Genomic DNA, 144,179 nt, shown 5'->3' with positions numbered 1-144,179 from the left:
TGTACCCATGAGGTACAGATTGTGTATATATAAAAAAAAAAATCTTAATAATATGTGTAATGGTTACCAGAGCTTTGCTTTGCTTTGCTTTGGGAGGGGTGGCTATGCCGTTTACTATTCCAGGCTTGTGCCTCTACTAGTGGATGGATTTTGGGGTTGATTGGTAGGTTCAGTTATGTTAGTCAGTCCAATTTAATGGGTATGGTTTGAGTAAACGTTTGGTGGTTGGAGGGGAGTGGGTTTTACCTAAGAGGCGGATATGATCGTAGTCGGAAAAAGAGTTATTGTAGAACATTGTTTTTGATTGAGAGCAAATGGAATTTTGGATAGATTTGAAGTTGGCTGATTTTAAAAGGGCCGAGTTTCTAACGATAGAGGGCATACCGGTTATCGTGCGTATGCCGATGTTTTGGACGGATGGTTACCAGAGCACTTAGCACTGTAGTACTTACACGGTAATATCATGCACCATGGTAACGCCAGATATGGTGTTCTAAACCATGGTAGCAGTATATCGTATCGTTATCGAGCGGTTGAATAACAAAAAAATATATGATAATATTTTAATAAATAATAATATACCTGTATTATACTCTATAGTCTTTTGAGATTTATAATAATAAAAGTTTCTCGAAATTTCTAGAACTTATTTCTCTACCCGGCTTGCACCTACGCGTTTTTACCCATGGTTTCGTAAGTACAAAATACACACATACACACAAAATAATAATAATAATAATAGCGGTATTGAAACGAAACGAGAAAAAAACGGAAAGGGAACGTTTCATCTAATATGTTATAAACGTTTCGTTACTCGCCACACTATAATACAATATAGGTAATATATATTTAGTTATTCTCGTCGCCTACACTGTGTGCGCGTGCGCGGTCGGCCAGCATCCGCGTGAAAATAGTGGGTGTTCGATTTTCACTCATATAGACCGAGTGCGGACCCGCTGGCGTCAGTCATACCCCGAGTGTGTAACGCAACGAGCGTGTCTACGACAGCCGATTTTCACTTTTCAGCGGAATACAATCCATAAACCATTTCTTTATATCACATCGTTTAATTACTACTGTAAATTGTGATAATATAATATTGTATATTATTACTGTTGCGAATTTTTACCCCTTCAAATATCCTCGTCCGTTCCGTTATTGATTATTTTATTTGGACACGCTAAAATATAAATGGCACACAACACTGGCGTCAAGCGAGACATCCCTATCAAATTGGGCGACTTCAGCGTGATCGACTCAGAGTTCAGCAACATCCGCGAGCGTTTCGACGCTGAAATGCGAAAGATGGAAGACGAGATGACCAAGTTCCGTTCAGAACTCATGAACAAAGAGTCGAACTTTTTCAAGAGCACGTCCAAGTTAGTATTTAAAATAAAAATATTATCGATCTTACTGTTATTTTACTTAATTTGTATAATCGGACTAGTTTCTGCAGTATAGGTCAGGTTTTTCGAAAAATTCGACATAGGTATTTTTAATTTCGATGCCTGTACTACACTCGCAGTTATTACTATAAAAAAACGGTATAATTCAAACAAATAATTACTATAATATATTATATTATCTAATAAATTATTGTTATTTTTTTTTTGCCATTCGATATTTTTAAAAGGACATCACACGTGGAAGAAAAGTCCTTGTAAGTACAATAATATAATAGTTTTTGAAATTGGCATGCCAATTTGCATTTATTTCTTATAGCACATAAGCAGTTTTGCACCTTTAAGGGTTTAGAATGTTTAGATTATAATTCATAGCATCTGTATAATACACAATATTATTTAATATATTTTCTTTATTAATTTGCATATACCTGATCATTAAGAGCACTAGAAACCAATATAATAGGATTACACATAATAATAAAGTAACTAACCTACCTCAAATTGTAGGTATTTCAAAAATTATTTTCAATATTACTCAAATCGTTTACAAAGGTGCTCTGAATACCAACATATTATAATAATACATTAATTACTGGTGAAAATATATCATAGGTCGGTAGTATATTGACTATTGATATTTTGACTCTGCTTTGAAAGTGGGATTAAAAAATGTCAATAGGTACCTACTTCATTATTTAAAAGGAATTTTGAATAATGTAAATGTAAAAAAGACGTTAATTTAATTGGGTATTTTAAACGAATTTACATAATAGGTTGGTTTATTAGTAAATACTTCAAAGTCGTGTTTAAAATATGACCTCCTAAAATGTTCAAGTCATTTGAATAATTGTTCTCAAATAGTTTACGATTACGATTTCATTGGTAAAATGAAATATAAATATACTTATTCAATATTTTACTGCGTGTGTATTATTATAGCTTATGCATTTATGATTAGTTTTTATAGTCGTGTTGATGTATAAAGTAATAGCAATGATAATAATACGTAGGTAGATGTATAACATTCAGATACCTCAACAACTGTAGTCTTTATGAATAACGATGACTGTCTAGACTTGTATAGACATTATGTGTTCAATAAAATTATCGTGTGATGTTTACCTATATGGGCTATATGTATCTCAAATATCGGATTTAAATTTAAAATACAACTATACGACTGTTCCGTATGGGAACGTAACGTCGTAACCATCTGCGTAGGTATACTTCCATGACGTTTGTAATAGGTACCTGGTACATAGGTATTTTTTGTATGTATTGACTTATATTGTTATATTATGGTTCTTCGGGCAGAACCTAGAGGGTTATAATATTATTATATCGTTATTCGTTATTATAAAGTTGCGGGTTTGAAGAGGAGTGCGCGTTTGTACGAAACGGTTCGTGAATCATCTGTGGGTTGACATTGATTGCGTTCGTTCTGCACGGTTTTGCACACAACAATGATAGGTCGTGATGGGAATCGCGTTATATTATTGCATCACAACACAATTGGCAATAATTGCGGTAGAACTGCGTTTTAAATCTGACGTGTGTGTAATATTATTTTTCTTATTTAATTTACTGCTTACGGTAACGCACACCGCGGCCACAGATCAAATGACACAATAAACGTATAACATATGGGTAGGTAGCTTAAGTTTGTGATTTCCTAGCTCATGTTTACCAAGTATCATAATATACAGCATTCTCGCCAGGTGAAATTCTTACGAGAATTTGTCTTTGATTTGAGAATTTGTCAAACAACTAAAAAAAAAAACAAACAGAATACTAGATAAACATACTATTTTTTGAGTATTTAAAGAGGTCTAATCTTGCGCAAATTGATTACATAATTGTTTTTGTTAATATTCAAAATAGTTATTTTAGAAATTTAAATATACCTAATATCTTATAAAATATTGTAATCGATTATTCATACGTTTGTAATGATTTAGTTTTTTTTGGCGTTATAATACTATAATAGTATGATATACATATTGGTAATAGTAATAAGTGTACTTAAGATGCTCATTACCCAGGTATATTTGCAGAATATGACACGCATGGCATAGGTTTTTGGTTTAGTCTACTCAAATTATATATATTTTGTCAGACGTGGGCAAAATCATATAATATATATTATATATATTTATTTTATGAACATACATATTATACGCAATACGCGTCTGAATTAATGCAGGATATTATTGGAAGTAGTATAAATTACAATACACTTGGATGATAGTGGCGACGGCAGCGTCGCAGAAATTCTCATATACCATAATATTATTGACTTACTTACGACCACACTGAAGCAAATATTATAAAGGTCTCCAATATTAATATCATATAGTTTATTGCATCGTGGTCACGGAACTGTACTTACACTATAGCAACATATCATATTATGTATGTATATATAAGGTATGACGTGTTAAGTTTCAAACATTCGTCGTATCAGAATATTTTATTTAAATTGATTTCCGTATCCAACGTTCGTGCTAAGGATTGTTGCAGAAATATCGCGATATAATTGTACAGTTCTAGCGTGTATTGAAATAACTCCAGAGGGAATTGAATATAATGTTTTCTTTATTTCGACACGCGGTTTCAACAATTAAAAACTTGTTCGATAAAAACTGTTTAAAACGTATTTGAAACAACGGGATTTTAAGACGAAACCCCTCTACGTGTATGATATAATAAAATATAATGAAAACGAAAATGTTCTCGGGCGTATACATGTCTGCCTAAAATAGAACTATGTGATCACTGGGACGGTGTGGATTTTTGAAATGTCAAGTGTTATTTTTTTTTTCTTTATTGTAAGCTTGTCTATTGTGCATCTCTCAAAATAATGTCTAAAAATTCTTTTGGGTTTATTTAGGTAGGTATTTAAAACACCTTTTCGTGATATTTAAATAGTCTCTAATAAGCCACGACCCAACTAGAAAATCGTAATATTGAACACAATGTACATGTATATAGCCATAGGTACTGCTACTATTTAAAAAAAATATAAATGTCAAAAAAAAATATATAAGTAGGTACGATAAAATATTATTCAAAGTACAATGTACATATTAAAATAAGATTGCAACTTCATTAATCAAATGATTTATATAACTACATGTTCGCAATTTAAACCACATTGTATTTTATTTTATTTTTGCACTGTTTAGGCTTATATTAGTTACATGTTGTTTTTTCAAGGTGACATTTTTTTTAGCATTATAATATATTTATATAACATAATATAAGCTCTTATGTACATTTCACTTTACAGCCACTCAAAACATATGCGTTGCACTATATATCTATCTATGAGTTAGACCTAACTATTCAAATTAAATTATTGTTCTATCACTGCAGTAAAATTGTATGTATTATTTATCAGATTGAAATTATTTGTAGGGTTCTATTTTACTATAAATATTTTATTTTATAAATTATAAATTATATTTTATTACATTGTAATAGTTTGTTTGCTTTTCAATGATTTAATTATATTTTGTATGAATTTTTTGATTATTTGCTCAACATTATTTAATTCAAAATATCCTATTAATATTTATATCATTTTTACAATCACAAGTACTGTCCACGTTATTACCTTATTTTTCAACGCAAAGGTTTTTATCATCTTCTAAAATCTTACTTTTCCATTATTTTTTTTATCGAGTTTATTTATTGTCTTTACTATATATATATATATTATATATATTTGTTTGTATTATTATAAGTATAATAGAAGCCGTATAATATACAACTATTTGACCTCATAGTTCATCCGTAACACACCAAATTGAAAAATAAAAATATTTTTGAGTGGGCACATTTAAATTAACAGTTGAATGGCAACTGATCGAGAAGAGCTATAGTTTCTTTCCAACCCACGTTTGCTCTTAAACAATATAGACTACCTATAACATAGTCTATAGTATCAATGCATTTTAAACTAATATTTTTTCATAGTACATATTTTTAAATTGTATAAACTAAAATCATCATCATTACCACGTGTTTGTGCTAAAATAACATATTATGATACTAAATTAATATTCAGATATTATATATTTATAGGAAATTATAAGTCTCAATTTATCAGTCAGTATGTAATTGTTCTGTAATCAGAATTGTAACTACTAACTACCTATACTATTTTTACTGATTTGTATAATCTCAACATTCCATTAAATATACAGAAATTCGAGTTTTATAGCAACGGAAATATTAGTTGATTTAAATTATTGTAGAACTTCAATAGTTATGTAGGTTTAGAATGTGTAATAGTAATAATGATAGTTGGCATTGTTAAATAGTAACTTAATTTGTGAAACAAAACATCACTTATGCTAATGGAAATTCCAAAATCGTTAACCTAAATAGCTTAGAAAATTGTTTAATCCTTTTATAGGTACAACGATAAATGAATATTATAGTACTTACTACTTAGTTGATTAATAATACAAAATAATTAAAATATATAACTGAATCATAGGAATGTATAAATACAAAATTATGTCGAGTATAAAATGTTTGTCATGATTCATGAATCATGATTAATGGTTGTGTACTAGTCGCATTATTTTACAAGGATTTTAGTTGAGCCATAATTTATTTATATGCATATATATGTACATGTATTTTTATGATTTCATATCTAATAATAAATACAGTACAAAATCTTGATTTTTTTGTTCAGGAATGTCTACTCTGTTAATATCTTTTTAAGAATATATACTATCGCTCTTAACTGCAAGTTTCTGAAAAATATCATACGCACGATGTACATTTATGACACTTAAGCATTTTTTTTTTATCATTATTACTATTCTTTTATATGCATGTGTTTTAAAATAACATGGTATTATTTAGATTTTTTTTTTAAATTTATATTTTGTCTATTGTTTCCAGCTCTCAGAACACAATCTCTTCGAACCACAGCGATTTGCCAGCCAGCCGACTAACCGGGGCTACACCTAGTGGTTGGGTCGAAAGCATCAACTCGCCGCTGATTCAAGAAGATGGAGACAACAAAATGTTGAAACTCAGATTCGACGTCAGTCAATATGAACCCGAGGAAATCGTTGTCAAGACCGTTGACAATAAACTATTGGTAAGTGCCAAGAATATGAATATCGTTCACGTGACCCACCAACGTATACCTACCTGTGTTAGTACGTTTTGCTGTACACAGTAAAATAATATTATGCTGTAACAAGAATAATAATATTATTATTGTAATTACTATACCGTTGTACTTGTATGACGAACGAGGTTTCGAGATAGGCACGATAGAAAATATAAGACAATCGCACCGGATGCGACGTACGCCGTTTATAATACACATCGCGGGTGTTCTATATAAACTTCCAGCACGACGAGTAACGAGATGATTTCGAAACCGGTTGTATTAAAATTATACACTTGGTAGGTATTAGCCATTAGCGTTCCTCAGCTATAGACATATTTATATGTGTATGGTGCATACCGGTGTCCTCTGCAATTTATACGTAAATATTAAAGAGGATCGTGTCAAGTGCGCATGTGTGGGTAGATGGACCGAAACTTTTAAAGCCGGAAACGAATTTGTAACAAAAAATAGCTCACGACTTAAATTTCCACTTTATACAATATACATCTGTAGAAATAATTGTGTAAAGTGCTATATACCTATACTATTAATATAGAGGCACAGTGCTGATATAAAAACGTAGGTAGGTATAATTGTTAAAATAAGCCACGGATGATTTGTCCCGACCTTCACACATTTAAATATTTAATGTCATGTGGACGTCGGCGGCCTCGACGTTATTTAAAAAAATTTATTTCACAAAGCTTAAAAAAAAAATCGATATACATAAGATTATAATAATCGTTTACCTATGTAATACTATCAGTAACTATTGTTATAAAATATATGCCTCACATATAAAAAATACAATACAAATATTTTGGAAACCTTGTGAAACAAAACAGATTTGTTACACCAATCTGGGGGTATCGGATTTTGAAAATTCATCATTTTGTGGATTTTCCAAACCCTTTAGTGTAATGTACCTAGGTTTATTTAAGTATATAATTTACTATATATTTACATAATATTTTAAAGTCCGCCTGTTTTTTGTCCCACGGAGGAGGGAGTGCCCGTTTATTTAGATGAAAAAAAAATAAACATCCACACAAACACACACTCACGCACACTGGCACAAACATACTTGAAAACGACCCACGCCTTAATCGACCTTGTCTACACCCGATAAACTCCATAAATGGTTAGAAGCCTTCAAACCAATAATGATCTCGTGTGCAAGATGCAATATTTTATAATATTATATTGCATTCACATATTATATTATATTATACTCCGTTACCTACATTCCGACACAAATATATTATTATGATAAACGTATTAACAATATAGAAAACTCAAAACACCATAATTACCTACATTATATTCTATGATTGATATAATTTATAAGGGATGATAACACTGTATAGTATACATGCTTTATTATATTATAATGAGAAATTCAATTTTTATGATTACCATTTTATTTTTATGCTTGTTATGTACTTACTGGCTACTGCCTATACATAATATCCAGTTAAACCACGTATTATATAAGAACAATCCGTGTTAAAGCTATCACATTTTAAGTACCTATAATTGGTGAAAAACATATTATTAAATAACTATAAATATCTTCAATCTTCAATATATATAAATTAAGAATAGTAAAGTTTAACATTCAAATTTGTTGATATTTTTTTATTTTTTATAAAGAATGTTTACGATCCGTGTTATAGTAGCACAATAATCAAATGTAAAAATGTATATACAGTTCAACATGATTAATATGAAGAGGGAGACAAACCAGTGATGGAACCCAACGTGAAATTAGATTACCTAAGTTAATAGATCTCTGCATGCAATGATTTTTTTTTTGAGCTACTCGTTTAAACCATAAACACTACACTTCCCTGCAGAGACATGTATCTAACTTATTCAATTCAATTAATGCAAAATCTATCTAACATAATTTCTCTAATTTATTAATTCTGTATTCTGGTAGGAGCAAAAGCTCGGAACATAGGATCATAGACAAAGCAATGCAATAATTTCTCTTGAGCCGATAGATGGGATTTATGGGTTCAGTATTGATTTTTGGATGAGATTCTATTGCATATGTCCATACTCCATATTGGTTGCAAAAACCTTCTTATTTATGCTGTTTTTTTATATTATAATTTAAATATTAATTATACTGAATTACTATAATTTACTGTTTTTGTATAATTTGTTAATGTAATTAAAAAAATTACCTCTTTAATCGTAAATAAACGTATATTAATAATAAAATATAGATAGTAAAGTACACGAAAAAATAAATTTTACTATTAGGTACCTATCTAAATGAATTAATATTAAAAAAGTATTTATTCGTCTAGTTTAGAAATCTAGAGATCAATTATCATTTCAATATGGTAATTGTATTGTAAAATTCATAAATAGAGAAGTGTACAACATTTTTACTATTTAATTCATAAAACAATTTAGGTACTACTTTGAGCACGACATTGTTAGCATATTACGCTCTAATGATTTGAACAAAGTCACTGAACCAATTTAACTCGATCTTCAACACATAATATTTAATGGTCTGATTTCAAAAATGTATCCTTTAAACAGTTTAAACATATTATTTCGATTAGTGTTATATAATAATATCTTTCAGAACGTTGGATTTTGAATTATTTAAATTTAAATTGTTATTATATTTTATACAATATTTATAAGATATTTTATTTCATATAATAATATGTCGAAAATCTAAAGGTATATTAATGCCAAGATAACATACATAATATTGAATTTAACCAATTATGGCCAAATAGCAAATCTAGATAATTAAGTTCTCAAATTTGTAGAACACATTAAATTAATAATTTTATCTACATTTAATATTAAGATATATTATGTAATTTTAAATTAAAAATTAAACTATACAAAGTTTATACAAGTGCTACTCTGTATTTTATAACGGTTAAGTTATAATACATATTATGGAACATATTAAACACAATTATATTGTATTATTTGTGATCATTTGTCTAATGATTTATTTTCCATTTGTTAAGGTACACGCCAAGCATGAAGAAAAAACAGATTCTAAATCCGTATACAGGGAATACAACCGGGAATTCTTACTTCCGAAAGGCACCAATCCGGAAGCTATCAAATCATCTCTTAGCAAAGACGGCGTGTTGACTGTTGAAGCACCGTTGCCTGCCTTAGGAGGGCCTGATAAATTGATTCCAATCTCGCATCATTAAATATTTTTCCATCTAGTGAACCACTTTTAGAATGCATTATCATTTTAATTTTAATTTTAATATCTTAATTTTTAATTAATTCATTTTTGAAAAAATAAACATGTTGTTTTTAATTACCTTCTGTAAGCCATTATAATATCTTTTTTTTTCCATTGTTAAACAAAAATCATAAAATATAATATAATAAATATATTTATATATATATATACTTTTTTTTATCTATGCAAACAGCATTAAAATTGCAGCATAGAATTATTATTATATCTATTGCGCACGCATATGATATTTACAAAGCTTCATACAACGCAATTACGTTGCACCTCACAAATAATACCTACCTATATGTTAATATGTTGAAACATAATTTAAGCTAGTTCCTACAATATTGTTTCTGTAATCACTGAGTTTCAGAATTAATTAATTTATAATTATAAAAACAAAAAAATATATTTAGCTACACAAATGACAAATTTATGTTATACAATAATATATACCTATTGTATTATATTTTTATGATTATAATGAAAAGAAGATAGAAATAGGTGCAATTAATTGGCTAATGTTCATTAACATATTATATATTAAATACATATATATTTATTTCGTTCAATCGATAAAACAAAGAAAAATTGTATTTTAATTATTATTATTATTATTATTACATTTTTATTGTTATAATTATCTATACTAATATAAATTATTTGCCTTTTTTCATGACGTGATTGATTTTTTTTCTTGCTTATTCAAACAAAAAAGCCAAAATGCTTTCGTGACAGGAAGCACACCAAATAGTCTAAATTTATCATCAAATGCTGCTGGAACATATTTAGAACTGCTGTCGCCGTCTCGGGCCGTGATCGGTTTTTTGGACTGAGTTCAACGCCCAATCTAGATAGTAGTAACAACTATTTTACGAGTGCACAAAACACTAAAATAGAATATTTCTTAAGTGTTCCAAAAACACTAGAAGGTACCTAAATATTCTCTTTTGTTTTTTCTTGGGCCTGTGAAATAGTTCTTCGGTAAAATTATACATATTAATTATTATATTTGAACATACATTGCAAACAACATTTATATACTAATAACTGCTGTTGAATTTCGGCATGATACAATCGAAAAATATTTTATATTTTCTGTTTTATATACCACACTTGGTATGTCTATGATACAACATGATAAAACGTGTACCTACGTGGATGTAATATAAAGACGGACGCTTGTTGCATATATTATCAAATCTTAAACACAAAAAAACTCACTTTGCCTATTTTGTAAATTATATAATAGCAATATTATTTTAGATATGGACAAAACGTTATATTAAAAAAAAACAAATATTGAAACAAAAACATCAACCATTATATTAATATGTAGGAGGTACATAACATAATGCATTAAACAATTGTCTAAGGTATTCAACAATATATACCTACATGTATATAAATGGTAATATCGATTGGTTGGTCTAACTTTCAGATTATCGTCTACTTGCGTTTTAACCAATGAACTTAATATTTTATTTAAAATCTCAAACTATATAGGTATAAATTATGTCAACAAACCACTGTCACAAATTATGAACATAGTAAATAGGTACCTATTTATAAAATTTATCTATTCAGTCCAATGTTTCTTTTTTCATTTAAAAACCATAATTTTTCTATGGACCTTGTTTCTTGTACATATTATCATACCAAAATATTTATTGATCTCGGTTCTGTTTAAATAATAATTAAATATTACTGGAATGCTATGTGTTTTATTATAGCCGTGTATGTAATTGGGTCCAAACACGTTTGGATTATGTTTTAAATTTAAATAAATACCTATTCTATACCAATTTAATATTATATTTTTATGATCATTAATTCTTCAACATTGCTACCAAGAAGGATGGTTGAATTTGTGTATTGTTTTGGATAATATTTTCTCAAACTATTTCTGTTGTCAAAAAATTGTGTGAATCTCGAATTGAAATTTTTTCAAAGCAATGTCACCATTTTCATTACCTGTTATTTTTTTTAGAAGTTAGAATAAATACCGAATGAAAAAGGGTAACATATAACAGCATTTTTTACCATCCAAAAATCAGGCAAAATCTTTAATTATCATGTAATATTCATAAAAACAAGATACATTATTGAATAATATAAGCAACTATCTTTTATTTTTACTTTCAATAGGTATACTATTAATAAATTTGACAGTGATTTTTTATGTTTTTCAATAAATTCAGTTAAAATAAAATCAATATTAACCAAGAAAATAAATATTTAAACACATAAAATTAAAGAAATACAAAACAAAGAAACTAGTTAGATAGTATAAATTTCTCACAAATTTGTTCCCATGGAGTAAACTCAAAAAAAAAATATTTAAAATACCTATAGCACTATTTATAGAACTATATAAAACTATAATTACGGGTTCATCCGAAACATCACCATAGATCAAAATATTAACAATCCATCATCCAAATTTTAAAAATATTTCCAATGAACACAGTTATTATTCAAAATATAATATGAATACCTAATATAAGTAATATTATAAATGGCCGGACCCTCCAGTCAAGCTTACACGACATGAAGAGACCATGATCGCCAGAGTACGCATCGGACATACCAGAATCACTCATTCCTATCTTATGCGTAGAGAGCTGAAACCCAGGTGTGAAACATGCAACTGCGAACTCACCGTTAAACATATTTTCCTAGAATGCCCCACTTATCATAACGCTAGATCAAAAGCAAAAATAAACACCTCCTCACTCAAAGACGCACTCGGACCAGGACAAGAAAAAAACATAGTTAACTTCATCAAGATGGCCGACCTTACAACCAACATATTATAAGACAAGAACCAAAGACAGCACATCACAACTATCAATTTCCATTATATTATAAATTAAATATATAAACCATTGTAGGCTAATAAACATTGTATTTGAAGCCTTTAATTAATAAAAAAAAAAAAAAAAAAAAAAAGTAATATTATATAACTTATAATATTTGAAGAGGATTCTAAGTGATTAAATTGTTTGTGTATTTAGATTTTAGACCAATAAGCAAACGAAAAATAAATAGGTAGGTATACTTCGTTAGGTATTCCAATTGTAATATTGAAAAATAATTCTAATTTATTAATAAATGTTTTCTGTGTGTTGTATGAAAACTTTTTTTTTTTGTCTCAGTGGCTTTAATAGTTAATACTTTAAAAGTAAACGGTCATTATGAGAAATTAAGTAAATTAATTTTTAAGCTCCGTACAAAAATTATCAAAAATTAAAAAACGTATTTTATACAAAAATATATGATAGAGACTAACAAATGAAAATTATTTTTCAAAATTAAAATTGCATTACTAACTAGCAGCATGTTTTTTCTCAAGCTATTATTATCATTATTCGTGTAAGTTGGTACAAAACCACATACATGTTTTCTTTCATTAACTTTTGCATTTGCGTATGTATGAATGTATGATTTAGATAAGAACCTGGTAAACATAATACCTATATTGAAACACGCTTATAACCATTAATTAACAATTACAACAGAGTAAAGATCGCTGGTGGTGACGATGAGATTAGAAACTGCTTATATTTTGAACCTTTTGCATTAGGCATTTAAATTTTTTTAGAATTAATGTTTATATTATAAAAATCACAATAATATATTAAAAATAAAAATGCATTTTTAATATAATCTATAAAATACGGTGACGGATTCAAAAGTGTCTAAAATAAATTTTAATCTGTCTCCTGTCTCTAAGAACCTTCTTTATTTTTAGTTTGCTTATTAGTCTATAGGTACTCTAAATGCACAAAAAAACTCCAGTCCTCGTAAGAATTGAGTGGTTATTTTTCACACGACACCGTATAATATCAATTAATATGGTATTTTTAAATAATGTCATAATAAATTATGCAACGATAAATAATGGTGCTGACATAGTACTACTTGTAAATTACATTATTTAAATAGTTATTTGATTAAAACTTCCAAAGATTTAAATTGTAAATGCTTTTATCAAACTCCTTTGAATCCGGTGGTGGCACTTTTGATCCGAATATAATATTACCATAACCTATGTACTTATTAATAATATTTAATATTATGCATAAGAACTTATACTATTCGTTAATTCGTTATATTCGTAATTCATAATTCGTTTACTTTTCCGTTCATTTATTGTGGGAAGTTTATGCCATAAGTGTTATAATCGCCATATCATTTAATCATCAAACCATATCTTGAATATCGGTCGTTTTCCGTTCGCCAAAAAAATAATTATTCAACAGACTGTACAGTATATAAAAGCTGGAGTTATCCAGGGCAGTATACTTTATTCACCTATACTTTATAAAATCTTCACCGCTGACAAACCTAAATCAAACCAAACTCTTCTCGCCTCATTTGCTGACAATACAGCAATATTTACGTTAAATAAATTTTCTGATATCGCATCTCAAAATTTACAATTACATTTAAATAAAATAAAATCTTAGTCCAAAAATTGGAAGATTAAAATCAATGACGGAAAATCTACGCTGGTGAATTTTTCACTTAATATTCACAAGGGAATTCCCTCACTTAAGTTCAATAACAAACCAATTCCGCTCCATTAGTCACCAAACACATAGGTATAACTCTGCAGGATAAAAGATTAACCTGCAGGTCAAACCACCCCAAACAAAAACGAAACAACTAAACTCCCAGCTCCATTTACTTAGACTTCTACTAAAATAAAACTTGAGTCTCAAACACAAACTACTCCTCTGCAAAGTAATCATCAGGCCAGTTGTGGTCATACGGCATCCGAATTTGGTGCTCAGTCAAACCCGCAAATATTCGCCCTATATTACAAGCCTTCCAGTCAATAACCCTAAGACTTATCACTGGTGCTCCATGTTACATAATAAATGCAGCCTTCCATAATGACCTGAAAATACAATCAGTAAATGAGCTTGCAAAGAGCCATTACAAAAGTTTCCATTCAAGATTAACAAACCACATAAACCCCTTTATTCAAAATATGTCCTCTCTTACATTACCACAAATTCGCCGTCGATTAAAAAGAAACTGGTCTATATAGATCTCCTAAAATAGGAGGAAAACAAAAAAAATTTCCGAGATTCTATTAATGAACGGTGTCCCCTCTTCACATTATTCATGTTTGTATATTTTCTATCTTATCCTTATTACTTATTGTTTTTTATTGTCAACAGATTGAATATAGGTATTTGAATAAAAATAAAAGTGTTATAATCAATGCCGCTTACCTATACCCTACACCACTGTGTCCAAGTAAGTCTACTATACTTGAATAAGTATGTAATAAGTGAAAAATAATAGTGTAATTCTAGTAAAATTTAATTGTTGATCCTTGGAACTGAAGAAGAGTTTTCTTGATCACGGATGATCTTCATTGCCTACTGCCTAGTTACTATCCACATTGTTTTTAAAATACTCAATATTTAAAAATCAATGTCCTTACCATTAAGCTACAAACAGTCATACTTTAAATTAAATTAAATACGTAGGTAGGTACCTACTTAATCGTAAAAGTATTCTGCCATTCTGGAATAATATGTAATTTCTAAAGCGTATAGAAAACATACATAATAATAAATACTTAAAGACTAATGATTTTCAGCAATTTGTTTTTGTACCATAATTTATAATAGGACAGGTTCAAAAGATTTAAATTGAAAAATTCGCAAGAGTACATTGTTCCCCAAATTATCAGTGTAATCAATTTATTAATCGCCGACACGGAATATTCTGTGCCGCCGACGGCCGACGAGTTGCCGGTGAATTTTTGTCTGATAACAACCATATTATGCCCCCATGGTTATCACGTTTATTGGAATAAGCACAGATCAGTGGACTGAAGTCTAATTAGTAATTACTAATATTATTAGTGTAACATCAAAGTGTAATAAGTGTATCATAGTCACGTTTTGTTCAAAAATCAAAAAATTAATTATTAATCAGTTACTAACAAGTAATATCCTATTAACTCATCCAAGTTATCTTTGATTGAACACAAAATGTCTTCAATGACTGTGCTGAAATTGTTCAGAAACCAACTCATCAGAAATGTTTGGCGTTTTAAGAGCACTGGCCAATTGTCGTACAATCTTAGACAGAGTAATGTACCGTTGTCATTGAGTAAGCAAACTATCAGTTCACTAACATTGACGTAACATAGGTACACATAATATAATATTATTCAATTATTTGTTATAGGTGTGCCCATTAGAAACTTTGCAGCAAATCCAAATGTAGACGATAGTGTGAACGACAAAAATCCAAGTGCAGGTTAGATAAGGCATAGATTATAACTATGATGCATTGGTGTAATTAGAAATTTGATTGGGGGGGGGGGGGGGGAGGGATTTTATGTTTTTAGTAAAATTTATAAGCCTCATATAGTAACCTATACCGGGGTGATGAAGTGAAAAGATCTCCCCCAAAACTTTTATTTTACTGCTATCATGGTACATAACCAGAGATCGTCAAAATTATGTCTATTGTATCATGGTGTGACTGGTGTGAGACACCCGTGATACTCATGGTAGCCAACGTGTTAATTATGGTCCTGCTATGATGTTACAACAATGTGGATAAAATAGATAATTTAAGACTCATGATGTTAATGGTTTTCCAGAAAAATTGGAATTTCAAGCCGAAACTCGCATGTTGTTGGATATTGTAGCCAAATCGTTATATTCTGAAAAAGAAGTAAGAGATATTTCACATTGATGTTGTTAATAATTTTGTACCAAAAATTATCTAATACTTTATTTCATGCATTAAGGTTTTTATCAGAGAACTGATTTCAAATGCTAGCGATGCTTTGGAAAAATTACGTTACGTTAGTTTAAAAGCTGGTGAATCGCATGACCTTGGGAGTTTAGAAATAAACATAAACACTGACAAGACAAACCGAAAATTGATAATTCAAGATACAGGAATTGGAATGACTAGGGAAGAGTTAATTTCAAATTTGGGTACCATTGCTAAATCTGGTTCTAAGGTAACATTTTCATGTAATTTATATCAAATACAAGAATATCTTTTAGATAGCTTGGCACCCTTTATTTGTTTAGGCGTTCTTGCAAAATATTCAACAAAGTGGATCAACAAATCTATCATCAATCATAGGCCAATTTGGTGTTGGTTTTTACAGCTGTTTTATGGTGGCTGATAGAGTAGAAGTTTTCACTAAATCAATGAACCCACATGCTACAGGATACATATGGAAATCAGATGGGTAATTCGTAAATGTTTTGTATTAAATTATTACTACTATTTTAACTTGATGATATTGTTTTTAGAACAAATGAATATGAAATAATAGAGTCTGATAATATTGAGAGGGGTACTAAAATTGTCATGTATCTTAAACAAGATTGTCGTGAATATGCTTCAGAAGACACTGTTCGTAGTGTCATTAATAAATACAGCAATTTTGTAAATTCTCCGATTAAATTAAATGGTTCCGAAATTAATACCATTCAAGTAAGTGTAACAATTAATATTTAACAGTGTTTATTTATTTATTTACATAACTTTTAAACTGTTTTAGCCATTGTGGTTACTTAACCCGAAATCTGTTTCCAAAGAACAACATGATGAATTCTACAAATTTGTAGCAAACACTTATGATAGACCTAGATTTGTTTTGCATTACTCTGCTGAAGCTCCTATTCAAGTGCGTGCTTTGCTATACTTCCCAGAACTAGCACCAGGTATTAAATTATTTACAAAATTAAAAGTAAAATTTAGGAGGTCATAAATTATGTTTATTACAGGTCAGACTGATTTTTATGATAGTTCAACTAAAGGTGTATCACTTTATACTAGACGCATTTTGGTTAAAAAAGAAGCTGAAAATGTATTACCCAAATGGCTTCGTTTCGTAAAAGGTAATTTCAAAGATTAGCTGTTGACGATTATATCATATTATTTAGAGTATTTATTTTTTAATACTTACATTTTTATATATAACAAAATCTAATTGTGAATATTAAAATGTATAGGTGTTATTGATTCCGAAGATATACCATTAAATTTGAGTAGAGAAATGTTACAAAACTCTTCATTATTAAGGTATAAATTGTTGACAAAATCTTAAATCAGAATTCAATTATTTTATTATATTTCCAGGAGGTTGAATCAATTATTGACTAGTAAAATTGTTAAATTTTTGCATGATAAATCTTTAAAAGATCTTGATGAATACATGAAATTTTATCAGGACTACAGTGTGTTTATCAAAGAAGGAGTTGTAACAAATGATGACCCCAAAGAACGTGTTAGTACTCTATTATTTCTACTTTTTTGTAGCTAATTATAGTAATTATATACCACATACTTATTTTGTTATATATTTTTCTTTTGAATAAAAGAAGACTTTACAATAATTATAAATAGTCATAAGAAGCTTTTTATTTTATATGTTATAATTTTACAGGAAGAGCTTGCAGGGCTTTTAAGATATGAATCATCGTACACTAAACCTGGTGAAACTACGTCATTTGAAGATTATATTAAGAGAAAACAAGAAGGTCAAAATGATATTTACTATTTATCTGCTCCTAAGTAATATAAATACATTATTAATACTTAATTATTATTATTTTTAAATTTTATTTTTTAAATCATTTATTATAGCCGTGCTTTAGCAGAAAGTTCTCCATACATTGAAGCATTAAAGAAGAAAAATGTTGAAGTTATTTATTGTTATGAACAACACGATGAAATTATTTTATATCAAGTCAAAACATTCAAAAATGTCAAACTCACTTTAGTAGAAAAAGAAATCAATACTGCTAATAATCAAAGTTCTCAAACAGTTGAATTAGGTTAGTTATTTGTGTAAAATTAAAATAATTGATTAATTTTAATTTCTTTAAATAACTGTATAATAGGTAATGATAGTTTGAGTCAGTTACAATTAGATTCGTTATTACCTTGGATTGAATCCACATTGGGTAATAAAGTGAAAAAAGTAAAAATTACTGGACAATTAGAAAGCCACCCATGTGTTATCACTGTGGATGATATGACAGCTGCTAGACATTTTATTAAAACTCAACTGAAACAAATGGACGAGGAGATGTTATTTTCAGTCCTTCAGCCTCAACTTGAACTCAACCCTAAGTAATTTATCTCAACTAATATTTATAATTGTATCTAACAACTATCTGTTTTTAGACATGCAGTCATAAAGAAATTACATACACTTAAAGATTCAAATCCAGAATTGGCTAAATTAATTGTTGAACAGGTAAAATATAGGCTTTAAAATGTATTTAAAACTAAAATGACCATTGCAATTTTTTCTATAAACTAAAAAAAAATTAAATACATTATTAACTGTGATAAATTAAATAATTTAGATTATCTATATAGTTTTGGAGTTTATATATGAATGATATTATATCATGAATAGCTTAAAATATTCTGATTTGGATAAAATTTACATAAATATGTCACACTTTTGAAATATATAACTCAGTATTTTATTTCCAGATTGCATAGTAAATTGATTGATTTAAATAATACGGAAAGATAAATAAATATATTAATAAAATTTATAAACTAAATCATGTTTAATGGACTGATAAGCAATAGCTTACTATTGTTCCACTAAATGGCTGGTGATTTTTTCATGTAACCCAACCCAGTCATATACTCATAATAAATTGATAATAATTTAATGAAATTATATTCCTTTTTGAATTTCTAATATATTTTTATCGTCATATAAAATTTTTAACCATTTTATTTCCATCTAAAAATCTTATTTATAACAATAATTATACATTTCATTATTTAAAATAAATTGATTTTCTTGTAACACAATACATTCTTGTGCTAATAAATGTTTTTTCTATTTAATGTTGACTTAATAATTTGGTTATTATTATTATAATTGTGGTTGTGTTAATATAATCGTTCATATAATATTATATCAAAAGAAATAATGTTTTCAATATTATAATGTTTGAATAAACAAAATGTATCTAGAAACTATGAAAGTATTTTTCAAGATTGCAGGGTATTCAAGACTTTCTAGGAATGGTTTATTTATATCAAATATTTAAATATATCTTAATGCCTGGTAAATATTATATATTATATTTTAATCTTATGTGCATTGTTTGTTTATCCAGTTGTACAGTAATTCAATGGTGACAGCGGGCCTTATCAATGATTCCAGAAAATTGGTGTCCAACATGAATCGTGTTCTAGAATTAGTTGTTGAAAAATATTAAATAGTTGTTTTTTTAGTTCTAACACTTAAATTTTGTAAATATTATAAATTTATAATAAATAAATAATATATTGTTTTTTTTTTTTAAATAATCATTAAAATTTTTTCACAACGGTAATAACAAGGTACTTATAATTAAACACCGAGACTTACATTTTTAATAATCAACTACATTTAAATACACTGAATAACTACATTACTAAAGTTAGGGACTCTTGCCTAATTTAATGAACAATGTTTGGTATTAATTTAAAGATTATATTTTTTTCAAATGTAAACTTTAGCTTTCTAGAATAATATGTTAAACAGAAAAAAAATACTACATATTGAACTACTTTACAAAATTTATATTGGATTGAGAAATCTAAAATTCTGTAGTTAATAAAATTAATTATTTAATAAATTATCAGTATATTGCAACAGATAAGTGTATAAAAATAACAAAATTATGAATATTATTTATATGATTCTTATAGATGTTGTATGACACAATCTTTATTATTCAGAAAAAATACTAAAACTATTCTGATTATTTAGTGAGGTTTACTCCTCTCTGGTCATATTGCATTCAGATCTGAAGTCAAGCCAAACCTTCTAATATGAGACCATATGACTTAGAAAAATCACTGGAGTCCCATGATATGTGGCTAACAATCCTCCTTGCACAATAACTATTAATAATACTAAATTATACTCTAGATTTGTTGAAGCTGATTATTTAGAACTTTTTTTTGGAAAAGTAAGAGGCATCTGACTGCTAGACAGTTTTGGCTAGCTTATAAAAAATTGGTCATTAGACAAAATAATATTGAATATTTTAATACTGGTAATTGTATTCCACTAAACCACATAGACATTTTGCGCTATTTGAATTCTGATCCAATTAAAGTTATTAACAAAAGTTCAAATAATAATTATGATGAAGATGGTTCTGAAGGAAATTCAATTATTCATAATAATTTTATATCAGACCATGTTTATAATATTACTTGCCAAAATAATTATATTCATAGTGATTTTTCAAACAAAGTAGTAATAACTAGATTTGTTGTCACAAATTAACTTCTGTTCTTAGATGTGAAACATTTTTAACAACTTTATGTGCTATAAACAATGAATATTTCTTAAATTTATTGATCACATTAAAACAAAAAGGTAATAATAAAGGTGAATTGAATTTCCCTAATGACAATGTTATTGTAAGATGTTTCCATACTGAAAAATATTAAAATATTATGATTACCAAAATAAAACTTTTAATAAACTATATATATATATGTTGAGTGTTAAGATAAAATAAATACATATAATCTAACTATATTTAAAGTAATATAAGTAAGTTTTGAACTCAAAACTATAAGTAATCTAGTATAACAATTTTCTACTTTGTAATCTATGTAATATAACTTTTTATAACTATTTAATTATACATAATGGATAATATAAATTTTAATTAGAATAATGTGTTTTTAATTGTATTGTATTCTTTTGGCGACATTTTATGTAAGTATGTTTAATAAGTTCCTAGTATACCTAATTCTAATTTTATTTTATTTGTGCCTAATATTATTATATTATTATGTAGTAAATACATACCCATTTTAAGAAACAATTAGTTTAACTGTTAACAGTACGTCCATAGTTCCATACATTTTAATAATGTTTTTAAATAATTAATTATATCAGTAAATTTTAGAGTTAATTTATCAAACCAACTATCATATTATTTCATTATTTTATTCGATATTTAATAATTATGTAAATCTAAGTTGCTATTAATTATTGGTATTTTTATTATAATATGAATTTTGGAGTGCGCAGATCAATGGTTAAATAAGCAAGTTGGCGTAGCATGTTTGAAAATTTCGCGGGAAGGGTCAAGGGTAGAAGGACCGAGGCAATATTATAATATTGCGGGCCGACTCCCGCCCGCCATAGTCCATAATATCGTTTCCAGTCTGTCCTTAAATCGTGATTAGCATCGTTGAATAACTCGTTTACAACTTCAAAGCCGAGCCCGCTGAAATAGTGTTGTTATCAGGAAAGGACTGAATTATATTATGTTTCTATTTTATTTACAGATTACCCATATAAAATCAGATCAGATGGTGCTACGATTACCGGATTACCCCTGTTGTGCAACTTTACTGTGTAAGTTAAAAGTTTCAATTCACGCGTGTTCCAAGTCAAACCTTATAGTCTCTTAGTAGTAAATTGAGATAGGCATGTATTTATTCTACAGTAATTGTCAGTCTCGAGTATTATTTATGGAATAAAACAACATACAAATTTACGATTTTATTGGACGTCTTTGCTCGGATTACAATACCTATTTAATAACGATTTGGGTCGGCCGATTACAAAAGTACTACACAGGTAAAGACGTTGTGATCATTTAAAAATGTTTTCGTTCTCCATCGATTACGGGCCTGTTTGTGGAATGGGTTATTAGGAGGTCCCCAAATTTTCATCGTTCTGCACATAGTTACAAAATCGCAAAAATGATCCTCAACGAATTCTGTATTAGATTTTTAAAAACTCGGGTAGGTAACACCAATAATAGTATAGGAGTACATCACTTATTGTTATAATTATTTTATTTTATATAGGCTTTTTTTACCTATCATGTGCTAACATGTGCCTACTTAATCATAAATTATCAATGAGTTAGATAGGTATCTTGATTTAAAGACCATTTTGTATATATCTATATGCTAACTGTTTGTTACCCATTTTGTTTTGAAGGAATTTAAGAACAATAGTTATTTAATTTGCAGTCAATTAATACAATTATTATTTTTTAATGTTTTGACAGAAAGCCAGTGAGCTAATATATTCAATTTGCTATGGCTAACAGTGATCAGATGCCCAAAGTTGATTTCATGAAAGACGGTGAAATCGATAAAAGATTATTACAACAGATAAAATTTGTTGAACGCCAAAATCTAGTCCGTGCCAATAGGTTGAACCGTATGCGCAGAAACGCTCGTTACACAGGCTTATTACTTGGTGGTATTACATTGAGTATATACGGATATTCTATTTATTCAATAAAACAGGAGACATTCTTGGACGATTTTGAAGAACCTGCAGTCACTGTTAAACAATAATAAATATTACATACTCATTATGTCTGCAAGTCGGATTATCCGGCTGCCACCCCTGCCTAGCATCAGGGATTTAATTAAACTATATAAACTACGTGCTATGAAAGAACTTTCTCAAAATTTTTTAATGGAACCAAGATTAATTAGCCGCATTGTCAGATCAGCAGGATCTGTTAAGGACTGTGAAGTATGTGAAGTTGGCCCTGGTCCTGGAAACATAACAAGATCAATAATTCAAAACATGCCATCTAGGGTACTAATAATTGAAAAAGATAAACGATTTACACCGTCCCTAGAGGTTGGTATTTCATCTATACTCTACTCTATAATTTATCTTACTGAGCATTTGTTAAAATAACATAACAGTAATTTACTTCATATCGTAATTTTTTCAGTTGTTAGCTGAATCATCACCAGTACCATTGGAATTAATATTTGGGGATGTAATGAATTTTAATTTAGAACAAATGTTCAACGAAAACAATAAAATGGAATGGGATGATAAATGTCCACAAATTCATCTAATTGGAAATTTGCCATTTAATGTGTCTACTCCACTTATTATACGATGGTTAAAAGCTATATCAGAAAGGTAGTATATTTTATGTTCTATTTATAATTTTTACTTACTTATTTATATTTACAGGAAAAGTGCATGGAGATATGGCCGTGTCCGCATGACATTGACATTTCAAAAAGAAGTTGCTGAAAGAATGGCAGCCCCAATAATGACTAGAGAAAGAAGTAGGCTCTCAGTAATGTGTCAAAATTGGTGTAGGGTTGAACATAAATTTAATATTCCAGGTAAAATTATTATAGTATTGTTCTATTCAACATAATATCCTAATTATTTCTTATAACTAATGTTTTTTGAAAATATTTCTTTTACATTTAATTTTATATTACAAAGCAGTATAATATTTTAAATCATAAACTTTTTGTACTAAATACATTTTTTTTTTTTTTAATTGAAGTACTTTAAATTATTGCTATTTTGGAATTAGGAATTATAATTATTTTTCTTAAAAATATATTGTATTTAATCAACTTAAAATTATTTAAAACATATATTGCCAAAATGCTTATGTTTTGAAGTTCAATTGAAAACTTAGGTATTCTTTATATTGATGATTTTTTTAAAATTAATTTGATGAATTTGCTGCTGAATTTTTGATTGTCAATTCCCTCATAATTTTCTATCAACATAAATGGATTACTAACATTTTAGGTGAAATTAGTGTAATGTTGAACAAAGTTTGATTTTAAATTTGTAATGCATATAAGCTAGAAATATATTTATATATAAGTAGTTAGTGTTGATGATAACAATAATTCAAGCATTTAAAGAACAAATAAATTCAATTGACAATAGCTCTCATTTAATTAAAAAATTACAATGCATATATGATTACATTTATTACACTTTAAACTCTTTAAAGTTATGGTTATTTGATTATTCTCTTTATCTCTCATATTTAATCTTTATATAATATAATCCTTATTCAAAATCTTCATTTTCTGAATTACAATTTATACCATTATTGGGAATTGTGGTAAGAAACTTGTGTTAATGTTCAACAAACTGTTACATTGAGAATTGGTTAATCTTATATTAGAAAGTTTGCCAACAAAATAACTTTTTGTTCAGTATCAATATTATTAGTGAACAACAGGCTTTGAAAAATATTCTTCTCTAGATTATAAATTTCCTAAATAGTTAACTATAGTAACAAATATCATTATAGCTTAATTATGTTTTTAAGAAAAATTGTTGAAATTTTGTTTTAATCTTAATTAAAGGTCGAGCATTTATTCCAAAACCAAATGTTGATGTGGGCGTTGTACGTCTTACACCTCTAAAAAAGCCAATTATTGATTTGCCATTCGACATAATTGAAAAAGTTATCAGGTCTGTGTTTAGCTTCAGACAAAAACATTGTATTCGAGGTGTTGAGTGAGTAATTTACATTCAAATAATTAGAATGAATATAAAATTATTGTTTGGCTTATATTATAAAGGACGCTATTTCCAAAACCAGTCAGAGAACAACTCGCCAGTGAACTATTAACTGCTGCAGCAATAGAACCAAGCACAAGACCATTCCAATTAACTGTTAGTGAATTTGGTCGTATCTGCGAGGCATACATGTCTATATGCAAGGAGAAGCCAGACTACATGAAATACAATTACCGAGGACAAAAATCGGAAGATAATTGGCCTTTTGTTGAAATTAATAATTCAGATAGCAGTGAAAACATAATATCGATAAATGAATGTTAATAACATTGTGATTATTTCATGGCATACTGTAGTTTATGTAGTTAGTAATAGTGTTTAAATATTTGTATTTCATAAAATATATTTCAATTTAATTAACAGAGAATATAAATTGTTTTTATTTAAAAATACAGAGAGAATTTGTGGGATTACAATTATTAATTATTTATAACGAGATTAAACTACATTTAGTAGACAGTAAGTTGTAGTAATACTAATACTAGCTGCCATCGGAAACGCCGTGAGTGGTTGGTGTTGGCTGGAAACGATAATGTCGTCATTTATTTTTAACAAATAAATGTAATATTGTTGGTTTTTCGAAGTGATAAGGAGTTTTGATAAGGCTCGGTGTTGGTGACATAGATAATAAAGATTCTTTATTATCTATGGTTGGTGATCGTTTCGAAGGCGGGAAAGTTTGAATACTTTGAATTTCGAGTTTGGGTGTCTAGATAGTAGATATCTCACATTGCCCACGGAAGTCGGCAATTGAATAATACGGCTCGACGTCTCATGTCCGGTGCTTTTTCGTGTGCAAAAATAAAGGTAATTACTAATTTTGAAGCGTCTAGCAAGTCAGTTAACACAGATGAACATCGATTAATTTTCAAGTAAGCCACTCAAGATGGACAATGTGCTACATCAATTCAAGTATGCAGACACGACGATAAGTGGAATTAATATTTAGTGAATAGGTACTTTGGTATAAATGTTATAGCCATTACATCAACAGTAATATGGATCGTGGACGGTCACTCGGTTGTCAGTGCAAGGCGGATTGCATAGACATTCAAAAATCAAAAAGAATGGTATATTCTGATCGAACAGTGTTTAATGATTTTCTATACATATAATATATTATATTGTTATCAAAGGCGCGTTTTACAACACGGTTTCTATCTTTCGTATCCGCTATTGATCTTTGCCATACACTCATACGCACCCTTCGTTTAATCGCGGGGTTATCGATACGCTCGTTATCGTATGTAACCAATTTAAAGGAGTGATGGAAAATATTATTTTGGCAACAGGGTATGTGACGATCAGGAGACGGTAAGACTAATTTCATTTAACAATCGAGCGGTAATCGAGTAAGTAGACCTTTGTTGATATTAAATATTTGGTTAAGGTACTTTAATATTACCTTTGTCTCGCGTTTTTATTTTTATTTATTTTAAATACTTAAAAATAATTTTAATATTCAATATGATAATATTCTATCGCGGAAAATATTCGATAACCATTTAGTAGAATATCGTTAAGTTGAAAGGCCTTTCTCGGCACACGTGCGTTTGAATCAATGTGAATTCTTGTATTCCTTTGAGTTAACTGTTAACTCAAACACGTAACACTCGTAACACTGCTGTAGAGTAATTTATGAGAAAATTATTATTTTTTTTAGTCTTTGCATTATGCACTGTGCAGTGGTCAATGCAGGCCACCAGGCCACGTGTTCAGTTTTTTGTTTTTATTTTTAATAATTTATAATGATTTATAATTTTATAAAATTTGGAAAAGTTAAAATGTTCGTGCGGTAATCAAAATTTTAAATCATTTTCGTAAAATATCGTAAAGCATAAATGCTTGTCTTCGGTACCTACGTGTAGAACGTATCCCTTTACGTAACATGTACTCGTATGTAGAATTATTTTTGCAGAAATGTAAATTTTTACTGAAATCGCTAATGTATACTCTTTATGTGGTTACAATCACAATAAAACACGTGTTCCGGGTTGTTTTGATTTTGTAAATTCATAATGAATAGTGTTTTTTAAATTATTGTAGTCAACCAAAATCAATAATTAAAAACCACTTCGTATAGTCAAAAGGTTAGGTTTATATCGTTAAAACACTTAAAACTAAGGTTCACTATAATTTTACTTTGAATTTAATCAAAAAAATAACGATTCTTGGGGGCCATAAAATTGTGGCTCATGGGCAAGAATTTTATAGTAACATCGCTGCGCTGACATCCTCCCTCTTAACTCAAAACACGTAACGTGTATCTACATAAAATAGTTTCTATGGAAAAATCATTTTTTTGCGGAAGTCATTGCATATTATGTAATGTATGTAGTTTGTCGTTGTAACAGGTCACGTGTTCAGTTTATTTTTCGTTAATTCATAATGATGAGTAATTTTTATAAAATTTGTGTAGATGTGTAGATGAAAACGTTACTGTGATAACCAAATTCAGTGTGTAGAAAGCGATTTGTTGAAATGCTGTATAGGTTTGTTAAGTGTTGTAATGCAATTCTACACGCCACAGCAGTAGAATAATTAACTGCGAAAATTACTCATTTAAATTATTTTTTCTGTTTTAGAAAAAAGGTAGAACAAATTTTTATATTTTATGGGAAGGGCGTACGCCGTAAAGAACAGGCGTACAACGCACCTGTATACTCTTCCCAATCTAGCTGCCGCGCCGCCAAGGAGGGAACCGCCTTGAAAAAAAGCTTAGTGAGTAGACTCGTACCAAATTCAAATTTTGATCAGGTATGATATTAATGAAATTGTACATTGTTTATTTATGTTTCAGGGTGCTTTAAATGTAAAAAAAGAGGTCATATGGAGCGTAATTGCTTTGGTATGTGTGATATTCTACCATGATTCTGTTATTTAAATAAGGAAATAAAATAATAGTTGACACTATAATTAGAAGATATTTTAGTTTTTTTTTTATACATACAAAATATAAATTCAAATTCTTCTTTTCTGAGAGGGCAGTTTGTTTCAACTTTAGAACATAATATATAATAGACAGAGCTACCTTATCATTTGGTGTATCTAAAATAATCACTCATTAATAAGCTGTTTTAGTGATTGTTAGCTCAACGTTGGGTTCTTGGGTAATAATGTATTGTTCCCCGAAATGAAATTGGTGGTGGGGATTGTGTTGGGCACAACTTTGTGTATGGGAAATACACATAGCTCTATATCCATTGTGTATTATGACCGAAAGTTTCTTATATTTCCGAATTCCCATTGTTAAATGGTATTTGTAAGACCATTACACAATATAATGTGTTCAATGTTTTGTAAATTTAATTTTTACACAGACTTTTTCGGATAGTTTAACCACTTTTTTTTTTTATTTAGATATTTTAATCAACAAAATTAAATGTTCATAATTAGTGTAATATAATTATTATTATTAACTGTTAGATGTCACACTTTTATGTGTCACTTTTGTCTTACACATGTATGTCATAAGAAATTTCCATTCGCCACTTTTATTACAATACTGTTAGTTTTGCTTTTAGACTTTAAGAGTAAATTAACTGTTCATTTTAAAATAAAAAATAATATTAGTAATTGCTTTTGTAGGGCCATAGATAATAATCTTTCCTTAAAATTGTATAATAGGTCAATTTAATCTTCAAAATTAACAGCACACTATTGAATTAATAAACAACAATTTGCTGCCTTGTGTGTTAAGAGTTTAAGACGCAACAACAAGAATTCAATAATGCATTTTTAAACCTTAATTTGATCAGAAAACAAGTATTATTCACTAGGTATATATAAATTTTTTTCAGCTTTTATTAACATAGTTCAATGATTACAATTATTTATAAAACTTAAATCAATTTTATGAAAAGAATTGAAAAATGCTCTAGCATTAAGTGTTAGTGTACAGTCAGTTAGAAGTATGTTATAGAATATATGATAGACTGATATGATATATATAAGTCAGTTACCGAGCATTTTAAATTCTAATGGCTAGGCAAATAATGTTTTAGAAATTTTTAAAATGTATGGTATAATTTAATATTACAAAATAATTATATATTAATTAATTTAATCTTCAAAATTGTTGAGATTTGAAATAAGATGTGATACATAAGTAGCCAGTACCATGATTATGGTAATTAAGTTGAAAAATAAAATATACATTATATAAGTAATAAGAAGATTTTTTTTAAAACTAAAGACACTCGTGCTAACAATATATTTTTGAGATCTACAATAATAATTTTTTCTTAGATTTTTCATCATTATTTTTTGCTTTTTTAATGTGAAATAGAAAAGGTTTTTGTGTAAATATTGAACTTTGAACCAATAGTTTATTGTTAGAAATATTTAACAATTTAACATTTTTAAAAGATGAAGAGACACCCTAAAAATAATTATTCAACCACTGTATTTTGGCCACTCACAAGAGAAGTAAACCATACCTCAAACAAAAAATGTTGGAAGTATGTGCATCCTCATTTAACATTATCCAATGTTGTGACATTCTGTTCACAGATAACCTTTAATGTAATGATATAAATACACACATTTTATTTTGCGCGATTAATCGCCTAGTGTGTAAGCCACTTTATAGTCAAAATCAGCATTTTATATAGTATACCTAAATTGCACTGAATGTTTGACTATCATTTTCTGCATACGTTATGCGTACATAGTAAAATAATGGTATTTAGAGCTATGTAGAGCAATTTAGTCTTTTAAACTTCTACTGCTAATAAAATAAGAAACAATGGTTCAAATTATAAAATGTATACATTAGTATTTGTATTTTTTAGAGTAAGAAATAAAAAAATTAATTAGGTTAGTTAGTTTGTCTTTAAATAATTGTGAAACAATGAGTGTCCTATATTAAAAATCACCTTCTGAACATATTATATATTAAAATCAATGTGTAACAAAAATGGCAATATTAAATTTAATTTATGAATAGTATGTGCAAAATCAAATTTACTAGATGGCAGATTAAAAAGACTAACTTTAAATCTAAAGACATCAGACCTGAACACATGAATTATACCTTAGAGTTAATATTTTATATAGGTACCTAAGCTAATGAATACTATGAGTAAAAAGTTTGACTACAAATGTGTTGATAATAAATAAAAATAAATTAACGATCAAATAAATAAATAAATAAATTAACAACTTAATCACTCTCATCATCTGGTCCATCTTTATTTTTAATGTTTGTAAAATGATTCATTAATTCTTCTTGAAGTTGAAGAACATGTTCAATAGGTTTTGGTCGCCCATCATCACCAATTTTACACGGTTGTATCACTCCTTCCCTAAATTAAATAGTTTTTAATAATACAAATCTTTTAAGTTAATAATATATAATTTTTAAATACCTAGTGAGTTTATCCATTTTAGAAACTAACTGCATAACTTCATGTTCTTGTTGTTCAACAGACATGCACTCAAATGGATTAGGTTTTGGTGGTTCGTAACAGCCAAGAACTGGATTTATCCTAAAGAACATAATGTACATATTATTGGTACACATACTAGTTAAAATAGAAACTCAACTGGTCTTTATATGTTAGGTATTCTTCTGTATCACTATCTTCACTATCTGACGAGTAATCTGGATTTGATGTTTTACAAAGTAATCCTCGATTTGCAAATAAACCAGCTGCATTACCAAATCCTGTATACTTGATCATACGACCCACTAAAAATAATTAAAATTACATTAATAAAAGTATAATAAAAATAATATAATGAGTTTCGTACCATTTTCTTTACATAAGACAAACAACAGTTCAGCAACTAAGTCACATAGACTTACATTGGGAGTAGTGAGTAAACGGCATAATTTATTACGCAATGTATTTCCTTGTTCAGGTCGATTAATAACATCTTTTAATGGAGGTAAAATTTGCTGCCGTACTTCACAACGAAATTTAGCAACAGATCTTGATCCTTTTAATAAAACCATCAATACTGGTGATATATTTTCATATGACGGATTCTAAAATCATTGTATCAGATTAAATTAAGGTAAATTATCATCATAGGATATAATAAAGTACCTCTGTACTAGATAATCGGCTGTCAAGAAAATTCACTATCACTTTTAAAGCATCAACATCACACCAATGACTTTTGACCAGCAATTGATCCAAACAAGTTGGAGGTACATTTGTCAACAAGTTTACAACATTGCTAAAGTAATAATAAATAATGTCCAAAATATAAGAACATTTAAAAAAAAATATATATATATATATTTACCAAATAATGTTATCTTGAAATAATGGGACAAAAGTTGAGGTAACAAGTAAATCACGTAATATAGAAATCAACCTAATCCAAATTGAATAATTATCTTCATCAGATGACTCACTGATTGGGTTTACGGTCAAGTTAAATAAAGTTTTTAATATCTCACAGCTGAGTAACACATTTTCTTCCTATAAATATAATTCATGTTATTCAAAGTATTATTTTTTTAGAAGGTAAACAAGTAAGTCACCTGTAAGCAAGACGAATTGTTTTTGGATGCATCTTCAATAGTGTCACGTAATATATTGTCCAAGACTTCTGTTAGGTATGTGAGACCATGTAACTTTTCTGTGATTTTTAATCTAAAATATAAAAGTTAGTAAATACACTAAAAAATAAATATACGCATTAGAAGTCTACCTTATATTCTTGTTAAATGCTGTTAAGAGAAATAAAAGTTTGATGTCAAAATATTTTATGGCATATGGAATATTCTGTTCAAAATATGTTCTCAGTCTCAGCATAATGCAATCAACAGTTTTATTTGAACAGCATACTTCTTGTGCAGTGTTACAATTATAAACTATATTACACAGACATTTCAGGCCTTCCACAATAACTGAAGGATAGAATCATAACACAATTATTAACTATTAAGTAGGTACCTACTACAACATATTTGGCATCCATTATTTAAATAATAATTTTTAATTTAGTTAGAATTTATTTTTGAATCAATGTATGCTTTTTTAAATTTTAAATTTGTAGAAAACAAATTTTATTTCCGAGTATAAATTATAACTTATTGATAAAATCATAAAAATATTCGATAACTTACCATCTGTATTTTCAGGTGTGATTACTATGCTTAATGTGTCTTCAACAAGATTAGCACACTGTAGTAGAATATTTACGTGTTGTTCAATTACAATTTCTTTTAAATGTGTTTTGTCTCGGCTGAAAATCATAAAAAAGAATATGTATTCAAAAATAAATGTTACCATTTAGTTGTATAATCTAGTTATATGTTGTCAAGAGTTTTGCTATTACTTAGTAAACTATTAAATTGTATAGCATGATTTAAGTTTGGTTACCATGCAATTTTTTGTCGGCCAACTTATAGTATTTGAATTATTGAAACTGTGGCACAATGGATAACCCAGGCTATAGACTATCAATAGTTATACTCAAAAAGTCTGTGTGCTATTACCAATTTGGTTTAAACTTCGTAGCATACTCAAGGAAGTTTTACACAAGTTGAGGAATGTTTTGAATTTAAATTTTCCACACCATGTGTTTTTAATAATTTAAAAGAAATTTACTAAGGAGCTAAACTTAAGTTTTTTCATAAAATTCAATAGATATACCTGTCATAATCAACAAATAATTGTACACATTGACTATAGCTATATAATTGAAGGAAAACTTAATAACCAGTAAAATGACAAAAGAATAGTTTTTATTTATATAATATTTATTTAATATATCATATAAGGGTTTGATATTGGACAAGAATGTATTTATAATTTTAAGACAAGTTTACCTCAAGAGCCGAATGCATGTTAAACATTGTTTGTGAATACATTTGTAACTGTCCCCCGCCAAGCACAGGAACATAGATTCCCATAACTGTTTGAAAGTATTGTCAGCATGATAGGTGTCAAAATTGAATGTATTTGAGTGCTGTAATCAAAAAAGTATACATAATTATGCTCTGAACACGATAAGTACTACAATCAAAGAGAGCTAAAACAATGTATGTAACTCACTTGTTCAATGATAGCTTCAACTAAAACTTTTACTCGCTGAAAATTGTTTTGTTCAATAGCTGCATTAATTTCTGATATCATAGTTGTTTATTCAATATATTTTATGTGACAAATATTAAACCAAGTAGGGTGTACCGCAGATTGTCCTAGATTCAAATAATTCTGTTTAAGGAAACAATAATTAAATAATTTATACTTCATGTAATATTTTATGAAAAAATTAAAATGCATAATCAAATAATTATTGAATTAAAATTAAAATTTTACACACCAATTTCCAAATCATTAAAAAATGAAAATAACTACCTAATCGTAATTAAAATATATCAACGTTGATTTTTAGTATTAATGTACACATAAAACAAAAACAAGTATTGTATGATTAACTTATGGATTGGGTATTTAAATAATTTAATTATTTTTTTGCTTAAGTACTAAGTACTAAGTAGGATATTAAATTATTATTTATTGACAATGACTTACTCGATAATCGGATACTCTATGTACAATGTGCATCATTATTATATTGTTATCATCGGCCATCGCTCAATACTGTTATTTATTCCGTGTTGTTATCACTACCGTTATCAATAGTTACCAAATAGGTGATCAAGATGGTGGCGGTGATAAGTACGTGTAACCACTAACCGTGTCACACATATTGTCGAAGTCTAGGAAGACTGCTCGGTGCTCCTGTTCTTTCCTCAATGAGTGTGCATGGTGGTCGATTACTTTCGTCAGTTGACTGGTCGACGGTCGTTGTGGTCTGAAGGCATATAGATCCGTCTAGTTGAAGTAGAACATAAACTTATTTTCTCTACATTGTGATCACTTAATTGATTTTTAAATACACGAACAATTAAGAGTTTAAAACATTACTCGGTACTTCGGGAATAGTGTTTTCATTTAGTAATTATTTAAATGGGAGGGAGTTCCCCTAATGTTAACAATATAATATAAAGTTAAGGATATTAGTAGTTTAACACAATTTTGGTGGCCCTGAAAAGGGCCGTTTTCACTGGTATCAGATTATTAAGAATTAAGCCTTTTTTTCGGTCTTCTTGGGCAACAGAACGGCTTGGATGTTGGGCAACACACCGCCTTGAGCGATGGTAACTCCGGACAACAATTTGTTCAACTCCTCGTCGTTTCTGATGGCCAATTGCAAATGTCTGGGGATGATACGGGACTTCTTGTTGTCACGGGCGGCATTACCGGCCAACTCCAAAACTTCGGCTGCCAAATACTCCATGACGGCGGCCAAGTATACCGGTGCTCCGGCTCCGACACGTTCGGCGTAGTTTCCTTTCCTCAACAGACGATGGATACGACCGACCGGGAACTGGAGTCCGGCACGGGAAGACCTGGTCTTGGATTTTCCTCCTTTTGCTTTTCCTGCTTTACCGCGTCCGCTCATGATGATTTTAGTATAGAGTAGCGTTGACTAGTAGATAAGATGTGACACTGAATGTTACTATTTGCAATTTTGTTAAAATCGTTGCTTATAAAGCAAAAATCTAGACAACAATCATATGATTGGACAAAAAAAAGATTGTATGACGAGCAAACATAACATATTTTACTCAACATCAATGATAAGGCAATGTTATTTTTGTTCGGCATTATTGTATAATATACTTGTTGAAAAACTACTATAACTGTATATTATGAGTGAATCAAAAACCCTGTTAATACTGTCATAGTTATAATATTTTATCCAATACACAAACGAAATATTGCTTGGCTTAAGTAACGTAATTTACCGTACGCAAAACTCTCCACATAATATACAAATACCTTAAAAAATACGTCCAAAACATTACTATTATATTTATATCGGCCCCTCCCATTGGAGACGTATTGAATCCGTCCAAAACATCGGCATACGCACGATAACCGGTATGCCCTCTATCGTTAGAAACTCGGCCCTTTTAAAATCAGCCAACTTCAAATCTATCCAAAATTCCATTTGCTCTCAATCAAAAACAATGTTCTACAATAACTCTTTTTCCGATTACGATCATATCCGCCTCTTAGGTAAAACCCACTCCCCTCCAACCACCAAACGTTTACTCAAACCATACCCATTAAATTGGACTGACTAACATAACTGAACATACCAATCAACCCCAAAATCCATCCACTAGTAGAGGCACAAGCCTGGAATAGTAAACGGCATAGCCACCCCTCCCAAAGCAAAGCCAAAACATTACTAAAAAGGCCACCCGCACTTGTGATAGGTTACTCCTAACTCCTAACTCTATCCCATACTTAAACGTATAATATGTCAAATCTCACTAACTACAAAATGTAGTATATTTAAACTATACGTTCGCTTTGCTACAACATCAAATAGACTACAGCAGTAGAATGGATGAACAAATGGAGAATTAGACTAAACATACAAAAGACGACCGCAGTCATTTTCAACTGTTATCCAAAAAAAAAAAAATACGACTACTTGTAATGTAATAACCCGTACCTATAATAATAAGGGTTACTTATACCAATTTTTTTTTGTATGCCAAGTTTAACCTCAAAATATTCTATGGCTATAAAACATACCAGACCATGTTCTTATAAATTTTTTTTTATAATTGTAATTAGGTCAATAAAAAAAATCCTTTTTGTTGCTGTCTCATTAAGTACATTATTTTACAATACTAAGTCTCGTCATTCACAAAAAAAAACTTCCTGGGCCACTACAACAACTTCATAGAGCGCGGCGAAACCATCCATAGGGGCCATTCAATTTCCATGAAGTTGACCATAACAACGTTATGTCATAAAAAAATAAATATATATATATATATATATATATATATATGTATGTAGAAATAACTCAAGAGTATTTACAAAAGACGATACGTACCTCCACCACAATGCATGTTAGCTGGTCCAACCAAGCGAAATACCTCGGCGTTACCATAGGGCGCAGACTCACCTTCGGCAAACACATCCTTAACATCACTAAAAAGGCCACCCGCACCCGAGGTATGCTTTACCCCATACTAAACCGCACTAGCCCCGTCCCAACGACAATAAAACTAACCATTCTTAAACTTTACGTCGCTCCAATCCTAACGTACGCTGGCTCTTCGTGGGCTCCCTTCATAGGTCCCTCACAATGGAACCGCATTGAATCCGTCCAAAACATCGGCATACGCACTATAACGGGTCTGCCTTCCTTCGTTAAAAACTCGGTCCTTCTAAAATCCACTAATTTCAAATCTATTCAAAATTCTATTCGTTCCCAAACCAATTCAATGTTCTACAAAAACTCTTTCTCAAATCACGACCACATCCGACTTCTAGGCAAAACTCACACTCCTCCAACTACCAAACGCATAATCAAACCCTACCCACTCATCTGGGTAAATCAATAAAACTAACATAAACCTTCCAAATAAACTTCTACCCACTAGTAGAGGCAGAAGCCTGGAATAGTTAATGGCATAGCCACCCCCCCCCCCCCACAACAAAGCAAAGCACCACAATGCATGATAAACTATTTGGATCCATGGTGAAAATATTGTATATGGATGGACAACAACACAAACGGAACAATAAACATAGACTGATATATTACACAATTGAATAAAACAATAAGACAGCTTAGACAAAGACAATTTTGAAACATCAGCATATAAAAAAAAAAACCGAAAACAACACATAATTACTGAAAACACTATCTACACAGCACAAGTCATTGCTAATTCTTACCTAGAAAACTACAAAATACATAATCTTTACATTAATTTGTTAATAATATGAATAATGTAAAATATGAGGGCATATTTTTTTGTAAAATAGAGGGCTGTTGTATTAAGCGTTTAATATAGATATACAATAATATCGAAGTTAAATGGATGTAGAAATAATAAATGTTAGTAAGTAAAAACTAGGTTAAGAAAACAACTACAGATAATACCTAGTTAGATAAACAGTCAAAATTCTATATTAATAACATTAAACATAAATGCAAATAGGTTAAGAAAACAATTAGGCAATATAATAACAATTAAGTATCATTTAATTATAGTCAAATATAACTAGGTGAAGTTAAATATCGATTATACCACCTATTCGATTGTAGTGTTTTTGATTTTAAGATTAATATTTAACAATTATGTAGACATAGCAAAAGGGTCAGAGTGTGGTGATCGCGTGACTCGGTTACCACTGGACGCCAAACTTAATAAAAGTGCTTATTATTAATATTTGTTCGATTATTTGTATCTGTCGATGATCGGCGTACACGACAACGTACAATAATGGAGACATTAGAAAAGACGAATGCGTCTGCATATACTTTATTCATATCAAACCTTCAAAAATACTATCTTATTCCTATAATTATTATGATAATCATTAATTATTGAAATCGGAGATATTACTTCAAGATTACTCAAAAATCATAGAAACGATTATTAGTGAATATTATTATTATACATTTTCATCTATGTAAAACAGTTGTGCGGAAAACAATTACTATTGCGGTATTACTATTACTATTTTAAATTATATCATTGCGTTCAAATTTAAAACATCTCGGGAATTAGGGGTCATGAAATACTATCTACGAACAAGACGTTAAGATATTTTTACAAACTTGTTTTAGCGTATCGAATAATTTTGCTTTAATCCTTAAAAAATAAACACCTACAGCAAAATCTTTTATCGTTTTATGAATTAAAAATATAAAATACATGATGTAACAATACTAATATGATTGGTAATAATTTTTAACCAACAATGTTTATAAAATATAAAAACATTTGTATGATAATATGGGTAGTCAGAAAAAAAGCCACGGCAAAAAAAGCCAAGAAAAAAAATCCACGGGAAAAATAATCCACAGAAAAAAAGCCATGGGAAAAAAAAGTCAAATTAGGTACAATAATTAAATATATAACGATTCAATTTAAAGTATTAAATTAGGTATTATTTAAAAATTGTTTACACATTATTGGTCAAATATATAAAAAAATAAAATCTAAAATATTACTCAAAATTTTTAAACATTGGTCATATTGTATACAATATACACACACATATATATATATATATATATATATATGTATAATTATTAATACACAGGTTATAATATGTTAATTAATTTAAAATTTTTAACACAGTTGATCATACTGTATTGTCCGCATTCATATATGAAAATAAAATTGTTAATATTATAATATATTATATTGAATAAAAATAACATAATATTTTGTGGATACCTATTATTTTGAAATCAATTGATTTATGTTTTACACCCTAGATATGTATAAATATTATGTATTATACTTTGTACAGAGTGATTCTTTTTTAAATGTTCATGTTACAGTATGAACTACATGCTATCTTGAAATAAATAAATGTATGTATATTTTTAATATAAATTTTTTGTTTGATAAAATCAATACATTCATTGCTGTTTAGAATCTAAAACATATTTATTACTATATGAATAATAAATAATAACATAATGTATAATCTGTGTAAAATTTTTTTAAATAGTACCTAATTTAATACTTATATTTTATTTGTTATATATTTAATTATTGTGATTTGACATTTTTTTCCGTGTCTTATTTTTCTCATGGCTTTTTTTTCTGTGGATTATTTTTCCCGTGGCTTTTTTTTCGCTGGATTTTTTTCCGTAGCATTTTTTCCTACATTCGATAATATGGTTGATAAAACTTAGCTTAAAAATGTAAAGCATAGTATTTTATTTTTAATATAATAAACGGTAAATCTAATTTGGTAATTGATTTAAAATAAGTTGTAAAAATCCTTGGACATAGTTTTAAATTTAGTATATTTAATATTTAAACCTGATAAATGTATAATGTAAAAAAAAAAATACAGTTGTAATCTAAATACTGTGATTAAAGAAATTGGTATTTAAAATTTGCACTGCCTTCTTTTTTAATAGTACAATTTTGAATAATTCTATTTATTTTGTATTTAATTGTACCTACTAAAGTAGCTAGTAGATACATAATAAAAAAAGTATTTGTCTATAACATTGCGGTGTACCCATTAACAGCAGTTTTGAGCCCAGATGTTCATTTAAAATTGAGTACCGGCTTAAATCCTTAAATAATGTATTGTTTTAATTATTTTTCAAAATAATTATGTTAAACATGATCAACATTAGGTTCGTAAAAATATCAGTGGTAAAAACGTCGTTGACACTGAGCCTCACCAGAAACCTAAAACCGTCATTTTCGAAAGGCCATCATTCATCGGAAATTTGGCCTATTGACAATCTGTAAATTTTATTGTGTTGGGGAACTCGTGAAGAATGCGTGAAAAACTATTTTGTCAATTTTTAACTGGTTTTAGTCATACGAGCACCCTTTGAACACGGTCTACAAAAACGTGATGAAAAGTACGGGAATAACGACCCGTGGTTGATTAATAATACCGATAGGCACCATATTAATCATTGATAATTGTTCAAAATTTAGTTGGCTTTCCAAAAAGTCCAAAACAAGATTCGTACTACCACTTAACGCTAATAAATCGTAAAAAGAGTTTATACAACCATGACTCGGATGACGACGCGAATTACTATAGTTTACTAGTCGGTACGGTGCATTGTATATAGTTGGACATTTTCCGTTTGCCCAACATCGTCACAGAAAATATTTGTTATATCTACCGTTTCAAGTTATATCAAAATTCAACATGACAGACACAGTTGTTGCTACTCCGGCTACAGTCACCGCTTCACCGGTTTCGAAGAAGTCACCTATCAAGAAGAAGTTAGCTGCTTCAAAAGCCGCGAAGTCTACCGCACTGCACCCGAGTACGTCCGTGATGGTTACCAAGGCCATCAAAGAGCTTAAGGAGAAGAAAGGTTCGTCGTTGCCTGCCATCAAAAAGTACTTAGCAGCCAACTACAAAGTCGACCCCGCCAAGTTGGCTCCTTTTATCAGGAAATTTTTGAAAGCCGCGGTCGCCAACGGTACTGTCCTTCAGACCTAAGGCACTGGTGCTTCCGGACATTTCAAGTTACCCGTCGCAGAGGCCAAACCGAAGAAGAAGAAGGTCGTAGCGAAAAAGAAGAAATCGATTGTCAAGAAGGTCAAAGCCGCGGGAACACCGAAGAAGAAGAAGCTAGCGACCGCCAAGAAACCCGCAACCGGCGAACCAGCAGCCAAGAAGGCTAAGAAAGCTGTTGCTGCCAAAAAACCAAAGACAGCGGTGAAACCTAAGAAGTCTCCGGCTAAAGTGAAAAAGCCAGTTGCTGTTAAACCAAAGTCGAAAAAAACACCAACTAAGACTAAGAAAACTGCTACTCCTAAAAAGAAGTAAATCACCATTTATTTCCTTTCAATCTTTAAAACGGTCCTTTTCAGGACCACCAATTAAATAATATTACCGCCTCTCTAACACAAAGCGTTTACATACTCGACGATGAGTTCAAATTGTTGTTCAAAACTGAGAATAGGTATTTTATGGATTTAAAACAATCTGGATAATTTGTTTTTTTTGTTATTTTATCAACGAGTATGTCTTAAACAGTTACGAAAATTTTTTTTTCTAAGTTTTAGACGAGCCTCACGGCTCACACCCGAGAATGGCTTCTTACATGCAACTTTTTATACGTAATATGTTTCAGAAATGATTTCCACATTTATTTATCTATCTATATAATATATTTAAAAAAAAGTAAATTTATATAATAATGAAATATGATCAGTTTTCAAAATGTCCAAAGTGGACATGATATTGCTTTGGTATGGTGGACATGTCAATTTTTTTCAAAAATGTCATTTTGGCACATCCGCTAAATGTATATAATTAATATATCATATTTGCAAATTAATCATAAGACAATCTAGATAAATTTAAAACACGAATAAAAATAATTTTTATAATTTTGTGTATAATATAGTTGGGCTAGTAGGTACTAGTTGAAGAATGAATTTTAATTACAATACTATACTTTTAATTTATTATATGGAAAGTAATTTCTACATAATAATTTAATTTTAATTTTAATTTAGTTATTGAAAATAAAAATAAAAAAGCGGGTAATTATAATGGATGTTTTAAATTCGAATGCAATGACAGGTAAACAAGTGAACGGAGATAATTAGTTAGTCTAGGATATTACCTATATTAAAAATCTGTATAAAGTATACCATGAATTTATAATCAATGATACAAAATTATATTACATTTATATTTAATTGTCGTTCTGATTAATTTTTGTGTTATACATTATAAACTTAATTAAATTTATGATAATTCTGCTTATTATTTCTGGGATATTTTTATACATTATACATTTTTTTTCATAATAAATCTGTAGCTTCATTAGATTGTTAAATGGAAAAAATAGTAAGGATATTAGTTAAAAATTATAACATTTAATTTGCCATTAATAATATTGTGACATAATTTATCTTAAATAAATGTAAACCAGACTGAATGAATTAAGAGAAAGGAGCTTTTGTAGAACATTAATTATCCAGTAATAACTAGAGGTTTGAATGGATTTGAAGTTTACAGATTTAAGGAGAACCTTTTCAGATCATGACCACATTCGACTACTAGGTAAAATTCACACTCCTCCTACTACCTTTTTTATGACTTTTGGTGAAAAGTTATTAACATCTCTCTTTTCATATCACCATCATGATATCTAACGCAAAAGATTAATTTAATAATTTTAGATTACAAAAAATGAACGTTGTGATTAATAGTTGCTGGACACAATTCATGATGGGTAATCGACAATCATAGAAATTATAAAATAAGATATTAATAAATATTAAATAATAATAATAATTAATGAGTACCTAACAAGCCTGGTGTTATTAAACGTGACTTCGTGAGCTCGTAGCTATTGATACCTACATATTATAATATCTTATATTATATTGTATAATAATATGGTCATACGGGCGACTAAACGTCACATTGTTACAATGTTATCTCTATATTATAAATTATTATTTATTATTTTAACATTTCCGTAATTTTTACGTATTTAGTCAAAATTTGAACTTTAAATGCTTATAAAAAAAAATCGTGCATACGTATTTTTAATATTTTTTAACTAATAGTGTTAAAAGTTGTTAGAAGCCTTGTATTAAATTTTAAAGCTTTTCTACCGAACAAATAATTTTTTATCGATATTTATAGAAAAAAAAACTAAAAAAGTTGAAAAATTAAAATGGCAGTAAACAGCTCAAAACAAATCTAAATATTTTGAAAATTTTATCAAATATATAAAATGCCTATATAAACATTCAGTCAAAATTTCAAGTATCTGCCGTCATTTGTTTTAGAGTTACACCAAAATAAAGAAATCGCTAAAAGTGAAAACCCAATGTTGTAAAAATTTAAATTTCGAATGCTCATAAAAATTTAATTTGAATTTCCAGTGGACTTTTTATTTGTGATAAAGATTTAAAAACTCGTAAGGAATCTTGTATTAAATTTTCAAATATTATTTGTTATTTATATATATATGACCTATTAATATTAATATATCGATATTTTGATACCTATAAAAAAGTTTATATCGATATATCGAAATCGAACCATTGTCGTTTTTGCGCAACCCTAGGTACAACATTCCACGGACGGCGGTGGCTTTTTTGATTTGATATGCGTGGACGTTCCTGTCAAGGGTCACACCAAGGTAATTGGATGACGGGAACCAGGGGATTTGGAGTCCGTTTATTTTCAAGGAATGAGACGAGAACCTGGCTGGGCCATTGAACATCACTGCCACTGTCTTTTGGGCGTTAATGGTTAGACGCATTTGTTGAACCACATTATAAAGCTTGATCCAGTTGTTTTTGGAGTTGTATGGCGGCTATTTTAGGGTTTTTGTTCGTGGTGGAGAATAAAGAATAAAGTGTCGTTTAAGAAGAGGTAGAGTACTGGAGTCGGGCGTTACGATATTGAGGGACGTCGTTTCTCACTGTCATTGGGCTTGCCTTTGTTGGCCGGCCACGCACCCACGATCAATTTCCACACTTTTGCGTTACCCGAAAAACAATCTCTCAAGATCGTAATCAAAGGTGTTCCACTTGACGTTACTGACGAAGAAGAAGAAATTATGGAAGAACTCCAGGACCTAGAGATGGGGGACCAAACCAAACTTTGTCAGAGCTTTTACCAAAAATGATAAGAAACTTCCGATCCACTGTTTCCTTAAAAGTAAAACGTACAGAAAATGTCAAAGAAATTTATGAAAAAACTGAACTATTTACGTTCGAATCAAAGCAGATTCATATATATAAGTCAACAGGTCCAGCGCATTGTTTTTCTCAAAGGAACTCGGTGCTTCTGCACACAGTCGGGTTCATTCCTATCCAAAAAACCATTAAAAAAAATGCCTCAGCCACTTTTCATAGAATCGCTAATTCATGGTTTTTGCTGCTTTGCTTTGGGAGGGGTGGCTATGCCGTTTACTATTCCAGGCTTGTGCCTCTACTAGTGGATGGATTTTGGGGTTGATTGGTAGGTTCAGTTATGTTAGTCAGTCCAATTTAATGGGTATGGTTTGAGTAAACGTTTGGTGGTTGGAGGGGAGTGGGTTTTACCTAAGAGGCGGATATGATCGTAGTCGGAAAAAGAGTTATTGTAGAACATTGTTTTTGATTGAGAGCAAATGGAATTTTGGATAGATTTGAAGTTGGCGCTAATTCATGGTACATTGGTACAACCATATAAGAACCATTGGCAGGTTTTCCCCCTCTTTATATACCTCGAGACATAAACAGCGTCCGAGAATAAGGCTTTGGGCAACAAATTAAAGTAAAATTTAAAAAAAAAAAAAATACATCTCCAACTTCAGCTACTAGCAAAGGCAAGAAAGCCTGGAATAGTATATAGACGAAAGCCGTGCTACCAAGTAAGTAAGTAAGCATTGTTTTTCTTGTCAACGATTTGGCCATTCATCTTGGACGGCCTAAGGCCTATAAAGAGCTCCAGGATTTCCCTTTTTTTTCTGATTTGATCTCAATCCTCACCGTCATGGACGGTCTGTCATTTCAGCGCTGTTTACTGGATCAAAGTTTGACCATTCACATTTACGATCACTGTGAATATATACGACACGATGTACCGACTAGTAAATTATTGTAATTCGTGTCGTCCTCAGCGTCGCGGTTATACAAACATTTTTCACAATTTATCGGCAGAAAATGGTTGTACGAATCTGGTTTTGGATTTTTTGGAAAGCCAAATAAATTCTGAACGATCAACATAGATTACTGTGGCGCCATCCGGTACCATGAAACAACCACAGGTCGTTATTCCCGTACTTTTCATCGGGTTTTTGTAGACCATGTTCAAAGGGTGGCCGTATAACTGACATCAGTCTAAAATTGTCGAAAACATTTTCCACACGTTCTCCACGGGTTTTCCAAGACCGTAGAATTTGCAGATTGTCAATTGACCGATTTTCCGATGAATGGTGGCTTTTCGAAAATGACGATTTTAGGTTTCTGGCAAGGCTCGCCGCGCGTCAACGACGTTTTTACCACTGACACCTAACCTATATGTTGTTTCGTAACTGAAACAATTTTTTTACTGTGTTTCATTTATTTAATATATAATTTCACTTGAGTTTATTTTTAACATTTTTAAGTTAATTAAAATATGTTATTGGTATAGTTTCTATTATATTTATCTAGATGACAAAAATATTATTCAGGCTCAACGCTGCTGTTGTGTGGGTATTAAATACTCGTATATCTACTACAATGTTGTAAACTAATACTTGTTTGCATAACGTACCTACCTAAGTATCATTCAAAAATGTACTATTGAAAAAGTAGGCAAGGCAAATATTTTGAATATCAATTATCTAGTATTAAAACTCGAAAGCGGTTTTTTTTTATTAAACATTAAATATGTTTAAAAAAATTCTGTCCAAGGGTTTTTACTACCTACTAATTTCAAATTATTTCCCAAATAAGATTAAGCATTTATCGTATTAAAATTAAAATACCATGACTAAATTATTTAAAATACATTTTATCAATTATGTTATAAAAAAATGTATTCTACTTTCAAAAAAATTGTTAGTTAAAAATTATTAGCATTGTTATATCATATAATATTATATATTTGTATTATTTAAAATGTTGGTGTCTAGTGTTATTTTTTAAGTATTTAAATCGAAAGTATTCAATACGGTAAAACGTACTCGAATGCCTACATACGTTTTGTTCATAGATACTGTTATAAACCCATTTCATTAAAGTTATTTAATTAAATCATAGTATAAGCAGTTTTTATTATACATATATTATATGTATATGTATGTCTATATTATTATTATATATATATGTAACCGCCTACCCATTGGGGACGAGCACGACGACAGCATAAGGCATTCCGCTGTGTGGACAGTTTTGAAGCCACAGCGGGCCGGCCGACCGTGCTCGTCCCCGAGGCACGGGCAGTCGTATTCTAGCAAAATATCAGTCCGAACCTCCCAAACTCATGTTAACTAAATTGTTTTACGTTGTTTAAAATAAAGGATATAGTCAGTTATTTCTCCGAGCCTACTTTTTATTTACTTATTTAATTTGTCGTGTAGACGTACACAACAATACTATCATATAGTAGAGAGTAGAGTAGAGCCAGTAGAGGTATTCAAACTGTGCGTAGCGGCTCCCAGGGACGTCGCGAGAGTTTGCAAAGGGAGCCGCGTCATAGCACCGAAAACCAACATCATACCTAGGTCCTGTATAATTATTATAATATATATTATCTGCAATCATTATGAAATGAAACGACACACCTCACGATTCGACCATCTGTTGTTTCAATTTGTTCATAATAATTTGGGAGCCGTAAACATATTATTGTGAACACTGAACACCCAAAGAGAAAGAAGCCGCGTGTTGAAAAAGTTTTAACACCTCTGCCATTTAATATTTAATTCTAGATTAATTTCATAACTCGCAATGTTTTAATTTGAAATTATGTCAGCGCAACACTATTAATTGTTTCCCCCTACACAAACGCTCTGTATAGATAAAAGTATAACGTGAATCTAAAATCGTATGTTTTTCTTAAGTGATCTCGGCGTTATCTCTGATTTCAAAAATTACCATAATTTATTATAGGATAATATTTTTGATGGTTTGATATGAAAAAAAAAATATTGGTAGGCGAAAAGTTCTAACGTCTCTTATCATAAAAATGATGTTAGTTGTTTTACTGTGACCATCCTTAAAATTAATAATTAATATTATTAGAGTGAGTGGTTTAAACAACATCCTAATATAAATACTAATCGTAGTTATTCACAAGATATGTGCACGAATTTCATAGTAATGCAATTTGAATTTAAAAAAAAAAAATGAACGTAAATTGGTGGCCCTGAAAAGGGCCGTTTTAGGTTAGATTTATCGATGGTCGATCTACTTGGAGCTGGTGTACTTGGTAACAGCCTTTGTTCCTTCACTGACGGCGTGTTTGGCCAATTCACCGGGCAACAAGAGTCGGACGGCGGTCTGAATTTCCCGGCTAGTAATGGTCGAACGCTTGTTGTAGTGAGCCAGACGACTAGATTCGGCGGCGATGCGTTCGAACAGATCGTTGACGAAACTGTTCATGATGCTCATGGCTTTCGACGAAACACCGGTATCGGGATGCACTTGTTTCAACACTTTGTAAATGTAGATGGCGTACGATTCTTTCCTTTTTGGCTTGCGCTTTTTGTCGGACTTGGCGATATTTTTTTGTGCCTTTCCCGACGATTTCTTCATCGCTTTACCCGCAGATTTTCCTCCTGGAGCCATTTTGTTTTTAATTGATGCGATCGGACTTGTAGACGACTGGAACGTTGATGGATGAATGATAAAGTTTTCCACCGTACGGTGGCTTATATTACCAAACCCGAGCGATTTGTTGTTTTTTAATTGACGGATATACTGTAACGATGACAGTATAAACAGGGTTGCTGATCGTTTTATAATAATTTAATATAGTATAATTTCAAAAAGTATATTTTATGATAATGTTGAACAAAAACAGCACATTTGAATACGTATTGTTTACTGATCGGTATCATTTTTGTCCGTCATACTGGTTTTTTTTTACCAATCACAGAATAGTTATCTAGTATTCGACTATATAAGAAGTGGAAAGGCTATGCCCGGCAACATTCATTCACCAGATTCAGTACGAAACAGTCTAATCATCAACAAATCAACATGAGCGGACGCGGTAAAGCAGGAAAAGCTAAGGGAGGCAAATCCAAGACCAGGTCGTCCCGTGCCGGACTCCAGTTCCCGGTCGGTCGTATCCATCGTCTGTTGAGAAAAGGAAACTACGCCGAACGTGTCGGAGCCGGAGCACCTGTATACCTGGCCGCCGTCATGGAATACTTGGCAGCCGAAGTCTTAGAGTTGGCCGGTAACGCCGCCCGTGACAACAAGAAATCCCGTATCATCCCCAGACATTTGCAATTGGCCATCAGAAACGACGAGGAGTTGAACAAATTGTTGTCCGGTGTGACGATCGCTCAAGGCGGTGTGTTGCCCAACATTCAAGCCGTTCTCTTACCCAAAAAGACCGAGAAGAAAGCTTAGTTAGTTCCGCCGTTACTTGTAAAAATGATTATGATTTTAATAAAAAGTCCCTTTTCAGGGCCACCAACATTTTACAATCATATACATTTATCTTAAAATCAGATCTCACAAATGGACTTCAATAACTAATATTGAATAGGTACAACAATAGTTATTACATATTATGTTAGATCATCGTTGAGACATGCTGTATATTATATTACCATCGATTTAATATGCTTTTATCATGTGAATCGAGATTATGAATTACACACATTCGTTTGCGCATACTTTTAAAATTGTATATACTATACAGATTTTGTCATCATTTTAAATCAACAATCCAAAAACTCGATTATTACTCAGTACTCTCCATTGAACTATATGATGACTGGTATGCTCACCCGCCATAAGACCAATGTAAACATAACCGAGATAGCCTGTTAGAAAAGACAGCGGATAAGAATACACCATTCTTGTTGCTATTTTTTTAATTTTTTAATTTTATGTTATTATATTTATTATATATTTTTTACATATAAATTTATATTTATTGTATATATTATTATATTTTATCTCTTTTTATCACACTATCAATATGATTGTTTACCAATAAATAATAATAATATCGTTGTTTTGTTCTTTGTTTTAAACTTATTCATCATAATTTAATACCTACTGTTAAATTGTGATGTATAGTTTTATTTTTATTATGCTTTAATGGTTGTATTGCTATGTTTTGCTTTTAAATGTAATAAATCAACTATTATTTTTCACTATGGTATCTTATACAGTTGCAAATTTTGTTAATTTATTTTATGTAAAATATTTTTATTAATATGTATAGTTTTATTGTCATTACAGGAAAAATATCCAGCTGAAGTCAACTCAACAAAAGTTACCTAGTTAACTTAACACATTATATTATAACTTCAAGGTTAAGACTATGGTTAAAGTATCTACAATTTCTTATAGTATCTTTAAATAATTACTTATTTTAGGAAATTTTGGCCAAGAAGTATAACAAAAATCTATTGAAGATTCTGTTTACTGGATTTTTCCAGTAGTAATCGTATATTATACATATACATATTGAATTAAGTTAGGAAAGCAGTAAGAACAATAATTGAGGTAATTTGTAGGTACAGCTTCAAGTAAATACTATACCTAAGTATCTTTTCTTTCAATTATGTAAATATTATAAACTGTTTTTATTTTAATAAAAATCAAATTTTTGTCATTTTATATGCTTATAGTTATGAATTAAAACCTTCTAACTTTAAATTTAAGACTTAATATTTTTTCCTTTACATTTATATGACAAATGTAGAAGTCCACAAGAAAAGCATGTTTCAATACTTGTTATAGGTATTATAAATTATAAATTATAATTATTTATATTCTATCAATTTTATTTAATCATAAATATTTTTTGGAAGTTAAAAAATAAATTATAAAGATACCAAATTTTAAGAACCAAACTAAAGTCTAAAATAATATCTTGGACCGAGGTAAATTAATTTAAGCTATTAGCGCAATGTGAAAGACAAAGCTAGTAACACCATTAGTATGTCTCATCTCTTTCTAACACTCCGTTTCGGGCAGCACTGCTTGGTGAGCATTCCAGTTTCATATAGTTCAATAATACTCTTCAACACGATACATCGTAAAAAATATGTTATTAAATAAAACAAGTTTACCGGCACGTTCAATACATTACAGTACAAATGCAACTAATTTACTACGACACAGCAGAGCAAACATGGATGTTACTGAAATACTGAGTACTGACAAACGATAATCCAAACACGTGTGTACAGGATAGGATAGAACGTCATCACGAATGCGTATCGAATTTATAACCAGCAATTGGCATAAAAGTGAAGACAGTATAAAAGTATGATAAAGCGTTCCTTCGGAAACAGTTTAACTCAATTGACAGTTGACACCTATCTCATGATTCTCAATAGTTGTGCAGCGCGAAATGCCAGGTATTTTGACTGTAAAAAATGACTTGACAACTATACCTTCAGGCATACGTGTATACCCTGAAAAAACTTTTACAGTTCTACATAACAAATACCAATTCATCTATTTTAATGCGTGCACGGTCAGTCATAAAATGATAAAATATGGTGGCCCTGAAAAGGGCCTTTTTATTTAAAATATTTTGTTTCAGCGTTTGACGATCAGGAAGATTAACCTCCGAAACCGTAGAGGGTGCGGCCTTGACGTTTAAGAGCGTAGACGACGTCCATAGCGGTGACGGTCTTCCTCTTGGCGTGCTCAGTGTACGTAACGGCGTCGCGGATTACGTTTTCCAGGAACACCTTCAACACACCGCGAGTTTCTTCGTAAATCAAACCGGAAATACGTTTCACTCCTCCACGGCGAGCTAACCGACGAATGGCTGGCTTGGTGATTCCCTGGATGTTGTCACGCAACACTTTGCGATGACGTTTGGCGCCTCCTTTTCCAAGACCTTTACCTCCTTTGCCTCTTCCTGTCATGTTTTATATTTTCGAGTTGGTTGTTGTACAATGTAACGCTGCTGCTGCTTCGAACGCTGAACGTTGACTGATGCCGGCAATAGAGACGGCATCTGTTTTATGCGTTTTGCGGCGCGCGAACGGCCAATCGGAATGCTTCACCCGATTTCTCCCTCTCATGACTCAACCGACCAACGAGAGCGCCGGATACGGTTCCTATTTGTGTATAAATAACGGTGCTCGATACTTCGGTAGACATACGACATTTGTTTTCACTCCGAACAAGTACAACTAAACCAATCAAAATGGCACGTACCAAGCAAACCGCTCGCAAGTCAACCGGTGGAAAGGCACCTAGGAAGCAGCTGGCCACCAAAGCCGCACGTAAGAGCGCGCCCGCCACCGGTGGAGTCAAGAAGCCACATCGTTACCGTCCGGGAACTGTCGCTCTCCGTGAAATCCGTCGGTACCAGAAGAGTACTGAGCTGTTGATCCGCAAATTGCCGTTCCAACGTTTGGTGCGTGAAATCGCACAGGATTTCAAGACCGACCTGCGTTTCCAGAGTTCCGCCGTCATGGCTTTGCAAGAGGCCAGCGAAGCTTACTTGGTCGGTCTGTTCGAGGACACCAATCTGTGCGCCATTCACGCCAAACGTGTCACGATCATGCCTAAAGACATCCAGTTGGCTCGTCGTATCCGTGGTGAACGTGCTTAAACTCTTGCTGCTTATTATTATTCAACACCTATAAAAAGGCCCTTTTCAGGGCCATCACTTTTGAATTAACTCTCCGTGAAAAAGGTGGTCCATAATTTTGCCTTTTGAACGTATTTATTAGAGAATAGGTATACATATAGATTACAGATACATTAATGTCAAAATTGAAATAGAACTGTAAACAATCATTAGAATTCACAATAATTAAACACATGGTATAAATTTACTTTAATCCAAATCATTGTAATGCCTTATGAAAATTGAAAATATAAAAAAATTGAGTAGAAAATATTGTGATCCTGAAAAGGGTGTTTTAGGCTTTGATTTATCGATATTCTATCAGATAGAAAATTGCTAATTGCGCAGTATCTAACAAATCTGTACTTTCGTCAAGGGATAGTGAATAAAAAATAAATTTAGAAATACGTTCTTTTAAGGTACTCTCAATATCAGTTCCTAGTTTTCTATACGCCTTGCTACAGTTACCCCTGATAAAATCAATTTGGAAAAAAGTTGTTTTTGTGCTGGACATACAATTTCAGAGGCGGCCTCCATACACTCTTTTATAAATTCACCATCAGTGAACGGCTTCGATTTAGCTGAAATTTTTTTGGAGCAGTAAAACTAGTAAAAGTGCTTAGATTTTTGACTTCAGTACCTCGTTCGATCAGAAAGCGAATCTATAGTTGGTACTTTGGGGTGGGGGGGTCAAAAGTGAAAAATTCTTAATAATTTTCTAAATAATCGAGAAAAACAAACTAAAAATTAAGGGAAAATGGGAAATTTTTCGACAAAATCGATTATGGTTTTTGATGTAATTTTAAAACAAATGACCAAATAGATACATGCAATTTTCACCGAATGTTTATATAAGGATATTTTATCCACCATGCAATTTTCAAAAAATTTCGACTTAAGTTGAACTATTCATAGGCATTTGAAATTTTCGATCATTATTAGTTTTTTTAAAATTAATATTGATAAAAGTTTATTTGTTAGGCAGAAAAGTTTTAAAATTTAATTTCAAGGCTCTTAACATTATTGTTACAATAGCAGTTGAAAAGTAAAAGAAATTCATAGTCACGATTCTTTTTTATAAGCATTCAAAGTTTGAATTTTGACAAAATACGTAAAAATCACGAAAATTCACAAATTATTATAAGCTAGAAATTCATAAAAAATTTTCCTTTTATATCTAAGATTTAAAAATTTAATACATGGCTCCTATCATATTTTTACTTTTACAATAGCAATGAAAAATAAAAGCAATGCGTAGTCACAATTTTTTTTTTACATGCATTCAAAGTTTGAATTTTGACAACATATATGTAAAAATCATTAAAACGAATATTCGCAAATTATTTCAAACTAGAAATTCATAAAAAAATTTCTTTTTAAATCTAAGATTTGAAGATTTTTAATAATCTATAATATATCCTAGACATATAAACCGTCTTCACTCAGAATCGTTTTTCGTATACAATGATATAATATCATTGGATTCAAATTTAATTCTATCCCTTACAGTAACCCACTTGTAACCTACTGAACAGTAGAGCGATATCCACGACTTACCCGCCTTTTTATTACTGAAAATGAAAAAAAATTTAATTTTATAAAAATTATTTTAGATAAATTCAAAATAGCCTATTAATTTGTTAATCCTCAAATTCGAGGCTTACTATATCCTATTCTAAATAAAAAAAGCCCAATCCCCACTAGAACCAAATTAAACCTGTTCCAAATGTACATCATCCCTATCCTAACTTACGCCGGAGAAGCATGGGCACCCTTTGTCAGCTCATCCACTTGGAAAAAATTGAGGCGGTTCAGACTACAGGCATCAGGATAATTTTAGGTCAGCCGACCTTTGTAAGGAACTCGGTGCTTCTGCACACAGTCGGGTTCATTCCTATCCAAAAAACCATTAAAAAAAATGCCTCAGCCACTTTTCATAGAATCGATAATTCATGGTACAACCATGTAAGAACCATTGGCAGGTGTTCCCCCTCTTTATATACCTTGAGACATAAACAGCGTCCGAGAATAAGGCTTTGGGCAACAAGTTAAAGTAAAATTTAAAAAAAAAAAAAAAAAAAAAATCCATCTCCAACTTCAGCTACTAGCAAAGGCAAAAAAGCCTGGAATAGTATATAGGCGAAAGCCGTGCTACCAAGTAAGTAAGTAAGTAAATTTGTTAATCCGATTTTAAGAACAATTCTGATGGTAAAAATATTTATATGAGTCAAGCAGTTTATTATTTAGAATTTTTTTTTAAATTCAATATTCTTTGGTAAAATTAATTTGGAATGCAATAACATTTCTTAAATTATTTACTTATCATAAAATATTAACGATTTTTGTCATACGATGAATTAGCATAATTTTTTTTTTTTTGTTAGGTCTTTATATTACATCCTGTATATAATAGTGAATTATTTATATAACTATTATACATTGATTTTAGCTAATTATAGTTAAAAGATTTAAAGGTTAAAAACTCCATCTCGTGGTTCTATCCTAGATGTACTGTAATGGATTTACATCTTATAATAGTTTTAATTTTTTGTAAGTTCGGTACACTTTAGTTCTCCCGATCCTATTAAAGGTAAAAATTAATTCATATCATTATCTATTAAGATCAATAATAACTCGAGTCTTATTAAATTTTTCAATTACAAAATCAAATCTGAAGAATATAATAGAAAAATATTAAAATAACGCTATTATAACTTAGTTATGGCATTATAGTCTGTTCTTTCTGTTACGTCATGTAGGTATAGTGTATATTATATCAAGAAAATCTGACTTGTTGAAATTTGTTTTAGCTAAAATATTGTCAGATTTTCCCAATACATTTGTAGCTATATAGTACCTATATGCGTTTATTTACAGATGGTTTCGTCAAAATACACGCAACTTTTTTTCAAAAATTCACAATCGCTTAAAATTTTTAAATACCTACACTTAAACGCCGCATTTTTGAAATTTTTTATAATGCTTACGGAGATATAGTTGAGATTTATGTATGGATACAAACTTCTATTTTTTTTTTAAGTTTTAATTAGAACCCCTCTTCCCTTGTCTACTGAAATTTAATTTTTATACTTGGACCAGTTTTACAAATTATTAATTTTGGTGGATTGAATCACTAAATTCTCCACTATAGCTTCCATAACATCCAAACCCATTACTGTCAATAATAACATTGAAAGTTTTTATTAAATTATTAAATTAAGAAGATTTGATTATTTGGAAACGTTTCAAATGTTTAATTTATGTAATGGTTTAGAAACACCAATAAATTGTTTAAGGAATACCTAGTACCTAAGACGTATTCGGCTCAAAAAGTACTATAATCGAAACGTACAGGTCAATAAAGTATGGATAAAAATCATACCACCAATTGTCCACCATAGCCGCTGTTTAATCAAACTATGCAATTCGTACGATTAGTATTTGTTATCGGGGGAAAATTAATAACTAATAATAATATATTATAATAATCTTGGCACGTCTCAAAAGGTTAGGTTAAACAAGCGCTCAACTGTTTATCGTTGACGTGTGCCCTACGGTTACTAATGATAATTCAAATGCATATCTATCAATTGATTTAAACCGACTAGAGGCAGTTACTGTCGATAGTAACATAGAAATTGAAAATACGTGATTAGTGGCAAACGTTTGGAATGTTTAATTAAAGAATAAGTTTAAAATCGTCAAAAGTTTGTTCAAAGAAATACATCGTATTTCATCTCACATAATCAAAATTGCATCAGGGAGTTTTTTTAATTTAGTGGCCCTGAAAAGGGCCTTTTTACAAGCGTTGAATATTAATAAGCAGCAAGAGTTTAAGCACGTTCACCACGGATACGACGAGCCAACTGGATGTCTTTAGGCATGATCGTGACACGTTTGGCGTGAATGGCGCACAGATTGGTGTCCTCGAACAGACCGACCAAGTAAGCTTCGCTGGCCTCTTGCAAAGCCATGACGGCGGAACTCTGGAAACGCAGGTCGGTCTTGAAATCCTGTGCGATTTCACGCACCAAACGTTGGAACGGCAATTTGCGGATCAACAGCTCAGTACTCTTCTGGTACCGACGGATTTCACGGAGAGCGACAGTTCCCGGACGGTAACGATGTGGCTTCTTGACTCCACCGGTGGCGGGCGCGCTCTTACGTGCGGCTTTGGTGGCCAGCTGCTTCCTAGGTGCCTTTCCACCGGTTGACTTGCGAGCGGTTTGCTTGGTACGTGCCATTTTGATTGGTTTAGTTGTACTTGTTCGGAGTGAAAACAAATGTCGTATGTCTACCGAAGTATCGAGCACCGTTATTTATACACAAATAGGAACCGTATCCGGCGCTCTCGTTGGTCGGTTGAGTCATGAGAGGGAGAAATCGGGTGAAGCATTCCGATTGGCCGTTCGCGCGCCGCAAAACGCATAAAACAGATGCCGTCTCTATTGCCGGCACCAGTCAACGTTCAGTGTTCGAAGCAGCAGCAGCAGCGTTACATTGTACAACAACCAACTCGAAAATATTAAACATGACAGGAAGAGGCAAAGGAGGAAAAGGTCTTGGTAAAGGAGGCGCCAAACGTCATCGCAAAGTGTTGCGTGACAACATCCAGGGAATCACCAAGCCAGCCATTCGTCGGTTAGCTCGCCGTGGAGGAGTGAAACGTATTTCCGGTTTGATTTACGAAGAAACACGTGGTGTGTTGAAGGTGTTCCTGGAAAACGTAATCCGCGACGCCGTTACGTACACTGAGCACGCCAAGAGGAAGACCGTCACCGCTATGGACGTCGTCTACGCTCTGAAACGTCAAGGCCGCACCCTCTACGGTTTCGGAGGTTAATCTTCCTGATCGTCAAACGCTGAAACAAAATATTTTAAATAAAAAGGCCCTTTTCAGGGCCACCATATTTTATCATTTTATGACTGACCGTGCACGCATTAAAATAGATGAATTGGTATTTGTTATGTAGAACTGTAAAAGTTTTTTCAGGGTATACACGTATGCCTGAAGGTATAGTTGTCAAGTCATTTTTTACAGTCAAAATACCTGGCATTTCGCGCTGCACAACTATTGAGAATCATGAGATAGGTGTCAACTGTCAATTGAGTTAAACTGTTTCCGAAGGAACGCTTTATCATACTTTTATACTGTCTTCACTTTTATGCCAATTGCTGGTTGTAAATTCGATACGCATTCGTGATGACGTTCTATCCTATCCTGTACACGTGTTTGGATTATCGTTTGTCAGTACTCAGTATTTCAGTAACATCCATGTTTGCTCTGCTGTGCCGTAGTAAATTAGTTGCATTTGTACTGTGCTTACTAAAATAATGCATTGAACGTGCCGGTAAACTTGTTTTATTTAATAACATATTTTTTACGATGTATCGTGTTGAAGAGTATTATTGAACTATATGAAACTGGAATGCTCACCAAGCAGTGCTGCCCGAAACGGAGTGTTAGAAAGAGATGAGACATACTAATGGTGTTACTAGCTTTGTCTTTCACATTGCGCTAATAGCTTAAATTAATTTACCTCGGTCCAAGATATTATTTTAGACTTTAGTTTGGTTCTTAAAATTTGGTATCTTTATAATTTATTTTTTAACTTCCAAAAAATATTTATGATTAAATAAAATTGATAGAATATAAACAATTATAATTTATAATTTATAATACCTATAACAAGTATTGAAACATGCTTTTCTTGTGGACTTCTACATTTGTCATATAAATGTAAAGGAAAAAATATTAAGTCTTAAATTTAAAGTTAGAAGGTTTTAATTCATAACTATAATCATATAAAATGACAAAAATTTGATTTCGGAGGTTGATTATCTCGCTCATCGAACTATCCATTACTCAAAATCAAAAAGGGCCCTTTTCAGGGCCACCACATCTCTGTAAAAAATTCTAAACTATTTCAGCCTTCAACAAACCTCCTACTACAGGGTATATCATATGAATATAGTAATTTTTTTTGTAAATTTGTAAGATTTTCCAACTAGACGTAGGCAGTAAACTAAACCCCCCATTACACAAAAGTGATTAAAATTTGTTCATCTTACAATGATAGCCGGATTACGTGTCACACGTACGACATGTCATCGTATCAATTGTCAAAATCTACAGCTGACTGACTCATAGTGATAGGACAATGGCCTAACAATGTAAAATGACAGTAGCAGGGATCCCAAAGTAGCAATCACAGACTGTTACTCAGATATTAAGATACCAGTGATTGCTACACTTTTCATTTCTTGATATTTAGTATCATATATGGCCGATATAGTACATTACTGATACTCTGAATAGTATGAATTAATGTGATATGTATTATGTGATTGAGATACTTATTACCACTAATTACTATAGTATTATAATATTATTATTTAATATTTATCAGTTAAATAATAATTAGTACTTTTGTAGTGTTATACTGAATACTGATATTGCGATTTGTCAGATTTATGTAGGTATAGGGAAATATAGTGTGTATAATACTGTATAGTGATCTGTTAGTAACAGTAAGTATTATTGTCAGTTATTACCCATCTATTATACTAAAATTAAATATTAATTATATGGGTACAGGATACGATACGTCAATGCTTAATGTATTAGACAATAGTCATTAGTGATTATTGAACATTAAATAAGAAAATATATTCAAATATCATAATTTTGTAAAATCTTAAAACAAAAATTATTGAAAATTGAAATATAAACTGCCAATTTACAGGTAATGAATAATGACCATCTAATAATTTCCATTTTGGTTTAAAAACAGCATTAAAAGCATAGCCAAGTAATATAGAAATGTGTTTCATAGCAATACGAGTTTACGAGTATATTAAACATTTTTAGTTGCATATTTGCATTTACACAGTGATTCTATTCTAAAAATTAAAATTAAGTAGCTTGAAATAACAATAAACAATATCAGATAAGTGATAAGATAGTGATTATTTTCACTGCTACTTTGAAAATAAATCACAGTTTACCATCTCTACTGACCAGTGACTCAGTGACTCATTGAAGTCTTGTTCACCCAAACATTACCAGACAACCCCAAGTTTTTTCTAAAAAGGAGCCAGTTACGTGAATTATTAGGGAACTAAACTAAAAAAAAATATTTATATTTGGTTTTAACAATGAAACTCCCAGTCAATTACCACTGTGGATTCATATCTCATCATCTACACGTGTTACTTTTAGCTCAGCATATTACATGCTTATTGTGCACTAATTCTACAGATTTGTATATATTATTGTGAACGAAAAAAATTGTATTAACTCACCTGAAAACTTCCAACATCAATTTGGTTGATTTTAATTTTTAACTACGAATACCGAGTTTTAATAAACTTTACTTAGCTTTCATATTGTAATAAGTTATGCTTAAAAAATGCATTGATAAAATTATATTTTATGATTTAGGATTATAATTCTATGATAGTTGTCAGTTTATCATTATTAGTTTTAAAAATCAGAAATATTCAGTGTTATCAAAATAATTTACGTACTTTTATTTAATATATTTTATTAACGCTAGGATTAAAATAAGGATTAGATTATAAGATATTATGTTATACCTATAATACCGCGATATACATAATATTAATAATTAATTTAGCTCAAGTTATCATTATCATCCAATAACATCTTGTCTCACACTGAAATATTCTGGTCTTGAGAGAATTCTTCAATCTACGAAAAACATTAGACATGGGCAGATCGTTGCATAGTAAGTTCAACGTATTGGAAACACGTTTACTAGTCAGTACGGCTCGGTGCATTACCCAAAATATTTAAATTTAAAATTTAAAGAAAAAGTATGACGAATGTAACCATATTATGTAGGTTACTAAACCACATCTAATATGTATAAAAAAAAACATATTTATAAGTCTAAGCGTTAAAAAAAAATTAGAAATAACATGTAAACTCTACAAGGTAAAAAAAAATTGGTACCTTTGTAAGTTCTCGTGTAGAAAAAAATATATAATTTTAATTATTGAATAATTAAATTTCTTTAAATGTAAACCATAAAAATATTATTTTATTTTATAATATTATTTCAGAATATTATAATATTGAATTGTATAAATATGAATTAAATATCTTATTACTCTTTGGACTTGTATTATAAAATAAAATTTAAAATTATATTGGGTATATTCCATATTTGAGCTATAAAATGTATGGAAAACCTAACCTAACCTTACCTTTTTACATGAATTAACCAATAAACAAACTTAACCATCTTCAATCTTCAATCTTTCATACGCTAGTAGAGGCGCAACCTAGAATAGTTAACGGCAAAGCTATTGTATCTCAGCTATACTGAAAACAAACCCAGGAAGGTTTTCTAAGTTTGCTTTTGGACACATTTCAAACAATGGTCGGTTTGACAATTTACCGTATTTTATATTTATAGCCCTGTGTTTAAGGTTTACTTTTTGTGCATTTATTAAACACCTAAATCTGTTTTATAATAAATTTAAAATTATGAGTAGTTTTGGTTTAGATACTCGACAATAACAAAATTTAATAAATAATCAATCAACGGTCACAATATTGTAGCTTCTTAGGACATGATACCCGGATACCTATGTACTATGTAGTCTCCGTACTAACGTATTTCAATTTACAAGTGCATAATGAAACAATTTTATGTCCAGTACACACGTTTAACTCAATTGGTTTACAAATTTGATTGTATATACCTCTTGATTCTTATTAAAGAATTTTAATTTTGAAACAACGTATCACGACTCACGAGTATATTCCTAAGTACAAAAAAAGGTACAAATCTTAACAACTCTTTGATACGCTCAAAATTCGTAGTTAACATAAGAAACACATGTTGGATAACGTCTCTTTAACATCTATATGGGGAATTATGTCGTTATCGTCCCTAGTTTCTTAATCGAGTATATTTTGTTGGTTTAGAAATGTTTAATGAAAATTGGGGTCCTGAAAAGGACCATTTTAAGGTATGAGGAGGTTCATTAGTTACTTTTAATATTTACATTGCGCGTTTGTCATTTTTCATCATGCATCTACTTCTTCTTGGGCGCCTTAACTTTCGTCACGGCCGTTGCTTTTTTGGCCTTCGGTGGTTTTGACGCTACGACCGGCTTTTTCGCCTTGACCAGCGATTTCCTAGGCTTGGCGGCAACCGCCTTAGACTTCTTGGCAGCGGGCTCGGCGGCAGTTGGTGCTTTTTTCGCAGCCAACTTCCTCTTTTTCGGAGTGCCGGCCGAAGCGGCGGCCTTGGCGGCGGGTTTCTTAGCTGCGACCTTCTTCTTGGAAGCAGCGGCGGCGCTTGGCTTCTTGGCGGGCTTTTTCTTCGCGTCGACCGGGAGCCTGAAGTGTCCCATGGCGCCGGTGCCGTTGGTCTGCACCAACGCACCTTTGACCACGGCGGCTTTCAGGAACTTGCGGATGAACGGGGCGAGCTTGGCGGAGTCCACTTTGTAGTTGGTCGCCATGTACTTCTTGATGGCCGACAGAGACGAACCCTTCTTCTCGTTCAGCTCCTTAACGGCCGAGATCACCATCACGGCGGTGGACGGATGAGCGGCGGCGGCAGACTTGGTCTTGGTGGCCGGAGCCTTTTTCTTCATCGGTGTTGACGCGGCGATCGGCGCCACCGTTGTGGCTTGAACTGTTGCTGTAGCTGCCATGATTGTTCGAGAGACTTGGGCGGCGTTGAAGAGCAGACTGTAACTCTAATAGTATGAACTCGTTGAATGGCGATGGTGAGAAATGGAAAAACGCGTTTATATAAGCCCAGCGCCGTACCGACTAGTAAACGCGTTATGAACGAGTTTGTTTTTGTGGTTGAGATTACCTTCGGTATTTTGTTATTCACCGATTGTGAAATCACTTTTTTTTGTCGAAACTTAATTTTTTGGAATCCTCATACAATTTTGAATTTAATAATCTACTTGGTTTTTGCCGATAACTCGTTGTTTGCCAAATACAAGAGGTTGTTTCAGCACATCCGCGTGATTTTTGGTACACGCGAGTAACCGGCGATTTTAAGTCGAAATCGATTTCATAAACATAAAATCGGTAATGCCTATCAATAATTAAGTATTTTCTGACAATTTGGTAAAATTTTTATGGAGTTTGGTCTTGACCGAGTCGAACTAGGCCCTTCCAAAATCGGCATGTTTGTAGTATTTTATCATTCAACGGTACAGCAGTTATTTCCTTTAGGTGGTTACTGTGCTAAGAAAAAGTATCAAATGTTTGCTCTGAAAAAAATAAAATAATAGCATGAAGTTATGTGCTATTTGAGAAGTGAAAAACAGAATTATTTTCAAAAGAACGGGGAAAGTAGATAACCTCTCTGTTGCACAGTTGTTGGTGTCGATCGTCACTGTAACGTATTAGGTAGTTGAATTTGAATTAAATGACAAATTATTGCATTCCGAAAAACAAGGCAGTCATATATTTTATAATAACATACACATTTTATAGGAAATTCCATAAAACCATTAATAACATTAATATTTGTGTTCGAAACGTCATGCACTATATTATTATTAATTATCCATATCAGTTTTTAGATTTACAAACTGTTACCTATAACAACACTATTACTAGTTGCAGTAATTAATGCAGTTAATTATCCATTAATTAATCTAGGGTTAAACATTTTTGGAAACTAGTCGTAGACTCAGTTAACATTCTGCTTTTAACCATAGACTATAGACATTGTTTTTTTACTGCGTTTTACTCTAGGAAAAGTTCAAGTTTTGTAAATGTTCTGTAGTTACGTCATTCCATTATTGTATTTTAAGATACTAGATGTCGTTATTTCTGTATTTTACCATAATAAAATAATATTTCATACAGAGAATGATTTTTTCTTTTTACATATTTGTGAAGATGATACCTATGGAAATTTGAAAAGATAAGTCACCCAGAAGTAACATTCAGACTCCAATGATTAGATGATATTAGACAATATTATTATATATTATTATTTGTATTATATATATTAATTAATTAATTTTTTTTTTTTAAATTTATATTATGTTACTTAATCAAGTTTAACCTAACCATCAAATTGAAGAAATAAGTGGATTCGGACCAGATACGTAGCCAGGATTTTATTTATTATTATTTTTTTTTTTTTTTTTTTTTTGGGGGGGGGGTGGGGAGGTTAAAAATGCCAGTACAATTTCCATGCATGATTGAGCCTTTTATTTTTATTATAAACTAAAAAATTAAAACCTTTATAATACAATTGGTACTATAAAATTATGTATAACTATTTAATATTTTCATCTAATTTCTATAATAAAATTTTTCTATTTTTTTTTCACCATTAAATCCAATTACTAACCTAGCCTAATCTGTAATTTGTGATTTTGTATCCAAGTACGGAAAATTTTCCGGGGTGGTGAGGGTCCTAATCCCATGGACTTCCCCCCCCTGGATATGTGCCTGATTGGGACAGTTCGCTAGCCGCCATCGGAATCGTTTGTATAGTGAGGTGAAGAAACTTCGGCGACAGTCAGTACTCCAAGATCTAAGCATTCTAAGCACAGTGTATGATTTGTTACATAGCCACATCATAGGGCACGTTAGTAATTAATAATTATAATACGTAGTGCTATACATTGGAACGTTTGAATTTATTTTGCAAATGTCGGGATTTTTTTCCCCAGCCCCATAATTGAACACTGTATAGGTCCAAATAGGATTTTTGTTATTTTTGTAATCACTACTTTTTTTGGTAACACGTACCTACTCGTCCATGTGACCGGACCAAGGAATGAGAACATCAACTACCGTGCCTATATCATGTCTGGAATCATATTGTGATCATCTCCGTCGTCGTCCTACTCGTACAAATCTAAGCCTAGTTATTAACATAATATTATTATAATGCTTGATCAAGTATAAAGTCATGTAAATATGTAATTTCCGTTATGAGCAATTACCAATTTAAGTTGCGCATTTACCGTGGTGGTGCATGCAGTGACGAATTTACGAACTTTTTTTTAAAATGTGGGGGAGGTTGTGTTAGGACCCCCCCCCCCCGAATTTTTTAAGTAGAAACATTTTAGCGGTTAAGTAATGACAAGTGTTCTGCATTATATTTTTTAAAAATGTTGAACCCCTCCCCTCCAAAAAAAAAAAAAAATATGTTTTTCTGTTACGGCCTATTATATTTCATAAGAGAAATTGAAACGTTATAATTTAATACAATTTAATTATATTACCTAAATGCATACAATTATATATTCCGAAAATGACAATAGTCTGAGAAACTGATCACTACGAAGCACCTATAATACTGATCAAAAATGTATCACCAAGTTAAGGAATGAAAATCTATGTTAACTAACGAAATTCAATATTATATTGTTCAAATTATAATATAATATGGTCAATTTATTTCTTAAAGACAGTACATTCATATACAGTATGTTCCATAAGTCCCGTAAGTCTAGTATCACCCTTAATATCTCCACGGGAAATCAATATATTTAAACGTGGTTTTTTTACAATACCAAGTATGGAAATTCTGATCGAATGGCATAAAATTCATTTTTTTTAAACTAAATTCAAAAAAAAATTTGTATACATTTAAGAATTTAAAATTTGTAAGATAGCCATTTTATTGAATATATTTTTTAAAACAGTTCAAAAACAAAATATATAAAAATTGAATAAAAATTGACCAAATTAGAGCAAATTATGTTTTTGAATAATTATAACAAAAATATTAATTGTTTCACATTTCAATAACAAAATATCTATTTCAGCATGAAAATACTTTTACATAGGTACATAATTAAAGTTTTGATTTAAATAGAAATAAAAATAGTCGTGTCTTATCGTTTGCTGAACAGCGAAACTGGTTACCTATTTTTAAGTATTTTAATTATATCATAAAATAATAGCTATAAAGAAAGAACTCAAGATAATAATTTTAATTATAATTTAGAAAATTGCGATATGCGTAAATATTGTTATTATAAATCACATTAATTATAACTGTAAGATTATGTCAAATTTTGTAACTTTAGGTTCACTTTATGATATAATAAAACAGATGACGTAATATTATCCATATTATTTTTCTGGGTGAGTTAGATATTGTATAATATTTCACTCTTTATTAAACTATTAAAGTGTTTAAATTAGAAGAAAAGTATCTTCATGTTAACATGAATATTTGTTTAACATAAAATATACTCTATTTTTCATATATTTTTTTTTTATTTCTTAGATAGAAACCGTAAGTAAACTAAAAATACTCAAATATTTGTTGTTTCTAGTTGGTATGCACAAATACAACATTCAACATGAGAGCTGTTACGTAAGAGGCCTGCATGTAACCTATTTCTTTGTTCAAAAACATGTTTTACAAAAAAAATTGTTTTACTGGGTGCATTATACTCGGATTTTGAAAATTCTTTTTTCATATAATACGGTTTTGAATATGCCCAATTTTCACAATTTTTTGAAATTTTTGTTACGTTTGTTTTGAGCAACGAATTTCTAAATTCAAGTCCAATTAAGCACCCTGTTGAAAATTGTCCTCTTTCTAACGAAAAAAAACTAATCAATAGACTACGATACAATACGAGAAAGTTTTTCCTGAATGCTTGTTTTGAGTTATTTTGTTAAAAATGATGCTTTTCATTTTTCGTTTGTGGTATACTGGTATATGCATACAATTATACACCCACCCTAATTGTCATCATAGACGACTTACACAAATGTCATGAGCGGCGTCGAAGTAATTGGATATTGCCTAAATATTGCCCCTTAATATAGACACCACCAGCAAGCCCCTTAAACATTTTCGATTTTTAAACAAAATCATTTACAGTGGCAATGGCGTACGCTTATTTGCCTATTTGCAACGCCGCGCAATCATAATATTGTCATAGAATTAAATTCATAATATTATTATAATATTATGACGCATCTGAATGGTATAGATATTTACTAAATATAATATTATTTTAAATTAGCATTTACACTCGCTCGGCAGCATACGTAGCGTTTAAAATTAATTTTCTGGTTGTAATTTTTTTAAATAAAAATCAACGAAGCTATAATTTTTAATTTCATAATTATTATTGTAGTAAGTAAACTTCAAAAGGGGATTCGACATTAAGGTCTAAGCTACTGTACTCAATTTAAGTTTAAAATATCTTTAGTCTTGATACAACTAAAATTAGTTTGCGTAGTTCGTTTAATATTTCGAAAAAAATTAGAATTTGACAGAAAATTGTTCATGTATCGTACTAAAGACTGTGTAAAAATTAAATCTTTTACCATTTTTAAATCATTATTAAAATTAAAAACGGAAAATGTTTCGTTCGATGTTAAATAACTTTGATTTTTCAAAAGACAATAAGTAAGTAGCCATAAAATTCGTGTTGAGAATGTATTATATTGTCATCGATTTTATTGACATAGAATGACCGCAAAAGAGTGGTACCCAAATTAAATTTCATCTCAACGAATAATTGTGAATTTACGTTCAATATTTTTTTACTTCCACCAAAAATATCTTATTAAGAACCTGGTATAAAATTTTCAACTTTTTTGATTGTAATTTTTTTATGCTTATATAATAATTCCAAAATATTTTGAAAATGTTTTGTTATATTGAATACCTATGTCCTATACCACTATTAATATTTTGAAAAATTGCATGATTTACCAAAAAACAGAATTGATTTTTTCAAGAACTTGTTTTTTCTAAGAAACACGGTTTGTTTTCCTTAATTTTTTGTTTGTTTTTCCAGATGCTTTTAAAAAGTATTGGGAATTTTTTACTCTTGAACCCTGAAATCCCAATTAGATTCACTTCTCCCACGTGTAAGAAGTGCCGAAGTAAGAGGATTAATTGTGGAAAAACTATCATAATTACAATAGCCAAATCCCATCCCATATTTACAAAATATTTTTATCACGTGATTTTTAATTATTGTTGCCGGTATGCAACTTCTCGTCAACGACGAAAACCGTTCGTCTAAAATTATAATAATAATAATAACAACAAATAACAGGACGTAGGATTTATTATTTTAATGGGACAGGTGCACGATGGGGTCGGGATCCTGAAGGGTGTTACACTATCACTAAATATGTATATGCAACCCGACGGAATGACTAATATTGTAATATTCGTCGCGCCTCGGTGGTTATACATAGCCACATCATATTATAGGCACATAGTAGCTTACTGCTTAGGTGCTTTTTCCCTTTATTGTTTACATTTGTTTTTACGTATGCAGTCGTAGGCAGAGGTTTCGGTTATCGTGAAGGGCGTAAAGGAATAAACGCGTCAATATAAAAATAATTTTTCGTTGTAGTCGATTTGACTGTTGATTTTTAAACGGATTATAGTTAAAATTATCATTCAATTCTCCTGTTCAAATCATATTATTTTGTTATTATCTGTAATAAATTCGTACACATCTATCGGATTTGATCAATCTTTCCATAATCAGTGACCAGTGTATCATATAATGCTACAAAATATATTAGATTTATATGATGTCATATAATATTAAAACTATACCGCCATAGCAGAAAGTCCGTTTACTCCAAGCCTTACCTGACATTGATCCTATAGGTACTATAATGTATACCTGTTCGTAAATTAATTGTTTATATACCTAATACCTATATAATTACAAATTACACGTGTTTTTTGGGGGGGGGGATATCGTTATCACTAGTCATTATTTAAACGATTGAAATGTTATCGATTTTTTGTGAGGTAGATCAAACGATAATCATTTCAAAAATTATTATTATTATTATGTAATATAACTCGAAAACTCGGTGCGGATAGTGCAGTGGAGTGACTAACGATTTCGTTGTGGAAATTCTCCATTCGAACGCGGCAGTTCTTCGGCTCAGTGCCCCTCCGACAGGTGCATAAAACCAGCACAAGAGGAGGAATAGACAGTCACGCACAATGCATTTAGTTCTCCATACGGGCCTAGTAACCAACGTGCAGTTGTGTAGTTCAGCGGTATAGTGCACTCATTGGTTTTCTAGTCGTGTTGTTACGATACCGTGTTTCCCCTACGAGGTGGATATTCGTGCGTTTATGATATTTAACTTTTCGTCACATTATTATTTTTGTTGAAAATTTCTATTATTTTAATTTTACGCAACAAGATAATATTTTTTTTTTTTAAAACGATTTTTTTCAAAAACGGTTTCGTTCGATATATGCGTGTATATGATGTGAATATTGCAGTGTTTGATGCATAGGATACGCGTACAAAAAACCAAACGGTTTTAACCTTGTGAGTGAATATTTAATTCAATAATACGTTTAAGTACACAGTTTAGTTTAACAATGCTAAATTATATTCTATCTGAAATTATATTAAAATTATCTTTAGCCATCACTCAGCTGCTGAATTAAAAGAATGATGAGGGTTTTTAAGTTCGTGCATTTGCATGTCATCAATATGAAAATGTTTCTAATGTTATTTTATGCTAGATGACACAACAATTCATTTAGAGGTGTTATGTAATACCTTTGTGAAGTTTTATTTTGCATATTTATAGAATTTGTGGCAATTTGGCATATTTATGCGTTTTTCTATTTTATTGGGCATATAATTTTATACATATTTTTGATATTTATACCTTAACGTGCACTTTTTCATTAAAGCACTATGAAAAACCAAAATTTGAAAAAAAATATAGCGATTTGATTTTTTTCAACGTCTAAAATTTATGGGAATTATTGCAACGTAAAATGATTGAAAATAAGACTTAATGGATTTTTCTTCCAATTTAAAAAAAAAATTTCATGATATCTTCTTCTTTTTAACCAGAGTCCAGTATTATGTTTTTAGTTTATATAAATATTATAAATGCATATTTCTGAAATTCTTAAGACACGTTTCAATGCATACTTTACTAGTGTTTATTAGTGCATATAAGTGCATTCTGGTCTAAATATTTTTTTGGGCATGAACGCCATGAACTTACGAGTCTTGAATGATTTGATCAAAAATGATCATTTAACACACGATAAATGATTGTGATATTATTATTGAAGCAGGTATAAAAGATAATTTTCTAATCATTAATTATAATTAGTAATATACTGGACATGTAATATTCTTTATATTTAAATTTAAAATTAGCCATTCTAAAAGGAAATTATTTAGACCTAATACAAATGCCATAATTGTGCCGTTCTGTTACATTCCTTTTTATCTAAAAAAAATCCTTAAAAACAATTAGTTCTTCTTATCAAAAACCAAATCTGCAGTGAAGGAATTCGAACATAGTATTCTTACTCACCAAACAAACTAACCTACCCATACATAGCCCGAAACCATGCTTGTTAATTTGTATTTCTAAGAAATTATAATAAGCTCTAGAAAATTTGCAAAAACCTATCACAGTCATCGCTACAGCAAATAGGTAGATTGAGTATTGAGAAATTAAATAATATCCCATTACGTGTCGTTTTATTAATTATGCCAAACTGCGCCCATTTTTATCAAATTAACAGTTAATTTGAACCATTATACCTAAACGAGTTAAATGTATAAATTTATATATATTGAACAATTTCGTATGATGGAATTACTCCATAGTTATTTGTGATACGTGACGGAGCGGCGCGGCGTTTTCCATTAAAATGTAAAATATATTAATGCAATGTGGTTTATCGGGCGTAACTACCTCACTGAAAATTACGATGTATATAACTATAAAATATTCAGGAAAACAGTTTGAAAATGTTTTTGTAACTAAAAAGATAGATACTGTCCTACGAGTATAACAACTATTATATTACGATTATTAAATTAAACGAAAATTTAATAAATAAATAATAAGGATAACCATCATCATCCAAAGATTTATATATAAGTAGTACGTCATAACTTATGACTCATAAGTTATAAAAATGTGTAAAATTTAAAAATTTAAAAAAAATTTTATGTAGTGTAGAATGTAGATATTGCATGTTCAATAATATATTTCAAAATACTAAAAAAATCAACATTTAATAATTTCCTACTTTCAATAGAATTCTTGATTGTTATTCAATTGCTGTCAAATGAATCACACTGTGAATTTAAGATTTTTAGTGAACAACATTATTGATTTTTAACTTAAGGATCTGAAATTTCAACCAAACCTTCAAAGTCCACCATATTTCAGTCAACCTAATGTAGTATAAGCAGTATAGCTTATTCAAAAAAATCTATTAATAGTTAAATCACTTAAATCACAATATTTATGTCTAGTACTTTACCTATAGTGTTGTAAAACGATTTAACGCATCATAATAATGGTAAAAATTAACTCCGATCAAAATTATTTTTCTTGTGGCATTAAATTATTAATTATATCTTTTATTTAACAACACTAGTAAAAAACTTTTAACATTACTCATAAAATACCCTTTTTTTGGTGTCCATCCTCTCAATTGACGAGCAAAGCCGCAAAGATTCTGGTTGTTATTAACGGGCATGTACCAGTTGCCCCCAAAAGTACCTTTTTTTATATCAGTTCCCCCCAAACTACCTAGAACAAAATGTACCAGTTGCCTTCAATCAAATGTACCAGTTACCCTCACATGTTAATATATACACGATTACAATATATAGCCTGTAAAATAGGGGAGGTAAATATACAAATAATAAATAAAATTATTTATAAAAATAATGTAAAATAGTAAAATCAAATTTTGATATTTGCAATTATATATGATATTGTATTTTGTAATAAATAATAAATATAATTTATTATACAAATAGTATGGATAAAATGAAAATTGTATTAATAATAATAGCCTAATACTAGGTGCAAAGCCCCAGGATTTTACAAAAACGTGTAAATTTAGACGCGTCTAAGTGGATAGCCGATTTACATAATTATTACATCTATTTTTTTTTTTTTTTTTTTTTGACAAATTATGCCACATAATTATAATATTATTATTTCATTGACTTTTTCATATTATTTTGTTGGTAATTATTATATAAGCATATGAATATTTTCTATAATTTTATACAAATTATCACATATTTTAATATGCCACTTATCGTTATTTATTATGATTTTTTTATTTCTATCGTTTTATACTATTTTACATTATTTTTATAAATAATTATATTTATTATTTGTATATTTACCTTTCCTATTTTACAGGCTATATATTGTAATCGTGTATATATTAACATGTGAGGGCAACTGGTACATTTTATTGAGGGCAACTGTTACATTTGGTCGAGGACAACCGGTATATTTTAAAAATCCCGATAACAGCCGTGGGGGGGGGCAACTGGTCAACACCCGCTATTGACAGGGTCCTGCACGTGACCTATTTTTTTGCTCAAAAATATGCTTTACAGGAAAAATTAAAATTCTCACGCCTCGTAAAATGATCCAATTTTGGATTTTTTTTTGAAAATAGAAAAATTTCTTTCAGGGAACATTAGACTCGGATTTTTAAAAGTCTATTTCTAAATCATATAATACGATTTTAGTATTTTTCACAAGCTTTTGTTATTTTATCATGTTTGTTTTAAGCAACGGAATTAAAAATTGAAGTCTAAATATGCACCCCGTAGAAAATGTATCAAATCAAGCTACTCTACGACACGTGAGTGTTTTTACCTATAAAGCGTGTTTTGAGCAATAATCACGCTTTTCATTTTTGATCAGTGGTGCCGCTGACAAGTGGATACGTGCGAACGTACCCATATACCTACAGGCCACATTATTACACTTATCATAATTGACTATTACCACAAATGGTATTTGTACATAGATAGTCGAAATTCTAGGAGGCTGGCTCAAGTTCTCAATAGCACTGATTAAATAAATTACGTGGAGCGTAGCCTTTTAGTCCCCCAACTACGGTTACCGACATGTGCGGCAGCAACGAAACTTCATAGGTATTGCCTCAATATTGCCTCTCAATAAAGACACACGAGAAGGTCTCCTAATAATTACCAACTCAACTCAATAAGGTACCCCATACCTGTAACTCACGAGTTATTAAGTTTTTAGTCGTGTCCATTTATTGTTGCTGAAATAATAATTCTGATTTAAAAAAATTGTCATTGTAGCTTATGCTTTATAATAATCCATGGTCGTCACTGCTAGGTCTCGTGCGTTATTGTTATTATTATATAGCGTTCATATAGATACTGCGTATTTTCGAAAATATCCAGGACACGATTTGCAAATGTTTACACTTAACCTGTTGATTATTAAATATTAGTAATGCTCATTAAACTATTTATTTTTTTCAATTGTATATCTAATAGTATCTATATATATCATAACGGCAGAATGTACACAATACAAAAGGCAAAACTGGTGAAAGGGAATATTTTTCACCTATATAATATAGTGCAGGTATTATTATTAAATTACAGACTCTTGATTACTATTGTAGATGGGCGGACCCATTGTAAGCGTATCATTTTTGCCGACGGTGTAGGCGCACACACAGACACACAAACACACCCGTCACACATAGTGATAACTTGATTTCTACTCTTGATATCCCGAGTCTCTTGTACCACGCAAACGATGATAATAATAATATTATTATGTGGGCTAATATACACTATAGCTGCAATGTGATACGGCATATACGGTATTATACTTCTGAGTTTTGAATATAATATAATATTATGTTATACTATGCGATTCATTTTTCACTTTGATAATGTTAGTAATTCATTCAAAATCTGATATTTCCAATGGGCTTGTAGATCACAGGTATTTTCAAGAACTTTGGTTTACAGTGGAGTGTTCTGTGCCGATATAAACATATTATTTTTATTATTTTTATGAAAACCACTCTTCTTTACTATAATTCGTCGGTCAGAAGATTTTTATTTAACAATAGTATCCGACTAAGTCAAAAATCAAACCATTAGTTCTTCTTGTGTTAACTGAATTTTATGACTTATGTGATAAGAATAATAAACAGTTGTACACATTAATATTAGAGGATAGAGTATTATATGGGCACCATAAAATGTACAATTTGGCAGTTCTCATTTAAATAAAAATAAGTTTGTATTGTCACAAGATAAACTGTATAAAAAATCTAGTATTTGAAAATGAAGACATAATTCAAAATTCAAAATCGGAGTTGGAATAAAAATGCGTTATTAAAGAATGCAAGAGGCATTATTGGAGAATCGTATATAGGACATTATTAATATGCTATTATGCATATTATTACATTTTGACTTGAGTCACATGGACATCAGACATGTACCTACCGTACTTTTAAATATTCGATAAAGTCATGTTGTATTAAATTAATAACACGTTAATAAGTGATAAAAAATAATTGAAGAGTTCGTATAGTCATAAATATAAGACGACAACATAGACATAGCTATATTAATAGTTTGTATTTGCATCGGGAGTTCGTCTGAATTTCAAGTGATTTTTAACTATACATTTGTATGATTATGGTCCATCAGAATATATAATTTTACGTTTACAACTAAATGATAGATAACTCGAGATGGGTGGGCCATACGCTTTGAGGCAAGCGTTTTAAATTTGAAAGAATAATACTATTATATTATTTTTACCATTGAATTCGAAAGACGTTTCTACAGATTTTGCTCGGTTTAACCAACAAATGTCCGTGACTATATTATAACGTAGTGTTACTGTGTTGTCTTACGTGAGTAATTCAGAAACTGCGTTGGAATTTGATAAATTACCGTTTCTCAAGTAAAAATAGCGTACAATCTGTGTTTAATTTCTAATGCGCACGTAGACCCACGGGCGTCACTATATGGAAAGGTTATTTTTGGGTAATAAAATGTTTGAAAAATAAACCAAAGGTACATTCATTTTACACCTACTTATTAGTGTTTTACAACCGAACAACTAGAGTTTTAAATTATTAAGTCTTACTTCGGGGAAATGTTATTAAAATGTTGATAAAATAGATTTTTGTTTTATCAAAGGTTGGAAATTTATAAACAAATCTCTGAGGTTTGATTTTGAATTTTTAATACCTTTTTTTGCTAAGAATAACTTTTATAGCAAAAATGTTATTTATATGACATGCTTTTGTTTACCATTATGAAACAGAGCCAAACACGAACCTCGTGTAAATCTCTTGATCTGTGACTGTGTTCAAATCTTTTGTATTTGACTTGTTATTGTTTTTTAAAAATATAAATTTATTTTTTATTTTTTATTTTAAGGCAGAAAATCGATAATATTGCAACCACTAAAATATACCGGGAGAGTAACATCCCCTACTGTAGCTGTACTGCATAAAACTCATTATGGGCATTTTAAATGTCCCTAAAAAACTGTTCACCAAAAAAAAATCTAAAAGGAACTCTTACATTGCATAATAAAGTGTTGTTGTTTATTGTATTTAATGCAATTTTTTGCTTGAAGATCAAAGAACAGTAATACAGTTTACTTTTGAATTGCTTTATAGTTTGTATAAAGAGAAGAAAAATTCCTATCTTCATTGGTTTCGGGTACGATCCATTTCCTCGTGGAAAGAGTTTACTGGATTTTTGTTTGTTACATAAATATATTTACCATTTATATTACTATCCCGTATAATGTGCTTTGAATTTTTAACAATAGTTTTAAATTAACTTAGAATTTATTTTCAAGAGGTTCAGGTTTCTATATATCCAATAATAAATAGCTTTTATGTATTACTTTACAAACTTTGTTTGGGGTATTTCGATTGAGCTAAATGTAATATGTAATTTGGGTTCGCCTTATATTTAATTATATAAAAGTAGTTTATTGTTAGCCGTTTAGTGGGTACGTTCGATCAAGTCAATAAGCATGTAAATTAAAAAAATATCATCTATATCTAAATAGTGTGTTTTCGTAATCGTCCATTATTTAAGTGAAACCAGTAAATCCCGATATCCTCTCAATTTTAATTCTCAATAAGGTACATTTTAACTCTTATTGTCTATTAATGTTATTTATATTAAATATATTATGTTTAGATAAGCAATCGTGATCTAATTCTTAATGTTTATAGTTCAGGTACAGGAAATGATTTGTTCCACGAATCGTCGTCATGACAATCGATGCATTTAATTGTTCTCGATTCTTTGCAAGAGTAAAATAAATTGGCCTAATTTCAAGTATTGTTAAACATTAAAAAAAAATATAAATGTTTTTCATGTCTATTAGTAATATATAATATTATAATGTACATAGGTAGGCGCATATAAGCGAATAATTCTAGGGGAGAGGGCTCAAGTTCCCAAAAGTAGGTACTGATTATAAATTACGTGGAGCGTAGCCCCTTACACAGTTACACCCCCAACTACAGTTAACGACATACAAATACAAATTATTATTATTATTATTTACGTATATTATATTATATTATACTAGCTGATCCCCGTACACTTCGTTGACCGATATGCATTGCATTGCTTCGTCTATAGTACTATGTTCCAAAATTATATTCCTATAGTGTTCCTACCATATTAAATGGGTTTGGAAAATTTTGTTTGATAGATTTTTGTTTAAGTTAAATTGAATTGATCTAGAAACATGTCTCTGGGAAGTATGTAGTTACTTGTTTATGACTTATAGCTCTAAGCTCTAATGTGTTTGAACAACGAGTTTAATATTTGATGTTGAATGTTAATTGTTAATTCTGAGATTTCTACATTTGCCCGTTAAAAATACCAACTCTTCATGATTCGTCGTTTAATACCCGGCGACACTGTTGAGTTTTTTAAGTAATTCCAGAGTTTACCCCACACATAAATTTTAATTTCACATTTATATAGTTAGATTCTATCTATTAATCCGATAGAGGAAAGTACTCGGCTGCTAAAAAACATAAAAATCTTGTGTAGTAGATATTACGCGGTTTGATTATATTTACCTATATTTCTACTTATCCACTATAAAAACTATAAAAATACGGTATAACAAAAACAATGTTAACTAATTAAATTTTTCTACTTTATTTTTTGGTTAGATTTTAAAATTGTAAGATAATAATATTTACTCAGTGTACTTACTTGATAAGGTCTTAAAGTTGGGAGACTATAGTTCTCATAATTGTATTTATGTGGGTGTACATAATTAAAAGCTATTCTAATTATTAATCCAAGTAAAATTTGTTTTTGAATTGAATCTGTGACACGCGCTTATTTTTCAAACCAACCATAATCAAATGCCTTTTATATGAATAATTGTAAGTTCAATATTTGAACAAAAATAATATTCATTGCAGTAATTCAGTTTTTAAATTTATATGTATTAGTTAGCAGGAATTTTCTAAATTATAGATACGTAATCCTAATAAAATACAGATAAAACGATGGCACGTGAATATTATTATATATTACTTAAAAAATAATACTAATAATGTGTTTATAAACAATTTTAAAATAGGTATGAACAAGAAATAAAACTTTATAATAATATATTAAATTTTATATCAAATTAATTTCAATCTAAAATATGTAAAAGTTGCCATATAAATTGTCATCGCTGCCGGTCATCATTCAATTTAGTATATCAATTATCTTTGAAGAAACTGTACGCCCTAAGTGTAGCTAAATTGCTACTTGTATAATAGTGTCGTACTCATCCTCTATCATTATGTTGGTTTTTATTTTACGAATTCGGCTGTAGGTACCGCAAAATAAAAATCACGATGTGTGGTGCTGTGGTAGTGTGACAGAAATAATTATTACCATAAGATACCATGTTATAATAAATGTGCACAAGTACAGTTATAGGTAGGTAGTCTTAAATAATTATGATGTCCGTTATTGTGGTAAATGACAAAAACATGTTACGTTTTTTTTTTTTTTTTTTTAACGAGAACTGTGTAGTAATAATATTATTTAATTTAATTTTTGGGTGCGACTATTAGACACTTTAATGTATTTAAATAAATGTTGACCTAATTTGTAGGGATGGTTAAATGTTATAAAATAATATAAACACGTGCAAAATATATTGCGTGAACATTTAACCGTTAACAATTTGACGTTGAGGAGTACACGAGGCGATTTTAAAGTTGAATTGATTTGACTTATGGGTCATTAGTTCATCGTAATATAGTAAAATAAATACAAAATATCTGATGAATAATTACGAATTTATCAATAATAACTATGGATAATGTTTTATTTTTAATTATAACAATTAAATTAAAGGTTGGTTAATGATCTCCCGAACAGAACACTAAAACTGTTTTAAACGTATAAAATAAATTATTACATATAGTAGTTACTAGCTACTTATAAATTATAATGAATCATGAAGTGCATAATATAAAATTACTTTTAAAAACAACATTAATTAACTAAAAAGACTGTAGGCAATACAATTCTAAAAACAATTATTTTCAGGCGTAATTTATCGATATGATGATTTTTAGTCGAAAACATAAAAAAAATATATTAAAGACTAATTTTTAGCCTCAATCTGGCAATAGGCGGTGGCCTATAAATTTCCTCAATACATTGTTTCAGGATTTATCTTTTTCCTAAAAATATTTATTTTTTCCAGGTAGATACAGGAATGTTACTACTGCAACACGGTATAGAATGCTTACAAAGACCAAAGGATGCCTACAACTAGTTGGAGTATTAATAATTTCGATATGGCTGGGACATGTTGGAAGCCAAGGTAAGCGCGTATATATAGGCACACTATAAAAATTAAACTTTTGTCTCGCGTGCGCTAATAATCATAAGCGTTTTCAAATTACATGCGTTTAGAATAATAATTTACGTGTAGGTTTGGTAGATTTGCACACTTTCGCAGCAGTGAATAAATTTTGTAAAGTATATAATTTTAATGTTTTTTAAGCTAAGATGACCTATGTATGTATAATTAATGCTATATATTACCTATATTTAATGATTGGTATAGTGCAGGTGGTGTACCTACTATAGATAGGTACTTATCTATTCGTAACAGAATTATATACGGTCAAAAAATCTAAAAAAGACTGTGTCTAATTGTTATTGTTATAAATATTGGTATGTGTAGTGCTGTAAGTGTAATTACAATTAGTTAATTAAATGTTTATCATGTAATACGGCCATGGTGTGTGAAAAAAAAAATACAAAATTACACCTATTCAAAATAAAGATTTATCAAAATGTCCAATGCGTAGGCATGAGTATAGTTATAAATACAAAAATAAAAACGTTGTCGAAGCTGTCAAGAAATTAAGTGGAACCAAATTATGATCATCACTTACAATATTGCTTAAATAATAGATATGTTAGCTCATCAGTGTTAACGATACCATACCTATACTTACCCATATAGAATAAACGCAAAAATTATTAATTTATTTTTGGCTTTCCCTATGACTGAACACTTCAATACAATAAATCACCGACTCGAATCAGTCACGGAAGAATAAGAATATATAGCAAAAAAAAAAATGTTACAATTAAGTACCGTAGGACCCAACGGTCATTTCACTCATTTAATATAGATTTAGTTTAAAAAAAAAAAAAACTATATTAAAACCAAAAAATTATTTTCTCAAATGTAATACTTATTTTTTTACAATTTGTTTTATAACTTTCTATCCGGAATAAAAATTGTCAGTACCTACTTATAATTTTACTGTTTGATTTTCTTTAAGATCAAATCGTTTTAAATAGGAAGGCAGAAATACAAGTAGGTACTTTATCATTTTGATGATCTGAAATCATGCTAAAACCGAAAACAATTAATCGCGCACAAAAGTACTAAGATATTGCAGTTGCAAGTAAAATTGTTTGATTTAAGTTCTAGATGAACTATGATCTGTGATTTATGATAGTATCTATATTATAGTATGATGGTACAAAATTATTTATATATATATATTTGCCTATATTATAGGAATCAGTACATAATAAGTCTAGATTTGCAAATTTTTTTCTTGTTTTTATAAAATAAAATATGATCCATTTCAAGTATAACTACATATCATTATTTTGATATTATAATAGAATAATAATTGTTTTAAATCAGTCAACTCGAATGGGAGAAGTGTCCATATTGTATTGTCATTGGTGACCTAATAAAGTTAATTAAAGATAATTATTTATGAATTCGATTAATTGAACACAATCGATTTATTTCTTCCACTCGAGGTTCTTATCTGATCAGATTTGAATAACTCGATGTTCTCGTTTCCGTCAAAGCTTTCCAGTGCAGTAAAAAAAGTTTATCATCTTTTATGTGCATAGATACTAATAGAGCCTCTTTGCCTTGTTGTTAATCCTTTCAAGTCGTAACAATAATTATATGATAAAAGTCTATACCAAAAGCCTGATAAGACATGCATTTAGCCAGTGTGTGTTTTTATATCAATAAATGCCGTACGCCCATGGTGGATTTATAATTAATATAAATCTATAAATTAGCATGTATAAAAATAATTGTCTACCTGTCTACCTATGTCTACCTATCTATATGTCTGTCCGTCTATTTGTAATTTATAAGCTCGAAAACTGCTGGACCGTTTTCAATAAAAATTATATCAATAGATTCCTTGAGACTTGGAGAGTGTTTATATAGTTTTTTTTAAACCCTTGTTTAGTTTTCAGCTCACGAAAAAAAAATATTCTTTTAAATCCGCCTTGGTTAGGCTACACGTTAACGTTAAAACGTCCCGTTCAAAACGTATCGTTTTTAATTGCAATTCAATTGAATTAGAACAAAAATAGTTTACAATATTGCGTGTTATATAATTGTTTTGTTCTCATGACGAAAAGTTCCAAATATTTGACAGACCATATCCGTTTTCCGGTCTGCTTGACCATTCTCGAAGAATTTGCTTCGGTTTTGACAGCGTATATATCCACACGCCTTTTGTAATTTTTCCGAGCCAAATCATAAGGCTCATACCCATTTAATTTAGCGCAGACACGGTGTTTTTTTTTTTTTTTGTAGAGAAAACATTGACGACTGACACCCTCCTGCAGTCGGATCGTAAGAATACTACTACTACTACTACAACTAATAATAATAATAATAATAATAATAATATAACACGTAATAGACATTATAACAAGTCAATGCGGTCGGTAGGAGGTTCCCGAGATAAATAACCAATTCCCAGCAGTTCGCCGCTATATTGCACCTGTGTGCCTTATGAACATAACTGTACACAATCTAGATGGTAATGAAGCATCTATATAGTCACGATCTGTTCTTTTGTCAGTAGTCCGAGGCGGCTCTGCGGCAGCACGCATTACTAATTTTTTTATAATTATATATTATGTTTTTTTTTATATATATACACACACACACACACATGATGTGATCGTATTGTACACATGAAAAAAAAAATACGGGTCATGTATATAATTCGTGTCCGGCCCGTATATATTATTTAGGGATCAGTGAATTGCATGTGCGAGATCGCGAAGAAAGTATAATATTGAAATTCGAGTGGGTAGAAATAGATGTTGACCATCGAGGTTAGCGGTGTACTACAGGTATATAAATATAATAATATTATCGTTACCAATTAAAATTATGTGTAATGGTATACATAAATATTATTGTGTGTATATTATATAGTGTGATATAATACAATAATACTAAATTTCGCGATCGGGTACGACGACGACGATGTGATTTATCTTCTATGTTTAATATAATATATAGGTACAACTCGACGTCCGAAGAGTATTAAATATTTTGTAATTCGAATATCCGTTTGGCTATAATAAAATATATTATAATCTAATAATATACATGGAACATTGCAGCGTATATGGGTACAAGCAAACAGTGTTCAGTAAAAGAGGTCTATAGATGATGTCGGCTAGTCGCATTAAAACTTTGGAAATCAAATAAATAAATTCAGTCAGTGTGCCTATAACGTAATATAATGTCTAATGCATATAATACAGTACATGTTCTTGATAGATAAGTAATATTAATAAGCATAAAAATGGTATCAACATTCAACATATTTCATGAACGTCATGTGCAGTGATAATAAACTTTACAAAAATATATTGTTTTTTTTTTTTTATTTATTTAAATAAATAAGCCTCTATGGCCATTGGCACATACAAGATTATAATAAACTATTTTTAAGATTGGTCTTAATTAAAAAGATCATCATGTGACTTATGGTATCTTGACAGAGAGCTTCGGACACGATATTTTGCAGCTTCTCGTTTGTCCGTTTCATAGAAACGGTTATCGGATACAATGCGTGTTTGGCTGTATGACATAAGCGCCAAAGGTACAAAAATGACCTTTCATTTGCGCTAAAATCTGTAGAACATAAGCGCCAATCTAATATTGTATACCTGCTATACCCAACATATGACATAAGCGCCAATGGTACAAAAATGACCTATCATTTGCGCCAAAATTAATATTTTATATAAGTATTAAGTAAGTAAACTATAATATAGGTATAGGTACATGCACATCAATATTTAATAGATTTAATAAATTGGTTGATTTTTTATAAAAATAAAATGTCGATAATAAATTATAATATACATGCACATCAATATTTTATACATTTAATAAATTGGTTGATTTTTTATAAAAATAAAATTACGAAATTACGAAATAGGTACTAACAATATGTTATAACACAAACTGCTCACCCACTGTCTATTTGACAATCTATCGTAATCAGATAATACATATTTTGTCGATTAAGATTAAGCGTTTGGAGTTTTTTTTTCTTATCTTATTTTGGCGCTTATGTCTTACACCGGCGTGTTTGATTGATAGAATTGTACCGCAATTGCAAGCGCATATTGTTGTCACTATATCTCCATTGTATTTACAGTGGATTTATTCGAATTTTATAGGTAATAGATATTTTGAAATGTCAAATAATTGAAGTATTATTCGAGTATGGATAAACTATAAGGATAAAAATATGAATTCAAATCAAAAACCAGTGGCCAGTTGACAGTATTCTTGCAATTTATCGATTATCTATGATGGCGCAATATTTTTGTTACTTAAAAATCTTGCGATTCATGCGATTTTTCGTATGCCTTTAAAATAACTAGATCACTTTTAATCACTCCTGATTCTGAAGGTATTCTGTTAATTAAATAAATATTACACGAGTTTGATGTTTCACTATGAACCGTAAAATGGATTATTTCAATCCCATTTTTTTTTTACGTTTAATTGTAACATACAATTTGAAGATTGATGATAAAGTTATGACAAAAAAATCAAATTAGCTCGCTAATTATTAGGCGCGTAAAAGTATAAATATATAATATACTGTACAAATTACTAGACATATTATTTTATTATGCGTAATTACAAAAATACGATTTTATGACTAGTTAATAAATTAACTACTATAATTTATTATTATTGTGTACGTTCTCGAGGTTTAAAAATGAATTTTTTTTTTTATCATCAGCACATATAATTGAATTAGAATTTTGTAGATACGAATTGTATATAAGAATATAAAAATGATTGTATCAAAAATATTGTAACAAATTTTTGATAAGTTCATCAGATAATTTTATTTAGTATTTCAGTCTACTTATTTTACATTGTTCCCTTCTCATTCACAATTAATTAAATGATTATTATTATTTTTTTTTTTTTGTATAATATAGTTACTGCTGCAGTACAATTATATTAATTAGGTACGCGTGTCATTGTTACCTAACGGCATCATAAATTATAATGTTTAATTATTCGTATTTATTTTCTCGGCCCTACTCTATATATGGGTATAGTTAATCACAGATTAGATATTGCACCGAGCTATAATAGTTACGTAGTTGCCGGTTGTATATTATATAGATCCATATCAATATACGCAGGTAATAAACTTATTACCTACTCAAATCATTGTGATTCTGCATAAACACTTTGTTCGGGTTCATGTTTTCTGTTGTTTAGACATTCGTCGGATGCTTAACAAACCACAAGTCCACAAGGATTACTCAATCGCGAGATTATATCTAATCGAGAGTCATTGCTGCTTGAACCAGATCGTATTTAGAAGAGCATTGTTTTGTCTGTTAAACACTATTGGCCAAAGAATAATATCTAATTCCACTAGACCGTGGCTCGTGGTGTTAAGTTCCGCACAAATGGACATTGTAATAACATCGCAAAAATATGGCAATCCCATACATTTAGGTAGGTATAGGAAGGTATTCTAAATTAACGTGGAAATAATATTCGTTTGTACCAACTTCCAATCATTTTTTTTTAATCTCAAACACAACGGATATTTATTTTATTTACGAGGGATTTAATTACCGATCATATACCTCAATAGTTATAACCTATTATATAGTAGTATACAATTTAATCTGTTACTGATTTTTGAAATTTTCAAGTATACAAGTTATTAAAATGTAGATATAAGGATGATAATTTTATTGTAATATTTAGATAAATAAAATTAATTATACAATTTGAATGGATAATTTTAGATAAGTAGTTTAAAAATCAACATAGACCCCATATCCTCCAAACCCATTAAAATTGACTATAATAATATTATTCTTACACACAATTTATATATTTTTTTAAAGTAGTTTATATATCGTTTGAAAAAATATTTTTGTATCGCTAAAGGACATTTTAAAATTTTTAAAAGAAAAATCAAATCAAATTCTATAATTTATAATAATATGTTTTAACTTTTAAAGTATATTTAAAAATTTTAAAAATCAGAGTTTGGATAATTGCATTATTTAACGGAGAAATGGGAGTGAGTATGCATGCTTGGTGAATTACTCGATCTGTTTAACGATTATTATATAGGTAGTCATTAAAAATAATACCGAAACAAAAAGATATGCATAATCAGAATAAAAAGTAATTATAGGTAGGTACTAATAAATATTAGGCAATTTTGAATATTGATCTGATTTTTGGGTCTGGTGCACGACATTTTAAATTTTTTGTTGTTAAACGAGTGATAAAAAAAATATATGTTAATTAGACATTTTACGACGATCATTACTTCGTGAATTCGTGACTACGTTATTTCGAAGTATTTCGGACCCAAATAAGACAGCAGATTATCACCTATATAGCTTCTATGTCCTAGAAATGTGTGAAGCTGGTAGGTACTTATAACTTTGTGATCGTTTTCGAATCTTGCAGAACGTTACGCGTACGACTGGTACGTTTGGTAAATTATATTCAATATTAATTGTCATCGTTTATTCAACCGCACACCCTAAACATCTATGTGAGGTATATAGTACTGTACTGTATTTATTATGTAGCGTATGTGTTATGCACCTACTTCTATAATTGAAGTTTATATTGTTATAAATATAATAATTATATTGCGAGCACACAAAAGAAAACGAGACACACTGCAGAAAAATGACGACGGACAAAGCTTTATAGGTATGCCATAAACTATTTATACAGTACCTATATGATGTAGAAATTCAACGATATGCTATACCTAGTAAATGTGATTAATTAGTAATTAGTGTAAAATTCTTTAACTCGATTACATTTATATATTTATTATTCAGTAATAACTAAAGCATATAACTTGTATTAATTAAGTCTATATAAAAACGTGATTGATTTGGATAGTTGCTGGATTTCGTTTAACGATGTGCGTCGATTGCATCATAAAAAAAAAAAATGTCCATGTAGTGTCTATTGATTATAATGGAATATTATGTTAAATTATTATACGGTTTAAAATAACAGGTACTCCTCTGACGTTAACTGTAGAAATCAATGATGAATAGTTTTTACAACAAATGTATCATTATTATATCATAATGAACGTGTGTTAATTTTTTTGGAAAACAGCCATTATAAGCTTGAGCATACTGCATCAAACATTTCGCATTTAGGACTGAAAAGAATGCGTATTTATATATAGATTGTTTTTTTTTTTTTTTTTTGTTATTTAGAATTACGCCTCAACTGCCAGGGTTATTGGCGTTTTAGAAATACATAGTATAATTTAATTTTAATTTACATAAGGATTATAAAGCATAATGAAGAAAAACCAAAAAAAATGTATATAAGATAATTAATATGATACAAATAAATACATAATAATATGAATTGTATGTGGTATGTTAAGTATTTATGTTATATTTTTTGCAGCAGGTTTGTCTCTTTGAGAAGTTCTAGGAGTGAAGATGTTCTTTCCGTGTTCGGTGCTAGTATTTCACAAAGGTTGTTGGGGAACATAAGTTTGTCTCTGGCATCTTTTGTGAGGAGGCATTCAGTTAGAAGGTGCTTAACAGTAATTGCGGAGTTGCATGAGGTGCATATACGTTGTTCCTATTTGCTCATTAGATGTTCATGAGTGTAAAGTGTGTGGCCAATTCGTAATCTGTTGAGTACGATTTGATGTCTGCCAGGGAGTGATGTGTCGGACAACCAAGGGAGGGTGGTTGATTTTATTTCTCTTAGCTTGTTGTTTCGTACTGATCTCCATTCTTGATGGCAGGTTTGATCAAGGTTAGTGTTTATTAGGTGTTTTGTATCCTGCAAATGTGTTGCTATATTCCAGAAATCAGTTGGTTCTTTGGTTGCTCTTTTGGCTATTTCGTTTGCAATTTCATTACCAGGTTTGTTGTTGTGTCCAGGTACCCATAGGAATCTAATCTCTTTTTTGGATAAGAATAAAATGTTCAATATTAGGGTGCATATAGGGTTGTTTTTTTGTGGATTTGCTAAGTTTGTGAGGGCACTGAGAGAGTCTGTGTATACAGTGGCGGCCTGGGTTCATTTTTTTTAGTCGGCTAGAATTTAAAAAGGCCCCTGACCAATAAGACTAATAGCAAATGTGCAAATGCAAATGGCTATGGGCCTTTTTACAGTTTTACATTTTTTCTAATTTTGAGGTACCATAGTGGCATAGTGTTCCAATTTTCTGTTTATCTTACTGTGGTTTATCCATTGTTTATCGGTTTATAATATTATATAATATATTATAGTATTTATCGCATGGTATTCATTATTTTTAAAATAACACAATACGACTATCTAACACGATTTAAGATAATATCTATAAACTAAGTTATTTATGAACATTTAAAATAATATAATCTCAATCGGGTAATGGCTCTGGCTGTAAGGGCCCATTTAGCCAAAGGCCCAGTCGGCAATCGCCGACTCGCCGACCTGGCCAGGCCGCCACTGTGTGTATATGATTGTAGATTGGATATCTGAGGAGGCAGCCAATTCTGTGGCTTTTAAAAGAGCTACTATATGTATATAAATGATATTTCGAAAAGTATTCCCATATAAGTACAAAACCAATTACACTAAATTGCTATACAAATGTTTTTTTTTTTTTTAATAACTGTAATAATAATAAATACATTAAATATAATATTTATTATTTATTTTTTATAGTCACTTAAGCTACACATTATATTATAAATAAATACTTTTAACTTTCAATGATGGATTTTTTAAATATTTAAATTGGATTTAATTTTATGTGGAAAAATTCAAAATAGCCAATTTTTTTATATGATTATAATAATAATAATTTTAAAAAAAATCATCGAAAACAAAAAGTTTTTAAAATATCAATATTCATATGAGTAAATTAATTTAAACATAATAACTTTTGAAAATTTACAGACATGCATATTATATTCTTTAAATTATTTACCAAGCATATTATAATGTTCACAATTTTTGTCAAACGTTTAGGTAACAATATTATGAGAGCAAAAGTTTATCAAAGAAAAAAAATCTCAAATCGAAAACGTATAAAATCAAACAAGTTATTTAGTAGTTAATATTGTTTTTTTCTGAGACAAAAAAATTAGTAAATTTAGTTCTTTTTTATAGTTATTATTAATAACACAATATTTATTCATAAAAATATGAAACCTAAGCTGAATATTGGCTAATCCCTAAAATATGCTCTATATTATGCAAAATAATTGTTATTCAATGAACTCTACAGTGGTTGATAAATTGTCAATATTGTTACTCTGTGATTATATGATGAGTGTTGTGTTCATTAAATTGGAATTATATTAACAGTCTCAGAATGAAACTTTGGATTCTAAAATAGCAAAGCACATATTAATTTGTATATTTTAATATAGATATGGTTATAATTTCTGTAAAATAGGAAAAAACAACTCGTCTCAGAAAAAATAAGTAATATTATTAAAAATTTGAATAATATTGCAATATTTAAAACAGCTTTTGAGTTTAATGTAATATTATATTTATAGCAAAATAACTATCATAATAACATATAATATCATCTCCGTCATAATATAATAATGATAAATCTATAATATATTATATCCTTCGTACACGTCCAAATAATAATAGGTACTTACGTGCAATACGTAGGTACGTCGAACATACACAAAAGGATGACTTATCAAACTTATATTCTTATGTAATATTGTAATTTGTAGGTAGGTTACAGGTAGCTTTGTTTCGTTTTGTATAAACCGCAATAAACGTAAAATAACTTCGAGACATTATAATAATATATAACCGTGATAAATCTGTTTCGATAGTCGATGATTATTGTGAAGAATTAATTATTATAGAATAAGTATTTGACCTAAAAAGAAAACATAGCTTACCACAGTCCATAAAATGGCTGATATATTTATGCCTGGGTACATGAAACTTTATATTATGCACCTATTTTAAGGACGTCAGGAAAATTATTGCAGTACCACACTACACCACACATATTGTGCAGAGAGGGTGTGGAGTATTACAACACATGGACAGCCAGCGGGGACGATACACATTAAATTGCAAAAAAAAAAAAATACAAAGATACACTACGTCATACCGCTTGGAGGGCTTTGGTCGCGCGTGGTTTCGACCGGTCACGAGCAACCGTGTAAAACCGTTAGTGGACGGACGGCAGCGCAAAACTACTACAGAGTATACTCATAATAATAATAATAATATTATTATATATAGGCAGGTATGGGTAGGTAGATGTATAAAATATATAATATAACATAAAATAATATTGAAATACGAAAGCAGTTAAAGCCGGTGTTGTAACGCGACACGAGTCTTGCGGTTTCAAACACACTGATAATGTATGTATATGTATATTGATTATAAATCTTATCGATACATTTTAACAATACCTACCTACCTATATAAATAAATAATGAACCATATTGTAATCGCGAGTGGCAGGTCCTCGGGTGTATAAGAAAACAAAAAATAAAAATAAAACAATGGATTGTAAAGTTTGGTGAAGTAAATCCGTGAGACGATTCTAATGGGAATGAGCATTGTTGATTGATAATTGGTTTTAAACTGCTACAAATATTAATAATTTCTCACGTTAAACCCAATGGCCCATGTTGCCGAGGGTATCATTAATAATAAAAAAAAAAAAACTGCTACAAAGGCATAAATGTTTTTAATACGTTTATAAGTATATAATATGGTAGACAAAGACTTTCTCACTGTAATTAGGTATGAATATTTCAAAAAAGTTGGGATTTTAAATCGATCGAAATATGATTTATTCAACTATATGATGTCTATATTATAAAATGTTCATCGAATAATAATAATATACAATTTAATGTAATAAGACAGCGCGAGTTAATACATTATTATTGAGTTATATAGCTGTATATTATTCCAACGGTTCTCAAACTTTTTATAAGTGACGGAGTGCCACCTGAACCACTTATACCATCATGTACCACTTGACTGAAAATAAATAATAACTTTTTTTTTATATAGATATTATAGACTTTATACATATAAACATGTGCAATAATTATTATTAATATCAAATAAACCAAATAATATGTAATTTATTTATTGATCCATTCCATTTTTTTTTTATGAAGGGAGATTTTTTTAGCATACCATCCATGAGTTTTCCATGTACCACTAGTGATACTAGCCATAATAGGTTGAGAAACTCTGTATTAAACTTGGTAATAGAAAATAATATTTTGTGGCTGATTCAATGTCTATGAAGTTGCATACATTTTTTATATTTTATTGATATTTCGAAGATTAAAAGTAAACTTTGTAGATGTTAGTTATTTATTATTACCAAAAGTAGGTGTTTTTTTAATTTTTACTTAATTAAAATTATTTACTAACGTAATATTTTCTTATATTCTATATAAATGACTTATTTATATTTAAAAACTGTAAATCGATCGATTAACACGAATATAATTTTACCAACCATTAGATTTATCAAATTTTTGTTGTACGTATTTTCTTAAAACGTCCAAAACTAAGAGTGTTTATAAATTACAAATTAATTAATAATATTATGTAGGTAGTCAAATTTCCTAAAAGTTTTCAATTTAAATGACGAAATGTTGTGGGATAAATTAAAAAGTTTATTTACACATTTATATTATCGCAATTGAGGGTTTAGTTCGTTTTATATTTTGTGGGGGAGCAAAAAACTAGATAGGTTTCATTGTGGTTTTGGTTTTATTTTGAAACACCCGCTGAGGCAGTAAAAGTGCAACCCTAAAAACAGTTGTTTGTTATATTATAATTTTTAACATTCAGATGAAAACGAATTTTTCGGAGATGACAGAAATTTAAAATTTTCTTTACACTATTTAAAACAATGTATTGTTCGATAACTTCGTTATAAAATTGATAACATAACATGTTTGAAAATATTAAATGTTAGGACTTTGTAAAAATAATATAAAAACATTAAAATGTAAATGTTGTAGAGAATGCTAAATTTATAATAATTTCAATTAATTCAAGTATTTGAAACTAATATTTTCAAAATTATATTTTTAATAATTTTTATGCATAAAAAAAAACGTTTTAGCAGTGGTCACTGTTAAAATCTTGTATCACCACTAAGATATCTCAATATAATGTACATTTTAAATTAAATTCCGTGAAAGCAAAACACTCGAAAAGATTTTAATTTCAAATAGGTAGGTACTCGTCAAAACAATGTCAAGTCTTTATTTACGGAACATAGGTACAATGACTGTCAAGTTGAACAATTACTTGTAAATTTGATTTTATATATATAGCATTGTATCTTTTATAAAACAATAATTATAGTAGTATTTATAGCTATAACTAGGTAAGTGTGTACGTCCTATATTTACTATGGTAGAATTTTTTTATAAGTATATTATTTTTTATATTAAAAAAAAGTTATATTGATGGGTGAGCCACGACAATACGCAGTTATACATTTGTTGAAAGAAATATATTTTTTTTTTATTCTACAGTCATTCGTTTTTTTCTTGAAATCACTTTCTAGAAAGGTAAAATGTATACAAAACTTACAATACATTTGTAATACCGGTTGATTTGAGATTGATATTTTTGTAAGAAGGTCTGAAATACCAATACTAAATAATACAATCAAATAATACATGCCTATATGTGAAATTAACGTTTTTAAAACATTTTTGTATCACTTAGTTTTCAATAATTTGGTATATATTTTTGAAAGAAAATAATATATTTTGTGGCAAAAGCGAGAAATAAGATATTTCACGGACGACGTGTGTGCAATAAAATAGTAATTTTTATTAATTTTCAATCAATCTAGGTGTTAAGATCAATAGATATTTAAATTTCTCAAAACATATTTATTCAACCATCCACAAATCAAATGCTGCTAAACTGGCTTTAGGTTATAGTAAATTATGAAAGTTCACTTCAAGTCTCAACAAAAATTTGCATTTACAAAACGTACACCTGGCCAATTCTTCATTACATGCGACTCCGATTCGCGTCATTAACGTATTCGTAACTATCTGGAATAAACTTGAAGTTACCTTGTCACCAACTTTTCGAAATTAAACTGGGAGCAACTGCTTTATGAAGAATAACTCGACAAGGAGCCCAAACAATCTAAGACTCATGGTTCAAAAATTCTCGTGCATTAAAAAAAAAAAAAACATCTGTACTATATATACCACACTTCCGAAAGATTAAAATCCAGGCCTATTAAATAAAAAAAAAACAAAACAAAACAAAAATCTAAATTAAATGACTTTATACATTCTAAAAGAAGCCTTAACTCAATACAATAAATATACAAGTCAAAGCAAAACAAATCAGTGCAATCGCCCATGACTGAAATTGTCTATTCCACACATAATATTTTTTGTCACACATTTTTTTTAAATTATTATTATTAATGCCTCGGCGACTATAGGGCTATTTTGGTTACAATAAATTACATCATTTTAACATTAAAGGTTATAACTAATAACTAAGGTAATATCAATAATACAATAAATAATTAGGGGCTGTATATAAAATTGATTGTAATACATTATAGGTGGGTATAATATTATTATACTTATAATATATTATGTTTTTTGAAGGATATATTTTTATTAAATTTTTTTATGAATTTCTTGTCACACCTTTAAGATTACAGCAAATGTGGGTAATCTATTATACCTACAAAAATCAGACTATTTTACGAAAAAAATTTCACGGAAGAAAAATGTTTAAGCGTCATGCTAGAAGGCTATTATATATATGAATATAAGATGCAACCAAAAGTTTATGTTTTGTGTGGAACCTTGGTATAGATTTCAATGTCTGGTCGTACGCCCAGCACTGTCTTTTAGGGATTTCCATTTTACCACCCGGCACAATAAGAATTCCATTCTGGAGCCAGCCGAAAGAAAAATGTCACCTTCTAACGGTTCGACCGTTATTACAAACTAAATTTTCGGTGCAGACGTGAAAAAAATGTATTTATAAATTAAAAGTTTATTCCATCACGTTGATATTCAAAAAATCAAAAACTTACTTAAGATATAAAAAAATAACACAATAGTATGATAAATAAAACCCATCAGAAATGGCAATAGTAAAACAAAAAAGTAAAAAATATTATGTATATTTTTTAAATTTGGAGTTGAATTTGATGAGTAAAAAAATATTTTGAACAATTCGATACATACTTTTCGAGATTATGAGAACCTACACAGTTAAAAAATTCTCCACGTACCTATATTGATTGGACTTCACCAGTCCGTCTCTCCGGCTGGTCAACGCATCACATCTATACTTATCCCATTAATATTATATTATATTCGAAAGCTTCTACTTCGTGTGGTAGGTATATGACGTGTGTATACATCGCGTTCAAATCACCATATTTTCTGACGAAAATGTTAGATGCATTCGCCTATATGGAATAACATGTACCTACTTCTTAAAAACAAAAGACAAACAGTTGGCGCTCGTCCATACAACCACTTACTTACCTATACCCAGGGACGCCCGGAGGGAGGGGCCAGTGGGGGCCATTGCCCCCCCTGAGATTTTTCGTGTCACTTACGAAATTGGAAGTTTTTTTACATAAAGTTGATCTTGAGCGACTATTCGACAATCCTTGTATCTAACAAGTCATATAGGAGGTATTTAATCGCAATAAAAGACATTACGATTATTTGTTCTTTCTTATAAATATTAGAACTAATAGTGTAATTTTATATAAAGTTAAATTTGTTTTTATTTAAAAAAAAATTTGTTTGCCCCCCCTGAGCTGCATCTCTGCGGGCGTGCCTGCCTATACCTATTACGCGTTTCCTCTGCTGAAATAATACAATATAATAATATATAGTTCGATTTTCCTTGAAAGAGAAATCGTTTTATATATAAACATAGGTATACATATATATATATATTTATAGAATGATTTTTTTTCTCGTCGCAACACGATTTTTAGTACCTATGTATAATATGTATCATTTCGTGCATCGGTTGGCGGCGGCGTTCAAGCCCTGATAATCACACAATCACGTGCCCTCCGGGTTCATCCACAAGTCACCGACAGTCGTGTGTGTTTTGTGCGCTACTTGGTCGTTTGCGACGGGCACGGGCCACAGTTGTGTATGTGTAGGTATACAATATATTTTATTATAATGTATAATGACAGTGTTAGCCGCGATCGGTGTGACGTAATGATTGCAGTGGCGTCGGCGTAGGAGAGCTATGTTGTGTTACGGTCGTGGATTCATTCGACCAGTGAAGTTATACTATTATTATTGTTGTTGCTGTTGTTATATTAGTACTTTTATTATTATTAGGTATGCATATTATTGTACTTTCTACAAGACCGTTGGCCGTTTCATTCGTAAAAAAAACGTCTTCGTGCTGTAGCTGGTACCTATAGGTACTAATATACTTTATATTAGTATATTCCAGTGTACATAATATATAAATGTGTATTTTCAAAAAAATTTGACAATAAGACTTTCTTATTTTTGAAAGTGTGCAATATGTATCACGTTTTATATGCGTTTATTTTCTTGTCGAAATACATACATGATTTAGGATTGACCCCGAAGCAGTGTTGTATATTATATATACGTGCACGGCGATGACCATCGTGTACACAGGTTACGCGTGCTGTAGATAATTGAATATTAGCGTTCAAATAAAATTGGATTTATAGTTTATATTAAACATTATTACATTATTATACGTGTCAGTACGTATTGTATTATATTATGTGAGCTACTGAGCGCACGTTAGCTCATCTAAATGTTTTACGAGTGTGTCCAGGTGGTTTGTCGAGAAGATATTTTAGAGTATCGCCGGAGGATTGCAAATAAGTGAAATTTTTACCAGTGGGCGAGAGGGGAAGGGTTCAGTCCCAGGACATTTTTTCTATAAGTTCAGTATACTGCAATACTACCCTGTATTAGAGGTTGCTGCATGAGAAAGTCAGATGTTTTAATGCACCTAATGTATTAAGTGTAGATATATTGCACAGTATAATAAACAGTATCTCGTTCGTAAATATTGTTGTTTGAGAGAACTTGACTGAGATTTTTTGGAACACCCTCTTATATTTGCGTTAATGATATAGGCATGTTAACTTAAAACTTATAAAATCTTGAGCCTTCGATGTCCTGTGACCCTGTGGGAGGATACCTTCTAAAAACTCCTACAATTTTTGATTCGTAAGTATACACAAAATCTAGAAGAATTATATTGCCATTTAATTTTACACAATATTAAATTTACCGTATTTAATTTTAAAGTATATCTGTATATTTTTATTATGCGGTCGAATAAATCAATAATCAGATTATAATACAAATATATGACATAATTTTATCAATATATATATATAAACATCATGAGTGGAGAGAGGCACCTAATATCAATTTAATATTAATAAATTGTTTGGAAATTGTTTTTTTTTTTTTTTTTTTGTCACGACAGTAATAATATGCGCGTTTATGATTTATACACAGGTCTATGCGTTCATAATATCATAATATATATAATTCATAGTTTCGTTTAAAAGTTGGACACTTAATGCTTGAATTATTTTTTAAAATTACGTAAACATTTAATAAATTGTACACAAAAAGGTTAGTTATACCACGGTATACTGAATAGCTGCAATAATGTTTGTGTTCAATGTGTTCATCACATTCTGTATATTTTATCTTGTGGTGAAACACTGAAACGTGATGGTGGACCCTTGGCGAGACAACCATAATCCTGTGGTGGAAATTCATGATATTAGCATAATAAACATCAATGATATTATAGTTATGTAATTGTATAATAGGTGCACAGCAATCGCACTAATCAGTGACGATGTTTACTTAATCTACATTACAGACGTAATAATATATTCTGTTCTAGATCACCATAACTGTCCGTAACCTCGACTATACATAAGATACAACATTTCTAGTTATTATATAGTCTATAAATTATAATTTATCTTCCACGACGTAATGTGATAAAATGTAATAATAGAATATAATAGATATTTTTGAAATAAGTTTTTGCATAATGTAGAAATGCCTAAATCAACAATATAATATTGAAAATATTATATGTTTTTGAGTTGTGTAGCAAAACATATATATTGTTATATATTGTTGCTAGCAAATTTACTCTGTTTAAAATGCTTAAACGTTGACATATGTATTATATATTATAGATTTGTGCCATCTAACTGAGAGGGTCTACATTATAGTATCGCGCAATATTGTATATTATACACAAGTATATAATAAAATTTTTTAATAAAAACGTTGGTTTTTAACAACTTGAAACTATGTAAAAAAATATTTTGAAAAAAGTCAATAATTTTTTAAATAATGAGTGTTGTTTGATAAAAGAATCACCTGTATAGGCTGCACGTGTATAATTTTACATTATAGAATATTCAATCATAAAATAGTATAGGACATAGGTACCGTCGACCAAGTTCTGTTTTTGTACTTGGTACAAAGATATTTAAAAACAAATCAACGGTCGATCGGATCGGAGTAACGGTTAGTAACATAGAGTAACGGTCATCATCACTGTCATAATAATTATTATAGAATGCGCGTATTATTGTAGTACTAACCTAACTACACCGAAAGACCTTTGAACGTTGACCCATTGAGGCTCGTTTGACGTTTAATTTCTATATAATATCTTGAAACAATTGTTCGGATCTACAGTTAATTGAATAAATACAATCATTTAAATATCAACACGAGAGTGTAAACAATTACTATTGTACGGTACTTATAATACGTAATGACCTACATATCATATTATGACTGTTTACGATATCTATACGGCCTATATGTATAATAATACGACGTGGTGCATTTTTGTAATATAAATGCCATCGTCTACAATATTTTTTAATTACCATTTTATACAGTTAGCCATAACTAATAACTTGCGCATTCACCGTGTAACTACCTTAGATAAATTAAATAAAAGTCGAACGTACCTTAATATGTTGTTAGAGGACGGGCCACTGGAACGAGTGTTGTTAAATTTAATATTGCGGTGTTCTGATTACGGTTTTATTAGACGGCAAAACAATCATAATGATATCGTTTTCAGAAAACAATTTTTTCACGAAGATTTTTGTTGTTATATTTATATGTCATCCATATTAAGGCAAAAGCCATTATATACGTGGGTCCAATATAACATTTCATAAAAAAATGCATTTTCAATAATTACATGTTGTAAAAAATAGTAAAAACTAACGAATTTAAAATAGGTAGTTTATTGCTCATATAATAACAGAATAAAATATGGATATTGTACTCTAATGAAATTTAAAAAATAATCATATACCTCCAAGCTGGTGTTTAAGCTAGTGTTAATCATAGTATGGAACAATAAAATAATTAAAAAAATGTATTATTCATTTTTTTTTGGTATCTTTTTATTGTTTACTATTTATAGACGCAGTAGATACCATCCTATAATATGAAATCATATTAAATTATTAGATCTTGAGACTAGAATGTACTACGTATGTACCATGTACATATATTATATATTATCCATATACAGGCCGATTCACCAAATTTTTCCAGAAACTTCCAAAAAGAAATCCAGGAATTCCAAAATCAAATTTTCAATTACTGTATTATTACAGAAAAAAGATGGTGAGCACGATTGGTGAATCGCCCTGTATAATATTTATTTACCTATACATCTAATGGTCTGTAATTGTTCTTCCTATTTAACATAATGTTATATGTACAATATTATTATGGTTGATGGTCATGCGATTTGCCGATTTTTAAGAACAATAATTATTACAACATTTCACAATACATCAATTAAAAAATTATTTTATCGCTGTTAGTCTATCTTATTATAATAGACAAAATACCAATTATGGCTATTATATTCAGCTTTATACCATTACAATTATTAACTAATTATTACTCAACTTGATTTTTTTTATAAAAATCTATGTATAATAAAGGTACCTTTTCATGTATCATTCATTATTTATAATTATCATTTAATATTATATTGCTGAAATAATAACATAGGTGCACACGTGTATAACGAGAATTAAATTAATAACACTAAACATATTTAATAATAATAAGCCACATTTTTTGGGAAAGAAGAGGTCAAATTTCCTCAGAATATTGACAAAAAAAAGCAAGGTGAAGTGCAGGCAATTTTTTATATTTTAATAATATTATTATTGGTTTTGTTTTACCATAATCGCTTGAAGTCAAGTATATGATTTACAAATTTAAACGCACTCGTCACAGTATCCTCATTCTATTTGCACCAACTACGACACCGAAATCAAATACCTATTTAATATAAAGATTTATATAATTTGTAATTTTTTTTTTCGACCGTTTCGGAAGAAATATAAATATACTCACTCGACATTCCGATTATAACTATAATACTAAATTGTGATCACGGATCGATGTACCTACGTGTGTACGTGTACACCTGAAATACAGATCCACCGCGTATCCCTAGTTATATCTTCTTAAAATCAAGTTTTATCAGCTATCTATTGTTATTTTATCTTCTAGAACTAGGCTGTATATAATGCACACCCACGGCGCATAGTGCCAATTATTTGATTTACGTGTCCGCAGAGGATATTACGTGACGTATTACGGTCCATTATAGATGGGCACGTTTTTTACTGTCTTATTGTTATAAGCCCTGGGGCTAACATATTATAATGGTAATAATAAAAATAATAAACAAAACGGTGCAGAGCGAAACGACACATACGAAAACGATTTTTCTTCGAGTTTTCTTGTAAAACACACACACACACACACACACACACACACGTCATATCTAAACGAAATTGGGTCGTTCCGTTGACGTATTTCTTCACTCATCACACACTACAAAAATAGGCATTATACGAGCGCTGACCGGAAAATTCCAATATTATCTGTCCGTTGTTGTTGAATATTACACGCGCGTCCGCCGCTGCTGCTGCAGGTTAGGTATTCCTCCGGTCGTGATCTGAAGAAAGTATATAATAATATTATATACCTATTTAGAACAAACACAAATCTAATTGCGAACTGTATAATTGGGCGGGGTGGTAAACATAACATTTAGGTATATTATATATTGTATAGGTTTTACTGTACATTACGATATTGCGTCTGCTTGCGTATATATAGGTACACGTGTTTCTGTATTATATACGGATATAAAGAATATTGAAGTGGGTACCTGTAATAATAATATTAAGAACAAGAAGAAGAAGAAACGAATTCAATCGAAACAACTGAATTATAATTAACGGTACCTGCAGAATCGATTCGAGAACACTGCAGAAAATAATAAAAGGATGTATACATACCTATTTTTACATGAAAAAAAAAACAAACTATGTATAGGTATATAGAGGTATAGAATTGATGGTTATGGTATACAGTAATCATACAGATAGTATATTAATACACGATTGTATATTTTGTATGCCAAACATAACAATTTTTCTGGACATTATAGATCTCGTATTGTTTTCAAATTATTGGGCGGATTGATAACCACTGTAAAAACATTTCACAAAATGCGTTAAGACCGTTGTTAGAAGTTTTTTCGAAAAAGTAACTAGAAACGTTGAAGCTGTAGAAAAAAATCAAAAGTACACTGTAGAAACAGTAGACACACACCTAATAACATGCTTATCTAATATAAACTGAAAATATAACACGTGCAGGTAATCGCTGCATTTTAAACGGAAGGAAACTTTGCAGTCTTCGTCGCTGTTTGATGATAAATATTATATTCATTCCATATATACCATAGGTACTGACTGCAAGGTAGGTGTTACGAGTTCAATAATCATTCATGCTCCGGAAGTTGTTGTTTATTGTATCCAAGACAATGTTGTATAATTGCAGTTGCACAAGTTATTGAGCTGTTTTAATTAATTTTGATTTGATCAACTAGCCCCATAAGAAATACTATGGTTTCAAAAATATTTGAAGTTGATTCCGAGGGCTGCAGTTTATGTCGATACCATAATTTTAAATGAAATCGTTTTTTTTTTTTTTTTTTTTTGAGTTTAAATAAATAATAATTTATTCGTAAAATGTTGATTTTGTGTCAGTTTTTAAAACTCATAACTCATAATCATAACATGGATATCTCTATAAACATGACGTCTATATTATATTCAGTATATTTTTCAAAAATTCAAATTCTCGTGAACGTCTTCGATTGATTTAAATACTTTAATTATTGTTTAATACTTAATCATTTTCGAAATACGTACCTATATTGATATTTTTATTATTATAATATGCACAGAATGTTTCTCGCTGATTATGCCCGATGCAATGAATTTCGAAGGTAATATGTATTCGATAATAATTGCGCAGATTGTTCTTGATTATTAGTCGGTCGATAATGAATATTATAATATCATATGGGTGGTACTAAACAACAACTTGATCACCGACCAATGTCGCCGTCCATCTATATTAAATGTTACGAGGGTCCTACCATTTATTAATGTTTATAATCAATGGTCCTACCTTTTCTATTGTTTCTTTGAGGAAAAAAATTATCAGCCAGGAGTCCTTGGTAAAACTTACTGACTAATCCCGGTGGAAGCTAAATATTCTAGTACACGGTTGGTCGAGGAGCAGCCGGATGTTCCGCAAGGGCAAGCGTAACGTCACTTCCGGTCCTATTTCAGTTCTGTTATTTTTTTTCGTTTTATTTCCAACCCTTTTCTTGTGACGTGCATTTTACCTACTTAACAAAATTAAATCATTTTTAATAATTGGAAAAAAATGTTATTAATAAATAATAAAATAACTGTAGATTTCACAACATTTCTTCAAACCGAAGATATTGTTTTCTCATCCGGCTTGTGTAATTAAAAAACAAAGAAAAAGGTTTTCAAAATGTATGTTGAAAATAAATACTTAATCGTAATATTTTAAAAGAGAGTTTACAGATTACGCTTAAAATTATCTTTCCATAAACAAATAATCACTCTTAAAATATTTTGCAGTTGCACGTTGTCATTAAAAAAGTTGAAAAACCAATTGCGATGAATAACAGTTGTAGGTATAGCCCTCGTCAGTCGTCTTAACTATGGAAAAATTATGTAAAAATAATATTAATTTCACTCATTGGGTATACAATTTCAGTTTTTTTTTTTATTTATTATTATTTTAGAATCTTCAGCTTTTCAGCAACAATTTCAGTTAATTTACTTTTAAATTTAATAAAAACTTATTATAATGAACGCTTATTAGCTACCAATAATAAATGTTATAGCAAACGAAATTTTGTTTTCACTCAATTCCATACTTGAACATTTGATATTTATGATGTTACGTAAAAGTCCTAATGCTGTTAAAGAATATCGGATCGAATCGACTATTAAAATTTTAAATATATAGATATTAATTTGTTTGCAAAAACAAGAAATATTTAGCAAATCACTCAAGAATCAATTATTGATCAAAAATATAAATTACAATACAAACGTTTTAATTTTAACTCAACTAAAATATTACAACAATGGATGATGATAATTCAATATTTATGGAATTCAATTGTACAAAGTAATTTTCATACCGAAAGGTAAATCTAAAAGCCAAACACAATTGCTATATTTGTATATTCATGTCTGACAGTGAAAAATAAGAAAAGCTATTTATATTGGTGTGCTGTTCGTAAAATATAAGTAACGAAAAATTGGTATATTGATCTTAAAATGCAAATTTTGTTTCAGGTGGAACTGGTACTTTACTTTGCCTTATAACCTCAAGACTCGTAAAATATTTTATTTACATTTCTTCCCGTAAACTCGTTAACACTTTTTCTGATGTAAGAGCGTTCAACGATTCTTACGAAACACTTATTATGAGATCGAAAATTCGAAATCCGGTCAACTATATAAATTGTATTTTTAAAAGTTTTACTTTTTAACCTGCATAAGTAAATAAATTTAAGAAAATAAATACTACCGACGATAATCTACCATTTTTATCAACTTAATTTTGTGATGATTTCATTATTGTTGCTTTTAAATTACAATGCAACACAAATAATTACACACAATTGTATAATTATTTTATTATTCTATTATTTATCTTTTTAACTTTATTATTAAGACACTACTAGATTGTGTCGATTATAATACAATGACCATACAGTAATATTTTATTTTTGTATAAAAATATCAAATAGTTTCTTTTTTTTCAAGCAAGACAATCTATTGAATATAGATGAAAGTACTTACCTACCTACCTAATCAACCCTTAAGACATGTAATAACAGTCTGATATGAGCTAGCTTATATTCCAATTGCCTGCATTTGATTTACTTAGCTATAGGTTGTATAATTGTAGTAATTATTTTAATTTTACTATGTGCTTTTCGAATCTAGTCGCGATAACTCGAAGTTGAAGGGGAATAAAAATTCGATTCGAGATATGTATTATTCAAAATATCTAACTAATTATTAGTAAGGAAAGATTTTTTTAGGGGAATAACAAAAATTTCGAGTTGTTTAGTTTTTCGAGTTATCGAGGTTTGAGTTATTGCGAATCGACTGTATAATAATAGCAGCCTGTTCATAAGATTATCTGTGATGTACTATAAGAAAATTTAAAAATTTAAATAAAAATGATTAAGAGAAGAGCGTTTTGTTTATATGGTATTAATTTTCTGTACAATAATATATTATTAGTATTTTAAAACCAATTTGTCTAAAAATCATTTTCACCAGAAACATTTGTTGAAAACATATTGTACAAACCTGTCCATGAAAAAATATGAGTTTGTGTGTATTCGAAATATCACGTCTTGAGCTTGTAAATATTATCATGCATAAGCGGTGCATTACATAATATAATTATATATATAGCTGCTGATGAAACAGACAAATAAGTTGAAAATGAAAATCACGATCTGTTGTTGTTTAGATATTTTTTTGAGCGTGTTGTACAAAGTGTGGGCTCAAACACTAAATTATTACATTATGCTTAAGACAAAATAACAGCCGCCGTCAGGATTCGAGAAAAGTGTCACACATACAAGTATATAATACTATATATTATAATGTTGTATAATAATGAATAGTAATACTCCTTTAAGTGAACATTCACTCGAGTATTGTAATCAATTTCGGTTTTTTCTATTTTTAAAAAGAAAGATAGATTTTTTTACATATTATAGGCACATAATAAAGTTTAAAATATTTCTCAGTTTTATCTCGACGTTTTTGAAACAGCGTATGCATTTTTCCGAGTAAGTAGGTAGGTATTTATACTATAATCTAAAACTAAATATTTTTTAGAAAATAACAATGTCTAAAATATTAGTTTTTATTTTTTTTTAAACTCCTAAAGTTTATATCTTAAGAATCAAGTAGTGGCAAAAATGTTTGAATTGTGGTTTTTATCAAATGTCTGATCCTTAATCTGCAGTGGCGGATCCAAAATTTTATTTTATTTTTTTTTTGAAGTGGGAGGGCGCTAGTACAAAATGCAGTGATAATTTTAGGGAATTGTTTCCTTATCCACAGTAATAATATAACTTAAACTTATTAAGTTATAGTTTTCAAGTTGTTTTTAAAAACTTTTGTGCTTGTATTTCATTTGGATCAAAAGTAATCTCCCTAGTCTCTACTTCAATCTATAACTCTTGTTTTTTTTTAACAGTGATCAGGTAACTGACTTTAATTTTTCAGTAATTAATAAACCTAACTTAGGCCGATGGGGGCAGACCCCCTTAAATCTACCACTGTTCATCTGCCTAACTATATTATCGATGGTTGTAAAATTATTATTCTTGTTTATAGAATAAAAAACAATCTGTTCAGTCACTTCGATATCTACACGACATAATATTTAGCTAAATGTTTATAGGTCAATATTTTTAGTAAACCGTTCTGTTGTTATAGGTACATGTTATCATAATAAACTATTTAAAAATAATATAAAATTGAAAATATCACCTCGGGTCGTGATTATAAAAGGAGGGAGAAAAGGGCCGTCGAGAAATCATTGTTGAAATATCATACAAAATGGCTAGCGTTTTCTGTCAACAGACTTGTCCTGCAGTGTATATTTGCATAAATCTCATCGCGTTCCGCAATATCTTCGTATATTATGCTTTAAGACACGCGGATTTCATTTCACGAGATTAACTGCTTAAATCTTTACATCGCATAACCTATTATTGTATCTGTAATATTATAAACGTTAATATGTAACATTACATATTATATAGTTGCGGACAAAGTCTAAAATTCAACCGCCCACAATCTACCACGCGACAATAACTGCAATCGACATAATAATATCATAATCTCCTGCATTCACATTTCGCAGACAACGTGCAATAAATTGCAGCAGCATGTCATAATGTTGAGTACATATTATAATATACAGTATTCTAATGATAGAATAATGTTACTTACTATATCATTTTCGCTCGATTATTCATTTCTGCACCACGGAGTCGAACGAATTGACACATCGCGATTCGGTCGATCGAAGTCATTGATATGATATATATATATATATATTATAAAATAGGCGTATAAAATATGCATACACATTATAGAGTCTTCGGATCGTGACAACGTTTTTATATCACCATAATAGGTACAATTTATAATATTCAATCCCGGCTGATTTACAATAGCAATAACGATCCCGAAATAATATGATCGTACGTGCATTTTCCATTGCATTGCTATAATGGACGGCAGCTTATGTTGGACTATTGTTTTAAGCGTTTGCGAATGGCAATTTTTATTGAAACTTCACGGCGGGTTTTTAGCTATATTATCATATATTTATAGTTAACCAGTCATGATTTCATATTGAGGTTAGGATTTTATCTCAGATTTTTTCGTTACATATAAATCGTGTTCAACGTTAAAATCGACAATGGGATTTAATATCGATTAGGTATTATGAATACAATATTTTAATAATAAAACATGTTTATTTTTAATTTTAACTTAAACATTAGCGTTGAATTTCAATATATTTCTTATGTAGGTATACATAATATTAATATATTTATGGTAAATAAAAAAAAAAAAGTTCAATAGCAGCAATATTTTAGAATTATATATTTATATCTTTCTACAATTGCATTTCCGATTTTTAATGATAATTTGTTTATATAGGTATTAGATATGCCGATAAACTATATCAAAATTGCTAGAATAAGGTTTAGGGTTTTAACTGTTTATGTAGGTGTAGGCCGTAAGTATTGTGCTAAACAGTTCCCACCAGGTCCTAGTTTTTTGTGATCAAAAAATCAAATAAAAAAGGTATAGGCTGTAATTTTGCACAGTGTGTACCTACCTATAATAGTATATTATAGTGAATACTCTATAGTTAGCCAACCTGCCTCATTTGATTTTCATTTGAATTATAATAATGTAGGTATTTCTTAAAAAATATTTATCCGCTATACCCCAATCAAATCATAAAATACTATATAAGTCTAACGGTCTAACCACAATCGAAGTAAAATGATAGTAATCATTACATAATAATTGTATAATATTAAAATATTAGCAGCTGATTTATATAAAATAATTAAACCCATAAATGGATACACGTCGTGCAGGCCACGCCTTAGAAAGAAAAAGAAATGAACTGAAAAGATTTATCGGGGATCCAAATGTTGAAAACTGTCTAGTAATAATGTATACTTTAGTTTGTAAGTATAAATTATTACTCATGTAAATGTTTCATTTCGACATTTCCTGCAGTTTTATAATTATATTATTTATATTCATCACAGCAAAGAGCTTAAATAGAAATCACTGCGAATTCGCCTATAAAATATATTTTATATGTAATAGAATTTTTGATTATGTCGATTTATTGTGGTCATCGAATATCGTTCCTGACGACTGGCTAAGCGTTAAATATTTTTTTCATCTTACATGTCTCGCTACGATTACATAGAGTGAAAACAATAAATTAAAAGTGATGACTTACTTCCCATATCGTCTTCTTATATTATTATTGTTGATATTTCTATACGAAATTAACCTCAGCCTATGGTATAATAAATAATAATATTTATGTAGTTATCTATAGAAATTATTGTAAAATTTCTAATATTATGGTGTCAGTGGTTAACCTAACCTGCTGTAGACAGTAGCAACTGTATAAATGTATAATTATGCAATATATTATTTACTATTATAGACGTTATAGACATGTTGTATTTCAGATATAATTTTGTAAATCTGTTACCAAATATAATATAAGTTTTATGCTATTGTCATTGTAATTTCAAACACTACATTTAACTAGTTTACCTATTGATATATTATTTTCATTATTGGCGGAACTTAATTAATTTACGTACCTAAACTATATAGTATCGATTATTCGGTTTGTAAGTATACTGTATTACTGTTTAAATAATATTGGTGTGTAACGAATAATATAATCTTAATATTATGATTTTGATACCTATCTAACAAAATTTGAATTTGATTACTCATTGAGGCTATAATAATAATTATATAGTTAATCGATAAAATGCATCGAACACTATATTTTGATTATTATATTTTACGGCATGAATATAAATTTTACCGTATAATTCTTTATTTTTAAGTTACATAGTATACGTGTTGGTATGGCGATTTAGATCAATATTATATGTCTATATGTACTAAGAAAAACTGTTAATCTCATAATTTTTTTTTCGATCAATTTTACCGTGAAATCACACGTTACCTCACCAAATATTATAGTGGCTCTGCTTAGCGGTACATTTTGATTGATGATACGTCGAGTAAACGTTTCCTTTGAAAAATATATAGATACATATATATTATATTATAAAAAGATATGCTAGAAATCAGGAAATTGGAATATAATTTAATACCTACTACCTATTACAGTTTTTATAGGTTTTAATAGAAAAAACACATTAAAGCTTCACTGTGGAGATCCTATGGGCTATGATATATATAGGTATATATACATAATATATAGTATTCCAAAATTACTTTCCTAAATAGTAATAAAAAAATGAGACCTTACTCCCTAACCCCTAGTATACATTTTATCGGTTTAAATCGTATTTTACATTAAATGGTTATTTTTTACAGGTATAATGTTATATTTTTCTAAAAATGGATTATTTAATTGTTAAAATGAGTCCGACTTGGTTATGTATGCCATAATTAAATAACGATTCTAAATTATACAATAAATAAATCGAATCAACGATTAAAACAAAAGTTTGTAGCTAATTATAGCTTAGTATAGCATACCTAGCTGGTTTTGAAATTAGTGGCATGTTGATGAAAACAGTAACGTCTTTGATATTTATTATATATTAATGTAATACGAATAATACGATATTTTTATTTATTATATACATACTTTGATACCTTAAACTCAAATTATGTATAAAAGACATGCATGTGATTCATACTTCAATTTATTAAGTGTCCATTCGTAATTTTTACTGTGAAAAATAATACTTTTAAGATACACTAGAGAAAAATGTAATTATAATACTATATTATATTCTTGTGAAAATAGTAAATATACCAGTGTCCAGAATCATCTAGATACTTCTGTTTTTAAACTTATATTTTAATTACCTTACATTTTTTTCCCCCCGAAAGATGATTAGATTCAGCGATGATGACAACAGCAATAATAATAATTGTTATTGAATTGATTATTTTAATTTGGTCATAAATCATAATTCATAATTAATTAAATCTAAAGATACACATTAACAAGTATTTAAATAATATTATGTTAAACAAATTAAATTAAATAGGTTCCGATAATAATCTCTGAAACGAAAAATGATCTCAATGGAGCAGAAAAGACAAAAAATAAAGAAAACACAACTGAATGTAATAATAAGATACTATAGATAGCCATTAAATATTAGTTAAAAATAAGTATAATTTTTAATGTGTTAATTCTTTATCACTTTATACTTAGGTTATATTTTAGATAAATATTAAAGTTATAACTATAGTTGTTCAAACTATTAAATTGTATTATTTATTAGAACTAAAAACGGTAGTTTACTTTAAATTGTTTTAACTCAATATTATCCCCTAAGTATAATTATTAAACAATGGTGATCATATTACTGATATTGTTCCATAAGAGCTTTGTGAGTAATTATATAGTTATGTCTATTGTCTATGCGGAGAATATATAGTCCAAATATGGATAAAAACTGAGCTGTATTATTTTCTATTGACGGGAGCACACGACCTGCAAGTATTCGGCCCCAGGCCACTTCGAGATCTGAATCCAGGCTTAATAACACCTATTCGGTTTTCTTCGTTTTTAGAACTCACCACAATATATTATTCTATCTATACAGTATTATATTGTACCATGATGATGTTTTTGAAAAATTAATTTTCCATAACTATACATCTCGTAATTAATATTTTTGAACATCAATTTCACATAATACCTTTCAATTATACAGTGTTATTTGTTTAGTGACAATTAGGTACATGAAAACGACCATACAATAATAGATTAATCGAGTAAGAACAATAAGTTTATAGTAGAATTACTACGGCGTGAATAAAATATGTCACAATTTTAATAATTCAGAATAACAACAAAATAAATGAATAAATAATTAAAATATATACAAGACTTGCCACTTAAGTCTTAAAACATATCCCTTTAACAAATGTCGTGATATAAAAACCATTTTAGTTATTATACAGGGTGATTCACCAAGCATGCTCAACCCGTTTTTTTCTTTAAAATGAAGTTATTCAAAACCTGATTTTTGGAATCTTTAAATATACCTACTCAGAAATTATATTTTCAAATTCTTTAGATTTTTTGTTCCACTTAAGGAGTGTACTGTGGTGATACAAACTTTTGTTTTTCAAATGAGTAGTTTCCTAATGATTAAAAATGTTTGTACCTATTAAGGATAATAGTCATTAAAAATCGTTTTACGGAAGTATAAAATACACGTACTATTGGAATAAATATTTATGATATTTAGCCTATTTAGATAATTTTTACAAATTATTTATGTTCATAGATTAATATAGAAGACTATAATATATTCAAATCCACCATATAGCACATATCTTATAAACCTAAACAATGGATCTTTTATCCTTAGACCACGAAGTTAAATAACTCAAAAACTACAGAATATCCAAATTCAATACATGTAAATTATGAAAAAAATTATCCACTAAATAATTTACAGTAAACAATAATTGGGGTTCTTATTTAAAAAACAAAAGTTTATATCACTACAAGACACTTCTTAAATGGTACACGAAATCTTAAGAATTTGAAAATATTTTCTATGAGTATCTTTATTTAAAGATTCCAAAAATCAGATTTTGAATAACTTCATTATTGAAGAAAAAAAAGGGCGAGCATGCTTGGTGAATCACCTGTATAATTATTAATGGGAGATAGGAAAAGAACAGTATTGTACATTACACTAAAAACCATAAAAATATTATACAATCATAATATTTTGACACTTCTTCGGACGTTTTAAAATATAAAATACTATATTATACAATTATAATGCATGTGCAGCTGTTTGTATACATTAAGTGTCCGTGTACCTTTATGTTCACCATATCCGGAAAATCAGATCTTCAGTGTAACACAATAACATATTATAATTGTATACGATTGTATTAATTCAGGTACACAATATACCTATACTACAACTGACTTTACGAAATGAATTATGCATTAAACAATTACGCGTTCAAAGATGATCACGAAATAATCCTTTGATTTCGACGTAACGTAAAACGTTCACATTGGACAATATACGACGCGACGTCCATGTGAAAATGATTTTAGAAAAGTAAGTTATAACGATCAGGCATTATAATATTGAGTTTATACGTACATATTGTAACGTCACAGGTTTTTCGTGCACAAGTATTATTATTCTTGCGATTAGGAATTGCTATTATTATTATTATTATCATTATCGTCATAATTGCTGCGCGCTAGATTAGCAATAACTGGATAATCTACAAAGTTATGTCTCCACACACTGCTTCCCCCCCTCTATTCGAAAGTTCAGTTGCGACACAATAGCTGCCGGTCGGATTGCACCGTCGTTCGAGGAAGACGTGCCACTAGCGGTACCGACAGTGCAACCTGTACCCACATAATTGTGAATACCCCTAATTATGCGATACTGACCTGCCCCACTCACACAATACGACGTCCACAACCAGCGGCTGGACACCACCGAACATCGTCTCAAAGCATTTTTTTTTTCTTCTCTTCAAAACCGGTGAGTGGGCACAACGTCTGAACGATCACGGCTATCGACTCTACCGCATCCGTCTCGCGTCTACGTTCATTACATTTTGTCCAAGACCGGCTAATCAACGATATGATGGGCTAAGGACACTACACGGGCCTAATGAGGACCAGAGTTCCGGTCAGCTACTATTTTCGGCAGCACGACGGGTGATGCCACCCGCTTGGGTGTTGGCGGTTACTCAGCCCACCCGTCCCGCTGTCAAAAGGGCCACAGCTCAACACGTCCGGTGTAACGTATCAACATAATATTCCCCCCCCCCCAGGTCCTTCTCACTTATGGCTGTTATATTATATTTCTTTAATTATTATTTATAATTATTATTTTCGTTTCAATATCAGGCGGTAACCCAATGGTGGCCATATTATTATTACTCTTACATTATTATTAAGATCACCACAGGTGATGGCGGGCCTCGTGGGCCGACCTGGTATTATTACGCACTAGTCGTGTGTGCCCTATTCCTATAACTGCCGTGTGCCAAAACAATTATGATTTCAAAACTTTTTAAATATTGTAATCTTGTGTGCGGGAGCCACACCATACCATTTAACCATTATTATTGTCGTGTTTGTTGTTTAATATAAATTATTACTATTATTATTATTACCCTAAATTCAGTTTTTATTATCTATTTATTAAATGGCGTTTCATTACCCCATATAGGGTTAAAACCTACGAGTTCCGCCGCAACAATCTCAGGTTTGTTGTGCGGCGCGGCTCGTAGGTCACAGCTTGAGTGTTCCCCTCACGTTGTGGGTGGTGTGCGGGGCCCTCCGAAAGCTCCGTATTCTCACACATGGAGGCTCCGGGGAGATTGATTAACCTTAAAATTCTATATATTATTCATAGCTTATTTTTTGTTTTTCTCTATTATTCATATATAAAATCTCTCTTTAACATATCAAAATTATTCTCATTTAAAAACTGAACATTATTATCGTAAACATGGCAATAGTATTATTATCAAAAAAAAAAAAAAAGTAAACTTATTTTTTAAAATGACACATTGTTTAGTATTATAACATCATGTGAATTATTTTAATTGTGGCATTACACATGGCAGGGTAGAAAATCATCCGTTTCAATCTTGTAAAATATTATTATCCTGTAACAAAAAAGCATTTTATATTATTCTACAAAATTCCTTAAATATTATTATACCCAAAATCTCTATTTTTTTTTTTTTTTTATTATTATCTACAATGTGAGCTTCAATATTATTCTCTTGCAAGAGATCACTTATTATTATTATATCAACTTAACAAAAGCCACATTCAATTATCTTCCTGGTATGTAAAACAAAAAAAAAAAAAATATATTGTCAAAAACAAATTTTTTACTCTGAGGAGAAAAGTGTATTATACTACCAAGGTAATTGTCAAATTATTATTAATATTTTTTATGTCCCATCCATGAACACATTTATATCCAGTAATTATTTACAGAAATTGTTCCTGTCGGTGTTTGTTGGTTGGTGCGTCGGCTTAGTTCAGCGGTGGCAGTTTGTTCTGGCAGCTACGGTGTGGAGACCGCTGAACCCTACAATTATCATCATCTCCCTATGGTATGCATAGTACATATGTTTCCCTTTAAACCCTCCCTGGTAGGTTACCATAGGCCCCAAGTTCAACTCGTTGCATAACATTGTCAGGTTAAATTGTTATAGGTGCGCTGCGATAAAAATGTGTCTTTTCCCTAGGACCACATGGTCAGTAAATTATATTGTTATGCCTTGTAGGGTATGTTAAAATCCTTCTTTTTATGCTGTATGTGGCAATTTGAATTTTTATTATTATTATGCCCTGAGAGGTAATTTGGATTTTATGCTCTATAAGAGTCATTTATTGTTAGTGTGTTAAGTGTTAAATTATATTATCATCATTACACCGTTTAGGGTAATTTGATTTATTATTATGCCTGTTTAGGTAAATCGAAGGATTATTATATTATTATGTTAAGTAGTAACTTAGGTCTGTGGACAGTTATTCTTTTTATATTTTGTGGTGCCATGAGGTCCCATATCATTATTAGGATTATTATAAATTAATGTTACCTTTCTTATGATTTTTGTTTTTTTTTTTTTTGCCTTGGTAGATATTATTGTTAATTATTCGAATGAGTAATGCCTAATTAATTAAAAGATTATTATTATTAAAAATTAATGTCGAATTATTGAAATTATTTAAAGTCTAGTCCCTGTAACTTAATATTTATGTTAGTGAGTTATATTTCATTATTTAAAGAAAAATTATTATCATTATTTATTTAGATTGATAGTCAAAGTTAAATTATTTGTTATAAGTCTCTCGCAAGGAAGTTCCTTTTTCTATATATCTAAATTGTTATTCAATGCATTACTTATTCAAGTTAAATAGTAAAGTGGATTGTTACCATCTCTGCTATAATTATTATATTCCCTGAATGTTAGGTAGGTTCCCTATTATTTATTATCGTTACACAATGGTCGTTAGAGCTGAGGTTGGCAGCAGTAACCGGTTCTTGTGGTTCACCTAAGGCCTTATTACTAAGTTATATTATCATAAACAATTATTATTATTATTCAAAAGCCTTAGCTTATTTATTTATACAGTTTTTTTTTGTATATTGAATTATACCTTATTATTTATTAGCCATTTTAGCTTACTCTATTTTTTCTCTCCTATTGAGAGTATACCATACTATTTATTAGCTTTTTACTTAAATTAATTTTTACCTTTTATTCCAAAAAATTTTTTTATTTTCATTATATTGAATACTTCTCAATTATTTCGGTTGAAGTTTTTTACTATTTATAAAAAAAAAAAAAAAAAAATTTTTTTAGACTGATCTTCAGTGGATATTATATTAATTACATACTATTATACTAACTACATATTATTATACTAATTACATACTGATTTAAGATTTTCTTTCTCAAGTCGTTCATACACTCTTAGTGTACTTTAATTTATTACCAACTAGTCTACGTCCCATGTACGGTGCCGGTCAACGCCGCACAAACCAACCTGATAGGTTTGATCCATCGACTTACGTTCACTCTCCAGTTCTCTCTGTTTCAACTTCAGATATTACTATGGATACCCCCAACGGAGATACAAGACCACCCCTTATTAACATAGAGTCCCCCAATGTATACTCCCTACAAAAACAAATCAATGATATTAATGCAGTTTTTCAACAACAATTCGAGTCCCTCAACCATCGGCTCGGTGAATATAACGAGAAATTCCAGGAACTATCCACTCGAGTAGGGGAGGTTGAAATAGGCACCACCCAGCAGCTCACCCGAATCCAAAATGAGTTTCATGAGGATTTTGTCACCATGCAAGGTCATATTGCTGAGGTTCAAACTAGTAATGAGAGTTACCATAACACCACACTCCAGGATAGTATTCAACATACTAATAGTGTTCAACAACAGATAAATGCCCGAATCCAATCTCTCACCGGTCGTGTCTGTCTCGTGGAAGGCCAGTCTGCTCGACTTGCTGCAGTCGAGAATAAAATTAAAAATATTTCTCTTACTTCCCCAACTCCAGCCCTACCCCCACGTACAACACCGATCACCTCTCAGATTCCCCTAGTATCTACTTCAAACGCTCCCAGTTCAAATATTCTATCATCAACAGTTTTCTCCCAAGCCCCTATCTCTAATAATATTATTCCCTCACACTCTATTTCAGCCATTAATACTTCTCGAGACAATCAGTCCCTCTATCATAATAACAGCAACTTTTCAAATAATGTCTCTCAACTCTCTAGTATCACTTTGGATCCCAGCAGGATACCCAAATATAACGGGCAGCTTACACCGGTACACCCTGCAGACTTTTTGGACAAAGTTGGTCATTATTTCTTAATACATAATGCCCCTGATCAGGTTAAGATTAACTTTGTCAGTGATAACTTCACCGGGAAAGCGTTATTATGGTATACCACCTTGTTACCTCCCCCTATAATATATACTGAGTTTGTTACATTGTTCCGTGACTATTTCTGGTCTCCCAGCCTTCAACGGCAGATTCGAAATGAGTTGTATCGTCCCTACCATCATGAGGATCCCTCCACTATGTCCGAACACGCCATGGACTGGATAAACCGTGCCCGTCATCTGCAGCCCCCAATAGAACAAGTGGAAATGGTCGACCAAATTATATCCCACTTCTCCTACCAACTCTCACTTGCGCTCCGAGGTCTTAGGATTCTCACGACGAACGACTTAGTCAAAGAGCTCACATATCTTCAACGTTCAAACGGCCCCTCAAATACTCCGAGTACTCACAACCATAACAATTCAAATTCTCATTCTCAAACCCCAAATTCATACAACAACTCTTCAGGCCCTGCTCGTCAAAACAATTACCCTCCTCGTCCAAATAATTATCCTCCTCGTCAGAATAACTACCCTCCTCGTCAAAATAATTACCCTCGTCAAAACAATTACAATAGGCCCCAATATCATCAACCCCAAAATCAAGCTCCCTCTCAGCAACCCGACCAGGTAACACCGCCTTCGGAAAACCAGTTCCGACCAGACCCGTGAGGATGTGTCCTGTGTCCCCTTCTCAAAATCCTCACATATCAATACTTACCCATCCATTAGATCTCGATCAGGAAATTGTACCACCCCCAAATTATCGTCCCGAAATTACAATTAGCCTCTTTAGTAGTGAACAAACAGCTCTCCTGGATTCCGGCGCATCTGTATCGGCAATCTCAGAAGACCTATTCAAAATTTTAAATACCAATCCCGACCAACACAAGATACCCCTGTTTCCACTCACAAATATACTACTCACTACAGCACTCAGTAACAAAACCGTTAAAATTAAATCTCAAATATATCTCACTTTCTCAATAAACAAGTGTGAAACCCATGGCATCTTTCTCATAGTCCCACAGCTTTCAACTCCCCTTATCTTAGGAACCGACTGGTTGTTAGAGAATGGTGTGACCATAGATTATAACAAAAAAGAAATCTCTATTATCACTGTCAAGGACAAAATACCTTTTTGTTTAATCGAAGATCATGATCCCAACAGTTTTGTTAATGCGTTGAAAACTATCAATATCTCTGAGGATTCTCCGTATATGCATGAACACCCTTCAAATAGCGTCTATGAATCTGTCCCTTTCGCGGTAGAGAATAATATAGCTCTAAATGATATTCCACTCACTACCCATCAACAAAATTTAATGACTTCTCTAATACAAAAACATCAACCTATATTTCAAGATAGACCCGGCCTTCATCACTTTTTCTCTTATAAATTTAATGTAAAACCTCACGAACCATATAAAATAAAACCATATCCAGTCCCGTTTTCTCGTCGCCCTGCTGTGCAGAAAGAAATAGATAAGATGATCCAATGGGGGGTGATCGAGCGATCAGATTCACCGTATAACAACCCGTTAGTCACTGTTATTAAAACCGACGGCTCTATACGATTATGTCTTGATGCACGTAAGCTGAATACTATTATATTACCCACGCGAGATGCGTCCCCTCCTATAGACGATATCCTGGCAAAGTTCAATAGCAAATGTTTTTTCTCCTCGTTAGATTTTTCTTCTGGTTATTGGCAAATCCCGTTAGACCCCGAGGTACGACAATATACGAGCTTTTTATATGATGGGCGGTCATATCAATTTTGTGTTGTCCCCTTTGGTTTAAATATTTCAAATGCTGCGTTTGGGAAGGGCCTCGAAGCCGCACTGAACAATTATTCTCAACAATGTCCATTCCCAAATGATATTCATATTTATGTTGATGACATTTTATTATCATCTTCGTCTTTCGAAAACCATATTATTACCTTAGAGTGGATTTTCCACAAAATATCATTAGCAGGTTTAACTCTCAAACTTAAAAAATGTCATTTCAACAAACAACAAATTAAGTTCTTAGGTCATTTCATATCTCCTCGAGGTATGGTAATGGACCCTAACAAGGTCAAAGCTCTCCAAAACTTTCCTGAACCTCGCAACAAAAAAGACCTTCAGTCATTCTTCGGGTTCTGTAATTTTTATCGTAAGTTCTCTCAAAATCATTCTTCACTTTTACACCCTCTTTCTCATTTAATACAAAAAGACACCCCCTGGACTTTCACAGCACAAAATAAAATAGACTTCCAAAAAATTAAAACTGCCTTTTCTCTTCAGATCTCACTTACTCATCCCAACTTCAATATACCTTTTTGTATACAGACCGACGCGTCCTACATCGGACTTGGTGCTGAATTATTTCAAATTGATAAAGATGGTCAAAGAAACACCCTCTCATTCGCCAGTAGGTCACTGTGTGGTGCCGAAAGAAACTACACCGTGACTGAACTCGAACTTCTTGGTATCTTATTCGCTTGCCAGAAATTCAAAATATATATTCTTGGGTATCCCATCAACTTATATACAGATCATAAGGCCCTGACATTTTTATTCTCATGTAAACTAAAAAATAGTCGCCTCACCCGGTGGACCCTTGCTTTGCAAGAATTCGACTTGAAAATTTATTATTGTGCTGGGAAAGACAACCCCATAGATACCCTCTCACGTCATCCACTTGGTAGAGATGAGCAACCCCCGAGAGATACCCCAATTATACTACACTATACCTTACCCCCACCAATTCCCCCGGATATTACGACCCTTTTCAAAAACATTTCGTATGAGCAACAGAAGGACCCAAAACTAGTCAAAATAACTTCATTATTAAAAGCCAATCCAGCACCAGTGTGGCACAATTATTATGTTATCGATAATGAGACATTATTCATTCAAAAGTACAAAAGCGAACCTCAGTGGTCTATATACTTACCTAGCCATTTAGTACAACAGGTTGTAACATTTTTCCATAACTATTATGCCCACATTGGCCCACTCAAGACTGCTCAAGCGTTGAGGAATATTTGTTATTTCCCATCTTTCAATAAAACTGTTCGGTTGATCGTGCAAGCGTGTGACATATGTCAAAAATGCAAACCGAAAACCACCCAAATAGCCGGTCCAATGCAGTCCATACTCTCCACCAAACCCCTTGAGAAGTTACTCGTTGATTTTTATGGTCCCCTCCCTGTAGGCGTGTTCCAATTCTCTTATATTTTTGTGGTAGTCGACAATTTCACACGCTTCATTAAACTGTATCCCTTAAGGCGCGCCAACGCGAGAATCTGTATAAAGAAGTTAACTACCGACTATTTCCCTAATTTTGGTATTCCGAGAAATATTGTATCCGACCATGGTCGCCAGTTTATCAGTAAGCACTGGCAAACTTCTTTGAGGAAATATAATATTAACGTATCCCACACCAGTGTCTACCACCCTCAGTCGAACCCGGCCGAGCGGGTAATGAGAGAGTTAGGTAGAATGTTCCGCACCTACTGTCACCAACAACACTCTATGTGGCCTAAATATGTGCCGTATATCGAATGGACCCTTAACAACGTGCGACATGAGTCGACCCATCAAACTCCCTCGGAACTATTTCTGAATAAATCTAAATATAATCCCCTCGTTCAATGTATACAGTTCCCCTACAACGACCCCCCCTTAGATTACAATAGAAAATTAATATTAGCCCAAGACATTCAGTTATCCAAAGCCGAAGCCAGAAAGAAAGCCCAAGCAACACGTTTAAACCCCACATTATTCAAAGTAGGCGATATGGTCCTGGTTCGCACTCATAAGTTGAGCAACTTGGTAGAAAAAAAGATTTCTAAATTCTTCCTGTTATATGATGGCCCTTTCAAAATTACAAATATTAAAACTACTAACGCTTATGAGTTAGCCCACCCTGATGATGGTACACCTAAAGGCACTCACAATGTTATTCATTTAAAACCCTACATACCACCTACACAGTAGACTAACCAGGAGTGTCTATGATTTTCTCGTTCAATATTATCTCAATATCATAGTTTAAAATAGTCTTACCGTTACCAGGGAATTTCCATATTAATTATCATCTTAACAAAAAGAAAAAGAACATCTAACAAACTCTATTTTCAAAAATTTTAAAATGTTCCACACTATTCTATTATAACAGTACCTTCAGAGTGACCTATATTCACCCGGAACTCCAGCCCTAATGGGGGGTTGTGCATTAGTATTATTATGTATAAGCTGGCGTATCAACGCAACAGAGTTAGAACATAATAGTGCGAACAACTATAGTAGGCCCGGGTCATTTAATTCGTAACTTTCCGCGTTCCCCCCCTTAGTTTTTTTTCCCTTCTATACCTTGCCTTTTCTCTCTCTCTCGTTATCTTCTTTCGAATTCGTATTCCCCCCAGCTCGGTAGGGCCCCCGTCGTACAAGGAGTACTGATACTACTCTCTGTCCGGCAAAGAGTCTGAGACACTCTTCTCTCTAAAATAAAACCGGTGTTGTAGTGACATCCTGAGCCAGGGAGGATCCGACTTGGCTGACCAAGTGCGGCAGCCTAGTGTTGGTCCTAGCGGTTCATGCTCTACCCACCCCCGGGGCGGTTGGTGTAAAAACTGGCTTCCCTGGGAGTGCTTGTGTAGGGGTGACCGGGTCGCACTCGGTGGTTCACAGTCGGGTATATCTGTGATCTGGAGGGACGACTTCCCCAGGGAGTAAAGGGGCCACCAGACGACGCTCTTGACCGCCCTTTCACTACAACATGCAGGAACGTTCTTGTTAGCCCCCCTTAAATAATTGTTAGGTCCCACCATGGTACAACCATGTGTGTAAAATTGCCCTGTCCAGAGTAAATTACACAGTGTAAGGTCATTTCCCACCTTGCCTATACACAATAGCGTTTATCTCTATTTTTTTTGTTTTGCATCTTATACACTAAGTCCCCATAGTGTAGTCGTACCTACTTCTGTCATGACCCCAGCATAGGCATAGACAGATCTAGAGTCCCTTTTTTTTTCCTTTTCCCTGTTAGGTTGGTTGCTGTTTATTATTTTTGCAAGTCATCCGTTTAACTATTTAGTTAGGATATATTATTATTGGTACCATCATTGTCCCTGGACTAGTCAGGTCATTATTATCGGTAGGTTTTTTGTTACATAAATGTGTTGCTTTTTGAATTATTATTATATTGCGCTGGATCAAATTATTATTATTTCAATGTTAGTGCCCAAACTATTTAACCATTCCTTAACTTATTTCTTATTTATCATTGCCGAGCAATTTATTATATTATTATTGTTATTTTGAGTGGGATAGAGTCCCAGTGGTATACGGTGGTATAGTGATTTCTTATGTTAACTATCTATGGTTCACAAAAAACGCAGTGTCTTATATTTACAACAAGTGATTTGCAGTTCTTAACCCTAGGTCCCAACTTTAATAACTTGTTGGGGGGGTTCTGTAACGTCACAGGTTTTTCGTGCACAAGTATTATTATTCTTGCGATTAGGAATTGCTATTATTATTATTATTATCATTATCGTCATAATTGCTGCGCGCTAGATTAGCAATAACTGGATAATCTACAAAGTTATGTCTCCACACACTGCTTCCCCCCCTCTATTCGAAAGTTCAGTTGCGACACAATAGCTGCCGGTCGGATTGCACCGTCGTTCGAGGAAGACGTGCCACTAGCGGTACCGACAGTGCAACCTGTACCCACATAATTGTGAATACCCCTAATTATGCGATACTGACCTGCCCCACTCACACAATACGACGTCCACAACCAGCGGCTGGACACCACCGAACATCGTCTCAAAGCATTTTTTTTTTCTTCTCTTCAAAACCGGTGAGTGGGCACAACGTCTGAACGATCACGGCTATCGACTCTACCGCATCCGTCTCGCGTCTACGTTCATTACATTTTGTCCAAGACCGGCTAATCAACGATATGATGGGCTAAGGACACTACACGGGCCTAATGAGGACCAGAGTTCCGGTCAGCTACTATTTTCGGCAGCACGACGGGTGATGCCACCCGCTTGGGTGTTGGCGGTTACTCAGCCCACCCGTCCCGCTGTCAAAAGGGCCACAGCTCAACACGTCCGGTGTAACGTATCAACATAATATTCCCCCCCCCCCCAGGTCCTTCTCACTTATGGCTGTTATATTATATTTCTTTAATTATTATTTATAATTATTATTTTCGTTTCAATATCAGGCGGTAACCCAATGGTGGCCATATTATTATTACTCTTACATTATTATTAAGATCACCACAGGTGATGGCGGGCCTCGTGGGCCGACCTGGTATTATTACGCACTAGTCGTGTGTGCCCTATTCCTATAACTGCCGTGTGCCAAAACAATTATGATTTCAAAACTTTTTAAATATTGTAATCTTGTGTGCGGGAGCCACACCATACCATTTAACCATTATTATTGTCGTGTTTGTTGTTTAATATAAATTATTACTATTATTATTATTACCCTAAATTCAGTTTTTATTATCTATTTATTAAATGGCGTTTCATTACCCCATATAGGGTTAAAACCTACGAGTTCCGCCGCAACAATCTCAGGTTTGTTGTGCGGCGCGGCTCGTAGGTCACAGCTTGAGTGTTCCCCTCACGTTGTGGGTGGTGTGCGGGGCCCTCCGAAAGCTCCGTATTCTCACAATATTATTATCATAATTTTCATTTATGAGTATGCGATAAATCTGATGGTACGGTAGTCGTCACGACCGTTTAACAAGTGGCTCGAAATCGCTGAACGGTTCTCCTACATAAGTGTATACAGGTACTAACTGTAGTGTTATTATTATTGTATTTTTATGTATGGCTGTTGTTGTAGGTATAGGTCGCTGAATCAGCAAATTAGCATAATATATGATTATAAATCATAAATATCAAAATAATAATATCTTTGATTCAACATTGGAGAAACTTGAAAATTTGAAATGTTCGTCTCTCCCGGCAGCATTTTTCTTTGACGATATCTGTAAAACATACAACTTTATAAATGTTACATCAGTATAAAAATCGGATGCTTAGTAGTTGAATCATTATTATTATAGATACATAAAATTTGGGGCTACAAAAATGCATTTAAACCGTTTAGCAGGAGCTGATCGACATTTTAATATTTTATACATTTATGTAGAATGATAATCAACAAGGTTTGAATAAAATATTAATTGTTCTCTCTCTCTCGGACTCACGCACAACATAGATAAAATTCTTTCATCTAAAATCGTTTTTTATGAACTTTAAGTAACCTTAGAGTAAAATTGCCTATTACAAAAATCATAGAGGATAATATTTTTGAGAATAATCATGACATATCGGTTATATATTTTATTATTATTTAATTCTCAAAATTTAAAAATTTATGTTAAATATTGATTTTTTAGGCAGTTTACTTTGGACAATATATTTTAGACAAATTGATATTTCCTCCAAAATATTATTCTCTATAGATTTTGTAATGTGTTATTTCACTCTAAGATTATTCAAAAACTCAAAAAAAATGCGTTTAAAATGTTTAAATGTTATCCACGTACAATTAATGTACAGTAAATGGCATATCCTGAGTTATTTGGTTACAGGCGTTGATAGTTTTCAAATGTTTAAAGCATAAATTTGAATCGGATGTATTTACGCATTGACTGTAATATTATTATACTATACTTGGTAAATAACGATAAGTGTGAGCAAATCGTTTTTCGAGTTATAAGTGTTTAGAATAACGACATTAACTGTCTATATTATAATTGAAAAAATAATTAAATAAATAATTTAAGGATCAACGTCACTCGGTATACCTAATCGGCTAATGATTAATGGATAATTCTGATCATAGAAATAATATATTTACTTGCAAATGATAATTTGAATATTGGTGATTGGATTAATGATTAAAACTTTAAAACTATGATATAACAAATTATATATTATACTCTACACTCAATATTTAAATAATAATCTAGTATATCATCATTGAATTTTATTATGAAAACATTTATTGTTACCTACGAGATATATTATATAAGATTATTATATATTATAATTTATAGCCATTCGCGTGGTTTTTGTGGGTTCGAAGAAATTATTGCTGACACATATTTTTATTATATTCTAGGTACAATGTACAAAGTACATATGTACATATAGTTAAATACTTAAATGTGAAACAGAGTGCAACGACACATGTATTTGACGGTGGTGGAAAGCAATTTGATAAAATTCGTTGACCAATAAACCAAATATACGTGTACGTAGGTGTCTGAAATAATTAAGATTTAAATATTACTGAAATATTTTATTAGGAGATTTGAAATTTCCCGCTAGATTAGGTAGATACGCCGCCTGTATTACTTTATACATAATATATGAAAACTAAACGATCAATTTCGAAAACGGTTATGGGTGTCGAAAACAGTCTTTATAGAGACTGTTACCTACTGCAAGTTTAAATCTATTTCCTTATTAAATGTTTCAATGTACGATATTCGATTGATGTCTCTAGGACTTTAACGGTTATCAACACTCACGAACTGAAATAGATAATATGTGAATTACAATATTAATTATAGCCTTGCCAATATACACATGTGTATAAATATAAAAGCCCTATTGAATTGATGAAATCTCCCTGTAAAAAAGGTGCTTAGAACCTAAAAGTATAAACTATTTAAAGTATTAATTAAATATTTTTGTGATCTATTAATCTCGGTAGTTGAATTTACAACAACTATAAAAAAAAATATTACTACAATAATTTAATGCATTCATAATTTTTATAAATAATATTTCTACGTTTGAAAGGAAAAAAATTGTTGATTCTTTGTATTTTCTAAGATGCCTACAACATTTCGCCTGTTTCGGAATCAAACGAACGCATTTAATAATCGATGTTTGGATTTATCATCTACAAAGTGCAATAGGGAAACGCCGATTTGTTATCATCGCAAGTTAACGAAAACTTATTTTAGTAGCCTGAACGACACACGTCACGGTGTAGTTAATCGTGATACATAAAAATATCGCCTCCCTCCCCCCCATCAAACAGCACACACAATTACACACTCAAACGTCATAATAATATATATATTATATTATGGTATAAGTGCGTATAACTAACGTGAAACGCCGTACTTTTATGAGTTATACACCGTGAGGAGAATCTTGCGTGCATCGGTAGCGATTTGTTCGGTTAAATCCGAAACGGATTTCCTGTTACTCCAAACATAACCTATAATAATATATAGGTAGTGGCGTAGTGCGCTGATACACTTGAGCTCCTCAACAGCCACCTGGCACCTGTTGCCTGTATACTTATTCACCATCTGTACATAGAAACATTCTTCCGTTACGGTTGGCGAAAGCAGCATTTTCCATATCATTGTTTTAGTATCGGGTTTCAAAAAAAAAAAAAATAATAATAATAAAAGAATTTGAATTCATTGGATTTCATTGCTAACCTATCCATTTTTACTTTTAAATCATTCTTCAATCCTCGATTTTCGTGTATCATTTTTATATGATATAATGTAAAGTTATATAAAGCTGTTAAAGAAATCTTATTTTAACGCTGCAGCGTGCTCACACGATGAAAGAGGTTGTCATATCCTCCTGTACGGATGTACCCATTTTTAGATTATTTTTGCCATATAAAATATAATATAATAAAACAATAAATATGTGTATAACGTGGTCTGAGAAAAGCAAAAACACATATCTCCTCTTTCAAAAAAGTTGAGCACACTATTGCACTGCAGAGTGGTCATCACTCAAAAATAAATTTCAATAAAATAAATACAATAAAATATATTGAGTTATAATTATTATACCATATAAGTATTTACATGTTAAAAAATAAATCAAATAGTACAATATTTTTCACTCGGAAACACGACATATTTATATTTTAGTGCGTTTGAAAATATTTAATTAAATTTTTCTTTTATAGCTGTGGTGGACAATCGATGCTATTTGGAAAATGGCGGTTCGGCCGAAAGCTTCTTCGTGTCCGAAGATGTACCAGTCGGATCTATAATTGGTACGATCAAATTATGTTTATTTTGTATTACTTTTAAGACTGCAGTAACTTAACAAACTACTTCAATTTTGTACAGGCGTTTTGAAGATAAACGGAGACTCGTCCGAAACTGGAAACATAAATTTATCCCTGAAAGAGGTGGACAGCCCTATCGCCATCTTACCTGGTACAAAAGAACTCAGTCTGACCAAACTATTGGATAAAGAAGTAATTAAACCATTATAAATATTATCATCATATCAAATATCAATATAATTGTTCATTTATAATACATAAAATCAATATAATACTAATATTACGTTACGTGCCATCATTGCAGGGTATTTCCGGACCATCTTCCGTTTACGTTAATGTGATCTGTGAACGAAAACATACAGCCGATCCAGTAAGTCCACGTTGTTATAATATAATACATTATTAACTATTATAATGCTGCTTTCTTTATCATTCAACATATTTTCTTTTTCTCTAATTGTTATATTATACCAACCAATAGCCCTTCGACTTGTCATTTCTACACCCTGGTACGTATCCAACGAGACACTGCATAGAGTGCATAACAACCTAAGCATCGAAACAGTTAGCCAATTTGCTTCTAACCACTAGGTACATTTTATTCAATTAGAAATTATCTACATATCCAAACCCAAAGATATCATCACTTCTACCCGAAACTTTCCCTAGGAATCATATATACCGTTTGAAACGAAAATGGTGAAGAGATTTAGGTATTCAAATAAATCCGCAATAAAATAATTTCGCGTTGGGTTCTATCTGCAATGGATGGCTTCCCTCCTCATATAATTCATGTAATTTTATTTATTCATCATGATTCACTATCATAGAAGATTGTTTATTTTCTAATAATATTGTTATTTAAATATAGGTCATAACTAATAGGCATAGATTTACCTGTTTTTTTTTTTGTGTATGTATAACCACAGTAAAGGGATGCACCATACTGTCCATACAAAGCTTTCATACGACAAAATAATTTAGAAATAAAAATTGCATAATTAAAATACTTACAGGCTTATGACTTAATCATAAAAAATATACTCTGAAGATAACAAAAAGATACAAGATCATATTAATATGTATCATACAGTCACAATTATAATTATAATAAGATAATGACAAATCCTCACTAACGTTTTTGGACTTCCGACGAAAAATAAACGCAATAATTAAATAATATAATATATTATACGTAACACTATGTGTGTTTCAGAACTTTGCCATTCCCGTAAGCATTCGAGTCACCGACGCCAATGACAACGCTCCCATATTCTTCAATGCGCCTTACGTACTCAATATATCCGAGGTATTAATTAATTAATCTAAAACAATATAATCGTTTGATGTTTTTTTTTTACAAACTGTACGGCTACTATATAGGTATTAGCCATAATTAATTTCATATACCTATATTACCTTATTTCTGTTTCAATCAATTTTCCGCGCATCTACAGGTGACCGTAGTTGGGACCAGAGTGCTGCAGGGCATCAAAGCCGTCGACGCCGATCAACTAGGTCCGTTTTCCACCGTACACTATACCGTGCTTCCGGGACCGCATTCAGTAAGTTGAACACCTATTTATTGTTTATCGAACCGACACGCAGCGTTATAATAATAAATGTTTTATTCGAATATTATATAGGTACCTATTTACCTATATTTTTTCGTGGCTTGTTTGATATGATGTATATTTATATATACCCTCTGATTATAATTTAATATGTATATTATTTTTACTTCGTAAACACTTTGCTCGCAATATTATATTTTATTATACTATATATTTGATGGTTGTGTATTTTGTGCAGCCAATTTTCATAGGTGGGAGTAAAACGATCCAAGAGGTATGTTATATATATATCTATGTATACGTAACAGACACCTATAAAATATTATATAACATAGTAAATATAGATATCACAAGTATATAGGAACGAGTCTAGTGAGATACTGTATGGGGCTATGCCCCAATCTCGAATACATCATAAATATTATAATTTCATGATTTCATCGTCGGTCATCGGATAAATTTAATTCAATAATTAAACGTATATTATAATATTATAATAGGTCGTATATCAATAATTGTTTATGTTCAAATAATTAATAAATATAAAAATAAATGATAATGATAATGATATGATATCAAACATAAATAATTCAAAATATTCAAGTAAGACATCATGTTTGTCTCACCTGATATATTATATGTTTTAAATGATTGGCCCCTAGAAGATTTTCACTGAAGGGTCTGGAACTCTGGACCCGTGCGTCACAATAGAGAGTTTATATTTCAACGCACTATAGATCGAACTATATAATTATAATAGTGATATTTACGAGTTTGTGTTATGATGATTATTACAGGACTTTTTCGTTTTCGTTAACGGAATAGAAGGAACTCTGGTGTTAAGAAAAGCGTTGGACTACGAAACCCTTTCAAATTTTACCATCGGTATTCGAGCACAGGTAATTTTATGCCAACCTACTAAAATGACGAATAAAACTATACCTATATAATATATTATTGCATACGATAAATTCATACGAATTGGTTTGTCTTAGGATCAAGGCAACCCACCGCAATACACAGATACAATCATATTTGTTAACATCATTGATGCAGATGATCAAAATCCTAAGTTTTACGACGAAAGATATACTGCCACTTTACCTGATAATGCTGTCAAAGTAACGAAAATTAAACACCAAAACTTTTCAATAAAGTGATCATAACCGTGGCCTTAAATTTAATGTACTCTAAAAATATTAGAAACCCGTGTGTTAAAAATTGTAAAAATTCTTAATATGCAAAAACTCGATTATTATTTTCTTGCAAAATAAAAAATAAATATTTCACATAGGTACATCTTTGTAAATTTTTAGTGGGTAAAAATATAAAATAATATTTTTCATAATATGCTAATATGCATTTGTGGTATGATAGTTATGTATCATACAGTTTTTAACGAACTTAATTTCTTCTATGGAATAGCAAAATAAATACTCGTTAACCTTACTACAGGCATGATCACAATTATTAGGCATTTTTTTTGTTACAATATATTATAACAATGTACCTTTTATTTACTACTTAACCAGGGCACAAAACTTAGGGTGTTTCCAAGAGAAATCGCTGCATACGATCAAGACCTCGGAATAAACGCTAATATTTTTTATACTCTAAACTCGGGTTGGTACATATTTAAAATTAAGTTAATACGAATAGTTATACGTTAAAAGTTAAACTTTTTCGGTTATGTCATAATTTAGATACTCAAGACTCTCGATACTTTGAACTAGACAGAGTTTCGGGAAGTGTTACTGTCAAACGTGCCATTCCAGAAGACGATTTATTGCAACCGGTCACCATGGTCATTCGAGTATGTATAGTCAACTCCGTATTGTACGCATATAGCACGCAGTGACCGCATTATAGGCGAAAATAAAATGTTTGAGATTTTGTGGGAGGAGGCTGAAGCTCAGGTCTATATCGGACTTTTTGAATATCTTCAGGTTTTTTTTTAACGGGAAACTTAAGCGCTTAACTCCACCCCTAACTCCCCCTAACACCCATCTAACTCCCCCCTAACACCACCAGTATTATTTTCGTCTATGAATTACCGTATTGCAGGTGACATCACTGGACTGAAAAAAAATTATATTATGTATTTCAGGCCACACAATTCGATAACGCCGATCGTTATGCGTTGGCCACGTTGGCTATAAGTCGACCGGGTACGTCTCTTCGTGAACTACAGTTTTTACAAGACCACTATCAGGCAGGAGTGTTGGAAAACGTGCCGTTAGATAGCGTCCTACTGACCGTGATCACTAACAAGCCAAAGGACAAACGGCTGAAGTATTGGCTAAGCAACTACACGGACATATTTTCGATTTCGGTCAACGGCGACATTGTTTTGAAAAAACCACTAGATTACGAAACGATTGACAATTATGTGTTTTATGCTTTTGCCACCGATAGTTTTATGGTAGGTGCCATAATCTATCTGACATTATTAAATATTATATAATAATATTACATTTTAATATATACAGTGAAACCTCTTTTGACGAACACCTCTCAATAGCGGACACATCCAAATAGCGGACGGAATTTTGGGAACGGTGAAATGTGTACTCATTGTATTTCCCCTCTTAATAGCGGACACCTCCAAATAGCGGACGACATTTAAGCGACCGAGAGTGTCCAGTATTTAGAGGTTTCACTGTATTGTTAAGATGGATTTTTATGAAACAAACTTGTACACATTATATAGGTACTTACGTCTAGTAGGTAGACTACAACTAGAATATTTATTATACTGCAGATGTATTCCTTTTGGTTGTCTTCCGAAGTTTTGTTTTTATGTTGACTGGTTTTGGTGAACCAAACTGTTCTTACTAAGAACTCCGTGTAAAACTTTTACCTCATTATACTATTTTGATATAATGTTATATATAGTTTTGTCCTCTGGAACCAAAACCGGTTAAATGATTTACAACCGGTCTGATTTACAACTATTTATAAGACATTATATCCTTTTAAATGATCATAATTTAATTTATTATTTAACAGTGTTTTTATTCTGCACTTATATCATGACTTATAACACCAAATCAAAAAAAAAAATGTATTGCTTATAATAACGTAAATCTTTAAAACTGGAGGGAATTGTAAGGTTATAAAATATGTATCAATGGGTTTTTCTAATTTTTCTAATCTAGTAAATAAACGTTTATAAAAGGTTGCTTCTTCCCATGTCACCACATTGGCGTTTCAGACACATCGAGGGCTATAATATCTACAATATACTTTAGTATGACCATACTCTTGAGAATTTTGATATTGACTTTATGGCCCTAAATGTGTGGGGTTCTTCATTGTCTTTAATTTTAGTGTGGTGCTATAAGGATTCAGGTTGAGAAATTTTGTTTGAGTTATCTGCCGGCTCTATGTTGACAACAAAAAATAACAAGAGAATCCTCAAATGTATAAATATATATTAAGTTGGTTATTAGTTTATTACTAATTATACAAAATACAGAAAGATAATGTTGAATTTTACTTTTGATATGAATCATATTATTATTTATTACCGTGATTAACAGAACACTTCTGCATTTGTCAACATCACCGTACTGAACGTTAATGATTGGGATCCAAGATTCCGATACCCACAATACGAGTTTTATGTGCCAGATATCTCTTTATCTCAACTACTACCGGGCACGGTGATCGGTAAAGTGGAAGCTGCAGATGGTGATCGTGGCGATCGTGTTACCTTGGCATTGAGAGGACCGGAATCTAGGTATAATCAATACGTAACATTATTTTATCATACTATAACTAGTAACTAGCAAACCTAATGGCTAATACTTACGTAATGGTCTAGTCCATATCAAAAATAACAAATGTAATAATTTTTATAAAATTTAAGCTGATTAACGTTTGTTCATATTTTAGAATGTTTGCTATTGAAGATTCGGGAGACATTGTACTAGGCGATTTATCAGATCTTAATACTTCCACGGCACATCTAGTTGCCATAGCTACAGACACTGGAATTCCTCCAAGACAAGTAGGTGCCCAATTTATATTATCTAATTCTTGTTTTATAATATTTTATATTTTTCATAGGCTTCGGTGCCCATCATTGTACATTTGCCGGACACGATTGTCAGATCTGCTGGTCGGACATCTGCTAACAGCTATACAGTATTCGTGATATTCGGAGTTATTTTGGGCGCCCTCAGCTTAGTTATAATAGCATTGATCGTTCATATTCAAAAAAAGTATTTGATTTAATTCAAAAAACATTTATTCAATACTCATTTATCACTTAATCAATATTTTAGTAAACGACCGAAACTTGGCACTGCGACAAATTTCGACGTGCGCACTAAGTTTGAAGGATTTAAACGTACCAATCCAATATATGACGAAAAACGTTTAGTTGGGGTCGGCACCAAAATGCAAAATCCTTTATTCAATCCAAAAGAAGACTCTGCTGATCCTTTATACACTGCGACAGTTAAAAGTTTGTATATTTTTAACTATACATAATAGCGCGTATGATCTGAAATTTAAATAATAAAACACCAGAGTATAAGGAAAATGTTCATCTAACTATTTGATTGATTTTTTAAAAATTATAATAATAATAAATGGGTTTTTGAATAAAAAAAGTTTGTTTTTTGTTCAGATAATTTATTTTACTATAAAATTATTTGATCATTTATTTATTCGATTACTTAATTATATTTAAAAATTGCCTGGTCGAACAATTATACAAAATAAACTTAAATAAAATTGTAGGTATTTATATGATCATTTACGCAAAAATATATTCGAATATTTCTCTACTTTCTAAAATACAATTTTATTATAACATCAAACACATTCATATTTTTCATGTAAAATGTGAATTATTGGTATGCTTTATTAATATAATGTAATAATAACTTACTGTTTCCATAATTTTTATAATTTTACAATAGCAACCAGAATGTTTCCTGGAACAACTAATGGAAATGGTCGAACTAAAATGGGTGCAGTACAGCAAACACTTCCTCGATCTAGGCACAAGTTCCCTGCACCGGCTCCACCACAAGTCCCCAGAGGTGGTGGAGGCGGTGGCCGATCTCCCGCCGGTTCTTCGACCACAACAACCACAGCCACACCAAGCCCAGTGAGCAGATTTTCCAGAATGCCTCATTGGCCCACCGAGGCTATCCCTAAACGTGTTAAGAAACTCAGCTGGGATGATCGTAATTCGTGTGCCCACATGACGGTAAGTAAAATAAATTAAAATTAGATGCATATTGTTTCGCTACGGTATTTATTTGAGGGGCAATAAAATTTAGGCAATTTCTAATCTCGTCATTGCCACCATAGGCGTACGCAGAATTTATTCGCAAGAGATGCCACCATATTTCAACTTTAAAAAAAAAAAAATTTTCAAAAAAAAATATTATACATAACTACAAAACTCTATGTTACGTTACGTTGTGATAAAAATTTTGATAATATTGATAGTTTTCACTATTAAAAGTAAAAACATAAAACAAGCTAACTGAGCAGACTGCAGGAGATGCCATGGCATACCCGGCATCCCCCCTGTACAGTGGCGTAGCCAGGATTTTTTTTAGGGGGGGGTTTTAATAACAGAATACATTTTACCACGACCAAATGATTGTATTCCTATATTATAAACATTATATTTTTGATATAAATACGGCTGAGGGGGAGGGTTATAACACCCAAAACCCCCCCCTGGCTACGCCACTGCCCCTGTACATGCCTATGATTGCCACCCAGAATCTGTGTTAGTTGCAAATGATTATTAGTGTGAGTGAAATTAAATGCAGAAATCTCTCTCGAATGCGCATACGCATGTCAATAACTTGATAACCATATAAATTTCACTACACGAATTTTACAACAACGAATAAGTATGTTTTGACAAAATTAAAGTTAGTTAAGATAGTAGGCAAAATCTGTTTAGCGCGGGACAACTTTTCTCCCTAAATATTTATAATAGAATTTTCAAAATTTCACAACGCATAGGTAAGAACTTTATCTGTGTCGTAGCGTCGTTATTTTTTTGATAGCACAAACCAATAATTTTAAGTAATTTAATGAAAAAATAAAAAATAAATGCATTTTCTTAAGCTTATAACTTTAATTATATTTATGTTATCAAAAAAAAATAACGACGCTACGACAGATAAAGTTCTTACCTATGCGTTGTGGAATTTTGGTAATTCTACAATAAATACAAAGGGAGTAAAGTTGTCCCGCGCTAAACAGATTTTGCTATGTTATACACTTGTAATACGGAGACAACACAATATGCGGGTGTGGCGTCCTCTTAACGTTGTCTGATTTTGATTCTAAAATATATTTGAATTCAGCAGAAAAATGTCTATAGATCATACGAAACATATTCCTTTTTTGATATTAATTTTAATTTTAATTATGATTCAAAAAGTTCATGTTTTCAATTAAAATTCACAATAATATAAAATTTAATTTTTACAAAGTGCTTCATCGTAGGATCAATTTTCTTAGGAGTTTAAATTTTTTCAGAATCAAAATCGGATCAGCGTTAAATAACTTTAATTTTGTCGATACTTTAGGTCTTTTCAGCTAAAATTGACGGCAGTAGCGATGCCCCTTAAAGTAAAAATTTAGAAATACATTTTAACTATAAATTATATAAGGTAATAGATAAATTATACTTGAAAAACTCGTGAGAATTGTCTGAACAATATGAGGTTAGTGATGGTTAACCATACGTATGTTGAGTCATAAATTGATGCTATACTGTGAATAAATTTAAAAAAATGATTTCTAAACTTTAAGTAAAATATCTACATAGATGAAATTTAGATCTATGAAACTTTATGGTTAGGTACTTATGAATGATAAATTAAAATTTTAAAATATATTCCCTATTCAAACATATTATTAAACATTGTTTAGTCTTGGGATTTCATTATTATACTTACAATTATTGTAAATATAATTATTACGCCCTTGGCTTACTAAAAATTAAAAACATTTTTTACTATTATTCAAACCATACAATTATTTTATGCATAATTTATAAATATTACTGTTATATTAGTTCCTATAATAACAATAATATTATAGGTATTTAAAATTATTTGTTTAATACCTATCAATGGGTTTACCCGCCGTTGTCCATTTCTAATAATGTAAAAGTAATTTATTTATTTTACATTTATAGAATACATATAAATAGGTACATGCAAAACTTTAGTATATAAGTGATTCTCTAGACTCTGTCATTACATATTAACTTCTGAAAAACTTGAAAAAATAAACTAAAGATCGCTGATAATTATTCTGCTAACTATCATACATTTTTGTATTAGCTTAAAAATTGAGGTCAAACATGAAAGCCTCCTTAGCGTCTATTACAATTATTATCGTTACTCTGTTCTTAATAAAATTATGTTTCAGGATAATTTTCTTGATTAACATTTTATTACAAAAATTAGAATATATTTTATGGTTAATAGCATTTAACATAAAATAAATTAATGAAGTTATCAAAGCATATCGAATTCATTAACTAAATAGGTATATATTTTATTTTATTGTACTACTTCAACCACTGCAGTTCTTTGTTCTAAATTATTGAGTTCGAAAACAGTCAAAACACTTAAACTGCTAATCTAAAAGCAATATAGAAAGTTAAGTTCGAGATGACAATTTATACGTGACAGTTTGGTTTATATAAGTAAGTAGTTATCTATACTGACTACACTATTATAGTCAATGAAGGAAACGAGAAGTTTCCGAATGAAATTAAAAAGTAAAATATTTTTCACGATTAAGTTTGTTTAACCATTTATTATACGTAGCATAATTACAAGTTTGGTGATGTGAATTCAATCAACCTAGGTATTACTTAAATATTATAATATAATGGTAAAGGTGAAACTTAACTAAAATATTTTGTGATTTACGACACGCAGTGTACAATCATGTGCATAATGTTTTTAGATAGGTACCTAATTTTAAATTGCTTAAAAAACTGAAATTATACGCTTATATTTTTTTTTAGAAAATGTGTAGTACCTAAACGTTTTATTATTATTATTATTATTATTGAATTTGAGTATAATATAATATAATGTACATTTTAACTTTTATTTTAAATTTACCGATATTATAAATAATAGGTGTTTGATACTTATTCCATATTATTATCTATTATAATTATTATAATTTATAATCACTCTAATGTATGTTAACTGTGTACCTGCCAATTAATAAAAATGGCAAATAACACTATTATTCGTGATATTAAGTATTAACACACAGTCTTTTTGAATTTTTATAAGATATATTTAATATCTACGATATTTTTACGCATATCATTGAGAAAAGTTAGTCTGCTGTTATATGCTTAAAAAATTTAAAAAACTAACGATCTATTAAACATTCTTGTTGAGTAGTATACATACAGTATAGGTGTACTATATAAGCCTGGGAATAAACGAGTTAATGAGTTAAAAATATAAAGTTAAGAGAATTTTAATTTTTTAACTCAACTTTTTTAAATTTGATTTTCATTAACTATTGTCTATTAGGTACTTATTAACTTGACTGATTTTTATTTATATCAAGTTAATGAATAATGAATTACTATTAATCAAATTTAATTCACGTTAATTCATTAATACATAATTAAATAATAAATATAATAGGTACAATCATTGTTTATGATGTATTTTCATAAAGTTTACTTTTGTAATGATTTAAACTATAATAAATCATATTACTGGCTATTTAAATTTGAAATATAAGTAAATATATAACAACATTTTAACTTCTATCATAACTAAGTTAAAAAAAATTAGGATAACCGTTAACTTTAAACTTTTTAAAATATTTTATATTAACTCATAGGCACGAATAATGTTTGAGATTTGAGGTAGGGCTGAAGCTCTTGTTTATATTAGACACTTATAATGTGCAGGAGTATATGAAGTTTAGGAGGAGCTTAGCCTCCCAGATCCTTCTTAGGCCCCTTATATGCGCATGTGTATTAACTGAAATCGGTTAAAAATTATCATCAACTTTCCTAGGCTTGGATGTGTATGCTAATCAATAATTATATTGTATTACTATTAATTATTATTTAATTATTTTTTTTATTTTAATCATGACATCTAATTAATTGTTTTGTGTTTTATTGTTTAGCGTGAAATCGATCCAAGTGTCAGTGTGACTCCAGTAGAAGAAACGAGAAGAGAAGACAATTTAACCGTTTATTTTTAGAATATTTCGGTCATACGAAATTAAATTAAAATCTTAAGTATGTGATAAGATCAAAATTATAACATAAGTTATTCATATATTATTAAATTTATACTTAGATAGATACGTCATAAAACGTGTATATAAATAAATAATTAATTTCTCTTTTTATCATGTTAAATGTAGTCATATAGATATATGATGATATGTTAAGTATAGCTCTTATACATAATATATATATATTTATAAACATATAATTGTATAGAAATAATCATGTAGATTTTTAATTTCCTTTTGTAATTATTTTAACTTTATTTCTTTAAAATTTGTGTCTCATATACGGACTGAATTATATAAAATATCTACTACCTATATTTTATATGTTTATTAAACATCTACAATTGCTGTTCAATAAATAAGAATACAAAAAAAGTTATTAAAATTGTTGCATCTGACGTAGGGCTATGTTTACAATTCACTGGAGTTGATAATAATATTATGTATACATTCCTCATTGTGTATTTGAGTATTTTTGTCATATTATGCGTGGGCAGTGGAATGAGCACATGTCACAAAGGCAGCAGTTAGCAGGATGTAATTTCTGCACTTGAATGGATTGAATAGATTTGTGAGGGCTGAAAAGGTCCAGCAGTTTAAGCTGGCCTATGACCGTATAATGTTCAATAAAAAATAAGATTGTTATCCAAAGAGTGTATTAAATTACCAAGCTAATCTTTTCTGTATTTAGATAGGTCTATATTTAGAGAGATTCCACCCAGTGATCTTCAGTCTTTGTCTATTACACGCGAGATATAATAATTCTTTCTTTGCCAAATATACCAATTGGTAGCGATAAGAAATCTAAAATCACATTTAACTTTGTAACCAAGTCTACTTGAAATCGATTTTACCATATTTTATATTAACCCCCATATTCCTGAAAACGTTATATTAAAAAAGTGAATTCAATAAAAAATTGTCATCTTTCAATTTTTGGAGTTAAAATCAAATTTAAAAAAATAGGTAAGTGTTTGTCACTCTACTGTCTACTGTATAGTAGGTTACAAATGGGTTATTGCAATGGTTGGTATTAAATTTGAATTCAATGATATAATACAAATAATACCATATAAACCTAGGATATTTATTGTTTTTTTTTTTTTTTTTAATGTAGGTACTTATAAAATAAATTCCAAATTAATCAATTCAGATTCATTATATATCCAACTCCCTTAGTCATTCATAGTATATACAATATATTATAAAAAATTAATATATGTAATTTTAACGACTTAACTATTACAATAAGAATATGAAGTATACCCTAGAAATTTTAAGTACCAACAGATAATATTTTTAAATTACAACAATATACATATATGTAACTAAAAATATTATTCTTGGTTAATTATTATAATTATTATAATTACATCCAAGATTCAACTCAAACAACTATAAACAAAAACTGTATATAGTTTGGATTTATTTATTACAGAATTAAATACTTTAAGTAAAACCTTGTTTTAAATTTTTAATCCTCAGCTATGAAAGTTGAATGTGTTAACAAATTTTAAACAACTAAATAATTTGTAAATTTTCAATTTAATAAATTGTTTAATAAAAAAAACATGCCTATGTACTTAATAACATACGTACTAGGTATTTAAAATATTTTCGAAATTATATTATATCGAGTTATGGAGAGTCTTATATTACATTTTTAAACTTTTTTACCCAATGAATAAAATTTTATTAACATTTATAATTATAGGTTGGTCCATGTACTGCAATAAAAATACAGCAAGTACACTAATATTAATTTTATTATCACCGTTTCCCCTAGATCATGTATAATAATAATATATATATATATATATATATATATATATACTTGCAGTTTGTATAAAAAAATTAAAAATAGGCCGGTAAAATTTTCGCTGCACCTGACTTGAAACTCTGAGCACTCCTATGTCCTATGATTTATTTAATTGTATATGATTTAATAGTCTATACCTGCTGTTTATATAGTATGTCTGTGTAAAAGACAATAGACAAATAATTTTACTAATTTTCCAATGACATATTATAAGATATATGTTGTTGACATTGTAGCCATTATTGACTATTGTTCATCTGCACAATTTTTTGAACACAATTTTTGAACCGTTGGAGTTTAAAATCAGTGTGTTAAAAATAATATATAGGTATTAAGTAAGTACCTAGGTACCATAAATAATTTTAACATAATAAATAATCTAACCTGTAATATAGCTTAATATGGACTTAAAGTGTATAACGCTCATTATATTTTTAGAGCTTAATGATAGCATATTATAAACAATATAATAATGTTTGGAATTATTCGAATTTTTTTTTATCATTTATAAATTGCAAAGCTAATTCTATGTACCCGAGGTACCTATACTAAGTATTAATATTGTTGCTATCGGATAACCTAACCTAACGCACAAATACGGAATAAGTTATATAAGTATAAGCATATGCTTATGACGTCGATGTTCTACATTTAATCGCGTGACTATATTATCGAATAAAATGTTTTCGATGTTCTATGTTTTAAGTAACTCATAAATTCTCGAAAATCCATAACACTTGATTAAATTGGTTTTAAAAAACTTTAGTATACAAAACTGTGAAACTTTTAAATATATTAAAGTTAGAATAACGAAAATGGTATGGAAGTATTTTTAAAGTATAATAATTAAATAATGTCATATTAGATATAGGTGCATAAAATGATATTATTTAAATTTTGTCGAAAAAAGTGAATGTAGATTCCAAATATTTTTTTTTAGTTTACTGAATAATATCTACTATTGTATGTTATTTAAATCTCTGATTAATTCTATATAAACGACATTATGTTTTATCAATAAACTCTCTATAAAATATATAATTGCTAATAGGTTATAGGTACCTATAGGCTATAATAGATCGTTTTCCGCATGTGGTTCAATAATAATAGCCATAACGACTCAATGGCTATAACTATATGCATGTTCTGCTGTTTTGTTCTTAATGCAAAACTATTTTTATTGAAGCATTTGGTTTATGCATATTGCTTAATAATTGATTATATACATATTTTTAAATGTCTAAATAATATTATAATATACTGTATATGCTATAAATTATAATACATTTATTTTCGTAATAATGCGTAGATATTCTGTTTGAAATTATTTTAAAATATAAATAAATAAAATGTTTATTAATTATTTAAAAGAAATTCGTACCTCCGAAAAACAGAAGAAAAAATGAAAATAAAATGTGTGAAATATCTTTGACGTGTACGTACAGATTACAGATAAAATATTAAACTAAATATAGGTATACATAAATACATAATAATATAGTTACCACCTAAATATTTGCTGTATTGCATATACATATACACCTACTTTGGACTTTAAACTCGAGACCTAGTTACATTTTATCTATACATGTATACAATAAGCTGATATAGGTAATAGATATGTAAATTTGTAAGTATCAAACTATTAGGTACAATATAACACGTCATACGAAAAAAAATCAATTTTTAAACACGAACAGCGCAAGAACAAAAAGAAACAAAAGAAATTTATAACTATGTAAATAAAGTATAATTACGTCGTTTCGATATGAATATGGTTGATACGACTATATACAAGTAACCTCATTATACTTTACCATATAATTTAGTCTTGGAATAATAAATTTTATTCCGTAGTTTTCATCGGATATCATGCTAAAATGTTATTTTATCGCAGCGCTAATATTTTCTATATTTCACCGAAAGGTTTTGCTTTTTTATAAATCCTTTAAATACCTACCTAGCTGAACATTGAATTTCTGCAGTTTTGTTCTGTTGCTTTATGATTTACGTTTAAACTGCAGTAAGGTCCCGCTCATTGAGATGTCGAAATAAACCATCACCATGATGAAGTCATTGACATATTATATGCTCTATCAGCAAAATATAGAAGATTGGTCTTGTTATAATACGATTTACATGTTTTTACATTTAAATTTGTATATAATATTTTATTGTGAAATCTGATAATAGAAGGATAATTTTAAATTGGAAATAATTCAATAAAGACATTCAATTGGACTTAAGAAAAAATGTATTCATTGTAATCAATAAGCAATTACTGCATATTTATAATATTATATATATATATATATATACCAGTAGGTAAATAGTAAATATATTTAGATATTTATAATCCACCCTTCCACCCCCTCTGTTAATGTAGGCTAGATCCGCGACTGCTGCTGGGACATATTAGATGACAGGTATTAACGTAAATAAATTATATAAATACTATTTTAAAGCAATCCGTATACCCAAATTATTCATGTATATCTTGAATTGGACGCATTCGAAGTTTTAATGATTTAAAAAAAATATACATAGGTACTGAAAATATCATAATTTTAAATTCTGAACGGTGCGATGAATGTATTTGTTTGTATAATGATGAGTTTTTTTTATATGTTTGATATTCAACTTTAGGGATAGAAATTGGATCTAGTCGGTACTTTTGAGAATTAACATTTTGAATTTAACACGTCCATTAGAGTGACTCAAGACCAACTCAGCAGCAGAGGTGCAGAGCGGTACTCACTTGCCTACCTTTCTTTTGTATACCGTCGAGTAATAATGGTAAAAATAGTTATCTTTTCGTAATATATTCTTATTTCTTAGACATGCATATTGCATAATAATTAATATTAATATAATATTTATTATTTACGTACCTACCTACTTTGTTTTTATTAATTGCTATCTGTAAGATTTCCAATCAATGTTAATGGTTGTAAGCTGTTAATTCCTGAATACGATATTTTTATTAAGTAAAACACAAAAGCGTCGACAGAGAAAAATCATAACTTATAAGGTATGCAATCAACCCGTTGTATTATTCCACTCAGAATCATTAAATGTTATTAAATTCATGTCTGTGGACTGGCTCCTAAACATTTTATATACCAGATACCAGATGGAGGTACCATTATCTTATACGATACCGCTGACGAAAACCTAACCACTTAGGTAGAAAATGTATTAGGTAGGTAGGTACTTAGGTATAAATTTATACATAGATAGGAATAATTGCTAGGTGTTTGCTTAATTTATCAATTTTTCTGAAGTCATAATAATATTTCAACTTCATTCAATTCATATTTAGTAACGTTTTTAATTTTATTCTGTACTTTTGTACCACCTTCTGATTAATAGTCATATCATTGATTTTAATATCAATGGTTATAATTTATTACCTATGATGCTCACCCAATTGACGACAGTCAATTTTTATCGTTTATATTTTCAACTAAAAATTAAAATGCTGTACAAAATTATTGGTTCGAGCGGAGTCCAACGTAATCATTTATCGCTTTCGACGAGTGTCACTCATGCAGTCATGCCGCGGCCGCGCAGCGCGCAGGTCACACTGGTCTTGTCTATAACGCGTTATCAACTCGGACGTTGGATCAAAACAATAACAATACTATCATATTATCGCCATGATTTAACACTGTTGAACGAATCGAAATCCGAACTCCAAAGTAGTAATAATAATAATAATAGTAAGAAATTCAATTATATTATTCAACCAGTGTATTCAACAGACTTCGGAATTAGACTATCGGAGTTGTTGTTGACTATCACCACGGCCACCGAGGCGCCGAGTGCAGACTGCCGACACTAGTACACTACGATCCACAGTCGGGCCAGTCGGCCAATTCGTTTGTCTCGTGTTTGACGTAAACTTCTTTCTGGTTCTAGTCATCCTAGACTAGGATTTTTATACCTACGTTGTATCAAACAAATTGACAGGACCATGGCGAAGAAGTTGTTGGGATTGACTGCTGGACTCGCCAAGTCTACATGTTTGGCTCGTAACCGCAATTGTAAGTCTATAATATTGTGTCATAAAATGTGTAAATCAAATTTCACGTGTTTTAATCTGAAGGTAGCATAAATATTAAATTTAATTTAAATCGGTCTTACAAATGAACTATTGACTATATAGAACATATGGGTTTGCAAAGAGTACCTATATTTTATCTAGTAGGTATATAATTTCAACGTGCCTAGTTTTTAATAGCTGTGGTGTTGAGATGATCACTATACATGTTTCAAACATTTTTGTATTAGTAAATAATTAATTAGGTACACTTAAAATAATCATATATGATTGGTGAATCAGAGTTTTAAAATTAAGATATTATATAGGCACTATGATCCGATTATGTATTTGGTAAATTTGTTATTTACCTAGTATATTTGTAATTTGTATTTAACTAATAAAATAGTAAGTAGTAATAACTGATTGCGTTGTTCAGTAAGATGTGTAAATTGAAGTTAAATCATACATTTTTATTACCTATTCATTGTGGCCGAATTATTTATTTATCCAATTTTTACATTTATAATTATAATAAGGAAAATATTTTTAAATCATTCCAAAAATCATTAGAATTCCGCATTTACTTGCTTACCTATTGTAATGTTATTGATGCAAAAATAAAATGTTTTTAAATTTTTGTTACAACATTTAGAATATTGGTTATAGTAATTTATTCATACAAGTTATCATTATTATATAATTAAATGTTACAATAGATTTTTGGAATTGTTTAAATATTATAATTATTGTTTTAAGCTTAGAAAATTATTGTTTTACTAATGATGGCTCCCGGAAATTAAATGTTATACCTATATAGATATTTATCAAAAGTTACAAAGTGTACATTATATCTTTACTGTGGAAAAAAAATAGGTCATAATTTGTTGTTTGGCTAATGATATAGTCAGTATACACACATCAATAGACACTTGCAATTATCTAACTTAGGTACATTATAATATTATGTAATTATAATGATTAGGTAATAAGTACTTCACATTATATTGTGTATTTTTGTGAACTATAATAGCTAATTATATTGGCAATATTGCATATCTAATTTCAAATTAAGAAAGTGCATTATTATTTTTAGCAGCTTTTAAGAAGACGCTACACCTGATTGCATTGTCTCAATCTAACAAATTTAAATGGATTATTCAGAATTTACAATTTACTATATTATGTGCATGTAAGATGGAGTAAACAAAGCATGTGATGTCCTCTTAAAATTATATAAACAATTTTGAAAAATTTCCAAGAATAACTTATGACTAAAAAAGCAAAAATAATCGTTATTTTAAAAGAATTAAAATTTTCTAATAGACATTATAGTATTACCTATGTAAATCATAAAAGTACTAAATTATGTTACATTTTTTATCAATTGAATGGAATTAGTTTCTTCTAACCTTATCAAATAATATAAGACTTAAAAACAAAGATAGGTAGTAATGAAGTGTGTACATGTAATTGATTGGTTTTTGTATTTTATTTTAGATGTTACAGCTTCAACAAGGATCTTGGCTAAAAATCCCATAGTTGAAATGGATGGTGACGAAATGACTAGAATTATGTGGGAAAAAATAAAAGAAACACTAATTTTTCCTTATATCAAAGTTTGTTTTATAATCATTTATCTGTCTTAAATATTTTATAATTCATTTTATCTTATAGTTAGATTGCTTGTACTATGATCTTGGTCTACCCCATAGAGATGCAACTGATGATCAAGTAACTATAGATGCTGCAGAAGCTACATTAAAACATAATGTGGGCATTAAATGTGCAACAATAACGCCAGACGAAGCTCGTGTTGAAGGTATAAAAACGCTTAATATTGTAATTAAACTTTATAAAACTATTGATTAATTAAGTACTTGTATTTTATAGAATTTAAATTGAAAAAAATGTGGCTCAGTCCTAATGGCACAATTCGTAATATTCTTGGCGGAACAGTTTTTAGAGAACCAATTATATGTAAGACTATTCCTAGACTGGTCCCTGGTTGGACCAAACCTATTGTTATTGGTAGACATGCACATGGTGATCAATACAAAGCTACTGATTACATAGTTAATAGGCCGGGCCAAGTAAGTAATTAGGTACTAATTTGAACTATTGGCTATCTCCTAATATGTGATACATACAATGTCATATACCAATTGCATTTTGGTTTACAGTTAAAATAATATTAAGTATGACTTAATAGATTAAAATGAAAATTATTTAATTATTATTGATAACTGCTGATTCTGACTGCATACTAAGAGTTAGCTGGACTATTTGTGGTAAAACACAATAATAATGAGTATGATTATTTTTGATTGTTTAGTTGGAATTAGTTTTTACTGATCACAAAGGACAAGTAGAAAAGCTTAAGGTGTTTGATTTCAAATCCCCTGGTGTTGCAATGGCCATGTATAATTTGGATGACTCAATAGCTTCATTTGCTCACTCCAGTTTTCAAGTTTGTTTAAGCAAATAATTATACATACATTTTGTCAATTATTTTTAATTATAATTATTTATTTGTATTATAAAATGTTTATAAAAAGGTGGCTTTGTTGAAAAAATGGCCGCTTTATTTATCTACAAAAAATACCATTCTCAAAAAATATGATGGAAGATTTAAAGACATTTTCCAAGATATTTTTGAAAAGTAAGTTTGATATGGTGTGCCTTATTTTATGAATTGAATTGTAATTTAACTATTATAACCAGAAACTACAAGTCTCAATTTAAAGAAGCTAATATTTGGTATGAACATCGTTTGATTGATGACATGGTAGCTCAAGCATTAAAAGGGGATGGCGGTTTTGTATGGGCATGCAAAAACTATGATGGAGATGTCATGTCTGATATTATTGCTCAGGGATATGGTTTGTAGAAATAGATTTTGTGTTAATTTAGTTTTAATTATTTAATTAGTATGCTATCACAGTTTATTAAATTTATTTATTTATTTCTAGGTTCTTTGGGCCTTATGACATCAGTTCTCGTTTGCCCTGATGGTAAGACATTAGAATCTGAAGCTGCTCACGGAACAGTCACTAGACATTACAGGTAATAATATATAATATATATTATTAAAATTATATTCAGCATGTTAAGCTGAATATAATTCAATATATTATGTAGATTAATAAGTAATATATTATTTGCAGACAACATCAAGAAGGAAAACTAACGTCAACAAATCCCATTGCTTCAATTTATGCTTGGACTCGTGGTCTTAAACACAGGGCAAAGCTTGATAACACTCCTGAACTTACTAAGTAAATTTCATAAACATTGGTTGTTTTAACATATAGATTAACACTAATTTGATCATAATATCATATAGATTTTGTAATATATTGGAAGAAGCTTGTGTAGAAAGTGTTGATGCTGGTCATATGACTAAAGATCTCGCAGCATGTATTCATGGTTTAAAAAATGTTAAAGAAGGAATGTATTTGAATACTAATGAGTATTTGGATAGCGTGAAAGAACATTTGGACATTAAATTGAAACCGTAAGGATAATTAATTGAGAGACAATACAGTTAAATGTATATCAAATTATTACAATATATTTAGAGCATACATTCTGATTTTAATTTAAATTGTTGATACATGCACCTTAAATAATTGCATTTGTTAGAAATTAAATATTTTTAATTTTAGCATATAATATATTATTAAAATCTTCTAAAATTCACTTTTTAACCCCATTATTTGTTCCTGTATACAGGGATACAAAAAAACTGTTTGCATCGATTGGTGCAGTTTGACAAGTCTAACCTTTCGCTGCAATTACGATTTATTATTTTACCATACAATATACATACTTTTTATACTTAATATTATAATATATATATATATTTGAATAAGTTGCTATTTATATTTTAATGATTGCACTTTTTTTATTAAATTTGCACATAATAAATAAAAATTGAAAATTCATATCTTATTTTCTGCTTTTGTAATTTATGATAGTAGGTACTCAACATTGCATTTAGATTTTTATTTAGTATATTGTGCTTTCCTATGGTCAAACCTACATGTCTTTACTTACATAAAACATATATTAATCACAAACCATATTTGTGGAATAAAAATGAATATATTACATAAACAATTTAGTTAACATTTAAATTTAAAAATTTTACTATTGAAATTTTATTTACATTCAACTACTAAAATTTGTCAAATATGTTTTTGTATAAATATCTTGCTTTTTAGTCTCTAATTTTTAATTACTCTAGATAATTTACATGAGACAAAAAGCTCTTTCTTTGCAGATAACTTCAATAGCACTTCATCATCTACTCTCTAGTGCACAGTTACATTTTTCAGACATGACCAATGAAATAAATGCTTTATATTTTTAGCATGTGCTTCTAATATCAACCATTGTTATGTTAAAATTTCAAATTTGTATGCTGCTAAATGATTCATTGTTGTTAGTTACGTTATTCTATTGAAAATAATATGTTTGTTACTATTATTAATAATAGTTTAGGTAATTTATTTGAATGCTCAAGATTAATTCTTCTATATAAGAAAAATATATTGTCAGTATTTATAAATAATGCCTTGCTTAAATAATACAATATATATTTTTATATCTACGAACCTTTGTATGGGGAATATATCCTGTGAAAATTGTATTTTTTTTTTTTTATAAAGATTGTTTAGCCTGGTGTCACTAACACAGTATGTTAATGAGTAATTCAATTCACAGAAATATTTATTTTTATACTGTCAAAATTTACTTTTTATGAATTTAAGTTATCATAAAATTATTGTTTGTATTGTTATTTGATGAAAAATATATATATTTATTTATTTATTGATAATTTATGTTTATCCCATTTGCATATTCTGTGACAAATTTTAAGCTCATATAGATATATACACACCTAGTAACTAATATGTTTTAGACAATGTGAAACGCGTACAAAATTGGGATTTATGTATAATTTAATACATATTTATTACAATTATGAGTATCTTCTAAGAATTAATTAAAATACTAATAACAATTCTCACTTTGTGTCTTACAAATTAAATTATTTGATTCATACATTATTTTCTTTAAGAAATTATTCACACTAAAAAGTTAATTAAACGTTTGTTACTTATACAATGATGTATTAACTTGAATCAAATAAAAGCTACTTTTAAAAATCATTATTTGTGTAATTTAAATTAAAACATCTCATATAAAAATATAATATATTTAATATTATAGTAAAGAATCTTTATGTGAATTTTTTGTAAACAAAATAGTTATTAATTTGTGACTTAAAAAAAAAAACAGCCAAATGATTATATTAAGTTAATTTCCTAGACATCCATTAAACACATATCATGGTAATGAATAACAATGGATTGCATATCTTAACAACACACGGCTAATATTCAATTGCATTTCCTATTTTGACACAGTCAATTACCAATACCTATAAAATTAAA

General features: G+C 30.1%; 15 protein-coding genes, 1 long non-coding RNA gene and 1 pseudogene across 25 annotated transcripts; 11 read left to right on the top strand and 6 right to left on the bottom strand.

Moving 5' to 3' along the window:
• The first annotated feature begins 953 nt into the window (after positions 1-953).
• Positions 954-9,953, top strand: LOC107166363 (alpha-crystallin A chain). 2 transcript variants are annotated; one of them, XM_015514994.2, is made up of 4 exons: positions 954-1,379; positions 1,634-1,660; positions 6,327-6,528; positions 9,555-9,953. In XM_015514994.2, exons 1-4 carry the CDS (start codon positions 1,192-1,194, stop codon positions 9,747-9,749), a joined length of 612 nt encoding a protein of 203 aa, XP_015370480.1. In that variant the 5' UTR covers positions 954-1,191; the 3' UTR covers positions 9,750-9,953. The 2 variants fall into 2 exon arrangements, with proteins under 2 accessions (XP_015370480.1, XP_015370481.1); XM_015514995.2 differs by lacking the exon at positions 1,634-1,660 and having other exon boundaries at positions 955-1,379.
• Positions 9,954-15,612: 5,659 nt separating this feature from the next.
• On the top strand, positions 15,613-20,115 carry Trap1 (TNF receptor associated protein 1). Its single transcript, XM_015514989.2, has 15 exons — positions 15,613-15,925; positions 16,004-16,075; positions 16,425-16,498; positions 16,575-16,793; positions 16,867-17,030; positions 17,095-17,278; positions 17,346-17,508; positions 17,572-17,685; positions 17,800-17,869; positions 17,927-18,074; positions 18,234-18,361; positions 18,434-18,624; positions 18,691-18,922; positions 18,977-19,049; positions 19,939-20,115. The coding sequence occupies exons 1-15, from the start codon at positions 15,805-15,807 to the stop codon at positions 20,038-20,040; spliced, it is 2,055 nt and encodes a 684-aa protein (XP_015370475.1). The 5' UTR covers positions 15,613-15,804; the 3' UTR covers positions 20,041-20,115.
• Positions 20,116-22,038: 1,923 nt separating this feature from the next.
• On the top strand, positions 22,039-23,149 carry Ccdc56 (Coiled-coil domain containing 56). Of its 2 annotated transcripts, none has more exons than XM_015514992.2 (2): positions 22,039-22,190; positions 22,855-23,149. In XM_015514992.2, the coding sequence occupies exon 2, from the start codon at positions 22,886-22,888 to the stop codon at positions 23,147-23,149; it is 264 nt and encodes an 87-aa protein (XP_015370478.1). In that variant the 5' UTR covers positions 22,039-22,190; positions 22,855-22,885. The 2 variants fall into 2 exon arrangements, with proteins under 2 accessions (XP_015370478.1, XP_015370477.1); XM_015514991.2 differs by having other exon boundaries at positions 22,122-22,415.
• Positions 23,150-23,168: 19 nt separating this feature from the next.
• On the top strand, positions 23,169-25,536 carry mtTFB1 (mitochondrial transcription factor B1). Its single transcript, XM_015514990.2, has 5 exons — positions 23,169-23,444; positions 23,542-23,738; positions 23,793-23,950; positions 24,947-25,100; positions 25,166-25,536. Exons 1-5 carry the CDS (start codon positions 23,169-23,171, stop codon positions 25,425-25,427), a joined length of 1,047 nt encoding a protein of 348 aa, XP_015370476.2. The 3' UTR covers positions 25,428-25,536.
• An 824-nt stretch (positions 25,537-26,360) lies between these two features.
• Positions 26,361-28,089, top strand: LOC149055611 (uncharacterized). 2 transcript variants are annotated; one of them, XR_016191739.1, is made up of 3 exons: positions 26,361-26,515; positions 27,749-27,884; positions 27,964-28,089. It is a non-coding gene; the product is annotated as an uncharacterized LOC149055611 (long non-coding RNA). The 2 variants fall into 2 exon arrangements; XR_016191738.1 differs by lacking the exon at positions 26,361-26,515 and adding an exon at positions 26,855-27,655.
• Positions 28,090-28,949: 860 nt separating this feature from the next.
• Positions 28,950-33,867, bottom strand: ric8a (ric8 guanine nucleotide exchange factor A). 4 transcript variants are annotated; one of them, XM_015514979.2, is made up of 12 exons: positions 33,662-33,867; positions 33,179-33,340; positions 32,953-33,092; positions 32,248-32,366; positions 31,830-32,028; positions 31,660-31,771; positions 31,419-31,597; positions 31,217-31,349; positions 30,918-31,155; positions 30,711-30,855; positions 30,533-30,652; positions 28,950-30,469 (listed from the first exon to the last, which is right to left on the bottom strand). In XM_015514979.2, exons 2-12 carry the CDS (start codon positions 33,257-33,259, stop codon positions 30,328-30,330), a joined length of 1,608 nt encoding a protein of 535 aa, XP_015370465.2. In that variant the 5' UTR covers positions 33,260-33,340; positions 33,662-33,867; the 3' UTR covers positions 28,950-30,327. The 4 variants fall into 4 exon arrangements, with proteins under 4 accessions (XP_015370465.2, XP_015370466.2, XP_015370468.2 ...); XM_015514980.2 differs by having other exon boundaries at positions 33,179-33,324; XM_015514982.2 differs by lacking the exon at positions 33,662-33,867 and adding an exon at positions 33,450-33,602 and having other exon boundaries at positions 33,179-33,324.
• Positions 33,868-34,178: 311 nt separating this feature from the next.
• Positions 34,179-34,726, bottom strand: LOC107166355 (histone H2A). Its single transcript, XM_015514983.2, has one exon. The coding sequence runs from the start codon at positions 34,593-34,595 to the stop codon at positions 34,218-34,220; it is 378 nt and encodes a 125-aa protein (XP_015370469.1). The 5' UTR covers positions 34,596-34,726; the 3' UTR covers positions 34,179-34,217.
• A 4,946-nt stretch (positions 34,727-39,672) lies between these two features.
• Positions 39,673-41,454, top strand: LOC107166359 (histone H1 pseudogene; annotated as a pseudogene).
• A 5,076-nt stretch (positions 41,455-46,530) lies between these two features.
• Positions 46,531-47,012, bottom strand: LOC149055610 (histone H2B). The gene has a single exon (XM_089226235.1). It carries the CDS (start codon positions 46,966-46,968, stop codon positions 46,588-46,590), a length of 381 nt encoding a protein of 126 aa, XP_089082361.1. The 5' UTR covers positions 46,969-47,012; the 3' UTR covers positions 46,531-46,587.
• Positions 47,013-47,338: 326 nt separating this feature from the next.
• On the top strand, positions 47,339-47,827 carry LOC107166356 (histone H2A). Its single transcript, XM_015514984.2, has one exon. The coding sequence runs from the start codon at positions 47,383-47,385 to the stop codon at positions 47,758-47,760; it is 378 nt and encodes a 125-aa protein (XP_015370470.1). The 5' UTR covers positions 47,339-47,382; the 3' UTR covers positions 47,761-47,827.
• Positions 47,828-49,872: 2,045 nt separating this feature from the next.
• LOC149055609 (histone H4) lies at positions 49,873-50,302 on the bottom strand. The gene has a single exon (XM_089226784.1). It carries the CDS (start codon positions 50,247-50,249, stop codon positions 49,938-49,940), a length of 312 nt encoding a protein of 103 aa, XP_089082910.1. The 5' UTR covers positions 50,250-50,302; the 3' UTR covers positions 49,873-49,937.
• Positions 50,303-50,498: 196 nt separating this feature from the next.
• Positions 50,499-50,992, top strand: LOC107166351 (histone H3). The gene has a single exon (XM_015514976.2). It carries the CDS (start codon positions 50,534-50,536, stop codon positions 50,942-50,944), a length of 411 nt encoding a protein of 136 aa, XP_015370462.2. The 5' UTR covers positions 50,499-50,533; the 3' UTR covers positions 50,945-50,992.
• Positions 50,993-54,746: 3,754 nt separating this feature from the next.
• Positions 54,747-55,240, bottom strand: LOC107166350 (histone H3). Its single transcript, XM_015514975.2, has one exon. The coding sequence runs from the start codon at positions 55,204-55,206 to the stop codon at positions 54,796-54,798; it is 411 nt and encodes a 136-aa protein (XP_015370461.2). The 5' UTR covers positions 55,207-55,240; the 3' UTR covers positions 54,747-54,795.
• Positions 55,241-55,434: 194 nt separating this feature from the next.
• On the top strand, positions 55,435-55,870 carry LOC149055608 (histone H4). The gene has a single exon (XM_089227689.1). It carries the CDS (start codon positions 55,494-55,496, stop codon positions 55,803-55,805), a length of 312 nt encoding a protein of 103 aa, XP_089083815.1. The 5' UTR covers positions 55,435-55,493; the 3' UTR covers positions 55,806-55,870.
• A 4,076-nt stretch (positions 55,871-59,946) lies between these two features.
• On the bottom strand, positions 59,947-60,717 carry LOC107166357 (uncharacterized). The gene has a single exon (XM_015514986.2). The coding sequence runs from the start codon at positions 60,656-60,658 to the stop codon at positions 60,032-60,034; it is 627 nt and encodes a 208-aa protein (XP_015370472.2). The 5' UTR covers positions 60,659-60,717; the 3' UTR covers positions 59,947-60,031.
• Positions 60,718-66,916: 6,199 nt separating this feature from the next.
• Cad96Cb (protocadherin Fat 4-like Cad96Ca) lies at positions 66,917-133,086 on the top strand. Of its 3 annotated transcripts, none has more exons than XM_015514978.2 (18): positions 66,917-67,279; positions 76,528-76,643; positions 121,893-121,982; positions 122,059-122,189; positions 122,302-122,367; positions 123,214-123,306; positions 123,455-123,562; positions 124,369-124,470; positions 124,567-124,692; positions 125,104-125,194; positions 125,275-125,384; positions 125,679-125,993; positions 127,114-127,313; positions 127,469-127,583; positions 127,643-127,797; positions 127,861-128,042; positions 128,503-128,795; positions 132,743-133,086. In XM_015514978.2, exons 2-18 carry the CDS (start codon positions 76,562-76,564, stop codon positions 132,818-132,820), a joined length of 2,337 nt encoding a protein of 778 aa, XP_015370464.2. In that variant the 5' UTR covers positions 66,917-67,279; positions 76,528-76,561; the 3' UTR covers positions 132,821-133,086. The 3 variants fall into 3 exon arrangements, with proteins under 3 accessions (XP_015370464.2, XP_015370463.2, XP_089083797.1); XM_015514977.2 differs by having other exon boundaries at positions 66,918-67,279; positions 76,524-76,643; XM_089227671.1 differs by lacking the exons at positions 66,917-67,279; positions 76,528-76,643 and adding an exon at positions 117,779-118,032.
• Positions 133,087-138,348: 5,262 nt separating this feature from the next.
• On the top strand, positions 138,349-143,560 carry LOC107166349 (isocitrate dehydrogenase [NADP] cytoplasmic-like). Of its 2 annotated transcripts, none has more exons than XM_089227672.1 (11): positions 138,349-138,721; positions 140,218-140,336; positions 140,395-140,539; positions 140,611-140,810; positions 141,053-141,187; positions 141,276-141,379; positions 141,442-141,599; positions 141,690-141,783; positions 141,885-141,995; positions 142,064-142,234; positions 142,453-143,560. In XM_089227672.1, the coding sequence occupies exons 1-11, from the start codon at positions 138,652-138,654 to the stop codon at positions 142,490-142,492; spliced, it is 1,347 nt and encodes a 448-aa protein (XP_089083798.1). In that variant the 5' UTR covers positions 138,349-138,651; the 3' UTR covers positions 142,493-143,560. The 2 variants fall into 2 exon arrangements, with proteins under 2 accessions (XP_089083798.1, XP_089083799.1); XM_089227673.1 differs by having other exon boundaries at positions 138,350-138,721; positions 143,003-143,560.
• Positions 143,561-144,179: the final 619 nt, after the last annotated feature.

The sequence above is a fragment of the Diuraphis noxia genome, unplaced genomic scaffold (genome assembly GCF_037042655.1).
Source record: "Diuraphis noxia isolate RWA-SAM2 unplaced genomic scaffold, SU_Dnox_SAM2 contig0004, whole genome shotgun sequence".
NCBI classification, from domain to species: Eukaryota; Metazoa; Arthropoda; class Insecta; order Hemiptera; family Aphididae; genus Diuraphis; species Diuraphis noxia.
The sequence above is the reverse complement of the archived record's forward strand: the minus strand, read 5'-3'. Positions and strand labels throughout refer to the sequence as shown.

What these genes read in the sequence shown, in the direction of transcription:
- LOC107166363 (XM_015514994.2), top strand. Translation starts at nt 1,192, where the DNA reads ATGGCACACAACACTGGCGTCAAGCGAGACATCCCTATCAAATTGGGC. An exon ending in CACGTGGAAGAAAAGTCCTT is followed by an intron (nt 1,661 to 6,326) that starts GTAAGTACAATA and finishes TATTGTTTCCAG; the next exon opens with CTCTCAGAACACAATCTCTT. An exon ending in CCGTTGACAATAAACTATTG is followed by an intron (nt 6,529 to 9,554) that starts GTAAGTGCCAAG and finishes CCATTTGTTAAG; the next exon opens with GTACACGCCAAGCATGAAGA.
- LOC107166356 (XM_015514984.2), top strand. Translation starts at nt 47,383, where the DNA reads ATGAGCGGACGCGGTAAAGCAGGAAAAGCTAAGGGAGGCAAATCCAAG.
- LOC107166350 (XM_015514975.2), bottom strand. Translation starts at nt 55,206, where the DNA reads ATGGCACGTACCAAGCAAACCGCTCGCAAGTCAACCGGTGGAAAGGCA.
- LOC149055608 (XM_089227689.1), top strand. Translation starts at nt 55,494, where the DNA reads ATGACAGGAAGAGGCAAAGGAGGAAAAGGTCTTGGTAAAGGAGGCGCC.
- Trap1 (XM_015514989.2), top strand. Translation starts at nt 15,805, where the DNA reads ATGTCTTCAATGACTGTGCTGAAATTGTTCAGAAACCAACTCATCAGA. An exon ending in CGTTATATTCTGAAAAAGAA is followed by an intron (nt 16,499 to 16,574) that starts GTAAGAGATATT and finishes TCATGCATTAAG; the next exon opens with GTTTTTATCAGAGAACTGAT. An exon ending in TACATATGGAAATCAGATGG is followed by an intron (nt 17,031 to 17,094) that starts GTAATTCGTAAA and finishes TATTGTTTTTAG; the next exon opens with AACAAATGAATATGAAATAA.
- LOC107166349 (XM_089227672.1), top strand. Translation starts at nt 138,652, where the DNA reads ATGGCGAAGAAGTTGTTGGGATTGACTGCTGGACTCGCCAAGTCTACA. An exon ending in TAATTTTTCCTTATATCAAA is followed by an intron (nt 140,337 to 140,394) that starts GTTTGTTTTATA and finishes TTTATCTTATAG; the next exon opens with TTAGATTGCTTGTACTATGA. An exon ending in ACAGTCACTAGACATTACAG is followed by an intron (nt 141,784 to 141,884) that starts GTAATAATATAT and finishes TATTATTTGCAG; the next exon opens with ACAACATCAAGAAGGAAAAC.
- mtTFB1 (XM_015514990.2), top strand. Translation starts at nt 23,169, where the DNA reads ATGTCTGCAAGTCGGATTATCCGGCTGCCACCCCTGCCTAGCATCAGG. An exon ending in GATTTACACCGTCCCTAGAG is followed by an intron (nt 23,445 to 23,541) that starts GTTGGTATTTCA and finishes TAATTTTTTCAG; the next exon opens with TTGTTAGCTGAATCATCACC. An exon ending in CATTGTATTCGAGGTGTTGA is followed by an intron (nt 25,101 to 25,165) that starts GTGAGTAATTTA and finishes TATATTATAAAG; the next exon opens with GACGCTATTTCCAAAACCAG.
- LOC107166357 (XM_015514986.2), bottom strand. Translation starts at nt 60,658, where the DNA reads ATGGCAGCTACAGCAACAGTTCAAGCCACAACGGTGGCGCCGATCGCC.
- Cad96Cb (XM_015514978.2), top strand. Translation starts at nt 76,562, where the DNA reads ATGCTTACAAAGACCAAAGGATGCCTACAACTAGTTGGAGTATTAATA. An exon ending in GGGACATGTTGGAAGCCAAG is followed by an intron (nt 76,644 to 121,892) that starts GTAAGCGCGTAT and finishes TTTCTTTTATAG; the next exon opens with CTGTGGTGGACAATCGATGC. An exon ending in TACCTGATAATGCTGTCAAA is followed by an intron (nt 124,693 to 125,103) that starts GTAACGAAAATT and finishes CTACTTAACCAG; the next exon opens with GGCACAAAACTTAGGGTGTT.
- LOC149055609 (XM_089226784.1), bottom strand. Translation starts at nt 50,249, where the DNA reads ATGACAGGAAGAGGCAAAGGAGGTAAAGGTCTTGGAAAAGGAGGCGCC.
- ric8a (XM_015514979.2), bottom strand. Translation starts at nt 33,259, where the DNA reads ATGATATCAGAAATTAATGCAGCTATTGAACAAAACAATTTTCAGCGA. An exon ending in CACACCTGAAAATACAGATG is followed by an intron (nt 32,029 to 32,247) that starts GTAAGTTATCGA and finishes TCTATCCTTCAG; the next exon opens with TTATTGTGGAAGGCCTGAAA. An exon ending in TACCTAACATATAAAGACCA is followed by an intron (nt 30,653 to 30,710) that starts GTTGAGTTTCTA and finishes TATGTTCTTTAG; the next exon opens with GATAAATCCAGTTCTTGGCT.
- LOC107166355 (XM_015514983.2), bottom strand. Translation starts at nt 34,595, where the DNA reads ATGAGCGGACGCGGTAAAGCAGGAAAAGCAAAAGGAGGAAAATCCAAG.
- LOC107166351 (XM_015514976.2), top strand. Translation starts at nt 50,534, where the DNA reads ATGGCACGTACCAAGCAAACCGCTCGCAAGTCAACCGGTGGAAAGGCA.
- Ccdc56 (XM_015514992.2), top strand. Translation starts at nt 22,886, where the DNA reads ATGGCTAACAGTGATCAGATGCCCAAAGTTGATTTCATGAAAGACGGT.
- LOC149055610 (XM_089226235.1), bottom strand. Translation starts at nt 46,968, where the DNA reads ATGGCTCCAGGAGGAAAATCTGCGGGTAAAGCGATGAAGAAATCGTCG.